The sequence below is a fragment of the Mauremys reevesii genome, linkage group 20 (assembly GCF_016161935.1).
Source record: "Mauremys reevesii isolate NIE-2019 linkage group 20, ASM1616193v1, whole genome shotgun sequence".
Lineage (NCBI taxonomy): Eukaryota > Metazoa > Chordata > Testudines > Geoemydidae > Mauremys > Mauremys reevesii.
In genome coordinates, this window is record NC_052642.1 from 18,189,936 (window position 1) to 18,314,540 (window position 124,605).

At 40.8% G+C, this 124,605-nt stretch overlaps 6 protein-coding genes across 20 annotated transcripts in view; 2 read left to right on the plus strand and 4 right to left on the minus strand.

Annotated features, from left to right (window-relative positions):
• Positions 1-12,714: 12,714 nt before the first annotated feature.
• GGNBP2 (gametogenetin binding protein 2) lies at positions 12,715-37,797 on the minus strand. 10 transcript variants are annotated; one of them, XM_039507266.1, is made up of 15 exons: positions 37,727-37,797; positions 33,749-33,876; positions 28,229-28,309; positions 27,416-27,669; positions 26,488-26,586; positions 22,784-22,909; positions 22,552-22,665; positions 19,514-19,723; positions 18,209-18,383; positions 16,232-16,426; positions 15,116-15,266; positions 14,780-14,905; positions 14,544-14,686; positions 13,719-13,967; positions 12,715-12,957 (listed from the first exon to the last, which is right to left on the minus strand). In XM_039507266.1, exons 2-15 carry the CDS (start codon positions 33,839-33,841, stop codon positions 12,754-12,756), a joined length of 2,220 nt encoding a protein of 739 aa, XP_039363200.1. In that variant the 5' UTR covers positions 33,842-33,876; positions 37,727-37,797; the 3' UTR covers positions 12,715-12,753. The 10 variants fall into 10 exon arrangements, with proteins under 10 accessions (XP_039363200.1, XP_039363203.1, XP_039363196.1 ...); XM_039507269.1 differs by lacking the exon at positions 37,727-37,797 and adding an exon at positions 35,253-35,385 and having other exon boundaries at positions 19,520-19,723; XM_039507262.1 differs by lacking the exon at positions 37,727-37,797 and adding an exon at positions 35,253-35,385.
• Positions 35,449-80,071, plus strand: MYO19 (myosin XIX). Of its 2 annotated transcripts, none has more exons than XM_039507261.1 (25): positions 35,449-35,584; positions 54,125-54,265; positions 56,305-56,449; positions 56,959-57,107; positions 57,650-57,763; positions 58,486-58,618; positions 58,935-59,004; positions 59,440-59,542; positions 59,797-59,893; positions 60,489-60,565; positions 61,401-61,491; positions 64,219-64,390; positions 66,044-66,117; positions 66,228-66,349; positions 68,454-68,567; positions 69,267-69,443; positions 70,485-70,631; positions 71,222-71,329; positions 72,516-72,586; positions 73,691-73,797; positions 75,587-75,756; positions 76,828-76,957; positions 77,173-77,258; positions 77,763-78,071; positions 79,021-80,071. In XM_039507261.1, the coding sequence occupies exons 2-25, from the start codon at positions 54,254-54,256 to the stop codon at positions 79,147-79,149; spliced, it is 2,907 nt and encodes a 968-aa protein (XP_039363195.1). In that variant the 5' UTR covers positions 35,449-35,584; positions 54,125-54,253; the 3' UTR covers positions 79,150-80,071. The 2 variants fall into 2 exon arrangements, with proteins under 2 accessions (XP_039363195.1, XP_039363194.1); XM_039507260.1 differs by lacking the exon at positions 35,449-35,584 and adding an exon at positions 50,661-50,798.
• PIGW (phosphatidylinositol glycan anchor biosynthesis class W) lies at positions 42,848-50,637 on the minus strand. 5 transcript variants are annotated; one of them, XM_039507274.1, is made up of 4 exons: positions 50,504-50,637; positions 48,754-48,833; positions 47,986-48,114; positions 42,848-45,095 (listed from the first exon to the last, which is right to left on the minus strand). In XM_039507274.1, the coding sequence occupies exon 4, from the start codon at positions 45,085-45,087 to the stop codon at positions 43,567-43,569; it is 1,521 nt and encodes a 506-aa protein (XP_039363208.1). In that variant the 5' UTR covers positions 45,088-45,095; positions 47,986-48,114; positions 48,754-48,833; positions 50,504-50,637; the 3' UTR covers positions 42,848-43,566. The 5 variants fall into 5 exon arrangements, with proteins under 5 accessions (XP_039363208.1, XP_039363210.1, XP_039363211.1 ...); XM_039507276.1 differs by having other exon boundaries at positions 47,986-48,130; XM_039507277.1 differs by lacking the exon at positions 50,504-50,637 and adding an exon at positions 50,446-50,459 and having other exon boundaries at positions 47,986-48,130.
• ZNHIT3 (zinc finger HIT-type containing 3) lies at positions 79,447-83,850 on the minus strand. The gene is made up of 5 exons (XM_039507279.1): positions 83,639-83,850; positions 82,881-82,912; positions 82,667-82,759; positions 81,259-81,339; positions 79,447-80,680 (listed from the first exon to the last, which is right to left on the minus strand). The coding sequence occupies exons 1-5, from the start codon at positions 83,716-83,718 to the stop codon at positions 80,490-80,492; spliced, it is 477 nt and encodes a 158-aa protein (XP_039363213.1). The 5' UTR covers positions 83,719-83,850; the 3' UTR covers positions 79,447-80,489.
• Positions 83,851-90,972: 7,122 nt separating this feature from the next.
• Positions 90,973-91,935, minus strand: LOC120387550 (sphingosine 1-phosphate receptor 2-like). Its single transcript, XM_039508469.1, has one exon. The coding sequence runs from the start codon at positions 91,933-91,935 to the stop codon at positions 90,973-90,975; it is 963 nt and encodes a 320-aa protein (XP_039364403.1).
• Positions 91,936-124,348: 32,413 nt separating this feature from the next.
• The window catches only part of CA4 (carbonic anhydrase 4), an 8,946-nt gene continuing 8,689 nt past the window's right edge, over positions 124,349-124,605 (plus strand). Inside the window, exons 1-2 of the mRNA XM_039508470.1 lie at positions 124,349-124,433; positions 124,505-124,605. The exon at positions 124,505-124,605 is cut by the window's right edge and continues 70 nt beyond it. Of these exons, the coding sequence (XP_039364404.1) occupies positions 124,349-124,433; positions 124,505-124,605 (186 nt within the window). The remainder of the gene's footprint in view (positions 124,434-124,504) is intronic.

The window sequence follows — 124,605 nt, forward strand, 5'->3', positions numbered from 1 at the left end:
AACTCCATCCCTGGGGTGTTTGTACCTCAGAGGGTCTACCGTAGCTAAGTTAAACAGAAGAGGTGGAGGGGTGGTTTAGGCATCCCACTGAGAGTCCAGAATTCATGGTTCTGGTCCTAGCTTTGCTAAAGACTGGCTGTGTGACCCTGGGCATGTCACTTCAAGGAGTTAGACTGCCGGCTCGTTTGATAATCCCAGCCTTCATTTCTTTGTGCCTCAGCTCCCCATCTGTAAACCTGGGATAATAAAATACTTCTTTTCTCTCACCTTGTCTATTTAGACTGTAACCTCTTCAGAGCAGGGACTGTCTCACCTATACGTACAGCAACAATTACAATAAGTCCCCAATCTTGGAGGGGGCTTCCAGGGTTACCCTAATAGAATAAGGATGGTTTTATGGTTAAGGCACAGGACAGAGTCAGGGCAGCTGGGCTGTAGTCTCAGCTCTGCCTCAGCCTGGGCGCATGACCCTGTGCAATTCATTTAACCTCTGTGTGCCTCAGAATCCACACCTGTCAAATAGGGATAACACCTCCCTGCCTCACAGGGGAAAAGGGGTTGTCAGGATAAATTCACTAATATTTGTGAAGAGCTCGACATTACAGGCATCATAGAAATGCCTCTAAATAAAAAGGGATAGACGCCAGTGTACGTGCTGCTATTTATTTTGGTTTATACAATGCTCCTATTACAAAAAAATCTACCTCCATGAAAAAAAAAAATTAAAACACAGAATATATTAGTGTCAAACTCTCACTGCTCAAAAACTGTGACCTACAGAACTGAGGGCCTGACTCTACACCGGAGGAGCTTTTGTATCCATGGAAGCAACATTGGGCTCTGAGATTACCTAGTTCAAAGAAAGAGCCTGATTCTTAACTACCGTTGGCTTCAGCACCTCAGCATTTCACCCAAAGAGCTGGATACATAGATGAGCTTTGCACCCAGGGTTCTGTAGCCTACTTCCTCCAAGTGTCTGACAAAGCCTGACTCTGTTATTCCTGCAGCAGCCTCTGTAGGTTTACCTATGCACTGAGGGTTTCCCAGAAGACTGCAGCAGGTTGGAGTTTTATTTGTGAGCTGAAGGGAATTTCTGAGAGGTCTGTTCTCACTTGCAGTGCTTTGTACACGCAGCTAAAGATTAGGAGAGGTTCATATTTAACAATATATTATGTAACAAATAAATACAAGTCTTCAGAGTCGGTGTCCCTTTACACAGAATAAAAACAATAGATCAACCAGGCGGGAATAATAACCAATCAACTTGCTACCCACCTCTTGTCCTTTGGAAAACAGCCCTTTCCGACTTTTAAACTAACTTTTAAGCTAATGCTTGAGCAAATAGATGAACCTTGCCTTTGTTGAATGAACGGAAGGAGGTGAGGATGGCTTAGTCAGTCAGAGCCGGTCCAAGGGTCATCAGGAACATGCAGTCAACCATGAGTCTATTCTGTCCATAATTCCCTCTTCTTCATCAGGCTGACACTGCCCAGGCTAGGAAAAAGCACAAAGGGAAGGAACACAGCTCAGACCATTGACAGGAGGCAGAGGAAGGCAACACCTGTAGCAATGTAGTAACATTCTCTTGCAATAGAACAAGATGCCTTCATGAGAAGTGGGGGCAATGAGACCCTCATGATGGCATGGGAGAGTTTCATGAAGACTTGGAGAAGTGAATTGGGTCTGGCAGCAATGGGGAGATGGGAACTTAGCCCCAAGGGGCTAAACATCAGGATTGAAATACCTAGTCTCTCTGGGACTGAAAGTTTAAATTCCAGCAGCGTGGACTCAGCCCATCGCTTAGAAGGTAGATTAACCGGGTACCAGGCAGCGTAGAGGGAAGATTTGCTCTTCTCTGCATGGATAGCAAAGATCCCTTGGCATGTTTTGTAGGTGCAGAGATTCATGCCAGTGTTCTTAACCGACATTTTCCCCTCTACACCATTGCTGAATTAGTCGGTTGCCACCCTCAACCCCACTGAGGACTGCATTTCCATGGTGCAGTCAGTATATATTTTGCAAAGTTTTTTGTGATCTTTGAGCTCAAAAGGGGCTATAAAATGTGAGATATTTATATAGATCAACCACCAGATGAACTCCAGATAGAAAAAAAAAAACAATAGGAATACTGTTGTTATATTTTTAAACACAACTGTAAGACATTGAGAGGAACCAGCAACCGCCAGTACATTTACAGATTAGGGGGAAAAAAGTACTACATTAAACTGGAGGGTTTGGTAAAGCCAATGATAGCAACAATAAATGGGAAAAAAATCAAGTCTGTGTGTAGAACAGAGTATTTCATCCAGAATGACAGTCTGTAGCATTTAAAAAAACCAAAAAAATAAATAAAACTATTTGTTTGACCCCTTCTTCAACCCAGTTCTTCCTTCTTTTGACTCCCAGTGCTGCAGCCATTAGACTGAGGACTGTATGTTGATTAATGCCTTAAGGAAGCCAACTGTTACTGCCCCAATCTCCCTCAAAGACCAAGTCTGTTGCTACCAGTGATGAGCATGGATTGGATAGATAGGTTAGGCTACATAACATTTTAGCTTCTCTTCTACAGAGTTTGCCACTTCAGCCTTACATGGAACTTTTAAAATCAAACCTTTTATTTGTTTGGCATAAAGATCACTCAGTCCAGTCAAATTGAACTGAAAATTCACCCAACAGCTTTCATGGGCAAACAGAGGAAGACATGGCTACCTTGTCTTCTAGCATTATTTGTTTGCATTATAGTAGTGCCTTGAGGACCCAGCCAAGATCAGAACACCATTGTGGTAGTCTTTGTACATGCACATAGTAAGTCCTGTCTGAGGAGCTTAATGGCTAAACAGACACAGGAGGGAGTGAATAAAAAGGGATCCCCACCACCTGTTTACAGATAGGGAACAGCGATACAGAGAGATGGTGACTTGCCTGAAGTGCCAACTGGATCCAGATCCAGTCCAGTGCCTTAACTGCAAAGCCGTCCCTTCCTTCACTTTGACTTGACTTAACTTGTTTTAACTTGAGTCAGCAAACACCATTTTTTTCTGGCTTAGGTAGGCAATAGTCAGCTTCTCCACCTCAAGTGATAAGTCTCAGGAGTGCAGGTCCTAAAGTCTGAAACAAATCAAGTGCCCATTAAACGGAACAGGTTCAATTTATTCCCGCAAAGTGCTCAAAAGTCACATTTATGAATAACGAAAATCTGGAGAGTCAAAGGGAAACTGTGTAATTATGGCTTTTGAGTGAGCCGTGGCAGCCTTCCAAGATGAGGAGATAGAGAGGTTCTTAAATAAGTTAGTGCTGAGACGTTGAGACTCATAGTGTTAGGGCTGAATTTTTAGAGGTGCTGAATGATGATCACAATGGGAGATGGGAGTACTCAGCATTTCCAAAAGTCAGGCAAAAAAAAAAATTAACCTGGAGGCTGTCCTTCCCACAAACCCACCCCTTGGAAGCTGTAAGTTTCTCTTGTTGCCTACCATGCTTATTATTTGTACTGCAGTAACATACAGGGCCCAGGGAGATCAAGGCCCCATTCTGTGAGAGAGAGAGAGGGTGGGGGCGGGGGGACGACAGAGAGAGACACACACACACACACTCTCTCTCTCTCTAAGAGACAACCCCTGCCCCAAAGAGATTACAGTCTAAACAGACAAGACAGATAAAAGGTGGAAGGGAAGACAAAAGGTACAGAGAGCTGGAATGACTAGCCCAAGGTGTCACAGCCAGTGAGAGCCAGGAATAAAACCTAGGTATCCTTCGTTCCAGGTCCAGGGCCCTATTCACTAAATCATGCTTGGTCTATCCCTATGATTTTGAATGTGCAGTATCTAAAAGGCCTGAAATGTATAGAAAACCTGAGGAAAAACTGGATGAGGTTGGCATTTAAATTTTCTTCTAATTATTTCTGAGAGAGAGACGGGACTGAGAGAGAATCCTTTAGAAGGAACGTATTTGTACCAGACAACTGATGTCACAAAAGTGATGTAATTTTGCAGTGATATGGTGAATTCAACTTCTGAGCTGAGCAACCAAGCCTCCAATGAGTACCCGTTACTATTTCTACAGCACTTTAGCCCCTTTGAAAACACATAAGAGAACAAAGTCATGCCCCAAGGATCTTTAAAGTTAAGGACCAAATCCCAAAAGACACAGGTCAATCCTTAGTATTCTTTGAGCTCAGGGAGGGTCGAGGGCACTCAGCTCGCAGGAGTTGCCCAGCGCTTCCCAGGATGGGGCCCTACATAAATAACCTCAGCAATGCAAGCTGTATGAAGGGGAAATCTGGAAGGGGTATGAAATCTTTAAAGAAAACTGCTTACAATTCACAAGGCTGGAAAAGGGGCCTCTGTCAGTGGCACATGCAAAACAGAAGCAGCACCTGTCATTGGGACTAGCTAAGCCTTAACTTAGTTTCAGACTGACTAAAATACAAAAATTATCAGGCTGTGTAAACCTTAGCAGAAAGAAAAAGCCCAGTAGGACACACGACAACTAACAATAACCAGGAGATGGACAATAATGGGCCTGATCCTTCTGCTGTCAATGGAAGTTTGTCAGTGGGTCCTCGACTGGGCCAAATTCATCCCTGCCTGTAACGCTATTGATTTGGCACCAGGAATGAATTTGTTGCATGGTGGAAGTGATAGTGTTTATAAGGAAGTTAGTTCATTTAACAGCTAGTCACTACGGCAGGTGCTTTTGAATTCAAATAATATGGTTCTATACAAAACAACGTACAGTACAGGAACCATAATCGACTTCAAGAGCAACTTCCCCCCAAAAGTCAGAAAGCTTTTGCTGTGAAGATAAGGGAGTTGTGTAAAATACAGTAAACTGAGTAGGATTTCACTTACATGCTGATAGTTACAGGAATAACCACTGTGGAGCGATTAATATCACTGTTTTACTTGTCAATCATGCTTCCATTGAAATCAATGGACATTTCACCATTCACTTAACTGGGATCAAGATCTGGACCTTAATTTGGTCCACAGCAAAATCAGAAGCTACATTGTACTTAGTACCAGGAAATGACCTAAGTATGATAAATAAGATACAAGTTGATGGTGCACCTGGGGTCACGGGATAATTATAGCAGCAGTCTCCTGTGTGCTATAATTAGAACTGTGCCAGTGTTTCCATTTTAAGTTCAGCTTCATGGGAGTTGAACAGTCACACTGGACTGGAACATCACATACAAACACTGCTTGAAAAAACGTACACAAATTAAAGAGAAATCATGTGACTGTTTTTGCAGCAAACAGAAAACAACAACCCGGCTAAATCTGAGGTGTAATTCTAATGAAAGCAGATGAGTTACAAAAGGAATGAATATAGCCCAATATCAAAGTTTTCAAGACGACCTTTCCATTCTTTTTTGGGGCACTGGGGCATGGAGGATGGGATTTAAAACAAAATTATGGGGATTTCAGTGCTTTTGAAGTTACAAAAGCAAACACTTCACTACAGCAGAGAAGTAAACATTTTCACAACTTTTTTTTTTTGTTTAAAACCACATAATTACATGGACTCCTGTGTACACGAGACTAAATTGAAAGGTTGCAAAGCCAAGATGCTGATGGAGTGTTACAAAAAATCTACTACCCAACTTCTTGAAACTGTTGGAGTTATTCTGGATGAAACCACACGGACACACAGGATAGAGCTTATCAGAAGGTTGAACCAACCGCTGAGTGTTAGACTGTGTTGGGAAGAGGTAACTAACCATATAGTAAGTGTGCTGAGTCCAAAAAGGACAGTGGTAAGAAAGAAGATAGTTACATGGTCTAATTTTGTAATTACACATTAAATTAATGACAATTATACAATAATCAATGAGGTGGGGGGAACCCTGCCTAATTACGTATTTAATTGAGACAAGGACGCATCCAAAGGGACACAGCTGTGCAGATAAATAACAGGGATATTTGCAGCTGAGTTTTGCTGTAATCCTATTTATCCATAGACACCCTTAATATGCCTGAGTAGCTGAGATGGCTTGTTCAGAGCCTTACATTGTGACTAACTAGATACAGGCTCCCCAACAATAGAGCTGCTGCAGGTGTCTGCCCATACTGCTTGTGGATGCCAGCTGTAGGTAACATATTTGGATGCAGATCAAGGCCATTACCTTAATGTGTAGAACAAATGAGGGCCCCCAATCCTGGAAAGATTTATCAGTGCGATGAACTTTACACACTGAGTAGTCCCATTATAAAGTGTAAAGTTAAGCACATGCAGAAGACTTTGTTGTGAATAGACAATTAATGAACCAAAAGCACCTGGTGACCAGGAAAACTGGGAGGTTTTCATGCAAGTCCCTTTTGTTTGGGCTTTGATAACTGGAAATAAAGAAGACCTCAAGGAGACTTTTACCTTGCTGACTTTCCTGTGCTGTTTACTTTGTTGTCCATGAATGCAGAGCTAGCTAGCTTGTGAAAATATCTCCCTTCTTCACCTTCCCCACATCATAGAATTGTAAATATAATAGATGAAAAATCTCCCTTATGTCATCCAGTCCATGTCCCTGCCAATGCAGGATGGTTCCTTAGTGCACATTTACTAGCAAGTTATCCAGTCTGGTTTACATGTTTCAAGTAAAGGGGCTTACAATACTTCCTTGTGGAACTATCAGATCAGTCTGCCATGGGCAGAACTTTTCCTGATATTCAGCCTAAGCTTTCCTTTAACATCACCCCACTTCTCCTAATCATACTCAATTTTATTACCTGAAATAATTCTAACAGGGTTAGGTATGACTAAAAATAATTTACTGATATTGATGGCACACATTAAATATAATTTAAAAACGGGAAATTCATACACAGACCAGCTTTTAAGTAAAATATGACAGTGAGAATGAAACCAAGAAAATTTAGCCAACTCAGAAGAGTACCAACTTTCTCCAAAACCTAAGCCTAAAGTGGATCCTAAGAGGCATCTTAACTGAAAAAGGAAAAGTGCTGCCTCTTTGAAATTTGGAAGCCTTTAAAATTGATCCGAACCAAACTGTATGCACTCCTATACATTTCAGGTGTTGAAAAAGCAGTTTTCAGCCATTTTTACAAGTTCACTCAATTTAGGAAGCATCCCAGAAGACTAGTAAGAGGCAGTCTAATATTAGTGCATGTGGGGGTGGTTGTTTGTGTGTGATCTTTTGTGATAGGCTTATGGGAGCCACTGATGGAGCCAAATCACCACAAGCCCTACATTGGCCCTATAAATTACGGCCATCCAGAGGCAACTTCCCTCTCTCCCCTACTGTTGCTGTGAAAAATATTTGTGTGTATTCAGGTTCTTGCAGAGAACAAGTGCATAGTCCTACTCAACAGTGGAACATCAGGCCTAGGTCATAATTTTAAAGGAAAAAATGCAGGGACACAGACAGTAGGATATTACAGAAGACTTCCTTTAATTTCAGTTGTGAGAAAAAGTCTAGGGGAAAAACATTTCATAAGATCAAATGGGAAAAATGTTCACAGGATAAGCAAAACTTAATTAAGGACTGTCAGCTTCCTTCGTAAGAAATGAAGATCATGTTTTAATAATTTGTGGAAATTCTTTTAAGGAAACTGGTGAATAAAAACAGCTGATACAAAAGACAGGATATTTGATTTTATGAAAGAAGAAGAAAGCTGGGCTGTCAGACCACATACCATGTTACACAATGTTTGGAAAAATAGGAGTGTTATGATCTCAACCACATTTTAGAAATCATGAAGGCATAGACCCTCTGGATACTCTTTACACCCCAGACAAATGGACAGGTCTTAGATTAGAAAACTAGATGCAAATAAATGGGCAAGTAATTTTAACCTATACACAGTTGAAGGGCCTGAATTTGAAAGGTGCTGAGCACTTGCAACTCCTAATGTGATCTTCAATAAAATAAAACTAAACTGTGATCATGATAACATCTTAAGCAGCAGTGCAGAAATATTATACGAGTACTCTGATGACTAAGTATGTGGCAAGGACCATACACTAACATCAGGGTCATTGTATGCAGAAGTCTAAAGGTCAAAATCTGTAATTTCTCAGTCACCATGTGTACATGTTATTTCTGCAAAAGCAACATCAATCATGCACTCTAGATACAGATGCCCCAATACAGAGCACAGGATCTAAAAACTAGATCCTGAGCCAAATTTTAGCTGCAAGCCTGTCTTTCCTCTAGGCTGAGGGTAATCATTTTTTCAGGGTTTCAGGTCCAAGTTTATTAAGAAAATATATGGACCTTGCTCTCGGATCAGAATTCATGCAGTGGTGGAGGGAAGCTAACAACGCCACAGAATTCTTCTATCCTGGACGCCCCTGCTAGATGTAACTTCTCTTGCGGATAGATACATTTTCCTGCCAGCAAATACACAAAATTCTCAGCGAGTCCATCTGGTGTCCACCTGCTATAGGAGCCCACTTAGGGGAAACAAAAAACAAAACAAAACCAGATTTGAAATAAATGTTTTCCTTCCACCTTCACTATCTATCCTAAAGTGCTGTTTGGCTTCAAGTTTTTAATTGGTTTAAAATTTATTTCTATTTCCAGCATACAAGAATGAAATTATAGAAGAAGTCTGTAGGAAACTAACAAATCCTAGAGCAGCATGCAAGAGTCATAAGTACAGTATTCAGCATTTCACTGAAGTATGAAGATACCAAGTTTAAAAAAAAAATACAAAGCAGCACTTCTTTAGCTCATTTGAGAGGACAGGGAACTAAAAGAGCTCTCTTCCCTTAAAAGCTGAAGTATCCTTAGTGTTTTTCAACAAATGCAACATGAAACCAGAAAAGCGCCATCAAGTGGACAATAGTGCTAAGTGTCCTTTGGCTTTTTTTTTTTTTTTTTAAGCATAATAAGGAGCTGAAAAAAAATCATGGATTTGCCATACCAAAAAACAGAAGTCTTGAAACAGTGGTTAAAAATCCCCCTCTAGATTCACTCTTATTATTTCAAAGGAGGTGCTCTAAAGAGAAGGGGGCACTTTTTACAAGGGCATGTTATTAGAGCAGTGTAAACTTTTTTGGACAAATAGTTTAGTTTACTCACCAAAAAGAAGCAGTTTCCAGAGGAATGAGATTACTCACAAATTTGCATCTAATTCCGTGAATAGTTTCAGCTTTTTCTTAAAAAATATTTTTTTTCTAAGTCACGTTTCAACATTTTAAAAATGAAATGTTTTGACTTTTCGAAATGTTTTCTTTTGACATTTAGCTAGATTAAAAACAAAAAAGCAAAGCACATACAAAAACAAAGAAAAATATCCTTGGGGGCTGAATGAGATGTTTTGTTCAACCCAGAACAATATAGTTAATTTGGATTGAACAAAATGTTTACTTCAACCTGAAATGAATTTCTTGGTTTATTTCATCAAGTAACCCCCCCCCCCCAAGTCTATTTTGGGTTAAGCTGAAACAAAAATGGCCAAACTAAAAAAAAATAAATTATTCAGCTCTACACATCCTGTACATTTTGTTCTCCAGACGTATTGCCCCTTTCCCTTTATATAGTCCTCCATAAAAAGGGCAAGCATCCATTTTCTCACAGCCCACCTCTGCAAGTCCTTGATGTGTAGAAAGCTCTATCCAAATAGTTCTACTTTACAAACTTGATTATTCAAATTCTGGGGTAAGGGAGACTGAGCCTGCCTAATTAAAGGTTTTGGTTAATAATGGAATTTTTCAAGCAATTAATTATATTGTAAACTCCCTCAAATAGACGTCAAAGGAACATGACCAGGTTTCAGATAGTTGGAGTTCTAGATAATTGTTACATTGTATACTCATGAAGAGCTGTGTTGCTCAAAAGCTTGTCTCTTTCACCAACAGAAGTTGGTCCAATAAAAGATATTACCTCACCCACCTAGTCTCCCTGATATCCTGGTACCAACATGTCTATAAACAACACTGCAAACTTTAGGTGCATGAATCACAGTTGCCCGGATAAAGAATGGTTACTTACACCTTATATAAAACTGTGATCCTTCAAGATATATTGTCCGTATGAATCCTGCTGTAAGTGAGCATCCTCTCCATGCATGAGATCAGAATCTTTTATCGAGCAGTATTTTTGGGACTGCACGTATGCCGCGCATGCCCTCACACCCCTACCTGAGGATATAAAAGCAATGAACAGCCAACCACCATTTTCTTTCACCAATACAGAATCAAGACTATAGGACTCCACAGTAGCAGAGAAGAAGAGTGGGTTGTTAAACATTCATTGTCTAGGTATACTTAATTCTGTCTCCCCTGGTGGGCAGATCATCTAGTTGACTTCTTGAGGTCCCTTTCAGTCCTATGTTATGATTCTATGATTGTTCATTTTGTGCCCCATTTACCAATCGATCCAGGTTGTTCTGTATCAGTGATCCAGCATTATGTACCATTGCTCCAGTTGTGTCATCTGCAAGCTTTATCAATGATTGTTTTCTTTCAGGTTATTAATAAAAAAAAGTGTTAAATAGCATAGGGCCTAGAACAGATTACTACTAGAAAATGGGACCCTAACAGAAATAACTGACAACGAAGATTCCCTATTTACCATTCCATTAGGACTCATCTGTGGCCAGTTTTTAACCCACCTACCATGTACCATGTTGCTGTTGTGAAATAACTGATTTAACACTCCCATATTACACGTCAAACAGATGATCCACAAAAATGGTTTCAGTAGTCACATGGCTAATTAAGACTTACTTCTCTATTTCTTTGTACTTGCATAAAACAGTTGCATTCAGTTGTGTGGTTTGGCTATGCTTGAAAGTTACATTTTTACTATATTAAAAGTAAAATACTAATGTATAACTTAAATTAGTGAAAGGAACTAAGGCAAGAAAAGATTCCCTCCCAGCCTGTTCCCATTCCAGCTAAAAAATGCAACTTTGCTCTAGACTTCAGACATATGAATCTGCTTTGTAAAAGCAAAGAAAGCCAACCATGTTCTTACTGATGACTACAGCATCTCTATTTCTGAAGACTCTAAAATCAACAGAAATAAGAGGTGGACGCCAAGAGGGAAAAACTTTATGCCCATCCAAAATCATCATCAACTTTTATGGTAGAGGACTTCAATTCAAACATGCATAAAGACTGTGTAATCACTTACATCTCTTCCCTAGCAATTTGATTATTGACTACAGAAAGTTTTGGATATTCTTTTGACTAGATTGTTCCTTCCTGCTTACTTAGTAGGCCAGCAGCATGATCAGAGATCTACCTGTATTTTTCAATCAGAGATTTAGTCTTACTAAATACAGATTTTCCAAGTTAACCAGCAAAAGAACTATTTCCACATTAAAGAACGTGTTCAAGACCACCACATTTTATCAAATCAGTGTTTTTTAAATGTCTACAGAAATGAAGTGAGACTCTGAATCAGTGGAGTGCAAGCCAATTTCATTGTACAAAATATAAATGTGGAAGCTTCTGCTCTAAGTACCAAAAATTTTAAGTGAGTTTTGCATGTTGATTAATTTATGTGCTTTGGGTTTTTTTTTTAAAGCTACTTCCCTTGGCCCCACCTCATGAAGTACACGGATGATCCCATGGCCTGCATACAGCCTTTGGAAAATGCACTGCCATTAAAACCAAGTTCTGAGTGAAGTACAAGGTAAAAGCAGGATACAACTGGCTACAATCAGTCATAAAGTAAGGGGATAGTTACCGACTTTAACGCCAGTTGTACCAATTTAGCCTACTGCGCACAACCTGTGTAATCCACATCTACCTAGAATCAGAAGGCTAATCATTTTTCGTGCTGGTATACATCTCCCACCCCTCCTATCCTCAGTACTGAACAAATAATCCCATGAGATTAATAAGATGCAACATTATATGTTACTGTATTTTTAAACTAACCAAGGCTGAATGTACATTTGTACAAAAAGCACCCATATTCACCTACTCAAAACCATCTTCCAGGCTTCCACCAGCCAAGACATCCACCACTCCGGTAAGCAACCTTCCAGGTATGTTGAAATACTGTCTGCTTTTCATTTGTTCAAATGAAGCTTCCAGTCTGTTTTGCGAGGAAAGGAGGGAAATAAGGAAGAGATGCTGGGATACTACTCATCAATACCAGCATGTGTCTTGGGGAAACTACTGACTTGGCTTTCAGACATAGCATTGAATCAGTTTGTATGGAAAAGGGTTGTAGGTCAACTCAACTCAGTTCTGCTATCAAAAGCTACTCACAGGGACTGATGGTACAGTAGTTTAGCTGCACTGAAAAGACTTGGTAATACTTATGTCCACAATGTTATGAAAAGTAGAAACAGCTAAACCAACTTTTACTATGCATATTAATAAATATTCTTTATTTAAATTTTGCACATTGCGCTTTAACATATTACATCCAAAACATTTTGCAAATGGATGTCTATTTGTAAAATCTTATATTCAGCTCACTGTCATTCTGTACAGAATTATAGGTACAACATTACTTTGCCACTAGGTTGCTTTTTGTAAGTCTCACAGTAAGAGAAACATGTAATGAAAAGAGATGGCATAAATTATAAGAGAGGCTTGCACAGCTACTCAACTAAAGAAACAAGCCTGAAGAAAGATCAAAATTAACAAAATCAACTCCACCAACCTCCCCACCAAAAAAAAAAAAAAAAAACCGACAAGAAAAAGAAAAAGAATCACATTGATTTTAAGATAAAATTTTGCCATAAGTCACTAAATTAAGTTTTTGAAAGAGAAGGCGCAGTAGTCATCTTGAGGATTTCAATGAAAGACAGAGCTATTTTATTGTATTTAGTTCGCTCCAGCCGTTGTCAACCAACCACTACAAATGGGCCTCTTGTGATCATTTAAGCGGCAGTATTTATTAAATTTCTCCTTCAGATGCTGTCGGTACTGTTCTCTATTGCTGTAAAAAGACTTGTTGTTTGCCATAAATGACTGTATTTCGTCTTGTGAGATAAAGATTTCCTCATCAGAAGTGCATTCAGATTCATCCTACAAAGGAAAAAAAGGTAGTTCAAAACATGAATGTTGCTCTTCCAACATTGCATATTCCCTGTCATTTTACAAAGTAGTGTCTCCAGTTCAAGTTTCATAATTATGTAGTGTATTGCTCAAAGTCTACAGTTGCTCTGAACAAAGAATTGTCACATGGTGGCAACACACAAGTCCTAACTAGCTAGCTCAGTGATCTGGGTTTGATTCACAACGCTTTGCTACACGCTGTGTCAGAAGTAGTCTACTCAGCAGTGAACTCTAGCATAATTAAGCAACAGCACTGTTGCACCTGAAAACAGAACAACACTCTAAAGTGAAAGATCATGGCAGTAATATGGAACTTTCAAAATATGGAGAGATGCCTATCAATGGGGGGGGGGGGGAGGGGGGGGAGAAAGAGGGAAAAATTGTCTGAGAAAATCTGTGCTGGCACTCACATGCTACACAAGAGCACAGATGGTGCACACATCTTCATTACAAGATTGCCATTCTACCACTATTATTCCACTGACAACTCTTACTCAAAAATTAGAATTACAAATCTCCTATAAGGCTGTCTCACCAACATTTCAACATAAATCAACCAGAAACACAGAACACTAGGAGCAAGGTATGAGGAGCATCTTCAATTACCTCTTCACTGTGCCAACTCTTAACATACCACATACAGATTCTGAATTCCTCAGAACCTATCCCTAACACGAAAGAGTCAAAGCAGCAGGCTACGAACCTATGCCTTCAAATAAACTGTTACTTACAAGGAGTTCCACTAAGCTCTTGGCACCCTTTCCAGAATCAGGAACAAGTGATGTTTCTGTAGATTCTGCAAACTGTGACACATTTTTCCTGTGGTCAAACCAAGGCAGCTGCTGCTCATTTTTTTCTGAGTTACAGCAGCTTTCAGCATGGGTGTCTTTGGTCTTGTCAAGGTGAAACTCTGTGCACACAATATTTCCTGAGGTCTCATGGTTACTCGGATCTGCAATACAACTTCCAAGTTTCTGAATCTAAGAGTTAAGATAATTTACAATGAATTACTGGAAGTATTTTTTTTTAAACCTGTAATATTGAGTTGATTTCACGATTGGGATACTAAGATTTGGTATAGACACTGACAATATTTCTTCACAAAGCAATATTTATAAAGGGGGTAGAAAAGACCAGTTCAAATGCTGAATACTTCAGCTGACTGGAAATGGGCATTTGGTATGCTAGTTTACTGCCTTCACTAAACCACTGTTGATTACAGGACCATGGAGATAACTAGCCTATCACAGATGTCTCCCACCTGAATAGGGCTGAGGTATACAGGAAGAAGAGAAGGCATAAGGGGAAAATGCACTACTAAAGTGTATAGGTAGCTGATAAATAACAAAAACCTTTTTTCAGCACTTAATCTGATACTTGCTTCAGACAAAGTTTTTTTTGAATGAGAAGGGGGAGGAGAGAGGAGATGAAAAGCCCACACCATCTTGCTTATACCTGTAGCATTAGCCACAATCCAAATTGGGTAATCTGCAATAAATATTTTACCATACACGCATAACTAAGTTAGAATTCTAAAGTAAGCATGTGTCACTTACATGCTCATTTGAAGTTTTGCTTTTCTTTTTCTTCTTTTTGTTTTTGCCTTTTATGTTATCCTCTTCAGAATTAGCCCAACATTCCACACAACTATCCCCATCCTCCTCTTTATCCTCACAGCGGTGGACACACGACTCATCACCTGTGAAAGACAGTTGATTTCCTCTCTCAAACATGTTTTCTATGCTTTCTATACACCGAGATAATGTGAACATTAAGTTCTTGCTGAACCTACCATTTTCGTCATGGTTACAAATGCCTTCAGTGCAGGCTACATCTGAACCCTCCCGAGATCCCGTTTCACTGCCCTCCATGCTAGATGAATAGCCGCAATCACTACCATTACAATGTGGAGATAAACCTGAGATGAAATGAGAAGTTACTGTAATCTACAGCAGAAGTTATAGGTTCTTTAATTAGGGCTCTACAAACAAGAAGCTCTTAAATTTTTAATTCATATTCTCTTACTTCTTCCAACTATTTTTTTAAAAGAGTATCTGAAAATATCTTCCCTCACCCTACATTAAATGTTTTCAGAACAAACAGTTATGAAAAATAAAGTTGAACATACCTTTCTTTATTTTAGGTGAACCCAAAAGAGTGCCACTACTAGGACAGGTACATGAAGTGCTTTCATTGGTAACAATTACTTCTACACAACTGCTAGTATCTTCTGTACTACCACAGGCTTTGCAACTATTGTCCATGAAGTCTGAGTTTTCCTTAGAATAAAAATAAAACCAAGAGAGGTATGCAAGTGTTAAAACAGCGAACTGATAACATTAGTCTATTTCTGCTTTCTTTAAATCTCTAGAAAGGACAGTCCTACCACAAGAGAAACTACTGTTATCAAATAAGGCTGTTAAATATCATGTTGCTTGTATCACTTCAAAAAGCAAAATATCAACCTTAAGTAAGAGACATCCTTTCTTTCCCAGAATGTGGCCATAGAGAACCCTGTTTCCATCAATTCAAAGCACTTACTTCAATAATAGGTACGTTTACTGATAGCTAGATTCAGCAGCACAGGTCTTGAAGCCACTGTAAGGAAGAGTACTTTATGGTATGGCTACACTGCAAACACACACCCGTGGCTAGCCTATGTCAGCTGATTTAGGATTGCAGGGCTGCAGGGCGGTAAAACTGTGGTGCGTGGGCTGGGGTCCCAGTGCTTGGGCTTGAGCAGGAGCCCAAACATCTACACCACAATTTTACAGTCCCCTCAGCCAAAGCCCTGCAAGCTCAGATCAGCTGACATGAGCCAGCTGCGAGTGTTTACTTGCAGTGTAGCCATACCTTTAGTTTCCTTATAAAAGACCAACATTGGTGGTACTTGTCTTTGAATAGCATGTAAATCCAGTGTTCTCTTTAGTTAACCTATTTTTTTTTTAAATCACTTATCATTACTTATTCAAATAACCAGCTAGATCAAGTAATTCCACAAATCATAGTTCTTATTTGAAAACTATTCCTTTACAATAAGGGAAAAACGAGTCTAAAGAGGTATCACGTTTCCTTAGAGACACGCTTAAAAAAAGTCCCCATCAATAAAAGTAGTAATAAAAAAAAAAAAAAAAGACCACTGTAGAGTCCAACAATGTGATGAACAAGAGAATGCAGAGTGTTAACTCAAAATTAGTTATTTAATAGCAACAAACTGTTAAATCAGTCGATCAGCAATATTTACCTTCGCCTGACTTATTTCTTTCTCTTCTGTTGCCTGTAGGGGAGCAGGAATCTCACACACACATTTATTTTTCCGCCTATTCTTCCGTTTTTGGCGCTTCTTCTCTTGTTTAAGTTCTCGTACTCTTTCCTCTTCTGAAAACTCTTCACAGAGTTGTTCCAGTCGACTAATACCCTGCACTTTTTCCACAGCCATCTGGTAATAAAATTCAAAGCTTGCTTAAAGGAGTTAAATCTAAACTCTAGCTTCTCCATTTATAAAACAGAAAGGGCAGTAAAAAGGGTATACTGGTAAGTCGTTTGTTCAAAGTGCCTTTGAGTCAATCATAGCACTATCACTCCCAATGCTTAAGGAAAATTGTCAATTCAAATGTGGCCCCAAATTTAGATTTTTGGAAAGGATGCTCCTATAAGACTTATGAATAAAAATGCATCTATATAAATTTTATTAAATGATTTAATTATTTCAAGAAATGTAAGTGGAAAGACTTCATGATCTTAGCTTTGCAGCACTGAAAACAAAGATTAGTGAAACAGATTTGTGAATTTTCCTTATCCAAAGTGAAAAGTGAAAGAGTAAAGCAAGAAAATTGATTTGGAAAGTGTTCTGTTTAAATAATTATGGTACTATTGCAACACAGATAAAAATGTAGTAGTATTCTCATTGGTACAGCTGCCTAGAGCATCAGCAAGATGAGAAATCTAAACCTTTAAAAAACAACATCAGAATCTTCCATAATGTATTTAGAGTTAAGAATATCACAGTAAGGGCTTGCCTATATGAGAACTTAGACAAGCATAACTCCCTATGTGGACACTCATCTTGGAATAGAATAAAAGTGGCTTTTCCTGGTTAAGCTTAAACCACTTCCAAACACAAGCTTTGGGGAGTTATATCTGTCTCACTATAATGGTTTATATTTACAATCTATCTTGTACTGGTACAACCTGCCCTTGTAGACAGGCCCTTTGGAAAAAAAAAATCACAGGAAGATTTAATTTTCAACAGTGTATTTTAACATATTGGGGGTGGGGGGGCGGGGAGAAAAAAAAGGGTTTTAGGTTTTTCCAAGTGAAAAAAACAAAAACAAAACACAAACCTGTCACATTAGGACTAAAAATCAGGCTCCCCTATAGCTGTGGTTTTTAAAGCAGCTCCCTCAATAGGGAATTGGAAACGCAAGGTACTAGTAATTTAGAGCCACATCTATAGCAACAACAAAAAAATCTTACAAAATGCTTTGTAAGACCATAAGGTGGGAACAAGTTGAGCCTTAATCTGGTTATAACTTCACCCAATGGGGATTTTATCTTTTTTTCTTTAACTTGACACTTACAAGTTATAAAGGTTTTGGACACAGAACAGTCATTATGAAAAGGAACCAGCATAAAAGAAAAACCACATAATATAAAAGATGGGGAAGATAGAACTATTCCAATAAAAATACTGGAATTTTAGTGTCAAAGGCACTGAAGGATGCATGAGATCATGAGTGAGTGAATGAATGTTAAAAAGGACACTCAGATAAGGTTCTCCCCCAAATTTAGGTACTGTAGGTTTCTCCCCTCCCCCCACCAAGTCCTTAGACGTTTCCAGTGAACACAGTTTAGTTTGAATTTAGGCATTTTGCTATAGCATTTGTAATTCAAAGGCTACCCCATCCTTCCAATTCTTTACCATAGTTAAAACTAAATAAGGTAACCTTATTACAACATAGCTAAAACCTGTAGCGTAGAGAAGATTTTACCATGTCCCTGTGACCCAGTTCACTGTAGAGAGTCCAGTGTACAGCAGCACTGGACTGGAAAGTAAAATAATGGTTGTGTTTCTCTCCCATTGTTCAAGCTGTATTTCATGTCAGAATGAAAACTATCAAATGATAAAGAATTAGATAATTTTTGTAAGTTAATAGTTAATGTAAAAAACCTTTAGTTTAACTGCTCGGTTATAAGGCTTTAAACAGCCACCCATTTTTACCTCAAAACTCTTGCGTAAAGCATCAACACCAAGGTAAAAAAGCATCTGCCATGTTTGCTCTTCGGCCCGTAGCTTTTGCCAGATTCGGTGTAGTCTTTCATAAAGATGAATACCCAGGCAGGTCAAAACCTCTTCTTGGGCTATGTCTATTGTCTTAGCATGCCTTTCCCTTCGTCTGGAACAAGATTATACTGAGTTGGTTTGGAATATTATGAACAATGTATTGACGTAGAGATATGCACAGTATTAAACTATTCCTTTCATTAAGAAAGTCAACAGAAATCAATTTACTGTACATTTAAGGCAGTTGAACATGAACATCTCTATAGAACAATCTGAAGAGACATTTGCATAATCACAGTAATGCTTGTATAGAGTTCTACTGTGCTGCATGCAAATGCAAAATAGAAGGGACCAGAACAAAAATCTGAAGCTGCATCAATCGCTCTCATGACATGTTCATCTGTGCACAGCACCTTAAGGCTACATTGCATTTTCCATTCTGTGGCTTTTGAGGGGAGTTATCCCACCAGTACATGATTTCTACTGGTGGAGGGATATTGCAAGAGCTTTATCATCATTCTGAATATCAGTAGGGCACAGTTAAGCATTTGATTTTCCAGGATTTATCTTTTATCTAGTTTATAGTCTAGTGAGAATGTTAGTTACACCTTTAAGAGAGACAAAGTAGGAAACAAAATGTTTATGATGGGGAATGCGAGTTTACAAATTACCTACCTTGCAATAAAGCAACTGTATCCCAGTACCAGTTTATAAACCGTTATTAAGAACAAGTATTTGGAACAGGATTCTTCCGCTTTTCTCACAACACACACAACAGTGAAGAAAAGTCTAAGTTATTCAATTTCAGAACTATATTACCAGTGGAAGATTTTAGGGCATTTTTAACTGAAAAATGTACAGTGGCTAAATTAATCTTTAAATTATGGATTTTATATATAAATTACTCAGTAAAAAACTTTCACTCAGGATTCCCTTTCTATTTCACATATATTGAACACCTCAATGGGAAAGCAAGGCAGCCCTAACAAGTGAACAAAATTAATTTCAAGGCATTTAACAATTTCTTACAATTTTGCTTGTAGATTTCAATGAGCCAAGAGATTAATGAAATGTTCACTGCTTTGAAACATGATCATGAAGGTATACATCAAATACAAATGGTTACATCTAAAAATCCATTAGGCAGCAGAGGCAGAAAATATCAATCACTCTTGCAACATATGTTCAGAAATAAAATAAAGAAGCAAAGCGCTAGATAGCCCATTCTAGCAAATTACATACTCATACCCTCCTGCGAACTCTGGTTCAGCTCGACCCAAGAGATGTGCAATGAAGTCTGTTTCACAGCATACATGTATATGACGTTCATGTGGACAACAACGCAAACCCTCATAAAGTGCAGCACAATAGCCCTTTTCTTTGCTGCAGTCTAGTTCACCAATAAGAATATTGTATGCCCGGAGCACTTTATTTTTGCAGTCAGTGCAAAACCTATATTAAAATTAAAATAAAAAAATAGAAGTGAGTATTCTTATCGAAGTAGCATATTAAACAGAGTTTAATACAATCATAAGAGTCATTTAGGAATAAAACAGTGCATATTACATTTATTAAAACTAGACCACTCTAAGTTAAGATATTTCAAACAAAAAAGTCAAAAGACTTACATGGATAACATCCAAAGTATATAATACATCTTACAATATAATGAAGTTAATATGACCTTTCGTACTTGAGGGCATAAACCAACCACTAACTGTTAGCATTAGGAAGAACTTCCTCTATGGACAGATAATTCCATATTGTCTATTACTGAGATTCCTGCAAAATACTGGACGAGATGAATCACTGGTCTAAGCCAGCACAATTCCTGTACCTTTAAAATTCTTTCCATCTATGGCACAATGTAAGTGATTTTGTAAGGGGACTTCAGAATATTTTAAGTAACTACAGTGAATAATGAAAGACATCAATCAAAGAGTACATTCTTATCTGGTATCTGCTGTGTAAGATCAGCATTTCCACCATAAACTACTTTAGTGCCTTAGATTTTACTACAGCTAAGTGTACATATTAAACAAATAAAATGTGTGCAAGTAGCCGCACAAGATGTGTAGTTATACAAGGTAGTTACTTCACCTTAAGTGTGTCATAAAACAGTGCACTAAGGGCTTTCAACCGCTGTGAAATGCATTCTTCACTTTTCTAAAAGTGCTAAATCTAAAAAAATGCAACCAAGCTTAAGAAAGCTATTTTAAGAGCAGTAATATTTGATATTCAAGGTTTTAATTATTCAAATGACTGACACTACTATTTAAAAAATTCTATGGTCTAAACTCAATGTGCTCCTAATTTAGTTTTAAATTCTGAAAAGTTGCTTGCTTACTTATGTCAACTTTAGGTGGTATGGCATTGTATCCCCCTCCCCCTAAATAGTTTTATCTACTGAAAGACAATATTTTATAAGTCAACCACATTTCAATTGCTAAGCAGTTGCCCATTTAGATTCTATTTTTATGTGGACAAGTGCAGGAAAATAGAAATATTAATCTAGGTTCCAGTAACATATTAGGCATGCCGCCAACTAAAGACTATTTTGAATTTAACTATTTTGATTTAAGCTGTTTGTGACAGATAGGTGTTTCATTAGTTTTATCAAACATTATGTTCCTATGATTTTAAAGGTTTTCTTTTCTCATAATACAGATTGGTGCCTTTGGTAAGATAGCTACCATGCATGTGCAGTTGTGATTTAGTGCACACTCACCAGTTGCCACACTGACCAGAATATTAAAAAACATTCTTATATTTTCCTATGCACTAGAGATAATGGTGCCAAAGGATCATTAAGAACTTTAAAAATAATTTAGATGCTATAGCAACCCTAATTGAACACCCTTGCTTTCTCTGGTTTTGTTCTCATTGTTATTTTAAAAGTGTAAGCATAAAAGTAATTCCAAATTAAGACTACTAATTCTAAAATGGAAAGCAATTGTTAAGTTTGCTTAACGGCTCCCATAAATATTAGCGCAAAACAAGCTTTTATTGAACACATTTTTAGAAATATACTGCTGTAATAACCAGCCGGCTGATCAACAGATCAACTGGATTCTAACAGATGTATACGTTAAAAAAAGTGCAGAAATTGCACATTTAGGAAAGAATTCTGTTATATATTTTTCTAATACTTTTTATAAAGTGTAATATGCTATCAAGGACCTAAAAATGTCAAACAAGACTGGAAATACTGTTTTTATTAACTTAATGTAGAAAACATAAGCATATTTTAATTGTTAAATATGGCTGATTTTTACCTGCTCTTTTAAAAGTATAACAGGAAACAGTACTGAGAAACTTTTACCATTATTTTGTTTTAATGGAACTCAATCTAGAAAGTTAAAACAATGATCTGAAGTTCTATCCAGGGATTGCCTTGTTATATTTTTATTAAATTGTGAGACTAAATTACAAGAGCAATTTTAAAAGGTCAACCTTAGCACATTAATGTGGCCACTGTAAGGAATCTAATATTCTCTCAGATCAAGAAATAGTTTTGGAAGTACTGCTCAATCAAACTGGGGGAGGGATAGCTCAATGGTTTGAGCACTGGCCTGCTAAACCCAGGGTTGTGAGCTCAATCCTTAAGGGGGCTATTTAGGGATCTAGGGCAAAAATCTGTCAGGGACGGTACTTGGTCCCACTGTGAAGGCAAGGGACTGGATTCAATGACCTTTCAAGGTCCTTTCCAGCTCTATGAGATAGGTATATCTCCATATAATAAACTCAATAAAAAGGGGCACAGGGTGTAAACACGTGGAGTTTGATTCTTAAATTATCTTCAGAGAATAGCTTACATCAAATCAAATGCTGATGCCTCAGATTAGTCAACTGCCTCTGATATTTTTCTAATAGCTGCCACATGATAGTTTAATAGTTGCAAATAAAACTTCCACAATCTTTATTAACTGGGCAAAGAGAATGCCATTTCATATCTCAAGTGACTATGTAGCTAGAATGACAATACAAGTTACAGTATTGTACTAGCTAAAAATCAAATGAAAAGTAAGCTAAGGCCTGATCTTAGGGTTCTACATTTCTCCTGCTATGACTGATTATTACTATCAAGCAACCAAAGAGTACATCTTGTTTTTGGAGTCTCACCAACTATTGCAGAACTCTGCAAAATTGTCAGAGCTTAACAAAGACCTTTTCAATTTACCTTTAATTTCAAACTAATTATATACCTTGTTTCATGAGAGAGAGAATCCCCAGTATGTAGGGTATAAAGTGTAAAGAACATTTTAATTCCCTTAACTTACCTGTGTTTCCGCAGATATGTTTCTAATGTTTCTAAAAGACAACTAGAATCAATTAAAACTACTTCATCCCTGCATTCTTGGGACATGAGTTCCCACACATCCATCCAACAACCCCTGCAGAAAGAAACATAACATACCAATTAAAAACAAAAACTGCACATTAGTTTCTTTTGAGAGAGGGAGAAAGGAAAACAGTAGTGTTATTTTATTTTATTTTTTTTAATTATTTTACCTGGCAGCTCCCTGGAAAGGTCCATAGTGGAAAGTGATCCTACATTTGCTCTCCTTCCTGTTGTCTTCACTATTTTTCTTATCTGCACCTAATTTCTCTGTACTGATTGTGCTATTGCTCCCTTCACTGTAGCATAGTATTAAAAAAAAGTTACAGCTATATAATGTCTAGAGTAAACTAAAATGTTTTCCTGAAACATGCTATCAAAATCCTATAGTTTGCTAATTTAGTTTGAATCCTATATATTTCAAGATACAGGAAAGCATTACATCTCCCAGAAAAATTATTCTTCCATAAAATTAGTGACAAGAACTATCAAATGGAATTTGTTTTCTGCAAGAATCATGATCTCAATGACAAGTTGTAGGTAACATTCCCCCCCCCCCCCCCACGCACCACTTTTGATGTACAGTATCTATAAATCTTTATTTGCACAGCAAACTGATACTTAGTTTGCAATCTGAAATTAAGACATGCTTCAACATCATCAGCTACTTCAAGTTCAAAGCTAAAACACCATATTTCAGTTATCTTTAACAGCTTACATTTGCTGAAATAGTCAGCAGTTGTATGGCAGAGAACAAACAATTCACTTTTACTCAAGGGCTTGCTGACTCTTGGAAGTTTACCAAAATAGCTATTTGGGAACAATTATTCTGGAAATTTTATTTCTGTATAAATTCCAGCATTAATACTCCTATGGACAAAAAGGATTAATCTAAATCAGAAAAGGACGTGCTTATTCCAGAATAAGGGTAAGTCAACACTACACAAGCACTACAGCAGCACAGCTGCAGCTATGCCGCTCTAATGCGGACACTCATTACAACAATGGAAAGGATTTTCGGTCACTGTAGTAAATCCACCCTGTTGAGAGGTGGTAACTATGTCAACCGAAAAATTCTTCCATCAGTGTGGGACAACCTATGTTGCACAAAGAGTGATTTTTTTTCATAGCCCTAAGAGATACGGCTAGGTCTACCTGAGTTTTAGGTGTCCACACTGGGGCTTTTGTCAAAAAGAACTATTTTAGAACAGTTCTTTTGATAAATTTCCAAGTATAAATAATCCTTAAAAATGGAAGAGAAGTCCAAGTTATCTTCTGTGCCCCAAAAGGGAATGCAGTAATGATATGCCTTTTACAATTCAATACATGGTATGACTATAGGCTCCTAACTACTTGTCAGCCAATAACCACACTAGTGGACTACTTATACTAAATTTGTAGTTGTAATTACGTTATTGAGAACTAATTAAAACTCCAAGTTCAATCACATATAATATGCATCATGCAAAGTTGTGATTATCTTATTTAAAGCAAGGCTTCTTGCAAAGGAAAAATAAAATAAGTCAGAAGTTACTTTAAAGATCATTCACAACTATTTATTCTTGGAGAGACACGTACATTCTATCCCACCTCCTCAGTTAGGCTATTAATACATTTGCCTTCATTCAAAACTGCAGATTTAGTTGGGTTGATAGCAATATTGCTAGTACCTGATGATTTCTGTACTATATAATAGTATATGTAGTACTATATTGAGCAGTATATTTTAAGAGAACTGCAAGCTATGCAATTTAAACAGTCTACACAGGTTGTCTACATAAAGCATTATCTGACAGAGCTGGAAGCCTCAATTTGCATACTATGGATATATAGAGAGATATAAATAAATGCGAGTTGAGAGCACTAAGGCAAAATTTTAATTACGTTCACGTATGAACCATTTTGTTTCATAATCCTCTTTGGTCTGACTCACCCTGAGAATAAGATATATATTCATTTATTGGAGAAAAATCTGCTTTTGAGGATTCATCTTACAGAAATCAATGTGCAAAAGAGTCAAGTTGTTTTCATGTTCCCTTGGATTTGCTATATTACTCTAGCTTCTATACCTCTGCTTATGCAACAAAACAGTATGTACTACCAATTATATTTCTCTTTAAATATTTCAATAATCTGGTCAGAGATGGAACTAATGACTAGCTACTATTATCTCAAGTTCAAGACACATGGAGTTAAACAAAACAACACGAAAAAAATTATTTTATTTCCCTCCTTCCATTCAGCCTCAAAGAATGGGCATAATAAATGAAAGACAAGTTTGTGTAACAAAATCTGAAACTTCTGCTCAAGCTCTGACATGTTGTTGTTTACTCTGCTAAAGACAGAACACAACTGATAATGACAACGTTCCAATACATTCCAATGACGGATAACATTCTCATAGACTTTATAAAGGCCATAAGGGACCATCATGATCATGTAGTCTGACCTCCTGCACATTGCAGGCCCCAGAACCTCACCCAACCCACTCCTTAATAGGCCCGTAACCTCTGGGTGAGTTAGTGAAATCCTCAAATCATGATCTAGACTTCAAGTTACAAAGAGTCTACCATTTACTCTAGTTCAAACAAGCAAGCTTCCAAACTGTAGAGGAAGACACAAAAAAAAAAAAAAAAGGGTCGCTGCCAGTCTGACCTAGAGAAAATTCCTTCCTGACCTCAAATAGGAGGATCAGTTAGTTGACAGAAATATAAACAATCACTTTTAGCTCAGATTTTCACAACAGTAGAAAACAATTATCGGAATGTTCTGTGCAACAGTTAACTATTTGCATATATAAAGACTTATTTAACATTTAATTTATAGTAGTGCATAGATTCCAGTAAGTCTGGGACCCCATTATGTAAATCCTTTACGAATAAGAAAGGACAGTCCTGGCTTCAAAGAGCTTATGGAGCTATTCCTAGGAAAGACCTGGTAAAAGAGGGGATTTTCCTCACAATTACACAATTTTTTGTGAGGATAACAAAAGTGACCCCCCCCTCCCCCAAATTCCAAACAAAAAAAACAAAAAAAAAAAACACACCAGCAAAAAATTATTTGTCAAATTAAAAAAAAATGTTGACCATTATGTTTATATTGTTAGCTTGAAACAATATTTCATATCACTAGGTTTAAGATGTACATGCATTGGTTGGAGTGGTTAAGTGGACTGGATAAGTGAACATATCTGGATTTCAAATTAACATTGAGCTAATATAATGAGGTTCACAACACTGTACAATTGTTTCAGTTTGACAGCAGACTGAAAAAAAACCCAGTAAATTGGCTTGCAAGGGTAACAGTAATAGTGTAAGAGAGCCATAAGTTTCACTGTTTAAGTGAAAGACAGACTTTGCTCTATTCTCTGCAAGTGTTCACCTGAGCTGGCTTTCCAACCATGTTTAAGAACAGCTGCACACTTTAATTTAGCTCCATCCACAATGCTATACATATTTTAAAAATATATATATGCTTTAAAAAATATGGTTTGAAAGCAAATATAGATGGGGCCCAAATTAGTCATAAAACAAGTCTTCAAATCAGATTTTCCAGGTGAAGATCTCTACTCTCAAAGTTCACAGACATGAAGTTACAGCAGTGGAATACAAACTTCAAAATAGTTTTATAGCTATAAAATTTTGCTTTTGCTAGGCTGCTAAAAGGGTTTTAGACCTATGCATGCAGTTCCATACTGCATATTGCTGGTCCCCCACTTCTCTGCCTACAAAATTCAGATTAACCTACAGAATTTTCAGTATCTCTTCATGATAAACTGGGGGAAAAAATACTCATCTATAATTCAGTTCTTTGAACATTTTTAGATTTTAAAAGGTACTCACACAGACATAGTATCCAAGTTTTTTTTTAAACTTACCCCAAAGGTTTTGGCTTGTGCGTGTCTAGGGAGTGCAACTGACATCTCTTGTTCTTCTTACTTTTTGGAATTGCATCTATCATATCGTTTAATTTGGACCTACGTAGACATTTCAGAAACTACTTTTAAAATTAAAGTTACAATTTTGCGAACAAATCCTTACAAGATTATCCAACAAAAATTAGATGAAGACAGCCTGTTACAGACACTATCAGAGATACAAATACTGTTCCACTCTTTTATTAACTTTAAGCTTTTCTTCTTCCTGCTTTCATTACCACCTTTGCCTATATAATGTTTCAGGCAAAGGAAGGGAGGGCAGTAGGCATTTTCCCAACCAACCATTCTAGCAAGCAATATGAACCATAGTCCAATATGCCATCCAGACACAACTATGCCTTTATTGATACTAGAAAACAAAGCCTCTTCTATGTCTAAGTCCAACCTTTTCTACACTAAAGGATTCCTTCCTCTCACCCCACCTGCAAACTTACTGTGGTATAAGATCACAAAAAAATATCATTTGTTTTAATGTTTACAATCTAGAGAAAAAGGAAAATCCTGTTCTACTGCAAACACTCTTCCTCTAGACATGCCAACAAAAGTCACATACGGCCATTTGGAAGCCACTGGCTAAATCTTAATTCTAATCCTGAATCCTTTTTGCAATTGGAAAGAGCAACAAATTCAACTGGTCATCTGAAAGATCATCAAGTTTAAACGTTAACAGATCACACAATTTCTAGTTCAGCTTGCTTTCAAGTTAATTAGTATCTGATCACAGTGCCAATAATACATTTGTGTCTGTACCAAGAAAACTTGGCAAAACATACATGCAGAAGTTATCTTATTTATTTCAGAAAGGGGCATGGAAAGGATAAGCTGAGTGACTGCATTTTGATGTATCACACTAAGAAGTTTAACTTACCCATGCACATAAAATAGAGTATAAAGCTTCTTTGCATCAGTCATACAGCTTCGAGTTACAGAAAGGACCCCCTTTTGCCCTACCGTAAGGGGCTCAAGTGCTGGATTTCCAGACTCAACAAGCTGGGAAAACAGACGTTCCACACTACGACGACAGCCAACACATGGGACAAGCTGAGAAAGTGCACTCAAGACTTCACGCGATGTCACCATCATGGCAATATTTAGATCCTGCTGTTTAAGCATACTATGTCGCTGAGAGAGAGAGAGAGAGAGAGATGCAATGAATTAAGATTTCTAAAGGGTTGGGTTTTAAGTTATTATAGAATTCTAGACTTTCACAGTTTTCTCCTTTCAAAATACCTTCGTGTATATTGTCTGATGTTCAGAAGTGACAAATATATTTATAATTGAATAAACAGATTAGCAGCATCCTGAAACCAAATAACGGATTAAAATAGAATTAGGAACCACAGTTTCTGTAAAGTATAATATACAAATACACACGGACAACCAGATGTCACCTTGCTAAAAGTTCTGTTTTAAATAACATGGTACTTCATCTTTGGAAAGAACAGTGTGTACACAGAGGAGCAACAATTGCAATGGGACAAAAGTGTAATGTATCCAGTGTCTTTTGGTGCTAGTGCCTGAGAGGCATTTCACTGCACATCAAGCTAGCAATGTACTTTATCAACATCGTGACTGATACACCTTTGAAGAAATAAAAGTACCATAAAGCAAGTAACCAGAGAAAGTAAAATCTGGAAAATGGATTGTTTAAACTGACAGGAAGTTAAGGATTGTGTCTTACCTGAATGAACTGCTTTAATTGTGCACCATTATTCTGATGTCCATCAAGGTTTAGCACATTATCAGGAAATTCCATCACCATCTAAAGAAAAAAAAAAAAAAAAAAACTCTCTCTCAGAACACAAAAATTCAAACATAATCCAGACCTGACTTTATTCTACTTCCTTTAAAAAAAGGAATGCATGTATGGTTGCCTCTTGAATCCTCATTCTTCTCACATTACAATACTGGAAGCTTTAAACATAAAAGAGTACTCCATACAAAGGAGTCAGTATGGTCAGCAAAGCATTCAACTTTGTCTTGCTGCTCTAGAAGATTCTTTAGAACATGTGCTTTTCTAAAACATTTCTTTAGGAAGTGGCAACAATCATTAGGTTAGACAGCAATATTTACGTTACTAATATGATCTACAACAGTGGTTCTCAACCAGGAGTCTGGGGTCTCCTGGGGAGCCGCAAGCAGCTTTCAGGGGGTCCGCCAAGCAGGGCCAGTGTTAGACTCGCTGGGGCCCAGGGCACAAAGCTGAAGCCCCACCACATGGGGCGGAAGTCCAGGGCCATCTGCCATCTGAGGCTGAAGCCAAACTTAGCTTCGAGGGCATGGGGCCCCAGGAAATTGCCCTGCTTGCTACCTGCTACCGCCAGCTCTGGCTTTTATATGCAGAAAACCAGTTGTTGTGGCAGAGGTAGACCATGGAATTTTTAATAGAGGGGTGTGGGGGCTGGCTCAGAAAGAAAAAGGTTGAGAACCCCAATCTACAATACTTGAAACAGTGCTTCAATTAAAAAAAACTAACAAATTATTGCAAGGCATTATATCAAGTGATCCAATAGATCAGGGCAAAGGTGGCACGCAAGCTGATTTTCAGTGCACACACACTACCCGGGTCCTGCCCATCGGTCTGGGGGGCTCTGCATTTTAATTTAATTTTAAATGAAGCTTCTTAAACATTTTAAAAACCTTATTTACTTTACATACAACAATAGTTTTGTTATATATCATAGACTTATAGAAAGACCTTCTAAAAATGTTAAAATGTATTACTAGCACGCGAAACCTTAAATTAGAGTGAATAAATGAAGACTCGGCACACCAGTTCTGAAAGGTTGCTGACCCCTGCAGTAGATCAACTACAGGGGGAAAAAAATGGAAGCACATGTATGACAGTTTAACCACTTCACAGTCTATTCTTGCAAAGTATCAATTTTAAGAACATATTAATTTAACAAGGTATTCCAAAGGCATTTACATTGCTTTGAATGACTGTAGCTGCAATTCTTAAGTGGTTCAAAGCAAGATGTTAAACTCTCAGAGCTATGTGATAATTGGAACAATATTTCATATTATGTCTTGCCTAATTACTTACCATGCAGCATGGAAGCCAAAAGCTGGAAAAATAAGGTGATGTGGTATTCACTTATGGTGCCATTTGCTAGCGGAGAGCCAAACAACATTACTGTTGTTTAAATAATGAAAAGCACTAAAATCTATTTTGCACCCAAAAACCCAGCAAAATATTTTCTTGTTTACAAAGTGCAAGTTCCCTCAACCCAATTAGTATTATTTTAAATTTTGATATATCGTGGATTGGGAGTTTCAACAGGCAATTTTGTTCTACCATTTTAACAAGGGTGCACAAATATTTTGTCTGGAACATAAAAAAATAATTTTGCCAGCTGCAGTTAAGAGAACACAAGTCTCTTCCTTTAGTATTCAAATTGCTATTCTCTGCCTTCATCCCATTCCACAAGGGAGATAGGACTGGACTCCTTCATAGGTACAATTAAGATACATCTCTTCAAAGTTCCTCCAATGTGTATCACAGATAGCAGAGCAGATGCAGAAAACTAATCTGTTAATCTTTTGCAGGCAGTCCAAGTTTTGCATTCCTTTAATTTAAACTATTTATTTAACAAATGTAACATATTACAATTCCACTCTTACTCTAGTAGCTTACCAAATAACTACAACTAAATTTCTTCCTCTTATTACCTATGGGCTTTAATTTCATTTAACATACCAATACAGCTAACCAGAATTACTGAAAGGACTGATGCCGCAACTGGCTCCAGGTGCATGGATCATTGAGTCTTCACAGAGCCCCACTAAAGTAAGTAAGGATCAGCCTGCACAGATCTCTTTATGGAATCATGGCATGCACCAGTTCAAATTCAGTCCCAAATTTAGATTTTTTATTTAAAACAAGGATGTTTCTATCCAATGGAAACAATTTTTTAAACAAGAAACCTGCTTCAGTGTTTGCATTTCAAACTGCACCATGGAGAGGGAAAGAAACACTGACTAGAAAAAAAAAAAGTGAAGTTTGGTTAACCAATTTTCATTTTCCAATAGAGAAATGCAGAGAAGTCAAATTCAGTTTCAGTGAGCTAACGTGTGGGGGAAAAACCCTGTAATTTAACAGAAATCTGTTGTTACCATCCCTTTAAATTGGACTAATAGCTGAACTAACATGTCAGCTCTAAAAATGAAGTAGTTTGCTTCCATTTTCCTTTTCACCAACTCTTTTGCCTCTTTAATTGGCTAGAGAAGAGGGGAGCAATCTTCTGAAATCCTCATTCTACTTCTGCTTCTCCCACAAATACTGAAACCAACTCCAGAGCACTGATGTATCTCCCTTTAGAGCCAGCCAATACTGCTTTTTCAGCTAGAAAGAGATTTACTTGAATGATATTTGTTCTCCCAGCCTTGAAAGCACCTTTGTCCCATTCTAATATGTGCTAACATTAGAACACTAATGCTTCATTCTATTCTTTATGGGATTCTGTTTTACTACCCCTGTGCCATTTTTCTGCCCCTCCTTTGGTCCCACTTTACATGCCTTTGTGGTCCATAACACTTTGTGAGCAGCTGCACATCAATTTTTGGTGCAGGATTGGGGGGTTTCCTATATTTACTATGTTTGTATAGTGCCTGACACAATGGGCCAACCTGGTTGAGGCCTGTAGGTACTACTGGACTATAAATAATTGTTCCCTGCACCCTGCATATATCCTCTGCCAGTTAATGCCACATATGGTATGCAATCATGCTGCACAAAGCAATTTCCACCATCCACCTGAAACTGACAATCTTTGTCAGTGTTGATATCATACTCCAACTGAGAATGTGCTATGTACCAGCATGTTCTGCTGCTATTAGTGAAGAAAGGCCAATACGTAATTTCTGTCTTCCACCTCAATATCAGAGGATGCCCTCCAAGGCACCTGAACAGTACAGTGAAACTGTCAAAGATCAAGTCAGTTCAAGAGCTTTTGGAAGAAGTTCCATGTACAGGAGCAACAGCAACCACAGTCAGTTCCTAAGGTACTGAAATGGAAGAGCAGATCCCCACAGTACCAGATCAAACCCATCCCCTCTAGAAATCATATAGGGTATGTTATTTTCATAAACTGAAAAGGTATTTTAAATTTTCATCAATTTCTCTTTATGAGAGGACAGGACACCTAAGCTAGTGCACTGTTCATTTAAGGGGGCAAAATGATATTTCATCTGTTCAGCTTCTATGCCACTTTATCATTATTCCAAGATGATGAAGTAAGTTTCTACCCCATTTTAGTTCAAACACACATTTACCAATTTGGGGTCATTTTGATGCTTTGTTTCTTAAATTCTAACTGAAATTTAGTTTGCATAATGACTTACACAGATGCAGACCTTCTCGATCATCTACGTTTTTAAGTAAGTTTTTGATGGGTTACTACAAGCCTGTTTATATCAAATTAACACACTTATTTTATTTTTCTGTTTAAGTTAAAAATTAAAGCACTACAGCTAAGCTTTGCAGACAGCTGCAGAACATGCACTACTTTTTCTTAAGTATCTGAAAAAGTATTATAGATACTTAAGACCTAGGGGAAAAAATATCAAGGAGACCACCCAACTACTATTCCCATTACTGTTAAAGAGAAGCTTCCAGCATATGTAGAAACATTAATTTTTGTATGACTCAATAGTGATAATGGAATGAGAATTGGACCAATAGTAATGTCTGTATAAGTACTGTCATTCTCATTATACAGAAATACCTTTCATCTAAAGGCATCAAAAAACAATTTACAGCTATATACAGGAACCTCTTCAATCACAACTGTAGCCTACCCTCGTTTAAAAGCGACAGTCTGATGGAACTGAACAACACTAACTGTTTAGGACAGGAAGAGAAAAATATTTCAGCCCACTAAAAGAAGAAGAAATTTTAGGTAAGCAAAATTTAAATTACCCAAATTGTGACTTAGCCAGGACAGCAAGACTTCCCTGGCAAGTCTGTATTTCGTTTTGGTCATTATACTTCAAAAGACCAAGGAGAAATAGAAGAGGTGTAGAGAGGTAACAAATGCTTAGAAACAGAAAGAGCCTTTCATATGAAGAGAATGAACTATTTAGCTATACAAAATACTTAATAGCTAAAATACAGCACATCAGGCACTCCTGTTCATGGTCTCATAATATAAGCCAGGATAATCACCAAAATAAAAAAACAGGAATTTAACACAGAGAAAAGGAAACTTTTTACACAATGCATAATTAACATATAACATCCACTGTCACCAGATATATCAAGGCCAACAACTGAACAGGTTTAAAAGAGAGGACACTAATATGGATGAGACTATCCACAGTTCTATTACATTGGATAAAAATAAAATTAGGGATAAAGTTTCATGCTTCATGGCTAAGGCAAATACTAAACAGCTAGTGTTATGAAGACATTTCCTCTAAAATGTGGTACAATGTGCCTATACATTCAGTTAATTTTCTTGCACCTTCCACTGAAGCACCCAACACTTAGTCAGAGAAAGGCTCCCAAACCAGAGCCCCCCCAGATTACATTCAGTTAATTTTACTGCATTCACCAGACAGGGGAAAGGAATAATAAACCACATGACTGTAGATTTTGATCATCAGAATAGAGCATTGAGAGACAGGACAACCAAACCATCAAGCAATTACAAGGAGAACTGTACAAAGGACAATGTTCTGATGCAGAACCTAAATATCAACATCCCTAAATTGTTTTATTTTAAATGCAAATGTACCACCAATCCACTTAATCCTCGTCACTTATTTTAAAATGTGACTTATATTTGGCCAACCTCGTTTGTTACCTTAGTTTCATGATTCACTAATTATATTAATCCTACATTATCTAAATATGGCTTTGCCTTACTTTTGGGTAGGCTGAGACACACGCCTACCACTTCTTGGAAATTGGACATACACAGGCCCCAAATAAGCAAAAAGTGTTTTCTGATTTTGTCATCTATATTTTTCTAAAAAAGTCTGGTGAAAATGCATTGCTGCGTTAAGCATAAGTGACTCAAAGCGTTATCAATTCCCAAAGATATCGCATTGGGAGAACTCAAAGGAGGAGCCTAAGAGGCATGTCTAAAGAAAAAGGCCTCGCCTAAGAATTGCAACATATCGCCTGCCTGTGTTGTAACTGCTAAGTGCTCAGCTAGATACATGGAGATTAGGTGTTACTTGTACAACAGACACTCACTGTAAGGGTGTCATCTATGTAGAGGGGGATCTGCCTCTTTTCGAAGGGGAATTCCTCCTCCCCGTCTCTGCAAACTGCAGCCAGCCGCGCCATCTCTGCTGTTGCTGCTGCTTCCTCCTAGCTTCAGCCTGCAAACAGCCAAGCCCCAGAGAGGTAAATAAGAGCTCTGGTTCTACAAAACACTTTCACCAGCAGGGAAAGGAGTCCGCTTTATCGGATCGCCTGATTCAACACACTAAAGTGTCCATTAAAAAAATCTCAGCTTTCCAATCACCGATACAAAAAGACACCCTCTGCCCAGCCCACACCCGTTTTCTGTAGTCAGGTCACTGTTTCTGGGTCTGGAAGAAACGGAGACGAGATGGGACTTGAGGTGTAAAGACTGGGAAATGCGACACAGCATGTGGGCGGGGGCAGCAGGGCTAGGGAGGAGTCAAACCTTGACCCGCTATTGGGGTTGAACCCAACCAGGGGGAGGCACTGTGGCTGAACATGGAAAGTCTGTCCATGCCCATCAGGATCTCACTAGGACTCAACCCCCTTCCCGTGGGATCACTACGGCCGAGGAGGGGGGGGAAGACGAATGCTCCCGGCCTGTCAACGGGCCTTAACCCTCAGCACACACCGGGGGCTTAGTGGGGCTCAGCCCCTCGGAGGAGGCGGCCAGCACCGCGCAGAACCCGCCCGCTCTGGGCACGGGGTGCAGCTCAGCAGCCACCCCGCCAGCGCGCTTCCCTGCGCGGCGGTTATATAAGGAGCGGAGGGGAGGTTCCCGTCTCCTAAGCACGGACACCCCCCCCCCCCACGCACGGGGACCCTTCCCCTCCCTCGGGCCCCGTCCTCCGAGTGCGCCGCCGCCCCCCATCTGCGGGAGGAAGGGGGGGGGGAACCGCTCCCTTAACTGCCCCCAGCAGAGACCCAGCCCCCGCCAGCTCAGAGCAGCGTCGCCGCCCCGGGGCCCAGCAGCGCCCTGCGCCCGCCGGCGACCAGAGGTCCCACCCACCCGCTCAGGCAACTCCCCGGCCTGGGCGCCGACGAGGGCAGCTCAGACCGGAGCCAGCCAGCCGGCGGGCAGGGATGGGGCGCTCCCCTCCCGTCAGGCCTTCCCAGCCGCCTTGCGCCCGCCGCCTCCCGCAGGCCGCCCTCGTCACCCTCCGCGGGCCCCGCCAGGCCGCCCCGCTCGTCACCCGGGGGCCTTTACCGGCTCCTGAGCGAGTCCGCAGCCTCAGGCGCTGTGACAAGCCAGCGGACCGACCGGGCCCCCGCTACAGCGTCTCCTCAGAGCCACCCCGTCCCCGCAGGCGGCGGCACCACCACTCCGGCCCCGCCTACCTCTCGCGAGAGACCGCGGCCTAACCTCCCCCCTCCGCCCCAGCCTAAGGAGACCCTCACCCGGGCCTAGGCCGCCGCCTCCACCCCTGCTGCCCACTACGGGCCCAGGCTCTTCCTGCCCCGGGGCGGTGGAGCGAGTGACCCGCCCAGGCCGCGCCCCGCCGACCTTTACCTTCCGCCACCGCCTTCTCCTGGGCCTCCGAGCTGGGTTCGGCGTTAACCGGGGGAATGGGGAGCCTTGCAGGTGTCACAAATACCCGCCGGGCCCAGCGCCCGGCTCCCTCCGCCGCCGCCGCGGGAAATAGTCCGGCGGGGGGCGGGAGTCAGGGCTCCGCTCTCGGGGTATTGGGGCTAGTGCCCAGTGCGCCGCCTGAGTGTGAGGGGACTCGGGGCAGCCCGGCGTCCTGGACAGGCGCGGGGGCAACGCCCGCGAGGAGGGATCAGTCCGCCCCCCCCCGTCTCCCCTGAGGCGCTGGCTGAGGAGATGCTCTCCCCTCTGTCCGGGTAAGGGGGGGCACCTCCCTCTGGGAAGAGAGAAGGTGGGGGGCACCCCCCTCTGAGGGGACCTAGAGAGGCAGGGGCTCACCTGAAGAGGGTACACACCGAGTGAGGGGGGCCTCCTGGAGAGTCAGCTACTTATCCACCTCTGCGGGGACATAGTACAAGGCACCTCCCAGAGACATCCCTGACTTGGAGGCTTTGGTTATGGCAATAAAACTGCTAGCAAAATGCTCCAGTGTGGACACTGTTATATTGGTATTAAAATGCTTCTACTGGTGTCATTTATGGAGTTCCTCTGGCTATCGCAGTTATGCTGGTATAACTGTGTCTACACTAGGGCTTTTATTGGCATAGTTATGTTTGGTTAAAAAAAAAATCACAGCCTCTTTGACCAACATAGCTATGCCAGTAAAACTTTTACGTGTAGACCAGGTTGAAGGCCCTGTCTTGAGGGGGTAAAAGGCTGGGAAGGTTTTCCATCTTGTTAGCTGAGTCCGGTTGGCTTAACAGAGTTGAAAAACTCTCTTAGGGCTAGTCTACACTTACCAGCCGGGTTGACGCGGTGAGTTCGAACTATCGCGTCTAATCTGGACGCGATAGTTCGAACTCCGGAAGCGCCGCGGTCGACTCCGGTACTCCACCACTGCAAACGGCGGTGGCGGAGTCGACCTTGGAGCCGCGGACTTCGATTCCGCGGCGTCTGGACAGGTGAGTAGTTCGAACTAGGGTACTTCGAATTCAGCTACGCTATTCACGTAGCTGAATTTGCGTACCCTAGTTTGACCCCGCTTCTTAGTGTGGACCAGCCCTCAATGCCAGTGAGGACACAAACTAACATGTCTGAAGCTGTGCTATAGCCTAAGCTGCCCCTTGAGCAGTTTATCATGGGTTACAGGCATGATATTTGCCTTGTTTATGTTAGATTTGTCTAGCATGTTCCAAGATCACACCTTTAAAACCCAGCTCTAGATGAGGTACTGAGCTATACCACCACCTGTTAATAGGGCTTCTTATGTGTTTGCCTACATTATACAAGTATTAACAGGGTTTTTCAGTCAGGTTAAGCTAACTCTTGAGCTAACACAATTGAAAAACACTCCCTTGCTCAAAACAGGGCCTAAGGGGAAAGGAAGGGCTGCCTCTCAGAAATACACACATATCCCCAACCCTTGAAAGAAGACAGGTAAGGCCAGGGTAGTGAGCTCCACCCCAAGAAGATAGGTCTGCACCTCTGGGCTTGCAGCATTAGTTATGAAAGTAAAAAAATTGCTTGAGCTGGCACCTCTTCCATTACAAATTATGCACTGGGTGAGACCCTCCCTCCTAAGGGAAATGAAGAGGGTAAGGTGAAACAGAAATTAGGAAGCTAGTAAGGGAAGGAGAGAGAGTTGGGGGCTAAAAAGAAAATCCCTGCATTTTATGTGACTGCTGATAAAGGTAGAGGTGAAAATCGGAGTGTGTGGGATAGGGGTTAAAATAAGAACTAGGTTTAATTCCCACCTGAAGACTATTTGCAGTGTCACCTGGGACAAGTCAGTTAACTTCTCTAGCCTTGTGTACACCAGGAAAAATAGCTGTTGCTGCTAACAGATACTACAGTAGTTGCTGCTGAACATGATTAGACTGCACGTGTAGGCAGGAGAAGACTTGTTCAGAACCATTTCCGAAACCATGGCTAAAACTTATACAAACATCAAAATGAAATCTCAGAGTCTCCTACCATGATTATCCAGGCCCTGTGCACCCTAGCCTAAATTTTCTAGCGGGGTCTTTGGATTCTGCCATATGCTGGTGCTGCAGACTGGAAACTCATTTAATTTCTCATTAGAAAGCTATGAGCAAAAAATGACCCAATGCCTTGTTCACATTGTGCGCAGCTTCTCTTGCATCTTCTTAAATTATCACACAGAAGTTAACGTGAACAGCTTTTTTGATCAAAGAACTCTGCTTTGCATTTATTGTTTTTTTTAAACACAATCTTCCCCTCCCCAAATATGGTTAACTATCTGTAACTATTCATGGACTAAACATTCGGTCCTAAAAACTATGCCAATTGCCTCAGACCAGAAGTTGTTATGCTTGTTATTGACAATAAGTAACATGAAATAATTGGCACTCTCACTAATTCAGTGATGAATGACTTACTTTATATAGCTTTAAAAATGGATGACTGATCCATGATGTGGAGTTCTGCCATCTTCCACCTACTATGAATAGTTCATTGTTGGGACTGTGACATCAGAGATAAGAGCCAACCCCATCCCCTATTTCATCATTTATTTGCATACTACAATCCTATTGGTTTACAGGGCTCAATTGTTAGCCTTTTTCATTACAAACCAAACCTCCAGTCCTGCAATCAACAGCATGCTCCTGGAGTTGAACCCATGTTGAGTCAACGGGGCACTGCATAGATACAGCAAGCCTTCTCTAGGGTCAGGAGCGGTGCCAGGGTTTCTGGCGCCCTAGGCAGAATTCGGGGGACTGCATTTTGTGCAGTCCCCGTGGGGCGCACGGGAGCTTCCGGTTCTGCTCCCATCGTGCTGCCAAAGAAGGACCTGCCACCGAAATGCCGCAGGCGACAGCAGCAGTCATTGAGCTGCTCAATTGCCTGCCGCCGTTTCCTGCGGCACGGCGGCAGAAGGTCCTTCTTCGGTGGCGCAACGGGAGCGGAACCGGAAGCTCCCGTGTGCCCAGTGGGGAGCGCACAAAATGCCGCCCCCCGAATCCTGGCGCCCTAGGCGACTACCTAGGGTTGCCTAATGGAAGCGCCAGCCCTGTCTAGGGTACATCTATTCATCAATTAAAAAATGTGGTTGGCCTAGGTCATCTGACTCAGTCTGCAGGGCTGTAATACAGTAACTTACCACTTAATGTTGTTTCAATCTTCGGTCCCCGCTCAATTACATAACATGCTCCATTTAAAATTGTGTAATGCTTTGCTATAATGTTGTTTGGCTGCCTGTTTTGTCCACAGCTGGCAGCCTCCATCAGCTCCCCTAGCCCCCCCACAAAGCCTCCCCACCCCCCCGCTGACAGACCCCAATGATCCGTGCCTTCCCCCTCCTCCTGCCCATGGCAATCAGCTGGCTCGCGGCATTCAGGAGGGAGTGGGGAGGAACAAGGACTCAGCACGCAGGCTCCCCCTCCCTCCTCTGTCTCTTGAACACTGCAAACCAGCTGATTGCCATGGGCAGGAGGGAGGAGCGAGGACAGCGGCATGCGGAGTAAAGGAGGAGGAGGAGAGGGGAAGAAGAGGAGGGTTAAGGGTGGGGGCTTGGAGGAAGGGGTGGCATGGACGGGCCGAGGGTTGAGCCCCCTGCCCCTGGTGCTTGCAGAGTAGGGGAAGCTGCCGCTGCTACTGCACAACGTGCTTCGCCTAGCCTACAGCACCTTCAGCCTCCTTGCCTGCCTCATTGTCTCCAGTGCCAGTGGGCTGTGCCTGTGTGGGGTAAGGCAGGCGCACCTCGCAACTATAGTACTGTATTGGAAAGAAAAATTTCCCTGGAACCAACCCCCCCCTATTTACACTCATTCTTATAGGGAAATTGGATTTGCTTAACATCGTTTCGCTTAAAGTTGCATTTTTCAGGAACATAACTACAGCATTAAGTGAGGAGTTACTGTATTGCTGTGTAGATGTTTGGGCTTGGGCTGGAGCCTGAGCTCTGCAACCCTGCAAAGCAGGAGGGTCCACATTTGCTGACCTGGGCCAGCTGTGTCTATGCTTCGGGTCTTTTATTCCTGCATAGATGTACTCCTACACTCTACCAGTTGCAGGATCAGGGCCTAAACCTTTGCTCAACAAAATGCAATTTAAATACCTTACCCAGCATGCTAGATGTAGTTTGTTGCTTGTACCAACAGACAATTCAACTTTATCATATCCATTTACATCCCTATCCTGCACTCAGGCAGAAGTCATTGTAGGATCTGGGCCTTAGGCTCCAAACCTCCAAACATTAATACATGTGAGTAACTCTGAGTTTATGACTGAGGCCTTAGTTTGATTGCCACCTAAACTAACACTTGAATCCTTTTAAATAAATATGTACTAATGATTAACAGAAAATTGTATTATAAATTAGGGCTGTCAATTAATCACAGTTAACTCACACAATTAAAAAATTAATTGTGATTAAAAAATTGTGATTAATCACACTTTTAATTGCATTGTTAAGCAATAAAATACCAATTGAAATTTATTTTCAAATATATTGATTTCAAATACAACACAGAATACATAGCACACAGTTCTCACTTTATATTTTTTATTACAAATATTTGCACTGTAAAAATGATAAATAGTATTTTTCAGTTCACCTCATACAAGTACCATAATGCAATCTCTTTATCGTGAAAGTGCAACTTACAAATGTAGATTTTTGTGTTACATAACTGCACTCAAAAAGCAAAACAATGTAAAACTTTAGAGCCTACAAGTCCACTCAGTCCTACTTCCTGTTCAGCCAGTCATTAAGACAAACAAGTTTACATTTATGGGACATAATGCTGCCCATTTCTTATTTACAATGTCACCAGGAAGTGAGAACAGGTGTTTGCATGACACTGTTGTAGCCGGCATTGCAAGATATTTACATGCCAGATGTGATAAACATTCATATGCCCCTTCATGCTTCAACCACCATTCCAGTGGGCAGTTTGTTACTGAACTCCTTGGAGGAGAATTGTATGTCTCCTGCTCCGTTTTACCCTCATTCTGTCATATATTTCATGTTATAGCAATCTCAGATGATGACGACCCAGTTGTAAACAAACTTCTTGTCTTAGCGATTGGCTGAAGAAGTAGTAGGACTGAGTGGACTTGTAGGCTCTAAAGTTTTACTTTGTTTTGGTTTTGGAGTGCAGATATTTTTGTACATAATTCTACATTTGTAAGTTCAACTTTCATGATAAAGAGATTGCACTACATTGTTTGTATTAAGTGAATTGAAAAATACTCTTTTTTACTGTGCAAATATTTGTAATAAAAATAATATAAAGTGAGCACTGTACACTTGGTATTCTGTGTGGTAATTGAAATCAATATATTTGAAAATGTATAAAACATCAAAAAATATTTAAATAAATGGTATTCTATTAATCTTTAACATTGTGATTAATTTTTTTAATTGCTTGACAGCCCTACTATAAACTATTATGATGGGTACACCAAAGATAACATTGACCCAAAATGTATAGTTGTCCCAAAGATAGTGGAGGAAGTTCTCTAATTCAGAGATGAACAGTGTATAGTTTGCAACTGAAAAGAATAAACACAAACCCCAGATGACCAATATAGTCCTTGGCCCTGATTCTGCAATTGGATTTACATAGGCAAAACCCTGCACCCATCCTGAATCCCATTGTACAAAGCAGAGCTCTACAGCACAAGGTGAGTCTGTCTACATGCATGTGATTGAAAGAATGGGATTTTAATTTGTAACAGTTTTTGAGACTTGCTATGTTAGTTGGCAAATTTCAATTATTGGGTTGGGCCACACTCTTCACTATAAGTCCATTGAGTCAGCGCAGTAAGGATGAAATGAACCCTTTAATTCATAAGAACCTAAACAAAGATTTGTTAAATAAGTTTTTACCATCTGTATTGCATTTCTATCTAAGGTATTACTGAATGCCTTACAGTCTGTAATATAGTTATCCTCACATCTCTATGAGATAGGGAAGTACCACTATCTGCAGTTTGCAGATAGGGAAATGAGATATGAATGACTTGCCCAAGGTCACACAAAAAGATTGTGGCAAAGGAGGGAATTGAACCTGGGTTTTCTGAGTGCCAGGCTGAAATCCTAAACCACTGAATTCTCTTTCCTCACAATTTGCAATTGATTTATATGCTAAGGAAAATTAACAAACTTCATAAAGGAAAGGATTTCAGCTGGAAAAAGTACAATCCTAAGTAAGCTGTGATTTAAAATAATGACTTCAGGGAACAGTGAGTGGGACTGAGCACCCTTTCTTTTAAAATAAAGATGAAAGAGACTGAGCTTTTCCATCACTATTTTTATAATAAGCTGTCACACCACATGAGGAAGCATTTAGGGGGGAAAAAAGCTCCCCCCACCAAAAGCAGTGTTATATACACGAATTTTCAGTGAAAAGTTTTATTAATCTGTAAGTATTTGTTTTATGGACCAATCTGTGTTTGTATTTGTTTTATCCAGGTTTTTATATTACATTCATAACTGTGTAACTAACTGAGCGCAAATTTAGGCCCTAGTCCTGCAGAAAATTATGCACATGCTTAACTTTACACATGTAATTACTCCCACTCAAGTCAAAGGTCTATAAATGTCTATAAAACTAAGCATATGCTTAAATCTTTGCAGAACTGCAACCAAAGTTTTTTAAATATTAATTTATTCAATATAATTTACCTTCTATATAAAATTATGTGCATCTAATACCTTATTCATACGAAGGCCTTAAATTGATAAATTGTAGATATGTCTATATTTAGAATATTTATTTTCTCACCTCTTATCCAGGAAGAACAGTTAATGTATGGGGTTTGGAGAGGGTCCCATATGAGGAAAGATTAAAGAGGCTAGGACTTTTCAGCTTGGAAAAGAGGAGACTAAAGGGGGGGATATGATAGAGGTATATAAAATCATGAGTGATGTGGAGAAAGTGGATAAGGAAAAGTTATTTACTTATTCCCATAATACAAGAACTAGGGGTCACCAAATGAAACTAATAGGCAGCAGGTTTAAAACAAATAAAAGGAAGTTCTTCACGCAGCGCACAGTCAACCTGTGGAACTCCTTACTTGAGGAGGTTGTGAAGACTAGGACTATAACAGCATTTAAAAGAGAACTGGATAAATTCATGGTGGTTAAGTCCATAAATGGCTATTAGCCAGGATGGGTAAGGACTGGTTTCCCTAGCCTCTCTTTGTCAGAGAGTGGAGATGGATGGCAGGAGAGAGATCACTTGATCACTGCCTGTTAGGTTCACTCCCTCTGGGGCACCTAGCATTGGCCACTGTCGGTAGACAGGATACTGGGCTAGATGGACCTTTGGTCTGACCCGGTACGGCCATTCTTATGTTATGACAGTGGCCCCAATCCTACAAACACTTGCACATGTGAATAGTCATTTTGAATTCAATGTGTAAAGTTACTTTCATGCACAGCTGTTTGCGAGATCAAGACAAAGGTCAATAAATAGTTTGTTGATAATACTTTAATGTATGTTTAAAAATAAAGAGATCCAGACATGCAAATAAGGTGTTTATTTTTTAAAAAGTGTTACATTTCCCATAAATTTCACTGGGTGATGATATCATTTGGTAAAAATAGGCTAGGAAGGATTAGTTGTTTTTTTTCCAATAAATGTCAATTTCACTGTCACCACACAAAACAACAAAAAAATATTTCCATCAATAATATTTGAAATTTACAGAAAGGCATGGTAAGAAAAATGCTGCTTGAAAACTTAGAGTTTGATTTAAGAATATTTACATAGTATATTCTGATGTTATGTTGATAATTTGAGCATTAATGGCTACAAAGCTTTAACTTCTTGAATCTCAACGTCTACTGTCGTTAAATGATTGTCTGACCTTCCCCAATGTCTGATCTCCATAATTTCCCACAACTGTGAACATTTAAAAAGATAAAAATAAAATAAAAAAAAAAGCTTAAAACCCATAATTTTGCACCCCTGGAAATGTAAGTTGGTAAACGAAGGAAAAATGCTTAAAAATAAAAGTGAAAAAATAAGAAAGAATAAAAATAAAAATTCATTTTTTTTTAAACTGAATCCTGCCAAGCCTAGATATAAATCATAAATACACAGTATACTACAAACCAGTGTGTTTGCACAGAAATAAATCTAAGACAAAATTTGTATTTTCTATTAAAACAATCACTTGAGCATGGCTAACAATAATGTTTAACAAAATAGAAATTTTACTTGTACACTTAAGATATGCAGTATTAGAACACAAGTAGTTTCAATAGTCACCAGCATTTTAATAATATATTTTTTGCGTGCAATATATACATAATTAAACAGTTAGTAAACATATACAAGTGTAGCACAAATAAGGTAAATGAGGTATTGCTGTGGATTGTATCTATCATCATATTCACTATGCCAGTCATAACATTTGCTAGCAAGAAAAAAACTAACTGATTTTTATCAATAGCATTAATTATGCAAATACTTAGCCACTTTCTCTCTCTTTTGATAGATGTGGGCTCTGAATCATGCTTTGTATTTGTATTAGGTGGTTGTGTAAAATTCCAACAGCAAGGCACTCTAGACCCATTTACCAGAAGTTTTGTAAACACCAAAATCAGATCAGTTACTAAAAAACAGATAAAAAATGTCAGGCACTGAGCAACTATCCAGATGCAAAAAGACAGATTAGCCATCCTGCGGGACACAGGCTCTACATAAACTTGAGACATATGAAGAAATATAAAGAGTATAAAAACTGTCAGCAGAAAGAAACATATTACTTCAATCCAGTCCTTGACTAAAGTTCTCTTCTTTAACACATATAACCCCACTTGTACACTAGCCATATAGATAGCCAGATACCCATAAAGAGAGAACACTCCTTCTCTGTTAGCATTTAAAAATCCAACCCTTGTATCTTTGCCATCGCTCCCATATAAAACAAACATCTTCAGATGGGTAGTGTCAAGAATAAGCTGATAAAATACAGCAAGAATCACAGCAACAATCCATGATTTGTTGGTTGGAAATAGAGTTAAAAGTAGTGATGCTGTCATTCTCACAATTGCTAAAGTGAAAAAAAAATTCCAGTGCACTCCATACTCTGAAAAGTGTTCATGATACTCTACAGCTTTAACACTGATCAGTCGTCCCAGACCAAGAAAAACTAAAGGCCAAACAGATAACAACTGTCTTGCTAGACAGGAGAATTTGGATTGCACCACACCTGTTTTTTGCCTAACTTCAGGACAAACAAGAGCATTACCAAAAATAAAAGCTCCCACTCCAAAATCCATAGCTCCTGTTCCATAGGTCTCAGTTTTAGCATACCGTCTGGGGTACTGTGGAAAATCCACTGCTAGAATGTTGATTGCAGTTAACACATTGACATAAACACGAAACACAGTTATTGATGGAATGTAGTCTGGTTCTAAGCTAGTCTTCAGGAAATCATGTATGATTTGCTTAGGAGGAGTCCTGATATAATGATTTCGTCCGTTGTATATTTTATAGAATAATCCTGCACAGAAGGCCCCAATAGTTATTGGCAAAAGGGGGAGGATAGGGGACAAAATTGTACAGCCGAGCACAAAAGGAGCTACTAGCACTGTAAAGTCTAGTAGTAGATGATATTTCCTTGAACGTAAAGGTCTTCCATTGTGCAGATTATACAAAATTAACAGCAAACCTCTGCAAGCTATACACAGTGGAGCTAGAGTTAAACCTATTGAAATTTCCAGCAAACTCGTTCCCTTTAAGTTACTGATAAAGGCTTCTTTCAGCAGCTTTTGTGACATTCTTCTTCCTATGCAAATAAAAATGTAAACCAGAATTAATTTTTGTAATGCAAGAATGTTTTTCAAATTTGTGTTTAATTTAGTCTCTGGTTCCTTTTACATATGGAAACAAGACACATAAAATGATTTTTCATAAGTACCAACTTAATTTTAGTTACAGGTGAATTCTTTTTGCCTCCCAAAGCATATGCTTCCCATAAGAAATGATGCAATGTCATAAGAAGTGTTTTGGCCCTCTTGTTGTTTTTTAATGATTCTTAAAGTATCAATTAATAAAAACAAAAAACAAAAGCCCCCTCCAAGCCTGACACAATAACAGGCCCACTCCTGCAAACTTTTATGTATGTGCTTAACTTGGGACTACTCACAGTAGTAAAGTTAAGCACATGTGTAAGTGTCTGCAGGATTTATGATCAAGGTTTAGGATTACAAATTTTACAGTGAGACTTTGTTATGGTAAGACATTTAGAAGCAATATTTTTAAATATAGTTTTGTTACACCAAAGGATTTTTTTTCTGAAAGTTATAAATGTTAAAATATATATGTAACTAGTCTCATAGCATTTATTACTTTAGAGAATACATTTAGAGCTATTAAATATGCTGCAGTAAAAGAAAAGTTGTCACTATCTATTGGACAGCTGTTTGGTGGCATGTGTGGATTAAACTAGTGGCCTTCATGGAATTCTTAATAGAGAAGACTCCAGTCCTGCAAGTTACTCCACGCAGGTGCAGTGATTTGCCAACACAGAACAATCTGGAAGATTGTGGCCCCAGTGTCCACATCAGAAACAACACCATCACAATTTGCATCTTTGTTTCCATTCTCAATGAAGAAACCAAATACAATAGAAACTGACTAAAGTATCTTCTTAAGGCCCCAGTTCTGCAGGCTGTTCCATATAGGCCTGTATGGAGCAGCATTCGGAAGGACCTACGTTATACTGGAGGCATATTGGTGAGAAAATTAGCATTGCTTCTGTCCATGCTTCACTTGTTTTATGGATACATACAGAACATTTCAGTTAAACTAATCCCTAATTTTTCACAAGCACTAACAATAATTTTGCATATAATGTTAAATAATAAATTCAAGTTTACCAGTTGATGAAGCCAGGCAAACAGAATGATTTCAACATGCATCAACTCAATTTAGTAGATCAAACCCAGCAAAAGTTTTTGAAAATGGATTTTAAAAAAGCATATCAAACATAATAGTTTACATTTCCATTTATACAATTAAAAAAAAGATTCAAGCAGCTTAATCAAACATATTTTAAGGGGCACTAATGTACAGTGACAGGTGTCATGCTAAAATTCTTGGAGCCTTCATGTTTAGCAACCATACTCTTTCTCCTCTGTTTTCTCTTTTCTTTACCTAGAAAATTTCTGCAGCACAAACCTTGTTGTCAAATGCTCTTAGAAGATGACTCCGTGGGATTAGGAAATAAATCCTAGAATCCTAGAACTGGAAGGGCTCTTGTGAGGTTATCTAGTCCAGTCCCCTGCACTCATGGCAGGACTAAGTATTAAATTACCAGCTTCACCTTGTCTCCCTACCTCTGGAAATACTTTTGAAACTAGATCTATCTCCATCCACAGCATATTGTAATAATTCACCACCCCTACTCTCTTAGGCGTTATACGTTTAACTTTATTACTGTGTTTGCAGTGGTGGTGTAGCCGTGTTGGTCCCAGGATATTAGTTATAAGATAAAGCTTTTATTGGACTGACTTCTGTTGGTGAAAGAAATAAGCTTTTGAGCCTTACTCAGAGCTCTTTTTCAGGTCTCAGAACCTTCCCCAGACCTGAAGAAGAGCTCTGTGTAAGCTCATAAGCTTGTTTCTTTCACCAATAGAAGTTGGTCCAATTAAACAGTGGCTCTCAACCTTTCCAGACTACTATATCCCTTTCAGGAGTCTGATTTGTCTTGTGTACCTGCAAGTTACACCTCACTTAAAAACTACTTCCTTACAAAATCAGACAAAAATACAAAAGTGTCACAGCACACTATTATTGAAAAATTGCTTATGTTCTCATTTTTACCATATAATTATAAAATAAATCAATTGGAATATAAATATTGTACTTACATTTCAGTGTATACTGCTCTATATATTATAAACAAATCATTGTCCTTTTGAAATTTTAGTTTGTACTGGCTTCCCTAGTGCTTTTTATGTAGCCTGTTGTGAAACTAGGGAAATATATAGATGAATTGATGTACCACTCGGAAGACCTCTGCATACCCCTGATTGAGAACCACTGCAATAAAAGATATTAACTCAGCCACCCTGTCTCTTTAATTTTGTGAGTAGTTCCTTTGAAATGAACTACACATGGCAGTAAAGTTAAGAAAGTGCACAAGTGTTTGCAGGATTGGGACCTTACTTGATCTCATAATTCTTTAATTTAAACTCACAGAAATCATAACAAAGAACATTGCAAATATATAGCATACCAAGATACAGCTAAATTCAACTGATCAATCACTTCAGTTTTCGTATTGGACTCCTTGCCCTCCTAGTTTGTCTGTATTTTGTCTATTTAGATTTTAAGACATTAAGGCCAGCGACCTGCTCTCTTGTCTCTCTGTAAAGTACCAGGCACATAAATAGCACTATATAAATAATAGCAATAAATAATCCAAAATATTGCATTACATAACATTAAGTCAATTAAATAAAATGAGTTCAAAGACTGTTTCAAGCAATGGTTCCATCTAGTAGTTTCATTTCTTTACATTTTTGTCACATCCCACAAGAGATGATAGATACCAAGTAATTTTGGAAGGGCTCTAAGGCATTAGCCAGCATATGAAAAATAATAACGGTTTTTATTTTAATAATTTCTATAACATCTGTGACTTTGACATTTATTATGCAGGAGAGTCTCACCATGAGCCTTCTCTGTGCAGAAGGGAATTTGCTTGTTAAATGAAGTTCTTCCTCCCTGTCTCTGCAACCTACCATTAGTTTCACTCTCTCTCTCTCTCGCTGCGGCTTGCTTTTACTTCCGGTGGTAGCCTGCCAAAATTCAAATCTAGGAGGTAAATGAGGACTCTGTTTCCTCCAAACATTTTCACCATTAAGGGAACCAGTCTGGTTTACTTCCTTGCCTGATTCAACACACAGTGGGCTAATATACCTCTTCTCTACTTAATATAGAGCTGCCACCACGAAAAACAAATGGGGGAGGAGCCACACCTTACATTTTACTCATCTAAAAGACAATACCTGATTATTTGCCACTACATAAAATGTTTTTGATTAGAGAGTGTGCAGCTGTGGAATATCTCTCTACCATCCCTCTTCATGTGCAACCCAAATATTTACCACTTTTCCACTCTTTTCTTCCAGAAATCTCTTCCAATCCAATCTAGGCGTTTATTGATTTACATCATGAGGATTTTCTGCTGCTTAATTATTTAAATATTGTAAAATATTTTAAGATCCTGGGATACAAGATATTCAGTAGAAATGCAAAGCATTGTTATTAAAAGACCCATTCCTAATTTTCTCTTTAAATGTCCCTTTTATACTTTCCAAATGTTGGGAGGGAAGGTAGAGAATATGAGAGTTGCCTAAATCCCCATACGCTTGTAAATACAAAGAGATGCAATTTACTTGCCTTTTTAGGGCCAAATGTCACCCTCAAATACGTACCTTCAATTTCCATTGAAGTCAGCTTTCCTTAATGTCAATGGGAATTGCAGATGAGTATACATAGGTGGAATTGGCAGTTACTGTTTTGGTAAATTGATATACCATCATTACAATGACTTCTAAAACAATGTTTTCACAAAATATTGGAACATTTCATTTTGGAGGAGACACCTAGGTAGAAAACTACTGTAGTGCCTCCCCATTCCCAATTTTTGTTCTGCACTGAGCTGTTTAACACTTTAATTTCCTGCAAAACAGAAGAATGGGATACAGGCCTGATGTTCAAAAAAACAAAACAAACAAAAAAAAAAACAACAACAAAAACCCAGGATTGCTGTGCAGTTTAAAATGGGTGGAAATTTTTCTTCCGAGTTCTGATCCCCTATAATTTCCTGCTGTTTGACACACCTAAGTGCCAAGTCTTGCTGTTGGCTGCCCATGAACATTTTGGTCCTTGGGTCCATCTATCCCCCATCAGTGACCCCCAAAAGCCATCCAGAGTAGGTGGTGTTGTCTTATATAAGCAGAACATTTAAAACAACTTTTCCCCTCCCCCTGGGTGTTTATGGAATAAGCTTTATTGTTGACATATGAGGTTTCATGTGGTCTAGGCATTAGATTTTATGTGAAAAATTGTTTGTTTTTAATTATTTTGAAGTTGTGAGAGTTAAAGAAAAGCACTTAAAGTATCAGAGGTGTAGCCATGTTAATCTGGATCTGTAAAAAGCAACAAAGAGTCCTGTGGCACTTTATAGACTAACAGAAGTATTGGAGCATAAGATTTGGTGGATGCATACCCACTTTGTGCGTCTGACAAAATGGGTATTCACCCACGAAAGCTTATGCTCCAATACGTCTGTTAGTCTGTAAGGTGCCACAGGACTCTGTCACTTAAAATAAAAATACTTGTGTTTTTAGTTCTGAATGATAACTTACTGTCAATAGTTAGGGTCCTGATCCTGCAAAGCCACCTGCAACTTCATGCATGTGACAGGCCTACTGGAGAAAATGGGACGGCTCACATGCCTAGAGGCAAGCATATACTTTAAGTCTTTGCAGGAGTGGGAAATGACATTTTAAATGTGGTATTTCTTGAAAGCGAGGCTATGGAAAAGGTTATAAAAATTACTTAGCACTTCTAGGGGGCACTGTTGACGATCAAGGCACTTTGCAAATATTAATAATTAAGACTCCCGAATGATCCTTCTCTGGGACAGGGATCGCCATTTTACAGATAGAGAAACTGAGGCAAAGTGAAAAATATAGATAGACATGTCATAGAAGATTAGGGTTGGAAGGGACCTCAGGAGGTCATCTAGTCCAACCCCCTGCTCAAAGCAGGACCAGTCCCCAGACAGATTTTTACCCCAGTTCCCTAAGTGGCCCCCTTAAGGATTGAACTCACAACCACCCTGGGTTTAGCAGGCCAATGCTCTAACCACTGAGCTATCCCTCCACTGCCACGTCCCTCTTGTAACCAAAACACCCCCATGCCCTCTCCCTTCGCTTATGTACACCACCCATGCAGGCACATATAAGTCTGAGAGGAGGAAGTGGGAGAAAATGTTGCTAACATCTCTGCATTAGGGGCTGCATTTAAAGATTCAGGAGAACACCCCTGGGTAAGGGTTTGCTGTGAAGCCCCATCAGCCCCTACTCCGCAGATGGGTGCCAGCACCGTTCCCAGCCCACCCGCTTCCTCCTGCCTTTAAACCCGCAGAGGGAGGGAAGGAAGGAGAGCGGCTGTAACCAGAGACACGTGTGTTCTCGGCGCCACGTGTTTCTAGCCGCTGTTGGATCAGTCGGGCCGGGAGAAGCGCTGGGCAGGCCAGGCCAGGACAAGGCTTTCGCCTTCTGGGAGCTGTCTGCGGGCGGGGCGGCGCCCGGCCAGGGCGTGGGACCGAGCTCTTCTCCGGATTCAAACGGCAGCCTCCGCCCCTGCGCCTTCAGCTCCTCCTGCCTTGGCGAGCTCGGCTCCGGCGGCAGCTTTCTCCTTCCCGGCTGCCTGCGTGATTGCGGCCTCATGTCCGCGCCCTGGGGAACGGGTGAGTCCTAAATTAGGGATATTTATTTTATTCCAGCTGTTCTTCCCCCCCCCCCCCCATTTAACGTCTGCGGCGCTCTCCCCTGTTTAACATCTGATCTGCTCCTTCTCCCCCGCCCCTTATCTCTAATGATCGGAGCGTTTGGGTCAAATTCTCTCCCCCAGCTGCACAAACTCGCCCTTATTCCCGCCACTTTACGCATTCTGAGATTAGGAAGAGATTGGTGAAGTGTGAGGGATGGGTGGTATAGGCATCTACTTTAAACTTTCCTGCCATAGACCTTTCTAGAGGTGTAGAGTGTAAACTCTTTCTATTTCAGCCCAATCCACAGAATTAACCGCTCACTGACTGTATTTAAAAACACCTTTCAACTTCAGAAGGTCTTTGGGATGCCCTTGAAAGCCTGAAGATCATTTAAAATAAGCAATAATGCCTTAAATTAAAAATAAGGCTAACTGTTTTACAATAAAGCATCCAGAATACATTTGTAGATTAGATAAGTGTTGCAAATAGTTTGTTTTATGCACTACAGAAATAGATCTTTAACTTTATATAGGCACTATAGAAATGGAGTTTCCTTCATAAATGTCTTTTGGTAGCACATCTGGATAAGAGGGGGTTGTCTGTTTATTTTACATAACCTTCCCATAAGCAAAAGGACAACACTAAACTAGATGCTAGCAAAGCCTACTCTGTAATGCCTAGACTGCAAAGAGATAATGTCAGTCAAGGTTAAATTGTGTGTGTTTTGAATATAAACATAATCAGGGAAAACTTTAAATAAAACCTATTTCAGAGATTAATTAAAGGCAGAAAACAAGTAACTTTAAACACAATGCAGAAGATGATGATAACTCACTCCCCTTTTTTTAAAATCACTTGCTAATAGATTTCAGAGTAGCAGCTGTGTTAGTCTGTATCTGCAAAAAGAACAGGAGTACCTGTGGCACCTTAGAGACTAACAAATTTATTATGCATCCGATGAAGTGGGCTGTAGCCCACGAAAGCTTATGCTCAAATAAATTTGTTAGTCTCTAAGGTGCCACAAGTGCTCCTGTTCTTTTTGCTAATAGATGTCTCCGGTGTAGTCAGGAAAAGCTATTGTTTTGGTGGTGTGCTTGGATGGAACTATAGGCTAATAAGTAAAATACGGGATTGGAAGTCAGATCTGGACTCTATTTTTGGTTCTGTCACAGATTTGCTGTGTGACCTTGAGGAGTTTGTTTGATATCTGTAAACTGGAGCTGTTCTCTCCTGCCCTGTTTCAACAGCTTGTAAGATTTAAATCAGTAGTTTGTAAAACACTTACATATTTTAATATTGGAAGGAGGTAGAGAAGTGCAGAGTGGAGTATAACAGTTACATGCATAACTGTTAATAACCTGTTGCTCTCTAGCTCTTTCAAATTAAGGATCAGTGTTGTGTTAAACAAGCCTTATCTTTAAACACCGCTTACATGAAACTAAAACCACAGCAGTTCATCCATTTAGGGTGTGTAGTAGGACAGATACAGTTATTGAAGCCTAGAGAATCAATCCTTTTTCATTGCTAGAATAAGAACAAGAAAGGTTAAGCCCTATCTTTTTGCTTACTTCAATTGAAGTAAATTGGAACACTCCCTTTGATTTCAGCGGAAGCAGAATAAAGCCAGTAAAGAGCAAGTATGTCTTGTTTTTACTGTAGGATGTAATTTTCAAGAGTCGCACCCTATCCAGAAATGCTCTGACATCACTGATGCTATCACTCGCTTTTCCTATCAGATGTAACCGCAGGAATGAAGATAAACAAAATTTATTTTGATATTGAGGAATGTACAGTATGCTTTACTCCTCTTAATCCAAGAGAAACCAAGTAACTGATTTTGCAATAAATAAATGTTCACACAACTTTTTCCTAAAGAAGCTTTATTTCATTTTTTTTCTTCAGTGAGTACAAAGAGAATTAGAAGAGATGAATATAATGTACTCAGCTAGGTCATGAACCTACTTCCATTCAGTAAACAGCAAAGATCCTATTATTTTCAGTGGGAGTAGAATTGAATTTGTTGACCTTGAATTCCTAGGCCAGCTCCACAAAGGCATTGAGGGGCCTAACTCCTATTTGAATCAATGGAAGCTAAGTCTCTAGATACGTTTTGAGGATCTGGGCCAAAATGACACATGCTTTTGAATTGGGTTCTGCATAATACAATCAAGTTATTCACCTGGATTTCTGAGACTTAAACACATAATGAAAGTTGCACTGAAATACAAAATTTGTTAAAAATAGGACACTTAGGTCTGGTATCACAGCATTCTGCAACTTTAAAGACCTTGATTCTGAACCTGTCTGGGAATCCTAAGAGCTTAACAAGTTCATGTTCACTGGGAAGTTTGGGTGAAGGACAGGATACCACCCGCAACTTAGTTCAGTACAGAGGTGTCTTTGAGGGAAGCTCTTGTCTGGTCTTCTGGCTGGATGAAATGGATTAGAAGTGATCTAACAGTAGCTATAGGTCTACACTTCTGTAGAGAACACATATTAAAATATTAATGCAAACTGAATTGTAAGAATAGTTTGGGACAATGGAACAAGATGCCAGGACAGGTAGTGGAATCTCCTTTGCTGGAAATAGTCAAGACTAGATTTGACACTCATCTATTGGTGTTGAGTGATTTAATGATGATGGGTCAAACTGATCATTAGCATATGTCAATGAACCTGCGAAATTACACTAGGGATGAATTTGACCCAATTAAAGCAACAAAGGGGAAGGCAGGATTAATGGGCCACTTGGCATCTAAATGAGCCCAAAAGCAGTGGCTCTATAGGTAAGGTTCTATAAGTTTTTAAGTAGTCAAATAAAAATGTATTTAACAGGCTAATTCTTGTGAGGAGTGCATATACAACCAAGTAACTCTTTGTTCTGCATGTTTCCTAGTTAGGACACTTAAAACTCATTCAATTTGCTGCTTTCAACCCCATGGCTGAAAATATTTTATGCCCCCTCTTTGGTAGTATGACTTGGTGGAGCTCATACGTTGGGAGTTTTAGTGGTGGGTTTGTGTTTTTTGTTTTTGTTTTTTTATTATTCCCTTTACATATTAAGCTGCTTAAACTTGGTTGGCTGAGGGCAAACCAAGTAATTTTATTGTTCGTGTAACTACATGTATAAGCTAGCTAGACCCATTGTTAACTAACTCCTTATTCTGGTGAGGCTGGCTTCTCTAGAGAAAAAAATTAAATCCGTACTAGAATTTAGGCTTGAGTCTCCTCTCCAGGAAAGCCATACAGGATTCTATGGTTTGCACTACTCTTTCTGAAATAACAAAGCTGATTTCTTTTAGGACCTCCACTTTGACTTGAACAAGGTCCCCCAGTCTGAAGGCCTTCACTGTATCAACTCTGCTACCTAGGAGTCCTGTTTATAGAGCTTTACAAATTCACCCATACACAGCATCAGACAACTGAATAATATGCCAAAACAGGTAAAATCAAGCCCCAATATTTAAACTTTTTGTCATGAAATAATGCTGGGCTGAGGTTCAATTGACTGTAATCCACAATAGGAGACTGTTAAAGTATTCTCTCCCTCTGTCCCCCTCCCTTCTTGCCCTGCAGCTGCTCCACAAATTTGTCAATAACCTCTGGGTAATATCGAGCCACTAGATCTGATCAGTTAAAGGTTTTGATCTGTGTTACTTAAAATTGTTTTTATATATGGCTGATAAAATGAGTAAAGTGAGTACTGGCAATTCATTAATTTAGGTAAGCCTGCATTCAGAGATGTAGCCAACTCCAACTGGAAATTGTAGATTACAATAGACTATCACTATTTTTAATCATCATTCAAATTAATTTTTCAATAACATTGTTCAAAACTCAGGCAGAAGGAAAAAGTGCACATTTTAAGAGTTGATCCTATTCTCGAATATTTTTGTCTTTAGCCATACATATCAATAGATGAAATTGAATGCAGGGAAGTTGGGCTAACTAATACAAGCCAGCAAAAAGGAGCCTCCTTTTCCAGGACTTAGTACAGCCAGCTCTGCAATGGAGTTTGCAACAGTTTATGTACCATAAACATTAAACAGTAAACAAATGAGAGGGCAGGGGGAGAACAATCTGTGGAATATTTTTCCACAGATGGGGGAATCACCAAGAACAAAGCTCTAGTTGGCTTTGTGTAGTTCAGCATGTCTAGCTGTGAACTCATTGGGTCCTTTAATGCTCATACATGGTATGATAATGAAAACCATTATTCATGTCAACATTTGACCTACTCTCTTCTCATTCAACTTTACTGGTAAGCAAATTTTTATTGGTATGCTATAAAATTGTGCACGACTTTAAATCCAGTTATATCCAGTCTGGAAAGAGATTGGAGATCCACAAGTGGCTATATTAATTGTGAGGAATTATTATTCTAGTTTGTATATTATTCCTGCAGAGCCATATGTGCAAGTAGTGTTTAGAGGATGTTATTTGTCCATTTGAATGCTGCTGAGGTCAGTTAACAAATTGTATTTGCTAATTCAGAAGCTTGTTGGTATGAACAAAAACCAGTGCGTTAAGACGTCATCAGCTTGTAACGCTAATGATAGTTACATAATTTGGGGGCGAGGAGAAAGAATGTTTGCAGGAAGGAATGCAAAAATCCGCATTTGCCCTCCCCCCACAAACCCCAACCCCACACCTGAAACCTGTGTGTACTGGCTACACTTTCCATTATTATGCTTAACAGACAAGTGACCTTCCAAACAGTGTTTGCAAGGACACTGGAGCCCAGAGGCTCAGATTAAAGTATTTAAATAAGTTATATGTGGAGAGCCAAATTCTGGTTTGATGCAGACAAAGTAGTATAACCCCTCCATTCGCCTCTCCAGATGGGCACATATATATTGCAAAACCATACTTGTGGAGCACCATGTTTGGCTCCAAAAAATGCAACCCTGGGGAAAATGCAACCATTAGTCTTAGTACTTCTGACAACTAATATGATCTAGGCACCAGCCATTAAGACCAATAAACCATCTCCTTGAGTCAGATCTTGTGTTCAGTATATGATGTTCAGAGGAGTCAAAATCCCCTGATCACGAACCACTGTGTAAGTGTATCTGTTCTTAAAGAATCACAAAGTTGCCAATACCAAGAAGTATACATCTAAGGACACATTTATCCATGGTGTCATTCCTCTTGAGTCAGAATTACACCAGGGATGAATTCAGCCCCTAAAAGGTGTCATTAGTTCACAATCTCTCATGCATCAAATAAACACCTATCTAAAGCATGTATAAAGAGTGAAACACAACTTCCAAGGTACTGATATATGTAATACTTCCTGGGCAGAGAAGTCAGACCAGTAGTAAAAATGTGCTGAGTTATTTGTTTCTTGCTAAGACAAAGGAGATTTGATTTAAGCGCAATTTGGAAACTGGAAAGGGACTTTAAACTGCAGTTGAAGAGGTGAAAGTCCACCTAGGTGTTCAATCTATTACTGGTGTTATCTTTTATCTCTGTTTTCCAGGTGAATGGCCCAAAGAGAGATCCTGCCATCCAGAATGAGCTCAATGACTCATTCAAAGAAGAGGTTAAAGCTTTTCTGAGTGATGAAGATAAACTGCATCTCTTAGATGACCTTACCAAAGTTAATCCTGTAACCACAACAACGGGTCAGTATTTGTGGCCATCAGAGGCATCTCCTGAAAGGTTACTTCACTTCACATAACAAATAACTGTCAACATATTACCTCATCCACCTTGTCACAGTATATCTTTTATTTGATCAACTTCAATATATTTAAAAGATACTCCCTGTCCACCTTGCCTCTCTAATATCCTGGGACCAACATGGCTACAACAATACTGCATACAACATATCTTGTGGTCAGCTATTCTATAATGAGAATGCATAAGAAATTAATTAGTCAAATTTGATGTTCTTTAAATTCTTGTTTTTAAGAAAATAAATGAACCTATAAGGAATATTTATTCCTGGTAGACATGCTAGAAATTATCTTATTTGACCATTCTCAGACTCTGTAAAAATCTGATTTAAATCAATCTGTGAATAGGCAAAAAAAAAAAGCATTTGCCTAAAGATTTCTTATACAAATAGGACTGGGGAAAACAAAATACATTTGTTTTGAATAATTGCTAATAGAACATATGTTTGTTTCAGTACTGAAATGTCTGCAAGCAAGGTACACAGTAGATGTGTTTTATACATATGCTGGCTGCAGTCTTGTGGCCGTAAATCCATTTCAACCTATCTGTCGCCTCTATTCGCCTGAGCTTATGAAAGAGTACCACGCTGCACTTCGTCCTCAGGTAATGGTGGTGACTGTTCTTCTTACAAAGCAAAAGAGATGAAAAGTCATCCAAATCTGAACCAATAAACCAGCTGTGTTAGAACCACTTCTAGCAAAACTCTATGCTTTATTCAGCCAGGGCTCTTTTACAAACCTGAGCATTTTTGCCTCTCCTTCCCCCACCTCGGCCAGGTTCATTCCTATGGTGTATAGTTAAGTGTGCGTCTCAAATTTTAGTTTAAGATAGAGCTGTATGTAGAAGAGAGAGATGGTTGATATTTCTGTGCTCAGATTCTTAAGTCGACTAGAGGAAGAGACAGAATATTTTAGTGACCTGAGCGTTAGGCTGAGTCAGAAACTCCTGCATTCTAATTCTTGTTGTGTGGCCTTAGGTTACATAGCTTATCTTTCTGCTTCTGTTTCCTGGGCCCAAATTCTTCTTCTGTTCAGTTCTATTTCCCTACCTCACTGGGCTGGTGAGGATTAAGTAATCGAATCTGCTTTGTTTTAAACATACCTGTTTTCCTTTCTAAACAATATCTATACTCTCTTTATTGTTAGGAGTTGAAACCTCATATCTTTGCTGTGGCTGAACAGACCTACAGAAATGTTGAAAGCCAGATTGAACCAATAAACCAGTCTATAATTGTTAGTGGTGAAAGTGGTGCTGGAAAGGTAAGCATAGGATTTTTTTCTTTGCCTCCCCTTTTTAGTCAGGCCACTGTTCTGACATTGCTAGCATGTTCTGAGACATTAATGTGGTACAAAGCATTTCAGCTAGCTCTCTAATTTGAAGGAGGAGAGAAACATAAATGCAATTGGCACAGAATACAGCAGGCAACCGTAAGCCATTATAGTATGGGGGAGGAGGTGAGGAGGGGAGTGAACTCTGGTTCGATTCAAACGGGCCATGCTCAGTAAAACTGCGCTCTGGACCATATTTGTAGTTCCTGATAGAATAAAATTCCTATTGAAATCAAGGTAAGGATAGCTGAGTTTGGCCCTTTGCTAGGTCTAGATATGATTTAGCATAAGCCCCACATGTCAAAACACCCACAAGATTTGAAGAGTTCAGCTTCTAACTCTGACCCTGATTCAACAGTCCATCTCTGCTCAGCAAAGCACTTAAGACGGCTATAGTTCACATACAGCTTTGCTTAACAGAATAGCTGTCAATTCTGGCTATGCTTCAGAGTAGCTGTACCTTCATTTTTCTTACAAGAACCTAGTCCAGCAAGGCACTTAAGCTTGTGCCATAAATTTTGAATAATCACTTTCCTCAACACAATCACTAGCTGCACAATGTTATTTTCCAATAGCCAAAGCCCTTGTCAGACTTGCATCTAATTAGTAATGTGAGAGCAGACAAAGGCCTATTGTCAAGATTCTCTTTTTAGACTTGGACTTCCCGATGTCTTATGAAATTTTATGCTACTGTTGCTGCATCATCTACCTCTCCTAAAGGCAATGAAACAGTGGAGAGGATAGAGAAGAGAGTGCTGGACTCCAACCCTGTTATGGAAGCTTTTGGTAAAGACCTCTTTTTTGATGTCAAAATTAAGGGAAAACAAAACCATTACTATATTGTAAGGGGGGGGGGGGTTGTTGTTTTTTTTTTTTGGTGTGTGTTGTGTGTGGTTGTTTTTGTTTGTACAAACCTACACTATCCCCCATTATTCCTCTTTAAAAAATCACCTCTGAAATACTCAAGCAGCATGCAAATCATCCTATATATTTGTGTGTCCCTAAAAGAAGAAAATAAAATGAGCTCTGTGTTTTTGTTTTGTTTCCCCATTATTGGAGAATAATTATGCTTTGTGTATCCCCACTCCTGGTAACTTCACAGGAAATGCATGTACTCTTCGGAATAACAACAGTAGCCGTTTTGGAAAATATATCCAGCTTCAATTAAACAGGTATTAATTGTTACGTAAAATGCTCAAGCTGTGTGGTGGTGGGTTTTTTTGACCTTCACAACTTTCTCTTCTTGCAAACATATGACTTGAGTCTTCCACAGAACATGGAATGGAGTGGGGTTTTTTTGTAACGTAGCTTGGTATATTGGGATGAATTAATATTTCCTGAATTTACCTAGTACATTGTCAACACTTAAAGGACATCCTCTTACAAGATAGCTTTTCAGTCCAAAAGACTGTACCAATGGACTACTCTGCACTTGCATGGCTAATCAGTTTAAGAACTCTATCGTAGTATCTTTCATAAAGTAAAGAGACCAGAAGCTTAAAACAGTATTAAAAGTTTAGGGGTACCTTGCATACTGTGTGACAACAGGCTGTGCATAGGACTTCTGTTTTTAAGGGCGTATGCTAACATGTTTATTATTTCTCTAGATCACAACATCTGACTAGTGCTTCCATCCAAACATTTCTATTGGAGAAAACCAGAGTTGCTTATCAGGCTCCACGTGAAAGGAACTTCCATATTTTTTATCAGGTTTGTGCTAGATTAATCTATCTAGATATTTCTAAAGTACATTAGTTGATGGAACCATTAGATCTGGCAGAAGATCTACTTGCAACTTCCTATAGTTTAGAACAGTTCAGTTTTTTTACTCATGGTTTAATTCAGTTTTCTGGATCTTGTGTTAGCATCGCATTAAGTATGTTCCCAGTTTGCTACTCATCACTCTGCCATTTATGTTTCATACAACATTAGGATTCAGTAATCTCTTCTGTTTTTGTTGCAAGATCACAAAAGGTGCCACAAAGGATGAAAGACTGGAATGGAACCTGCCTGAGGGTGCCAATTTCTTCTGGCTGCCAAATTCTGAAAGAACGCTGGAAGGTAAGATTTAAAGTTGACAACTGAGACTGTTACGAAAGGTTTAACTGTTGTATGTAAAATGTTAATGGCCCATGGGAGTATGGTCTTAAGGAAGAAAAATCACTCGAGAGAGACTTATGGCTCTGGTACATTGGATTTATGTTCCATTTTCACAAAGCCACCTGCCTGACTTTGACTCTGTTCAGATTTCATTTTGCACTGTTAAGAATTTGTACTTGGCATAGAATAGCAAATCCTGATCCAGGGCCTCTGCATCTCTCTGAGGCTAAGTTTACAAACCTTGTGTGATCTCTGACTACTTCAACAACTTGCTACCTAACCTCTAGGGCCCACAAAGGCTCAATATTGTACTCAATATTAAGTCACTCGGTGACAGTAGTATAATTAATAGTATGACGTCTGCTCTTTTGGTTTGGCAAAGCAGATGTTCTTGTGCTTGCAGCTGGTACTTTCAAAGGGGTGCTCAACCACCTTAGGCTCCTTTGAAAATGTCAGCTGTCCTGTGGACACTGCCCTTTTGAAGGGATGAGAGTGGTGTTGGGTGGCGCGTGTGTGTGTGGTTGTTTTTCTTAATAACACCTGTTTGGCTTTCCAGAGGACTGCTTTGAGGTGACCAGAGAGGCAATGTTTCACTTGGGCATTGACAACTCCACACAGAACAATATTTTTAAGGTCAGATAAAAACACTGTAAATTCATCTTTGAAACTAAGGATCTGGTTTGCATATGGATGTTTGTTTGGTGTGTGATCAGTCTTAGTACGAAATCCTGCAGTCCTTGCCTTACCAAGCAAATCTTCTCCTACTGATTTCTCAGGCAAAGATCCCATTAGTAAGGACTGCAGGGTTTGACTTGTTAACAGCAAATCCTAAGCCTGAGTGAGAATCCTGGGTAAGGAATCCTACCCTGCCTCCTCAGGACTGTGGAACCTGTCTGGCTATTGTTGCAGTGGTCCACACAACTTCTGTGTTTCTGTCTGCGGGTGGGGAAAGTGGCTCTCCTCTGGCATTCCCCAAGATCTTTTGGAGGATCCTGCCTACTCTTGGCATCTGTTCAGCTGCATTTAGAGCCCTTGCTAGCAGCAGAGCAGGGTGGCAGGATGATGGGGAGGATGTGCTTCTAATTCTTCATTTCCGCAGTTGACTGCATTTGTTCAACAGTGTTCAATGTAATTTTGTAGACCGATGTTAAACTAACAGTAGTTCTTTAGTATAGCACCTGCAGTTAGGTCATACTACCTAATGTGTAAAAGTTTTAACTTCCAAAGGCTCAATTCTGCTCTCATCAAAGTAAATGGTAGAATTTTCATTTACTTGAATAGTGCAGGATCAGGAACTAAATTAGTGGCTTTAAAAATATAAGCAGCGTTTCAAATGATTTCTGGCTTGTATATTTGCACAAAAGTTTCAGCTGCTGTCCTGTTCATCTGTGGTATTTGGAACCCAGATGCCTTTAACAACGATAGGTGAATCGGAACTCCAGAGTTCAAATGCCTGTTTATGTTGCAGATATTAGCAGGACTTCTACACCTTGGTAACATTCAGTTCTCTGATTCAGTGGATGAATCCCAGCCTTGTGAACCAGAAGATAATGCCAAAGGTGAGGCCCCAAACATACATAGCTTTAATGTTTGCTTTCCTATTAGGCACCAGAAAGATCTGATGATGTCAGAAGTACATAATCTCATATACTGTACTCCTCCTTTCATTAGGAGGCCAAAACGGAGAGAGGAATGACAAGTACTGTCACTTAATTGTATCCACTCCATTATTCCTTTCATCTTTTTTTATAAAACATCAGAATAATGTAATCGTCCCACCCCTGTAAGAGCCCAGGGGAACAGAGTGATTTGCACAAACGCACAGAGTGAGTTGTTGGCAGAATCATCATCTTTATTCCAAGTTGTATACTCACACCATGTGGCCCCCAGAGACAGAGAGACCTAGGATTGAGGTTTTATGTATATTTATGTGCTTAAATATTCAGGTTGTAATTCCATTTTGAGATTCCAATCTGAGCAAGTCTGTCAAATTGCAGCCTTTTATATACCTTAGGTTCTCCCTTGTAAAGTATCTATGTTGAGCTTCTTTCCTTCTATCTGTAGGATATCTCTATGACCTAAATTTAAATGGCCCCAGTTTTCCATGGAACTGACAGTGGCCTAATCAGGAAGGCTTCATATTTCTGTTTCACAAGTTCTGACAAATTCCAGCGGCTTTAATTTGGGCCCAATAATTTCTAGTACACTTCAGCTGCTTTTTTGAGTTAGCACAGTCTTAAGTAGTTTACATTTTCTGCATACGTTGCACAAGGAAATCTTGACTCCTCCTATGACAGGGTTAAGTTCCCTAACTATGCCAGATACATCTCCTATTTTACTAGCAATAATTGTTTGTGTACTACCCTTCATGGATTTAGAGACCTCGTTGGGCAGTGCAAGCTGGGGTTTATGTGAGATGACAAAATAAACAGACAAGGGTATGTCTTAAGAGAGAGGGTCTAATTTCGAGTGGCCAGTTTTAGACACTGCATTTTAAGCCCAGGTTTCAAACTCAGGTTCAAGCCTAGCCCCCATTCCATCTACTCACAGATTGTGCTAACCCAGGGTCCCAAGACCCCTTGGGGTTTGTGACGATGCTGCCTGTGGGAGCCAAGTGGGGTCACTCAATTGGGATGAACTGCAAACAGAATGGGGCAAACAAACCCCAAATGCTGGTGGATATTCTAATACTTAGATTTACCAAACCAGCACAAAACAGCTTCTGTAGTACCTCACTGGTTACTCAGAAGTCCAAACAACACAGTTCCCTTAAACTAGACAGTCTCAGGCCTCCAGCCAGACACACATGTCAAACATATGATAATTACTAAAAATCATATCTCCCCATATAAAAGAAAAGGTTCTTCCAACCCCAAAGGGTCAGCCACACACCCAGGTCCAGTTATAACTTAGATCTTACCCAAAATACACGCTTATAGCCAATTGTTATTAACTAAACTAAAATGTATTTAAAAAGGAAAGGGAGAGAGTGTTGGTTAAAAGATCAATATACAGACAGACTTGAATTCAATTCTTGAGGTTCAGATACATAGCAGAGATGAGCTTGTAGTTGCCAAAAGTCCTTTAGACTATAACCTATGGACTATTTCTAAATGTCCATATTCAGGGTGGCTCCAGCCAATGACTGGGGATCTCAATCCTTATGGCTTAAGGTTTCCCCCTCTTGAAACCCAAAGCAGATCTGAGATGAAGGAATGTGTCCCAGGGTTCTTATACCTTTCCAGCAGCCTTTTGGCCTGGCAGTTAGCACCGGGTAATTTATCCATTAAACAGTTCAGATACAGGTTACCACAACCTTCAAAGAGACATAGTATTATTGTCTCTATTTCACTCAGGTGTCTTCCTAAATGTTAATATTCCTTTTTTGATCTTTGAATCAAAGCTATAGCAATAGACAAGACTTGTTTGCTCAGGTCTTGTGATGTAAGCAAACATCTCCCCTTCTATCTCTAACAATGCAGGCTGCGTTTCAAAGCTCTATTCATTTACATATCTTCCTAACAAGTCTCTAAAGTTCGGCCAGGGGTCAGGTCAGTCTGTGAATTAATTAACTCTTTCTGGGCCTGTCGCTTTTTGGTGAGATATTATATTACACTCAGAAGGTCACAGGATTCAAGCCCTGTTGCTTTGCAGTGTAGATGCAGCACTACTGGACTCATGCTCTGAGAGTCCACCAAAATTGTCCCACAATCCCATGGGCCAACTTCCTTTGTCCTCTGGACAGTCAAGCTTTCCCACTGCACCGTGAACAAAAGGCTAGAGCAGCCACATTTTGGGTGGGCATCAGGAAGTCTGGAATGAGTGATTGGACTGTGGGCCCACATCATGCAGTGACAGATGCTGGTGTTCCAAGTTGGGACTCTGGGTTCAAAAATTCCTAACCTGGGGTTAAAAATTAGTGTAGATGTTCAAGCCCTAAGTTAACAAATCCAGGGTCTGCTAACTTGAGTTCTTCTAACCCTGGGCTTTCATTGTGGTGTAGACATAGCCTGAGAGGGGTAGGGGTGTGTGTGTGTGTGTGTGTATTTTTAAACAGGCATTGTCGAGCACCTGCAATTTGGGTAAAATTTGTGGGTATTCAAAATTAGAGGCTAGTCTTACAAAATTCTGTCTTAAAAGTAAAAGAGCATATTCCATGAAGTCAGAAGCTTCAGTGTGGGCTATCCAAAGGCCACTTTATAATATAGATTAAACTTCTGGGAGGTGCTTAGATTTTTAAGAAACTGGTTATATTCATATTATTCTTTCTTGGCTGTTTGAACAAGGTTTTGTGAAGACCACTGCAAACTTGCTAAAAGTATCTGTAGAGGAGCTGCTGGAAACACTAAGAATTCGAACTATAACTGCTGGAAAACAGCAACAAGTCTTCAAGAAGCCATGCTCCAGATCAGAATGTGAAACAAGAAGAGACTGCCTGGCTAAAGTTATCTATGCTAAGTAAGTTCCATGAGCAATGTTGCCTTGACCGTCTATCCAAGGTTTAGCTCAAGTGCCAACGTGACCAACAGGGTTTTATTCTAGTCCAATCAGTCATTTCTACTTATTCATCTGCAGCCTATCTAGCATGACTACATGTACCTGTCCTTGGAAAGCTTGTCATGTGATGTCTGTTGAAGAACATTTTTAATCAGTTTTTTATCTTCTACATGTTTGAACATTTGAGGATTTTTTTTAGCATTTTCAGCTTGCTAATAGTTTATATATAATGAAACATTTAAAAAAAAAATCATATGCCACCACTTTACAAACTCTTGTTTCATGGCACTGGCTTCCTCCGTTTCATCTTGAAATTGCATTAAGACAACTGCTCTTCCCCTCTCTTGCAAATACAGCAATTGCTTACATGGATGTTATGCAATTACAAATGGGGAGGAGAAGTGGTCTGTGCAATCACTAATGGGATTTAAATGCATTTAAAACATGGTTTATATTATGAAAAAGCTTAGGAATCCCTGAGCCACTGCTCCTCACTGGAGATATTTGACTCGTGATGTTTTGAAAGCAGGAATGAAATTGACTCATTGCAATAATTAAACAATGTTATCGTTTAGATGCAGAATTGGATCTATATATCCAAGTTAAAATAGTTTGAATACATGGGTCAGTGCTGTGAGAAATCGGTTTCTTCTCATCCACTTCCATGACAGCCCTATGTGCTTCTGCCTTCTGATAAATATTAAAGAAACAAATGTGTGTATTCTCTCTCGTTCCTCCTTCTCCTCCCTCTTTCTTGAGACCCCATCCTACAATAAGTTTTGCATAGATAAGGGGCTTAATGCATACCTCACTGTATGACTAGGGCCTTGGATTGTTAAGCTTTTTTGGGGGAAGTTTGGTCTTGTATTTTTGTGCAGCTCCTAGCACAATGGGGCCGCATTGCTGGTGCTACTGCAGTCGAAGATAAACATGGTACAGGTGATCTTAAAATAAAGAGAAGTTTCTTGGGAAAAAAAAAATCTAGATCAAATTCTACCTTCACACTCTGTGACTTCCCTTTGAGTGAGACAATATGTGATGTAAAGTAAGGCAGAATAAGGCCGTGCCCTTAACTGAATTAAGGGTTTAGGTCCATGGTGTGTGGGTTTGTGTGTTTTTTGTTTTGTTTTTGTTTTTTAAGATGCCATTTTCAAAAGCGCCTTAGACTCCTAAGTCAATTTAGTCATTACAGTGCTGAGCAGAGAAATGCCTAAATACGTGTACTAATCTGCTAAACTGCTTCTAATCTCATGAAGTTTGGTGGGGGTAAAGGGAACAAACCCGGTAGAATGGGGTCTTGACGTTGTGCTCACATGTTACAGTATAGTCTTCTGCTCTTCAAAACTCATGTGACACAATTAAGTGAATTAGTGGCAGGGGTGTATGGGCTCTTCATTTGTTTCCGGAGGTCTCTTAACTTTATTCAAACATTCGTGGCATACCTCTGACTTCATAAAAATTAGTTTAGCTGCCAAGGTAAAGTGTGAAACTATAAAATATTGTGGTATTGGCAGTAATAGGAGTCAGAAAAAATTACTGGAAAACATAAATCAACTGAATGTTTACAAGATAAGTGTAAATCTTTCCAGCTAATCGGGGTTCTGTTATTTACAGATTATTTGACTGGCTGGTTTCAATGATAAATGGAAGCATCTATGCAGATTCACTTGTGTGGACCAACTTTATAGGTATGGGTTCTAGTCCCTTTTAATTTAAGAGTAGAAAGTACAGTAAATCTGCTGTAGACCCAAACGCACTAGATCTGATAGAAAATAAATATTTCCCCATAATTCTCTAGGTCTATTGGACGTTTATGGTTTTGAATCTTTTCCTGAAAACAACTTGGAACAGCTCTGTATTAACTATGCCAATGAGAAACTACAGCAGCACTTTGTAGCACACTATCTGAAGGCACAACAGGTACTGTCCCTCTACGAGATGTCTAACACAAAGCCATTGTATTTATTCCTACGTTACTACACTGTTAAATTCCTAATTACAAGACTGTTTTGTTTTGTAACCTAAAACTGTTTTATGGCCGGATTATGCAACTTTTACTCTGTCATAGAAATAATTGGGATTGCACAGGTAGGTCAGGATTACTTACCTGACCAAGGATTGTAGTACTGGGCCTTTGCAGGGAGGGGGAACATCTGTGCAGGAAATACAGCGTGTATCCACGTACATATTAAAAAGCTGTCACCAGGGTTCCAATGACATTGTGAATTGCTGAAATGTCCAGAGCTCAAAGGGCCATATTGATGCTGCTGAATTTGTTGGGCATCTATTAAGGTGTGCAGAATCTGAACAGCGACTTCCTCAGAAATTGCAACGGCAGCACACCTTTCCTGTTAGGAACAACGGAGTTTAATGCATGGCTCTGTCTTACACAAGACTCTAATGGTCTTGTGGGCAGTTCCTTAGGGCCAAAATTCATCTCCTGCAGAGAGCTCGTGCAGGGCCCTGTAATAAGGGCTTAAATGATGCCTAGTGCTTTGCGAGGGCCCTCTGCCCTGGCAGTACGACCTCATAAACCAAGTTGCCGCTCCCTTGTCTATTCAAGAGAAATAGAACACTTATTGTCTGCCCTGGGTTCTTATTAGTGGGAAGCAGCCCTGGCAAAGGACAAGAAGTATTTCCCACTCTGCATTTCAACCTCTAGAAAAGAAAGGCTTGAGTTAATTTAGAACCATATAAACATTGAACTTTGCTAAGCAGTTGTTGCAACCACTGGCTAGATCACAAGTAAGAAACACTCCTTGCTAATTAGATCTTGATGCATCTGAATATAAATTTCAGACCTATAAACCTTCAGAATGTAACTGTTTAAATTTGCGAAGTCTGTACAGTATCTAGCACAATGGGGCCCCAACCCTCACTGGGGCTTGTGGCTGCTACTGTAACATACTTGTTGAGTTGCATTCGAACCCATTATTACTCATAACCCCATTATGCTTTTTGCCCTTTCAACTGAGCTGAAGGGTACAAGGCTATCTAGTATTTGTGGCAGTGAGGAGATAAGAAAATTATACATTGCAGACAGCATAGTAGTGCAAAACTGGCCCGAGCGTAAGTTATCCAGAAATTCACAATCTTGTGCGCTTGTGTGTTCCACTGACTTTTTTTTGCTTAAACTGCGCTCCTAGGGTGACTGTGTACAACATGCCAGCACACACGGGGTTAACAATCAGTTAACAGATGGAAACCAGGTTTTGCGTAAATGGCTTTTCCTCTTCTAACTGAAACAAAATCATCATCTCCATTTACAGAGCCATTTTATGCCAGCTGCAAGTCACTGCTTGACTTCTTGCCCTTCTTGATATGGCTGCATGCCAAACAGTTTATATTCCATTAGTGAGTCTGCCTAAGCAAGTTTGACTTGCCACAACATTTTAAAGTTAACAAAAATGAGAACTTGTTCTGCTTTCTCACTTGTCCGTTTGTGCTGAACGAATGCTGAAGTCTGCAGCACAACTACAGTACTTTAATCAGTTACCGTGATTTTTAACTCCATTGCAGTCATTTTCCCATTCCTTTTGGATCTAATTTAGTTTTCAACACAATACTGTTAGTGGATGCATGTTGAGCTCTTGCTTAGGGCTAAATTGTGCCCTAAAGATGATCACGTGGGATGCTCTTTCCCTTTAAGGGAAACCCGAAGGGGCATCTGAGTCACAACTTGGCTTTTCACCTTGTGTGATCACTCTGTAAAGCATCTCTGCAGGTTTATGAAAAACTGCACAATTCCACATACATCCTACAGATGGCCCTGTGGGGAGCTGATGCTACTTAGCCAAAGATTTTAGACCTCTTATGTGAGAAGAAATTTCAGAACATTTTGTAGTTCTGAAAATGATGACAAATCTGCTACAAGTGATTAAGGATATGAACTGACTTGTTCTTTAAAAAGCCAACAAGTAACAACTGTATGTCAAGTGACAAAAGCCCTAAGTGAAATACTTCACTAAGTATACTGTGAAATACTAGTGTCCTGAGGAGAACATTCTCATTTCTCTTGTATTAGGAAGAATATGCAGCAGAAGGTCTAGAATGGTCTTTCATAAACTACCAGGATAACCAGAGCTGTCTAGATCTGATAGAAGGAAGCCCTGTCAGCATCTTTTCTTTGCTGAATGAGGTAAGTTTTTAAGAGCTGAACCGATAATACTGTCTAGCCTGCTTTTCTTCCTTTCCTCAACTGTCTCCAAAATGACCAAAGATAGTCGATTCACTTAAAGGCATCCTTCCAGGCAAAAGAACCAACTGTTTCCATAATGCTATAGGGGTGGTTCTTTTCCCCACATCCCTCCCCCAGTCTTGCAGGTATGCCGTGTAAGTGCACACCATTGATGTCAAACATGGAACCCCAATGACTGAGTCACTTTTTTAAAGTAGTTTAACATTAAAGTACTTGGAATACCAAATGCAACATAGACCGGTAAAATGCCTTAAGGTCTAAGCCCTGGTCTACACTGGGGGAGGGTTGATCTAAGTTACGTTATTCATGTAGCTGAAGTCGACGTACTTAGATCGACTTACCGTGGTGTCTTCACTGTGGTGAGTCGACTGCTGCCGCTCCCCCATCGACTCTGCCTGTGCCTCTCGCAGCACTGGAGTCCAGGAATCGATGGGAGAGCACTTGGGGGTCGATTTCATGTGTCTAGACTAAATGTGATAAATCAGTCCCTGATGGATCGATCGCTGCCCTCCGATCCGGTGGGTAGTGAAGACACACCCTAAGTATACTAATGTCTGAAAGATTTTAATTGCTGCACAGGTAAAGTTTGCCTATTACAAACAGGACATGCTGCAATTTTACCTTGTTTTCATTACACAGGAGTGTCGCCTGAACAGGTCCTCTAACGTCAGCCAGTTCCAAACCCGAATTGAGAACGCTTTGTCTAATAACCGGTGTATAAGCCGGGACAAGTTTAGTAAGAAGCCTAACTTTGTTGTTTCCCATTATGCTGACAAAGTCTGTTACCAAGTGGAAGGTATGGTGGAGAAAAATAGGGTATGTATTTTTAAAAATAAACTATAAAATAAGCACATGGCTCCTGAAAGAAGCTAGCCTAAAAATCAAAAGCCTCCTTAAAATAGTCTTTAATTGCTGTTAACATAGTGCATGTGTCCACTACTAGTAGATGACATGTGAAAGGGGTTGATCCTCTCAGTCCAGTTCCTAGTGAACAATCACCAGCACAGGTAGCACCTTTAGAAGCAGGCTCAGAGGCCCAAGGATTAAGGGAGCCATGCAGACTCCGTGACCTCTCGCCCCTGAAGATGTTCTCTCCAGGGTTTGGCCATATTGCTGGGGCAGCATAGAGGCGTGTGCACTGCTATTGCATATTGTGTGAATAGAGGACTTCAGCCTCCAGAACTGTCATTGTGGCATTTAATTATGAATATTCAATTCAGACTTTAAACTTCCATGTGATCAGGGAAACAGCAGCATGGACTTACCTTTGGCCATTTACCAATATCACATAGAAACTTAAAACTTAGCGTCTTTCTGCACTGTGCCTACCAGGAAGTTAATGAGGTGATCTGTGAACATTGGAATCTATTTTCTATTATGACACTTCTGATACGGCAAGTCACTTTTTTTTTTTGCAAGGAACTTTAAGAAATGGTATCATGTGATGCAGTGAATATCATCTCTTATTAAGCATAGGAAAGTGTTCTAATGTCCATTATGAGGACTGCCCTACCATTAGTTAACTAGCCCCAAAACTAAACTGCATGAGTGCCAGAATCTTCTCATTGTGCCATCCCTCCATAAGAAAATGCTAGTAACAGACCAACTACCATATTTAGTAAAAATTGTCTAACACTCAAGTATTTTCCTGTATTTGTGAATTCATATTAAATACATGGAGTCAGATCTGAAATGGTTTCTTAACCGTTGCTTTTGTTGAGTAATAAAATTCTGATACAGCTTATTTACTAACCTTATTGACTCCAGACATGATGAATATTTAGTTACATCTTTAAGGGTGCCTTACCTATCCAAGTAACTCCACCAAATCCTAGTGACGTGTATTTGCCTATATAGGACCCAGTTCCACTGGAGTTACTCCAGCTTCTGAAGAATTCCCAAGACTGCTTGCTTCAGAAGTTCTTTCCCATGACAGAAAAGAGACCGAATGATACCAAAACCCAGAACAGAGCAGCAGTTGTTACAGTGGTCTCCAAGTTCAAGGTTTGTCCTGTTTGAGTGTCTGATGCTACTTAGATACTATATCGTTCTGCCTGATTTCTGCTGCCATCTTCAAGTAACTTGATGATAAAATCCATCCATTTATTTCCTGACTCTGTGCCAAATGTTTGCTACACTGGTATAAAACTGAAAAATTCCACTGTTCAGTAGGAAGCCTCTGTATTTAAACAAGTAGAAGTTGGAGTCTGTTGTATTTCCTTTGTGCTTTTTAACCCATAACTTGTGGCCACATGTCAAACCAGTACCTACCTCTCCAGACTTGCTACAACCCCAGGCACAGAGCAATCAATCCAGCACACTTAGGAACATTGAATTACCCACAGAATAAACAAGTGCCAGAAGCGATCTTTAAATGGAACACTGATAATTTGTTCTAGCTGTCCTGAAAAAGAGCAGCTGTGCTTATTATGCTGAAATTAAGCAATTCTGTTCTTGTGGGCCTATAAACGCTACCATGAATAAACATCAGGATTTTTAAAAAACGTAAGTATTGATTAGCCAGACTACTCTGGAAAAACAAAAAGGCCTCAATATGGCATGGTCATTAATAATTGCTGTGTTTGTTTCTATAGGGTTCACTCGAACGTCTGATGCAGATCTTGCATAGCACTACACCTCATTACATCAGATGCATCAAGCCTAATGCTGATTGCAAGGCAGTGACTTTTAAAAAAGAGGAGGTAACTCTGCAAAGAATTTTCCTCATGGAGTCCATGTCTTTTCATTGGTTTCATACTGAGCTTTGCATCAGGCTCTGCATGATATGGGTTGTAAAGCACTTTTCTTAGCAAATATCTTGAAAGTTTCATTTGAGAAGAGGGAACTTACCAGAGGTAGGGTAGATGATACTTAAACCTCTCCAAACTACGGTGAACCTTCAGTGAGGCTCTCTTCACTGCAGCTTCATTGATAAATACTGTGTATGTGAAACATCAGTTTCTCTTAAAAAAAATGCTGTTCAGTACAAGTTTGGATTTAGTGGTGTGGGGGGGCTTGGAGCTCACCAAACCTAGCTCTGAGTCAAGACCCATCTTAATGGCACAGTCTATTTTATAATCCACACCTTTTATTAAATCTCTGCCTACTCCTAGTTTCTATACAGGGATGTCTGCCAACTCAGATGCAAACAGCTGACATGCATACTGAGTGGGAGGTTCCTTGGGAGCAGAGCAATTGTAGCTAAACTTGGAGATTCTCAGCTGGTATAAAATCAAAAGCTCTGTTGAATATACATATAAAGATCAGCATAGCGCCAAAGGATCTATCTTGATGTTCTTTTATTGAGATTTTAAAAACCTGAATCCAGTTTGAAAATTCAGGATAAGTTTCCTGCCACTTTAAGTGCAGTGAGGCACGTAACTGGCAAATCCTCAGTACAAATTCCAGGTAGCTTGGGGTTGGAGCAAAACCACCTACTTCACAAAGTAAAGAAACTTCTGCCACTAGTGAATGAGCGGAATGTGTGAGGGGGTGGAAATCAGACATCTAGTGAAATTGAGCCTCAAGACTTCTGGTAAACTGTCTGGGGACAGGACAGTCCTGTCTAACTCTGCTCGGAGTTAGATGTAATGTATCATTTGTGTGTTCTCTCTCTCTCTCTCTCTCCCCCCCCCCACCCCCGAGTACAGTACTTAGGCAGTACGTAGGAGATGAGCATCATAACTTTGCCATCTTTCAAAGAATCAACACACTTGAGAGACTGAACAGGTGAACATTTAATTGCTTTTGGAAACTATATATGAATAGAAAACCTACGAGTTTTTCAAAAGACTTGAGCCTATCAAAAGCAGTTTGCATTGATAGAAACCCTGGTAAACCTTTAATAGCAGTACCTAAACAGAATTAGTGTTTTAATTCCTACTATAGGTTCTCAGTCAGCTTGAAGCATGTGGCATAGTAGAAACTATCAGCATCAGTGCAGCTGGATTTCCTATTAGGTAAGTCCTAATGAATTTTAAGTTTCTCATGTTTACTTTATCTTCAGAATACAGCTCCTTAAACTTCATGAGCCAGATTTGTCTAGTGCAGCTCCACTGGCTTCCACAGAGTTCGATAAGGGACCATTGCATCCCTCTCTATATATTTATATTACAACTTAATTGCTGAGTACTTGTTACTACAGAGATTGAATGGGTAGATAAACTCTTATCTGAGTAGCCAAATGTAAAATGGCAGGAAACCTACATATTCTGCTGTATGGCTTATTTAGACAAATATACCTTGGTGAAGAATTTCAAAATAGTGTAGGGAAGTTAGATGCATATTTCCTTCCTTTTAAAATCTCCATGCTGAAAGACAACAGCCCTATGACTTGTTGGCCCAAGAAATATGGGTATAAGATTGTCACCTAAATTCTGAAATGTTCATTTCTCCACCCCCACATCAATATAGCAGTTCATTATGCTACCACTGGATCAGGTCAGGCCTTGTGCATGACAATTTTGAAATCTGCCAATGGCACAGACATTCAATTAATTATTCTGTTCTTAGTAAGGAATTTTGTATTCTGAGACTGAGATTTGGAGAACCAACCTGGGCTTTAACAACACAATGCCCGCTAATTTTAGATAGCTAATGTCTAAATCCCCTAGTCCTTGGTGGAGATTTTTGAAAACCAGCTATCATGAATGCTGTCTGTGGATTCTTCTCATGGAAACAGTGGGGTTTTTAAAGCCATCTGAGCAATTCTTTTGCAGGGTTGCTCTGTATTTAAGAGCCAAGATTTAAAACCACAGAATAGCTTTGACACGCAGTAAGTCACAATGATCTCTCTGGGCAGTGATAGCTTGCCTCCAGTAGTAAAACTGTGAGAGTTTAATCAGCTAAAAGTGCAATAATCCTGTTAAACAAGGGTGTGGAATGTCTGCTGTTGTAGTGTAGAATTCCCTAAACTAAGTCTATACCTCTGTGCAATGGAACCTTGCTCATCCTCTAATAATCCACAACAAAAATTCCCCCCCCCATTAAAAGGTAATTTTTAAGCACTTGAGCCATACAGTAAATGGTACTCATGCAGGATTGATTTTCATTTTGGCTCTCAGGGTCTCCTTCCAAAGTTTTATTGAGCGTTATAAAGTGCTGAGAAAATCACGTACATCCAATACAGTGCCAGATGAAAATGGTTTCTCTCCTGCTAAGAAGAAAAGAGGTAGGTTTTATTCGTTTCACTCAACTCCCTGCACAGTGCACAGAATTTCTTGCTATTGTATAAAACAAATACAGAGACTGTATTATCACACATTCAGTTTTGGGGAAGTTCCTCATTTTTGAGCTTTCATAGTATTTTTATGTTCTAGTCATTAATGTTAATTTCCATACAATCTGGCATTTAAGTCAGGATTTTAAAACTGTTTAAATAAAATTACTTCCATGCTAAATCTTCCATCTTTGTGCAGATGGCTGTATTCTTATCGGGAGTAGAATACGATTTTCAAATGATCCTGTTTTTTCTTGTGACTTTTATATTTTGCATTAGATAAGTAAACTGGAAAATTTTAAGTTTCTTTTTGTTTGCTTACATTCCTTTCTCTGTTTCTTGTACCTGTTGCCAAATACACAATTGGCCTCTAGCTTTACTGGATTCTGCTGCTTCTACCTTTTGCAAACTTCTCTGTGCGCATCTGTATTTCAAAGCAACAATTGAGGATGCATTTTAAAAAGTAATCCTATTTATAAGGTAATGTGTATGCTATGTATTCCTGAAAGAGGGGCTGTTAGGAGAGGGTACCAGCTCATTCATTGTTAAATTTGGCATGGAAAGTATCTGCAACATACACCATATTAATCCATTTTGTAACCTTAATCTAATAACAAAGTTTGTTCATACATCTAACTTCAACATGGAAAAGAAAGCCCATTAAGCTAGGAAACATTCGTCATTGATGCAAGAGGTTCTAACTGGCTCAGTCTACTTGTATCTAGGAAAATGCTGATTGCTTAGCTTTGGTTAGTTATATGCAGTAAAATACAGGCAGATAAATTTTGTAATTGAGAGCAGTCAAAATATTTATTGGACACTGGCGAGGGAAATGCCTTCTCTTGACTAGCTGCTATCCCCGCTTATTGTGGTAGGTAACAGGTTGAGAATGAAGAAGAGGAAACTTTATTTCCTGTTGGTGGGAATAAGCAATACGGCTATTGGCTCCCAGTGAGGGCCAGTGGAAGCACTGCTCATCCCCAGGTGTTTTCCTGTTGGCAAGAAAAGCAAAACTTCAATATTCAGCCTAAATGTACTGCTTTTTCCAACTCTTCCATCTCCTAAAGAGAAATAAGTATTGCAATGAAAAAATAGAAACACATGCATTGTTAGGGGTAGAAAGATCCAGAGATTTCCAGGTTCCTATATTTGACATTCAGAATTGCTGTGAAGCACTATTTTATACTCTGAAAGAGATCTGTAGTTGTTCTAGTCTGAATTGCCTATCCTCCAGTCTTTCTTCCAAAAGAGAAATTAACTTGTGCAACTTTTCTCAACCCATTTCCCTCATTCTCCTGCTCACTCTGCTGTCCTTTCTTTCTTTTTCTTTTTTTGTCTATTTCCTAAGAATGGACACAGGTCTAGTCACATTATATCTCAAAAGTGGCCAGAATAATCCCTGATCCATTGATAGGAGATGATTCTATTTAGGTATCTCCGAAATGTTTCCCTTTTTAAAACTACAGTCTAAAGCACTGTGGTGAAGTCCTGCTCAGTGCTTTTGCTTTTTTGCAGAACATTGTCATTGAGGATCTAAATCCCTTGCCGCTTGCTCCTGCTCTCGGTTTTGTTTTCTAGATTGCATAGGATCTGTTATCTGTTCAAATCAAGTCTGATTGTTTCTACATAGGTGGTTTTAACCATTGCAATAATTGTGCCCCTTTTACTTTTAGTGAGACTATTTTCCAGTCTTTAATTAGATACTTGACTTTCCCTCCCTTCAACATCTTGTATTTTGCAGGTTTGACTCCAACAACAAATAACGATGAAGAGTTACGCTTTGTCATCCATGATATTCTTCAGAAAATGACGGTGGGACACAGTGCTGTTTCCGTTAAGCAAACAGAGACCAAATCAAACAACTCTTCCATGTACTGCGGAAAAACCAAAATCTTTATGACTAATTCCATGGTAAGCATGTTACATCCATCCCTTGGAAGAACAAGGGCGTGCTTCTGCAATGCAGGTCACAGCCCAGTTCCATTGTAGACAACTACAAAACTGCTGACTTCAGTGGAAGCAGAATTTCGCACCCTGTTCACATTATTTAAAAAAAAAAAAACACAACCAAAAAAAACCTTTTGATACGTGAAAACAATCCAGTGGGAGTAGGAATTTAGTCTTTTTAAAACTCCATCTCCATTGGGTAAGGGACATGAGGCATTCACCCCCACTGTATTGTTGCTTGCCCCAGGTGCACTAAAGAGTATATTCAGTTTCAGGATGATAAATTTCATTTCTCTCCTATGGGCTTGTCTACATTACCCGCTGGATCGACAGGCAGCAATCAATCCAGCAGGGATCGATTTATTGCCTCTAGTCTAGACACAATAAATCGATCACCGAGCGCTCTCCTGTCGACTCCAGTACTCCACTGGAGCAAGAGGTGCAGGTGGAGTTGATGGGGGAGCATCAGCTGTAGACTTACCGCAGTGAAGACCCCATGGTAAGTAGATCTCAATACGTCAACTTCAGCTACGTTATTCATGTAGCTGAAGTTGCGTAACCTAGATTAATTCACCCCACCCCCAGTGTAGACTAGGCCTAAGTGTCAAATCCCTTGTTCACAATGTGCTTAACATGCAGCTGGACTTTTAACTACATAGTTTGCTGAATTGGGCCTAAGCTAATGAAGCAGACCACTTTAAACAAGCTTCTTATATTGGCTTTGATAGAAAGTATCTTTCTTCTAGGCACTTTCCCACCCCTAGGTCCCTTCCCCCCTCACTTTAGGAGTAGTGGGTTCTATCTAATTAGCCCGTCTTTTCAAAATATGATCTACAGTTCTAGAAACTGAAATATTTTCATGTCTCCATAGATACATTAACCCACCACTGTTTAATAGTTTTCGAAAACATGTTCATGCAAAATACCAAACGATCCATGTTATAAATTAATGAAAAATGAGAGAGCAATCGCAGCTTTTTCCTAAATGACAATGAATACGCAGTCTACTAATGACAAGATTTTTCCTTGACACAGCTAGAACAACTTGAAGCTAGAAGAGCAGCAGTATTATCTGAGAAAGCATTTTGCATTCAGTGTTGCTGGAGAAGATTTAAGCAGAGGAAGCTATCAAAGCAGAGCTGGTCTGCTACCATCATCCAGGCTGGTAGGTGAAAGCTGATACAGGTGTGGTTTTGATGTCAAAAGTAATTTTTCCAGATGGGTTAAATACTTAGTGTGCTAGGGTCTGGGTACCATAATTGAACGTTGGCACAAAGTTTCCAATTAGGAAATGTATACCACTGGTTTTGTTATAGGTAAGTGCTTTGAGATCCTCTATATGCCAGTTCCTTTATTCTTGACTCTTGATTAAATCTTCAGCTGTTCGCTCCTGGTTCGCAAAGAAACATTTCCAAAGAATGCGCCGGGCTGCTACTGTTATAAAGCATGCGTGGAGGAAATGGAAAGTAAGTACCATACTAACTGCACTGAGTCAGTGTCTGCTCGCCTACTTCTTTTTATGTGTTTAAAAATATTCTCCTCCTCCAAGGAGTCAAAGAAAACTTAAAAGTACATTGCTGTGACTTGGTGTGTTATTCCTTCCCATTACTATAAATCTGCCTCCTGTTTCTCTTAATGGGAAAGGAGAAAACCGCTCTCTGTAGTCTCCTCTCCTGGCACTGGAGTTAGTTTCCTCAAGCTGAAGGACGGGGGAAGGCAAGAATTCAGAGTTCAGTCCTGCAGTTAGATCAACTCCTCAATTGCTCTTCAGCTTCACTTCATGGGGAGTTAGTGTTTTAACCAGCCACCCAGGCTTGTTGAATGCTGCAGAATGTTGTCCTGTTGGTTGAATTACCCGTGTTATTTTTGGAAGATTCTAATAACTTAGGGGCATAGGAGGCTAGTTCTGAACTAGCTTCAGCTGCACCTTTCAGTCTCTCAGGAATGTTGTATTCTCCCCCTTCCCTAAGGCAAGGATGGATGTGCTAGCAGCAAAGGAGCTGGATTACACTGAAGAAAAACTCCATTCCTCTGTTCCTGGTGCTACCATTTTCTTAGACCGGTCACCTAGTCCACTGGAAAAGACTTGGCCTCTAAGTGCAATAATCCAGTTCTGGCCTCTTGGACTAGTTCTATCTACTGCACCTGTTACAGTGGCTGGATTTCGAAGAGACCCGTCCCTTCTGGCATGCTTGAAAATACTTCATCGGCACAATGGTTACAAAGTGGAGAGCAATCTGTTTGGCTGCGGTATCACCTCCATTAGAGCACTCCCACAGGTAATGTACCTTACCCTGAGAACACTTCAGAGTCAGCAGTATGACCTGACATGTAGTGAGCTCTGGTTATTGCATAATGGCAGAACTACTATCCAAACTTGGGCCTCTTGTGCTTGTGAGACACAGCCTCGCCCCACAGATGCCCAAGGCTGAGGGAGGCTTCCTGGCTCAGCCAGACTTCCTATGACTCTAGGCATGTCGTTTAACTTATCTGTGCCGTTTACATAACTTGTTCACTTCACCAGGCCACTGAAGGTTAATATAGTGTCAGAGGAATTTTGAGATGGAAAATGTTCACAGAAATGCTAAGTGTGTGCATAGAGCAGATGCTAAAGAATCTGTGACACCAGGGCTCTTCAGAATTCAGAGGAGGGCAACACTGAACTCTCTCCTCTCTCACTACTTTGTTTCCAGAAGAGATCAAATTCTGGAAAGAGTTCATTAGGTAAAATTACCCCTAAATCGTCAAACCCACACTTGCTTCTCCTAAAACTGCTCTTTACTTAAAGGCCTACTTTTCTTTCTTTTTTTGTCCTGTTTCTCAGCATGAAACAAACTCAGACACCATCATAGGACGCTAAGCATGAATGAACACTTGTGTAAGGTGATAAGTGTGCTCAGCACACAGGGGCCCTAAACTCTAACCACTGGTTGCACAGTGGCGTTCACAACCAAAATCTCCTATTTAAAAATGTAGTATTGTAGCCCCTGCTGGTTTTACTGGCTTATTGTACAAATTCTTCTCTGCTGTAATTTCCCTGATGGCTGAGGGACTGATTTCACCACCCTTACTTACAGTGAGTTGTATTTACTCACTTGGCAGGTAGTCTAACTTCAGTGGGCTGGTGACTGAACAAGGCATGATTTGGTGACTGTTGGTAGCAAATTGAGCTGTGTGTGGGGCTGATTCCCCCCCAGGCAATTAAAAACTAATTATTTCTCTTCCTAGGGCTCTGTCAAGTTTCACTGCAAGAAGTCTCCACTACCTCATGCAAACATCAGTCCACATAACCCAGCCTGTATGATCACTGGATTCAACCAAATCTTACTAGATAGGAAAAAACTGCTCACTACGTAATGTGGACTTTTGGCCACCTTAAATATTTATTGCACTTTTTCCTTCAAGGAAGGACTTCTTTCAAGCTGCTGCTTCTAAATGTTTTAATCTATCTACAATATATTCCCGCATGAGACAGATCAATTTAAAAATATCTGCTGCTACCCTGGAGCCTTGATTTCCCTCCCCCCATAGTCGCATATGTAAGTATATGGTTACAGGTATATTGATCGTTAGCACAGATTTCTTACTTTCTCCTATAGATAATGGAGGAAGTGGTTAATACCAAGAAAACACTACAGTAGGACTACAAAGAAATCACAACAACCTTTAATAGAACTACAATATCTTTGGGGGAAATAATTGAAAAAACTCTATGATCTAATATAAAATATCCTTTCAGCACTCCCCCATACAGGGAAAAGTAAGAGGGCAACAGTGAGTTTGGTTTTTTTTTCCAAGGAATCTGAACACTACTCATTTTTTCCCCTCTGGAGGCAAGCATACAGCTGTTTACCTCAAATAGCACTAAAATTCAGCAGGTTGCTAATGCTTATGAATAAAATGCAAGAATTGGTGGGGCTTAATGCTGGACACCGCTGTCTCAGGAAAAGTGAGGTAAGACTGGGCTCAATGTTTCTGACCAGCTGAAGAAAAATTAACATGCTGCTTTTAAGCAGTTAGATTGTATTTGTCCAAACTCAGATGTAGCATATGAGTTCCATCCCCTTGGTGCTGCTAAGCTCCAGCACCCCTCACTGTTGCATCCATCTCCAGCATTAGGCTCACATGTTGTGTAGGAGCAGAAGTGGTTCTTAGCATGGGAACCTTTAGCGTGATAGAGAAAAATGGCTCTTTCTTCTTACTTGACATGAGGCAGGGAAATGTATGTTTGTTTTTCTTATCTTATGTACATGACATTTTAATAAATTTAAATATCTTGTGCAGGGCTCTGGACTCTAATTTCTCAGCAAGGTTTGTCAAATGCTCAAAGGATAAAGTTAAACACTAGTGGACTTAATCTTTCTCCTTCTTTACATGCTTGACAGCAGCAATGCCTGGCACAGCCACAGCTGGCAATGGAACCTGTATTAAGAGAAAGTAAGTCACAGCACTAAAACACTAACCTCTAATTACACCTAGTACATGCACACACATGCCTCCCTTCAACCACCTGTGACAAAGCTTACCATATGACAACACTGGAAGTGTGAATTAGAGTGCTGATATCCAGGAGTTAAATATGTTTTACTGAGGGGAAAACACCTGAGGCTGTTTCAGCAAAGCACATGGTAATAAAATGTTTCTTCCAGTTTTAGAATTTTAGAAATTCATGATTAGTTCTGTTCCTGAAGAGTCTCTCACTCCAGAAGACAATTCTCTTTCTCTGGAGGTTCAACAACTCTCAAGCAGCAGTCTGCGAACTCCACAAATAATGGCTCTTGCATATATGTTTTCATGAGGGAATCTTTTTCTTTGGCTTGATCTACAGTTAGCAGCAGTTGCTGCAGATGGGGGTTGAGTAGTAAGCTTCTCAGTTCTTTAGACTCCCCTATTTAAAAAAATATATTAGAGGAGGAAGAGAGACATTTGAAATTAACAGGTGGGGATTAACCATGGGTTTGAAAGGTGTGTTTTGTTTTTTAAATCAACCCAATGCTGCATCTGCTTGAGGAAAGCAGAAAAACTTAATATGTAGGAGGGAAACTTGCATCTCTATTTAACAAAAAAAAATCCCAAGCCCAACATTTTCCATTATCTGTTATCTAAGAGGACTTAAACTCACCCTTCCCCCACCAGAGCCTCAGCAGACACTACTTTTGTAAATACATGGTTTCCTGCAATTTAGAGAATAAGTCCAGATCAAAGCTTGGCTCTCCCACTAGGTCAGGCAATAGAGTCAAACTGAACTGAAGCAATACGATCTTGATCTGGAAGTTAGTCTTTTACAAAGACTAACAACTTAATACACACCATACCAATTCTCCCAAAGGCATAATAAAGATGCCCATGAAGAACTAAATACTGAGCACTGACTTCAGCTTTTAAGCAAATTCTTAGGTGTTGTCTGCTGTAAGAGCTGATGGCAGTTCTGCTTCAGTCACATCACAGATTAATCTTAAAGGTTACCTAAGAGTTTGAGTTTCTGCAGCGGGACTCTATCTGCCTCATCATCTTCTGTCAGGATATCATCTACAGACCAATGGCTTCCTAAGGCAAACAGAAATGTGGTTTTATGGATAAAATAGGTTAGGTCCAAAAGTCAGAAACATTTGTCTTGTTGCTGTATCTACTACCCCTCATTTAGAACTCAGATGCTTTGCATCACTCCTTGGCAATGGGGTAAAACTCAGATATGAAATATCTAGACTCCTTGAAGAACAGACCTTCATCCCACTTTCCCGTAACCTTCTGAGTACCATTTAATGTAGAGGTCTTCTAGACAAGACCTTACACACTTGCAATACTTGAAACACTGAATAGATATTCACTCACATGGCACTTTCAAAAAGAAAGGACTAGGCCCTTCTTCCTTTGGCATAAATGTATAGGACTTGTTTGAAAATCTGGGCCACTACACATCCAAGTTTCTTTTTTTGAAAATTAAATATGTAGATAAGAATAAAGTGTTAAGATTAAACTCACATGCATTAACTGTAGAGCACATTAGGTTGTCACAAGGTACTTTACAAAAGATAGGTATTTAGTATAAGGATTCTGGGTTTTAAGCATATTCTAACAAGCTAAAGGCACAATTATATTTTGAAGCAGTACTATTCTAACCAAACATGCTACATTCTACAGTTACAGAAAAACTTTCCTTCTCTTACATAAAGAATAGCAGGCATTTGGTAAAACAGGCAAGTATTCAGCAAAGAGTAGGAACTGTTAAAAGATTGCTGTAATTTTAAACAATTATAATAATGTGCTTTAATTTTATGTATTAAAACTTTTCAATATTTAGGGTTTTTAAAAAAAAATGTATTTAGGCAGTTTTAACAGGTTTACAAATCATTGCATTTAAATATCAGACAATTATAATCATTACAACAATGAGCTTTTGTTTAGAAAAACATTATACTGTAATCTAATCATTAGATCTCTCTAACTATATTTCAGAGGACGCCTCTTTACCAGAGCCAGGATGTAGTGTTTTGGCACTTTTATTGGACAGAGTGAAACTTCTGATTACATATTTATTAAATGAGGCATGTTTATCAACTTAATATAAAAAGTGGACAGGTGTACTTTTTTCTCCTTTAGCAGACAAATATTTTTTGCCTGAATACTGAATAAATGGTAACCAAATATGTATTTGTCCTATTTTTCTGGGTATGTAATTGGTGTGTTAATTTTTCCTAGGTTTTGGGCTACTTTTCTTTCTCTAATGAGACGCTAGCAGCACCTAGCACGTGAAAGATTAAATCTTTTGTTCTTTGTGTGTGACCATTTCGGCTAAGAAGCCCCGGGAAGCTCATTTGGTAATAGCTATCCCGAATTCATGCTTTTCATATATTTATAAAGGAAGCAAACATACCTTTGTCTTGCACTGATTTAACTCTTCTGAAAAGTGAGGATGTGTCTGTAATCTGCGTCCTTAGAACCCGATCCTGTTTTGGTATACAGTGTTCTATGAAAAATTCAAAGTTACATTAATTCTTAACAGGAGGAAGGTCACAGCTACAAGTCAGCAGTATTTAAAAAACTGGCTTAGAATAATGTACAACTCTGAGACGAAATCATAGTCTTACCTTTATGCTTCTTGTAGCAGGGGACAGAACAACTACAAGAAAGAAAAGTGCCATTTAAAAAACACCAACACACCAGTTAAATGTTACCTGTGCTCTACCAGAGACTAACTGCAGCGACTCTCCTGGCAACCTCGGGGATAAGCAGAGGGCTCGGCCCGGAGCAGCGAAATAAGTTATTTCCGCTCCCACCAGTGGGTCTGGGCCCAGCCGCACGTGTGAACGCAGAAACAGTCTCATTTACTCGTAGGACAACGGGGGAGCCCCCCCACTGTTTCCTCCGCTGTGCCCCCCTCTCCCGGGAGGAGAAGAAGAAGAACAATCATTGGGCGGGGACACAGAGAGCTGGGCTCTAGGGGCTCCTGCTCCCAGCAATAACCCACGGGGGGGCGGGGAAGGGAGGATAACGATTATCCCCTTCCCCACGGCACCAGGCCGCGCGTACACGCGGGGGGGCCCTTCCCGGGCCATGCGGCCGGCACCAGGGGGGAGGGACCCTTCGCAGCTGAAGGGCCACGGGCCGTTATTGCACCGGGGGAGGGGGGAGGAAGGGGGGGGGGACGACCGGCCTTCCCCGGGGGGCGGGGGGGAACCGGCCGTGCCCGGGGACGACCGGCCTTCCCGGGGGTTCTGCGGGGAACCGGCCGTGCCTGGGGAGGAAGGGGGACGACCGGCCTTCCCGGGGGGGGGGGCCGACCGGCCTTACCGGGGGGGGTTCTGCGGGGGGGGGGGACACCGGCGACCCCGCCCCCCGGACTCACTATCTGGCCCTGCAGCCCGGGCAGCGGTACCGGGGGGCGCCGCGCCCCGCGCACACGCAGCAGCCGCTCCCCTCCTGCATCCTCCGGCCGCCGCGGCCCACGTGTGCGCGCCCGGGGTCGGAGGTCGGAGTCCGGCTCCGCCCCAAGCCCCGCTCAGCCGCGCGCCCATCGCCTCCACCCGGCTCTACTAATCCATCGCCGATGCGCGCCGCCTCCCCGGGGGGGCGATGGGGGGGGCGGGCTGGAGGCTCTGTGGCGTGGGGCGGAGCCAGCCCCTTGGCGCTGCACTGGGGCCTTGGCCCATGGAGAGAGACCCCAGCGCCCAAGGAACAGCACGAGACAAGATGGGGGCGGGGGGGGCAATGAGGAGACTCCCAGTGCCAGGGGCTGAGCATATAAATCACCATGGCGTCCTGTCCCCCCCTCCTCCATTAATAGTCACTCAGATGTGTCTGCATCCGCCCCTGGTGTGATAACTGCGTTGTGGTGAAGTGCCCTCGGGACATGCAGGCTCCTGGCACCCAGGGGTGCACACAGGGATCACTGGGTGAACATCTGTTCTGTTCATTCCCTCTGGAGCCCCTGGCACTGGCCCCTGGCCTTTGGTCTGACCTCGCGTCGCCCCACTTCTATTCATGGCTCCTGCATTCCCAAACCTTAACTGAGATCAAAACCGCCCCTGCCCCTCTCCTTCCTTACCTCATCAGTGGAGTGGTGCAGTGCTGCACATCCGGGGAGAACGGCATCTGGTTACTGAAGCATCAAAGAGCCCTAGGGCACCTTATAGACTAACAGACGTATTGGAGCATGGGCTTTCGTGGGTGCATGCATCCGACGAAGTGGGTATTCACCTACGAAAACTCATGCTCCAATACGGCTGTTAGTCTATAAGGTGCCATAGGACTCTCTGATGCTTTTACAGATCCAGACTAACACGGCTACCCCTCTGATACTTACTGAAGCATATCACCCCTGTGCTCAACTTCCTTGACTGGCTCCCTCCTATATCCACCCCTTCCGCTAGTTCTATTGCCTTCGCCAGCCGAGTGGCTGAGCACTGCCCAGGAATTAAAATCCAAACTCCCCTTTTTCCTCCTTTGTCACCAATAATCATAAAACTATTTGCTGCACGTTTTAAGATGGGCGTTTTAAAAATAAAACTAGGGCATCTTCTTTAAAAACCTAGTTCTTGCTCTTTATTTTCAAAGCTCAGAATGGTGTGTGTGTGTGTGTGTGTGTGTGTGTGTGTGTGTGTGTGTGTGTGTGTGTGTGTGTGTGTGTGTGTGTGTGTGTGTGTGTGTGTGTGTGTGTGTGTAAAAACACCTCCTGCACCCACCAGATCTGTGCCTCTGCCACTCCCCAGAACCATGACACTGTCTAGAGATTCCCGAGTGACCCACATGCCTTGATGAGACAGCACTGTCACAGGGATGGGCCCATAACTTCACTCCCACAGGACCAAAGAATGACACCTCACCACTTTAGTTTTCAATCCTGCAGTCAGTTCAGATACAGTGGTGATGGACATGGTATAAAAATCCGAGAACCCATTAACTCATTTTACTTTGCTTCTAAATATTGAGCTGCTTTCCAGTTAACAAAAGCGTTTTTGCTCTTCTCCTGCCTGGAGTGTCCATTATCATTAGCTACATTTATAATAACTCGACTTACATTTGAGACCTTTGCGTGGTTTCCACTTGCACAGAAAGGGTGGGCTTTTAGCTGTAGCATTGTTGTCCCTTTTCAACCCAATTTCAGGACCCTGGGGAATATTCCAGCTGGAAGGAGAAATTGATGGAATCTGATATTTTCTTTGTACATTCCTTGTATATAAACAAGATTGCACCAAAGTCCCGCTCCTCCCAAACACAGGAGGAACCAAAAACAACCTGAGCAGTTTCTTAGCTTACAGCTGCCAGCATCTTTACAGACTCAAAGGCGCTCTCTCTAGTTTTTGCCACACACCCCAGGCTTCAGAGCCCAAGATCTAGCCTGAGCTGCAATGTCTACACAGCTGTTTTTAGCACTGTAGGGGAAGCCTAAGTGTGTCAATCTGGGCTCTGAGCCTCACTCTCACAGGCTGTGTAGACATACGCTTAGTTACACTATAGACCCACCTAAGCAATGAAAGTTAGATTTTATGATAAAAGAAAAGGTCAGGTCTGCTGCCCCAGAAGAATTTTTTTCTCCTCCTTTTTGAGTCAGTCTCTTCTTCTTCCGTCCCCATCCCTTTTAGATGGTTGAATTTAGTTTGATGCATCCATACTGGATATTTTAGTTGACTACAGTGTCACCTGCTGGAACGAACCTTTCAATGCTCTACAAAGTCAACTAAGGGGGAGATTTTCAAAAGGCATAAACAGGAGTCAGGTGACCAATTCTAATTGGCTTTTCATTGAGAGTTAGGCTCAAACTGCCTTTGTGCCTTTGAAAATCTCCCTGTAAATTCATGCAACTTCAACAGATATTTGGCACTTTTTCTATACCTGGGAGACTATGGGCTCATTCTATTCTATTCTTCCTAGAAACATCACCTACAAGCAGCAAAAATCCTCCAATCTACATCAACATGACCTGCTTTGTTCACTAGGAGCCTGAAGATCAGACAAACAAATTAATGTGAATTTGATGAACCTCAGACTATGGATCATTTTTTGGAACATTCAATATCTATTGTATTCACACAGAGAAAACATCAGTTCATTTAATGTTAGTTAAGGTTACACTGTTACTTCAACAACATCTTCCTCAAGGGCTGAAAAACTAGCAGACAAATAGTTAAGAACGACACTTCTATTTCTCTGCCTATACCCATATAAAATGTGTTAACTCTCACGCATTACTATCCTCCTTCTACAACTTATTGTTAATACCCCGGGCTCCGTAAAGTCCAGTGCAGCCTTAACTCCAACATACATACAAGGACGGCACATACATTCAAAAAAATTTTAAATCCGTCACATCTCTTAAAAGAAGAAGTTATAGTTTTAACATATGTCTCCTTCTCATATGTATATTGGATTTAAGGCTGTATGGTGGTTTATAACGAGGAGACAGGTTAAAAGTTGTTCTCTTTTTCAAAGCAATCCACAGACAAAAGCATTTGTCTCCTTCTTGGATAAACTACCATACATGTTGCTTTGATCTCACTTTTAAAGAGAGAGTGCTCATCGTGCTGTTTTCCACATAGTCCTGCTCTGGAGAGGCTTGTAGTGAGAAATAGAGGGACCCTCTTACAAAATACTCATAATTTCTCCCTCTCCCCCACTCTCTATTTTTGTTGGTCTAGGAATGGGCCTGGAAGAGGGTTAGAGGCATCATTAGCCAAGAAAAGATGGATCTTGAGATGAGATTCTGAAATAGTCTGGTATTTAGATAGATAAAGGGAGAGGCACTCTTGCAGACAAGAGGGACAGAGTAGGAAAAAATATGAATTCTCTATGAAAAAATAGGGATTCTGAAAAGAAAAAGAAGTCTAGTAATGGAGAGGCCACAAGAGAACCGCTGGCTCTATACTGTAGCTATGGTAATAATCTGCTACATGGAGTGACATATTTCTGGAAGGAATCCCCTTATAAGCCAAGTCAAAGGGGTGGAAACTGTAAAGCACATTATGACTTGGAGAATGTATAATAGCATCCTGCAGGTTACTGCTGGTTGATCAAAAAGGCTCAGTTCCATCCAAGGTGATCAGAAGTGCTGGACTTGAAAGCTAGTGTCCACGGGTTTTGACCAGAAAACAAGTAGAGGGAGAAGGGACCCCCCTAAATGGCCACATAATAATCTAAAGCAACCATTTACTGCTTTGCAGAGTTAATGGTTAAACTGAATTAATGTTAGTTACCAGAATTCATCACAGTCTGAGTGGTACGAAGCACAAGAACAATACTCACATGATCACTCACTAACAGCAGCCTGGTAAAGGGCAGTTTGAGCTTCGGTGTCCTTGGATTTATGATTTGCATTTGTTTCGCAGCATAAATAATCAACAGAAGTGACAGGCAGCATTGTAGGCTTATCAACACACTGATGAGGAAAATGCAATACATACTCAGGTACCACCGTGATGAGCATATTATAAATACACAGAGTATTTTACTTCATCTTTTCAGCACTGGATCTACAGTTCCTATGAAACTAGAGGACCATTTGCAAATCCTGCTTCCATTACTCATAAGTAATGCAGAATGCAGCTGCCCTCTTGTGGTGCTCCATGCAGAACACACATTTCACACCTGTGCTCTCTCTAGCTTTGATTTCTGGATGGATGTTGAGATACTACCTCTGCCCTATCAAAGCCAACAAAGCCTGGATCCAATGAACCTGGGCTATGCCGTAAGGTTCTTCTGTTTTACCAGGCTTTTACAGGGGCAGCGAAAAGGAGGGGGCTGAATAACATTATGGAGTGGGGGGAAGGAGGAGGGGTTTATATGGATGAGTTGGAAGATCTTATTTAAGGTCAATAATCTAATATATTTATTGACTGTATCTCAGACAGGCGGCTTTTTAAATTTGAAAAAATAAACAAATCTGGATTCCTAATTACAGGACCTTCTCCTGCTTCTTACTGTTATGACTAATGCAATATTTACACACTCGAAACCAAATCAATGCCCCACTGTGGGAGGCACTGAACACACACAGAGCAGGAGACAGTTCCTGCCGTGAAGAGTTTACGGTCTAAACAGACAAAGCATGAGAGGAGAAGAAGAGGCACTGATAAGTGAAGTGACTTGTTCAAAGTCACACATCAGTGGCAATGCTGGAAAGAGAACCCCAGGCTTCTAGATCCCAGCCCAATGCGCTAGCCACTGGACTACATTTCCTCCAAGTTAAATCAATGTCAGTTTTGCTATTGACTTTAGTAGGAACAGCACTGTGCCTGAACAAAAGGGTCTGTAGCAGTACAAAGTTTTATTTGCAAATTGATAGGTTTGAGATTAACTTTTCTCTCTCTCTGGCTAGGGTCCAACTGTTTGTTATATTGGTTTTAAAAGAATTTCAACATCTTTTACAATCACCATCATAGCTAAATGGTAAATGAAATATTCTGGTTGCTACATGTCAGCTTGCCAAGGTCAACATGGCTGTTAATGCAGCTAAGCAAAATAAATATCACCCCCCAGTTTTATCTTTATAATCTGCCCTTTAGTTTTGTTTTGTTTTTAATCTCCTGATTTACAACTCAGGTTGAAATATAATTAGCGAGAAACAGATGTTTAGATGTTTGCAGATAATTTCTGAAATACAATTAAGAATACAGTAATATTTAAAAGAAGTGGAAGAAAATTGATCCTGCTTGACCTATAAGACATCATTTATTTTAATGCATTATTCATTATTGTTTACTTGGTACTGTCATTTCCTTAAAAGTAATGGATGGCTTTTAAATGCTTGCTTAAAAAATATAAAAACACCTCCCAGATTTTCCATATTTAGCGTCACAGTCAAGACGGCTTTTGTTACCAATATCCATAAAACACTAAATTGCCAGTATGTAAATGTTGAATTTGCCTATGTGTTAATTTAACTGATGCATGTTATCATCATATTAAACTAAACATACTGTTTCAGACCCTCTGAATAAAAGGCTGATGATGTTTAAGGAAAATTTCACCTAAGCCTTTACAGGTTTCAGAGTAATAATTAAAAGCAAACAAACAAAGTGCAAACAAAAACCACCTTGAAATGTATAAAAACAAATAGCTTTGTTTTCAGAACTCCAAACCAGCAATTCAAGGGCTGATTTTCAAATGATCATTTTGTTTGGCTTATATGATGTGTGTGTTCATTTTGTGACTATGAATCCATATTACTGTATTTTCACACACCAGACAATGTCCATTTAAGTAGTGTTTTCGATCAAAAAGGTGAGCTTGTGTAATGAGGATTTCTAAGTGCAGATTTCTGAATACACAGCCATACATGTAGTGCTTTAGAGCTACCTCAGATCGCTCAAAACTTCTATCCCAAAAATCACCCCCAAAAATGTATCCCAAAAGTTTATTTTGAACAATAAAGGGCGGAGTTGAAAAATTAGTTTTCCATCTTCTAGTCTATGTAAGGAAATATGAAAAAATAAACTATTCAAGTATCTAATTTTGGGGAGGGGACCGTCCCTCTTTTTAATTAGATGCAGATGAACAAAGTTTAATACCAGTTATAAAATGTTTGCTTTTTTTATTTAAAAACCCCAGCAATTTTCTTGGTACATGATGAATTCCATTGCAGTCTTGATATTGTGAAACTGAAGTGTGTTTTTAACTGAGATTATAGTTCAAGTTTTAAAGTGGGTGCAGTGTGAAAAGTAGAAATATGAAGAAATAAAAAGGTAGAAAGTATAGAATCACAAATGTTTCACAAAAAAGACACAATCAGTCCATATTTTGCAATTAAAAGGGCTACAGTAAACTACGGTGAGTGCTATATTAATAGAAAAAGAAAAATTTTTGCACACAGAAAAGACTGATTATAAATAAATAGCTGAAACTTTAATTTTTTCTACTATTTCTGAAAATTTTCATGCAAATGAACACAAAGTCGCCTTTAAAAACATGAAACAATACAAAAAGTAAGAAAGTTTGCTAGTAATGCAAGCACAGCAGGAGCACATTTCCACATGCAAAGTAAATAGCAGCCATGGATTTATTTTTATCTCTTAATGCAAAATAAATCTTATGTTTCCAATAAAGGGACAGACAAATCAGGCATACACAGAACTGTCAGCAGACAAATAACTGCTACTCTCAATTCCCCTACTCAGGGTCAAGGATTATCTGAATAATCAAGTAAAAGTAAAATAATGTAAAGGAAATTGATTTAACTCACAAAACTCTTTCCTTTCAAAACAGCAGCATTGCTATTTTATCAGAGCACGACAAACATGGGTGCATCCAGAGAAGCACCTAACAGACCATTTGGATGATTGCATTTCTATAGTCCAATAACTGAAGTAGGCTAATGTTCACAATCGGTTTTTGCTCATTAAAAAAAGCTTTCCTTGTTTGGGTTTTTTGCTCCCCCAAACACTCAGTCTGAATTTCTCCACAAGTGCATTACAAAGCAAGGACCTGAAGATCTCAAGTCAGTGATGCTGGTGCCTATGGAAGAGTTAAAAGCAGTTCCAGCACTACCTCTGCCAAAGTAGCAACAGGGAGCTGTCCACTTGCCCTAGTTCTGAAATTGACCCATGGTTGTGAGCCAATCTTTGGCATGCTAGAACCCGAGTGTGGCTTTGCAAGAGAACCACAGTCCAGCTGAAGAACTTAATGCATGCAGAAAAGGATTAGACAGACAGACAGTTTTATGTTAGTCATATGCAATTCCAGAGTAGGTCAGATATTCCCAATGACTTGCACCCGGTTGCTGGCAGGGCACTTCAAAAACTTGAGCTTACTCCCCAGTGTTTTAACTTGGAGCGTGTATATGATGGGGTTCCCCAAAGAGTTCATGGTTATCAGCATAGCAGTACAGTTTCGAAACACATAGACACTTGGATACAGGTCAGTGGGGCACAGACGGTTGGCTGCATCTAACACGACTCCTACAACGAAAGGTGCATAGGAAACCAGTGCCAGAAGCCAGATAAAGACACTAGTTCTGGCAACCTGGACTTCAGCTGATTTGTAGGTGCCATTGGCTTGTCCACACGCTCCCATTGTGAACTTCTGTTTCCTCAATATGGCAATGATGCTAAGGTAGGTGAACAGAGGCAAGATAAAGGCCACCGCACAGTTGGGGATGGTGATTAAGATGAGGTAGTCAACACAAAATGGGCTGTAGAGAGCAGACATGTTTTCTTTGTTATGCAAGCAATTCCACCCCACTAGAGGTATGCAACTCAAAGAGAAGGCAAGTGCCCAGTTAATTAGAGCTGCAGCCAGCGACTGGTTTCGGGAAACCCTGCATCTCATCCTGAGGCTTTCTGCCACAGCCAAGTAGCGCTCAATTCCAATGCTGACTAAGTTATAGATGGTGGACAGAATAGACATAGTATAAAAGGCATAAGCTATGAGGATATCCTTGGATCCAAAGATTGTGCTTTCTGGGTTAGTGATGAACAGCATTGAAATCCAAAAGCCTGAAGAGCTGGTGAGAAGATCAGAAAAAGCCAGATTGCAGAAAAGAATAAAGATGGGTTTATGCAGATCCTTTGTAGACAATATGGTAATGATGACTGCACAGTTGAAGATCACAGATATTACATTAATGATCAATTGAGGGATACCCAGTGCAAGGACTAGATGCGAGCTCCAGATTTCAGTGCTGTTGACAGAGCAGTTCAGGTATCTGTTCATGGTGGAAAATCCAATTTTAAACAGCTAAAAAACACTGCTTTGCATATCCTATATCCCGTGAGAGCGAACAGTACAAGATGTATTACTGTCCCCCTGCTCTGCAGTTCAAAAATTTATCTTTTTGTTGAAGTTTCTGTTGCCACGATATCATCCTAATAATGAATTAAACTTCAACCCTTAGTGCATTTAAGCACTTTGGTTATCAATTCAGGGGCATGACTAAACCCCTTCAGGTTGCTAGGATAATCAAAGGTGACAAACATATTCAATAAAGTATCATTCATTTCCCTATGACAACCTTCCTCTGCCTACAGCAACCTTTATCAAGTAAATATTCACTGCCTACAATGGCATTATATAATCAGATTAGTAATTATAAAGTCTCGGATGGTATCCCCCAAAAAAACCTAATGTGAATTCAGGCCCTAATTCGTAGATAGATTAGACAGAGATAGATATGCTAGTATGGTAATATTTAGCAGAGCATGTCATTGGGTAGAAATTAAACATAGAAAACAGCATTTTAGCTTCACTGTCTTGAGCCCCAATCCAGCAGAGCATTTAAAAAAATGCTTAAAGTTAAACTTGTGAGTAGTCCCATTGATTTCAGTGGAATTCTCATGTGCTTAAAGTTAAGCATGTGCTTACGTGCTTTTGCTGGCTCAAGACCCTGGTCTTCAATTCAATTTCTTTGTAGAAAAAGATGCCAATTTATTGCTCAGCTTTCATTTCAGAGCGAATCTTAAAGCTTCTCAGATCCTGGCTGTTTACAGATCTTTAGTACTATGTTCTTAACTGAAATCAGCCATTTTCTGCCTCTCTCTAGACCTGATGAGAGTCAGGGGGGATAATTTCTTAATCCAGCCTCTCACACAGAGTTGTGAGCTGTAATTTCATCTCAGAATGATTCTCAAGGGGTTACACCTACCAGAAAAGCTACTAACCATTAAAGCTTCCATACAACACAGCGTCCCCTGAGTTAAAATTAAAAATTGTTTTATGCACAAAAATATATATAGGTAACGTGCCTAACACATTACATAGGAATACATCAGAACTGCTAATAGCAATTTTATAGACAGAATCAAAAATCTAGTAGCTAAATGCCTGTTGTTCTCACAGTTGCAACCGGTCTGAACAGTAGCAGTTCAATTTTTCTAAGCACAGTACAGACATGGTAAGACAATAGATCCCCAAGCCTGCAATCAAATCCCTTTGCAATGTCCCAGAGGGGCTCCATGCAGGTCGAAGGGTCTGCCCACACAGAGCTGATTACAGAACTGAAACCTGTATTTGCAGAGATATTTTCAGGAAGGACATTCAAAAATGCTTCATGACCAATAGCTAACTATAAGGGCCTGAGTCTCATCTCTCTTACAGTGGTGTAAATCATGAGCCCCTCCTACTGTTTTCTTTTTGAAGTTAAAACATATATTGAATAAGAGGGTCTATTAGTAGGATTTTCAAAAGCACCCAAGCAAGTTAGGCACCTACCTCTTAATGAAATCAAGGGAAGTTAAGCATGTAAGCTACTTCGGTGCTTTTGAAATCCCATTGTATGTATTTTTCTAGTCCTGATACAAGTTTGTAGCAGGCAAACGACAAGCATCTGTATTTGTATATATTCATTAAGGGATATTCCATGTGATACCCGTATAATTAATGACTACTTTCTGATTTTTTATTTTTTTTTGAAAAGCTACATGAGTTTCAAGAACCAGGTTTAAAGTGCTTCAGCCTAGTTAGAAAAAGGCTGGTGTTGGAATGTACATTATAAAAATGCACGTTAGACAGTAGAGGTCACTGTTGTTACAAAGAATGTTCTACAGCTATACACATTGTGAGTGGGAAAAATGAAGAAATTGGAACAGTTTCAGACTTATCTGGGAGTACCACAAAATCCCCCCTTAGAAAGCTTTTGCTGAGTCTGATGGATTTCTTTTCTTTTTTTAACATCATCTCAGCCATTGCAAACAGTAAATCAATATGTGAATTTGCACTGGTACACAAGTACCTTTTCTACACCCAAACAGCTGCTTTTGGTCCATAAAACTGTTTCTTTTTTTACATACAGCCCTCTCTTTTTATCACAAGAAATCTTCTGGACAGAGACCTGGTGAAATATTTATGCTGTTATTTGACTGTCCAAACTGAGGACCCAATGGTGCAAGTTTCCTGTGAGCAAAATGACCAAATTGGGCTATACCAAAAACTTTCTAGAACAGAATAATTACAGAATAATTTTAAATCAGCGGATGATGCACCAAGTCATGAGTTTGCATCATTATTCTATAATCATAGGGTTCATTTTTATTAAAAATAAGCATCTTATTACAGTTAAATGGTAATATTGCTACACTGTAACTCAAACAGCAGTTTTGGACTTGATGTAGGAATTATTAGCCTGGGTGAATTTCTACAGACTGTGTTATATGGGAGGTCAGGGACTAGATTATCAAAATTGTCCCTTCTGTCCTTAAACTCTATGAATCTGTGAATCACATAATAGTTCTGCCAGCATTTTACAACATTCAGCTAACCGGAAACCCAAAGTAAGAAATCCATATGAAAATGCTGGATGGACATGAAAAGGAAACCAAAATAATCCCACTTTATATTAAGGATGCCTTTATAAAGTTGATAAAGGCTTAACAGGTGTTGTAAGCATGTTACAAATGTAAATAGTGTGCATTATAGAGGGTTATAAGAACATCAGCCAAGGTGTTATCAATGGTTATAAGCAAACTATCGACCTGTTTGACTCTACAACAGTTGATCAACCCTTTATTAAAAATATATTCCTGATATATTAACCCTTTATAAACATACTCAATGCAAAGTGTGACCCACCAAAAGTTGTGTGTTAATGTTTTTCTATACACTCTTTGTTTGTCCTCTTACTACTTCATCATCCAGGCAGCTGGCGTGTTGTTTTGCTGAGTACTCTTCTACTATCTCCGCCACTACCACCACCTCCCTGGCAGTACAGCGGGGGGGTGGGGGGTCAGCAGTTCCTGTCAGCATCTAGCTAGATCCACCAACATACAGGTCAGACAAAAGGGGAGAATAGTGGGACCAGCAGCAGTAAAGCTATTAAGGGTACATTTTTCAAAAGCACCTAAGTTCAATGGAACTGAGGCTCCACAGTGAAGCAGACACTTTTGAAAATGTTACCGTAAGTCTCTTGGGAATCTAGTGTTCTGGGGTGAAATATCCTGTGAAGTGGTAGTCTGATTAAAGAGTAATGTCAAACAGAGCATAAATAGTTTCTTTGTGAAAAGCTCAGGGATCTTCTTAATTCTCTAATGGATTTGCCAAATAAAATAAAATTTAAAAAATCCATCCAATATTACTAGATGAAAGCAGGTATTAGTGAAGTAGTAGAGAGTGCTGATTTATTATGCATTTATGTAGAGGAAGCCAGACTTCTATCTTTTCAGCTTTTTGCAAGAGAGTTTTGAACTTTCAAAAATATATATAAGGCATGGCTTAAAGCTGAGGATGAAAGCTATGCTAGACTGGAGACCACCTACTCTGCCAGAGCTGAACATCTATCGTGGCCCTCCCTCATGAGTCAACAGTGTAACACTGTTGCAATAAAAGCAAACATCACTCTGGGATGTATTACCAGGAGTGTTATAAGCGAGACACAAGAAGTAATTCTTCCGCTCTGCTCGGCGCTGATTAGGCCTTAACTGGAGTATTGTCTCCAGTTCTGGGTGCCACATTTCAGGAAAGATGTGTACAAATTGGAGAAAGTCCAGAGAAGAGCAACAAAAATGATTAAAGGTCTAGAAAACATGACCTATGAAGGAAGATTGAAAAAATTGGGGTTGTTTAGTCTGGAAAAGAGAGGCTACATGGTAACAGTTTTCAAGTACATAAAAGGTTTGTTATAAGGAGGAGGGAGAAAAATTGTTCTTCTCAACCTCTGAGGATAGCACTAAAAGCAATGGCCTTAAATTGCGGCAAGGGTGGTTTAGGCTGGACATTAGCAGGGGCGGCTCCAAGCCCCAGCATGCCGCGGGGGGTGCTCTGCCGGTTGCCGGGAGGACGGCAGGCAGGCCGCCTTTGGTGGCATGCCTGTGGAGGGTCCACTGGTCCTGCAGCTTTGGTGGAGCCGCGGGACCAGCAGACCCGCCGCAGGCACGCCTGCGGGAGGTCCACCAAAGCTGCGGGACCAGCGGACCCGCCGCAGGCACGCCTGCGGAAGGTCCACCGGAGCTGCGGGACCGGCGACCGGCAGAGCACCCCCCGCGGCATGCTGCCCTGCTTGGGGCGGCGAAATGTCTAGAGCCACCCCTGGACATTAGGAAACCTTTTTAACTGTCAGGGTGGTTAAACACTGCAATAAATTGTCCAGGGAGGTTGTGGAATCTCCATCATTGGGGATTTTTAAGAGCAGGTTGGACAAACACCTATCAGGGATGGTCTAGATAATACCTAGTCCTGCCATGAGTGCAGGGGACTGGACTAGGTGACCTCTCGAGGTCCCTTCCAGTCCTATGATTACCAGAGCACCTGATGATCTTTATTTAGCCTCACAACACCACTGAGAAGTAGGGAAGTGCTACCGTCCCCATTTTACAGATGAGTAACTAAGGTACAGAAAGACTAAGTGACTTACTTAAGGTCACACAGGAAGTCTGTAGCACAGCAGGGAAGTGAACCTAGGTCATTGAAGTCCCAGGCTAGTGTCCTAACCATTAGAGCATCCTTCCTTTCATCTTCCCATGGCCAAAAGCTCAATGGGTTCAGATGTGACCTGGTGTTACCAGGAAGTAGCTGATTTATATCTACCTGTTTGACACCTGCTGATGAAGAGCACTAGATAAGAGCTAGGGGGTATTATATGATAGCGTGAAAACAAATGCCAAGTCAGAACAATATTTTGCTCTTCTCTGTCACCTTTCCCCCCAGGATATCATAGTGCTTTATAAACATTAATTAAGCTTCCTGTTACCTGTGTGGGGCAGGGAAGTATTAGTGTACTCATTTTACAGATAAGGTGAGAGACAGAAAAATGGAGGCGCACGTTTTTCAAAATGTCCACTAATATTGGGTGCCCCAGTTCTTGAGTGCCAGCCTGAAACAACTAGGGTCTGATTTCAGATGTGCTGGGCACCTGCAGATCCCGTGGTGTTCAACTGGAGTTGTGGGTTGTCTGCACCTCTGAAAAATCAGGCCCTAGTTGTCTCACACAAGCCAATTTCCAAACAGGGAGTAGAACCCAAAAGCCATGACACTTAGTCGCCACATGATAACTGTTAGACAACGCCGTCTCTTATTAGCATTATAAAGGGAAAAATTCTCTTGAGGTCTATTAGGCTAATGATCCACTTGAAAACTTAAAAATATTAATTTAATTTTTAAAATGGGAAAGAGTTTGCTTATATATTTAATTTCCCAACTTTGTTGTGGCAAGACAAGAAAAAAAATACAGGTCAGGCCTTTGGACCAGGCCTCTCTCTCTCTAGCTCTCTTCTAAATCTCAGAATTTATTTATATTACAGTAGCACTCAGAGGCCCCAGTCAGACAGAACCATCATTGTGCTGGATGCTGTATAAATCCACAAAAAAAAGTCAGTCCCCACCCCAGAGAATTTGCAGTCTAATTCGAAATATGAGACAACAGGTGGGTATAGCCTATAAGAGAGGTCATTGGCAGGAGGTGAAAGACCAGAGTACTGGTTCTAGGAACACAGGATTAGCTATGTGCATAATTTGCAGCTTTCAATCTTTTTTAAAATATGAGATTGAATCAATCTCTAACAGGCCACTTGCCCAGCCATCAGTCAAGCTGCTTTTTGCTTTGTTTTAAATGCCGTATTTTGTGTTGCAGGAATATACTATACCAGGGGTCCTCAAACTAGGGGTTGTGACCCCTCAGGGGGTCAAGAGGTTATTATACGGGTAGGGGCGAGCTGTCAGCCTCTACCCCAAACCCCATTTCACCTCCAGCATTTATAATAGTTTTAAATATAAAAAGAAGTGATTTTAATGTACAAGGAGGTGGAGGTCACAGTCAGAGGCTTGCTGTGTGAAAGGGGTCACCAGTAGAAAAGTCTGAGAACCACTGGACTATACCATGCAGAAGATATATGACACCAGAAAGATCATCTTGTGACTTTAACCATTCTTACTGTCAGTAAACAGATATAAAGAGATGGGAAATTACTGCCTTTTTATTACTGACAGAATAGAGCTCAGGAATGCTTGCAGGAAGTTTGCAGATAAAAAACAGTCCCAATAAATGATAATTTTTTTTAGCTAGACAAATGAGAATGTAAAATGGCACATTTATGGGCACGAGAGATCACTTTCCAACAACGAACCCTTAAAGTCATGTTACATTATGGAGCTAAAGTGCCACATTCTAGTATACACGAGCTTAGGTGTTAGAATATTAGGCCAACCAGCGCTGAATAATTCAAAGGGAGCCCTTTAGTCTTGGTCTTACATTGAAACATTCACTTTGAAACTGTGCCACCCACATGGAAGGCCCAATACTCTCAAAATGCCCAATGGCACCAAGAAAGAGCTTAGACTAGAGAGTTTTGAACAGCATGTACACATGTCACTGGGGCCAAGCTTGCGGGAAAGCGTGCAATGGAGCTAAGCATGCTCACTTTCCCCCTGAAGACACCTCCTTTTCTCTCTGTGCAGACACCTGCACAACTAGCTTCTCACACCTCTTACAGAAGCGCCTCAGGGCAGGGATCATCTCCTACTCTATATCTGTACCGTGTCAAACATAATGTTACTCAGTCTCAGTTGTGGCCTTTATGTGCGGCTGTAATACAAATAATAAGTGACAGTAATAGTGTCTGCTGGGATCTGGATAGAATCGCACTTAGGCGTGCTTTCTGAGAGGGGTCCACTTTATGGGGAAGTCATGCACAGTTTTGTCCATATACATTAGCACAAGGCATCTCAGAATTTATCCTATGGGGGAATATCATGCATCCTGGGTTTTGTGTTGAAACCAAAAAGCAGTTTGTAAAATATCTAAGACAAATTCTGCAAGTCCTTACTCAGGCAAAACTTCCACTGACACCAATGGGAGACTTGCCTGTCTGAAGACTGCGGAATTTCACCCTGTGATTTTAAATAAATGTGCAAAAACTGTTTCTGAAGTTATGGGAGAAGATGCTGCACTGCAATGTGATGAGTAAGATAATACTTTGTGCTTCTATTGCACCTCACATCACCCAGTGTTATCCCTCCAGTTGTTTATGCTTATTTTACATATAGGGAAAGTGAAGCACTGAGAGGTTAAGTGATTTGCCCAAGGAAACACAGGAAGACAGTGGCAGAAATAGGAACAGAACCCAGGTCTGACTCACCATTCTATGCTTGAGCCCCAAGACCTTTCTTGCTATAAAATTCCACAGTCCCAACATACAATAACTATTTTTCCCAACCATCCCCGCATTCTATTACAAATATGCTTTAACAAACTGTGGACAGCAAATATCCTGTCCCAAATTATGAAAGACAAAGTGCAGGCTGGGTCTTATAAAGGAAAAACATACCATTCCTGCTTGCCATGACCTCCAGCACGGTTTTGACACAAGAATACACATCAACTCAGCATTTCAATCTAGATCCAGCAGGCCTGCAAAGAAGGAACATTCAGCAAAGTAAAAGCAAGGAGCCTATTTACCCAATTTTTGTTTTAATTAATGTGGATTAAAGCCTCCCTCTTTGGATAGGAAGACAAGAGTCGGGTGTATAATTTCTTTCCAACGTTTTTGCTGAGACTCTCAAAACAGAAGGTTTTGCTCCACCCCCACCCCTTCCCACTGAAGAATTTCTGTGTCCTAGTTTTTCAGTTAACTGAAAATGTTCTAGCCATAAATGTGTGGCCCTCGGCAGGAATTTGAATCCAAGATGATTATCAGGCTTTAATGTCTCAGGATATTGTTCAGCAGCCAGATAACAGAACTATATTAGCTACAAGCCACAGACAGGGAAGCAAAAGAAGGAAGTAAAAACCTTGTGCAGTGAAAGTAGCACATGACCTGAGGCTATACTAATCTAGTCATCAGATTTAACATTCTCTAAATGTGCCTAAGTTACTTAGGAGTGCAAGTTCCATTTTTAAAAGTGATGCAGGCACACATGAACCTAAGGGCTTGTCTATACATGGAATTATTCCTGATTAACTAAACCAGGAACCAGGTACTCTTGTTCCAGAATAGAGTGTCCACACACGGAGCTAATTGGGGATAACTCCATGTGTAGAAAAACCCTTCATCTGACTGAAAGTTAGGAGGACATAGGGCCACATTTAAAATGATATTTAGGCATCTAAAGACACAGGTAGGTGAGATTTTCGAAAGCAACTGTGTGAATTAGGTGCCTGATTTCCATTGACTTTCAGTGGAAGTTAGGTGCCTAAGTTGTACAAGCAGTTTTGTAATTCCCTCTAGACACCTATCTGCATTGTTAGTCATTTAGAAGGCTAAGGGCCAGATTGACCACCACTTTTGAAAAATGGTACTTAAGCTCCTAGGTCACTTAGGCACTTCTGAAAATTCTGCCCCAAGTATGACTAGATCAAGGGACCAATTTTGCAAAATTCCCACTGATTTCAATGAGAGCAAGTGCAGACTCCCAAGTCTTTACTGTATTTCTATTAAGCAACAGGAATTCCTTATGTTAACTACATACTTCTGTTCTGAAGACTACAAGGTAGGATTGCAGAGTCAACTGGATTAAGACAAGATTAAAAACCATTGTGCAAGTGAAGGCTGAATTTATAGAGCCAAAGACTCCTACTGAAAATCTTCTCCCAGCTCTACAAATCCACTAAAATGGCCTTGGCAGGCCCCATGAATAAACTCCTTTTACCTTTCGATCTCCTGGACATGGACAGGAGAAAAAACAACAACAACATTTTCTGGACTATTACAGTTTGCAAGGATTATACTACCTGCACCATGTTTTGTACAGCACGCTGTCACTCATCAGCTCTCAATAAATGACAGTAATTATTATAACTGACAAGAAACACAGTTATACTTCATCAAGAATTCTCCAAACATAGATTTAGAGATCAAAAGGAAAACTTACAATATATCTATCTAATTTCGGTACGTATATGACTCCCATTACTGCTATATCAGAGCATCTCAAAATCTTGCACGTACGTAACTTTCACATATCCTCACGGCACCCCTGTAAGGGAAGGAAGTACTATTATTCCCATTTTTGAGATAGGGAACTGAGGCAGAGACTAAAGCTCACATTTTTACAGGTATTTAGGCATGGTACAGCCTGTACAATTCAGTCAGATGCAGGGCTATAATTTTTAACCTGCGTAGAATTTATGAGGTTGTCTAAAAAGAGAAAGACATTGATGTATACAGCACTGAAAAAGGGAACTTGGTGTCATGCAATAAACAGTCCCCTACCTATGATTTAACTCCAAAGAAGACAGAATGCTTCTTGTATTTGCAGTCATAAACCCATCTGTCTCAACATCACTGCTTTTTTGCAACTTGTGTCTGAACCAAAATACCCATGTTCAGACTAGAGGTATGTTTGGCACAAGAGACTGGTATTAAAATAGAAGCAGTGTAACAAATCTCTGTACTGTAAAAGGCTGACACACTGCCTAGATAAACCACCTGCACACACCTGAGGAGCTAGAAGTAGAAGCTTTGTCCTTTAGTTTCAAAAACACAGGCCACTAGCACTTGAGCTAAAGAAGAAGTTTTCTGTTATAGCTCCCTTATTATCTCTGAGAAGGAAACATCACTCACTCATACACACACAGTCATTCCCTAGACCAGAAAGACTGCAAGGAGGTGGGTATAGAATCAGAGTAGTTGATGGTAAAGACCTACTGGAGCACATAATGGAGCATATGGTTCTCAGGTATAACACAGAACAAATATTAAGCAGGTAACCCATAAGAACTGAGTCAAAAGGCTTAAGAAGCCAACCCCCGCAAATCTCCCTGGTTGCCCCACTTAAAATGATCTGTTACTGGAATAAGCTTCCCCACCCCACAGTGAAAAGGGCTGCTAATGTTCATCACCCGTTCAAATCTGGCAGAGGCTAGTAGTGAATCTAACTGGTTCGGTGGTTAACGGGTCTTAGTTCTGTTCTTGGAGAAGGTATGTCCAATACTGCAAAAGCCAGCTCCAAAACCGGCACATCTGTTGGCCATCTAAGATTGCGAGGACAGGGTTAAGGGGCAGCCACGGGGCTATGTGGTCTCGTACTGCCACCACCTATGCTGTGCCAGTTTCTGTAGACAGAGGACTTCAGTCTCTAGGGAAGTCAATTTGGCACATTCCACCAGCACTAAAAAGTCACTTCCCTCAAAAAATAAATGATCAGACAAACAACCCCCGCACTCCAAGTTCATGAGCACATTTGGAAAGGACCTGTTGCAAACCAGCAAAGGGACGCTCTACCACCATCACCTTTCAGCAAATTAATGTGTTTGGCATGGTCTGGATGGAACTGTTTGCCAGCTTTCCTCACCCCAGAACAAGTACTGGGGCAGCACTGCAGACTCAGGCAGACTTGCTGGGAAGGATAAAAGCTAACTCAATGGAGAGACACGATACCTTGGGAGCTTGGATCTCCCCGGATTTCCCCGCACCTATTGGTAGGGATATTCCAGGTTTCCCAGCCGGTAGGCAGAAAGCCTTAACACAGTGTAATCAGGAGCAATGCCAACATGTTCTCTCACTCTTGAGGGCGGGTTTCCCAACTGCAGAGTCACTGGTTGATCTAGGGTTAATCCCCCAACATTCTTAGTCCCTCTAAATGCCCCCCCCCCGATGGACTCATGTCACTCTCCTGCTCTCTGATCTCCAGCCAAAGTGAGACAGGTGCTGACCAAAGCAGGTAGCTGACTGGAGGCAATATGCTGAGCATGGTACCTGCTGCCCGCTACTCTGTCTCTATTCCATCTGGTTTCCTCCCCCCCAGCCGTGGGACTCTGATTCAAAGGATCCCGCTTTAATCTCCCTTGGCTCCTTTCCTCAGATATCCAAGGAGCCTCCAGCCATTCATCTGGAGAGGATGCAAATTGCTCTTACTTCCTGGCTCCAAGCTTCTGCCGAAACAGACTGGCTTAGTCATATGCCAACAGTCCTCAGGAACATTACAAAAACCATCACACCAATTTTTGCAGCATGTCCTCTGAAGTGTTGTGGGGAGTGGCTGGCTAAGGTCAGATCTCTTGGAGGCCAGGATCCAGGTCCCAGCAGGAGAGCCCCAGAAGTCTTTGCTGCTGAGCGCCAAGCATGATGGCACACATTTTAGGATGCTTGTTGCTCAGGTTACCAGGCAATACAGGGTTTATCTTGTCCTGTAGGGGTTCACAAGAGTGTGGAAGGGCTAGTCTGGACTGGGAGAACTTAAAATGTCTTCTGAGTCCAGGGTTTGGGGTAAGGAGAATCTCTGCAGAGAGACCAGAGTGTGGAGGGATCCCACTGTTCTGAATGTCCCCAGTTCTTAGCCCACCCATGGCCATAGAAACCACTGCAAAAGATTCTGCAGAGGAACAGCTATGGAAGGGGATGAATGGCCTTGGGGTTAAAGGTCAGGAGACCCAGATTCATTTTCCAGGTCAGCCACAGACTTCTTATATGGCACTGGGTAAGTCACTGAGTCTCTCTATGCCTAAATTCCACCATCACAATATTTCATTTCTCCTGCCCTCTGCCTATCTTCTCTATTTAGACTGTAAGCTCTATGGAGCAGGGACTATATGCATGTACAGCACCTAGCACAAAATGGGGCCTCTAAGGGTACATCTACACTGCAACTAGGAGCAAGGGTCTCAGCTCAGGTAGACAGACTCATGTTAGCTCAGCTGGAGCTAGCACACTAAAAGCCCATCCAACCTCCTGGGTCTGAACCTGGGTGACTAGCTTGTCTCCCCGCCGGAGCCATGACGTCCACACGGCTATTGTTAGCAACGCTAGCATGAGCTGATCTAGTGTGAGTCCATCTACCTGTGTTGGGAAGCTCGCTCCTGGCTGCAGAGTAGACATACCCTAAGCAGTACTGTGATGTAAATTAAATAACAAGAGGATGAACATGGGTACGCAGGAGAAAAAAAGATAAGAGTCAGATTTAAAGGCCAAAGTTTCTCAACCTCTGATTCTTTGGTCCTAAATAAGGACGACCAGGGGGGCATGTGAAGTGTGGAATTTACCTCTTGGCTTTCAGGGAGTGCAGCCAGAACAGTGTGAGAAAATTGTTCCATAAGAGCCACCGCTCTCTCCCCACCAAAGACCTTATTCCTGCACCTAGCACAACTGAAAAGAGCTTGAACAAACTTTTGTGCACATCCTTCGAGGCCTCCGTCTGACACCGACCCATTCCCTCCCTCCGACGCCCCCTTCTCTGACTACGTGCTTATCAGACTTGGCACTCGGAAAACTCCACAGAGGCTGCCAAATTCAGAAGTTTCAAACTCCAACAACCCGCTCCCCCTCCACACCCACCCCTTTTTGTTATTGTCACTGCAGTAACAATTCAGCTCCGCACCAGGTGCTGGGTTCATTAGTGTCCATTCATGTTTCTAAAATCTACCGAATCCGGGATGGAAAAATAGCACTCAGCAACCCTTCATTGTTACAACTTTATTTATAGTCATCATCTCTCGGGGGGGGGGGGGGAAACAAAGGCCTGTGCATCACAGATCAGCTGGGAGATATTAAATTGTTATTATTGGCCCCAAACCTTATTCAGGAAAGACACCAACCGAAAGCAAAGGGAGATCTGCCCAAGTACAGACTAAGAAGAGTCTGCAGGATCTGGCCCATTATTATTTTTTACTGTGTACTGCTCCAGTACAGAGGAACCCTGCACCAGGGGCTTCCAGTGTAAAGGCTCCATTCATACAGGGTGATGCCCAGGCAAGTAATTGCACCGGAAGGTGCATGGGGAGAAATTTATTGCAGACCTTTACTGGGTAACCCTTACTTTTCCCTTCAAACCAGCTCAGTTCTGATGGATGGCACTTCAGGGGCAAAGCCAGGGCATACTCATCTCCAGCTGCTCCCTGTACCTCTGCTTGATGGAGCAAGCAGCAGAAGGACAACTCCTACTCTTCTCCTTGTATCCAAGCCATGATGTACAGGGCACTAAGATGGCCACAGGAAGGATCTTCTCTCCTTTACCCCTTTATTTTCATGCATGGCTGGGTCATACTCTGGCCCTAACTCAGATGCATACAATACAGTCTAACAGATGCACTGTACGAAGGGAAATGCCGTTTGCTAGTAGACTTGTTCATCACACCTCTATTGGCTGAGCATAAAGACTGTCTGTGAATCAGGCACCTTGAATCAGGGTACTCCAACACTACAGTGCTAAAGCAGTATAAGAACCTGCATAGCACAGCACAGCAATCGGAAGAGCTGCATCACTTTTTTTATAGTCAAAAAAAGGAACATTGAATGAAAAAGTTTTGCTCTCATTTAACTGTACCAAGTTAAAGCTATACACACATAAGGTGCCTGGCAAAATGCATGAAAGCCACATGGCACTTGATAAAATATTGACTGTAAGTGCACAAACAGAGCTTGTTTTTTCAGTCTCTTAACCCTGCTCCAAGTCTGAGAAGCTTCTTATTTTTACAAAGCACTGACCATAATGCACATACTTTCACTTAATCTGAAGGTCACGTGCACTATCAGAGAAGCTGTTATTTTTCAGTGGATAGAAATGAAACACTAAACTAATAGGCTACAACATATCTGCCCAGTCAGTAAAATATCTGCCATTTAGCCCCAGACACATATTTAGTGCTGGAAAATCTCAGCCCTTCTACAATTCCAGTTTGGGAGAAATTAATAAATTAAAGCAAATCAGGAGTAGTGTATACCTGGAGAAATTAAAAAGGGGAGGAGTTCACCTTCCTGACTACGACTATCAGGACTGACCACGACTCTTTACTGCTATATAAAAACTCCCAGAGCAGAAATATGATCACATACTAATTGATTCTTGCCTCCTCACTGATCTTATCTAAAATCGGAGATAGATAATGGAATTGCTTTTCCTTGTTCTGCTCTCTCTGCACATTGCCAAGACAGCAGCAGCAGGTAAGAAGACCATGCTGTTCTGCCCACCCCTGGGTATCAAGGTTACTCATATTTGATTATTTGAATTTTGAGTACCACTGCATTCCGTTCAAACTCTTTAATGTTTCTATATGATAAATCTGAGGTATGTATGTGTTTGTTTCTCTCTCAGGTCATTTATGGCTTGGTATCACAAGTGGATTTATTCTGACTGTTTTGTTTTATTTTACCTTTATGGTTATACTATTTGTTCACCCCAAGAAAATCCAACAGGTTTTACTTTACCTCTATATGTAATTAGAAATGCCGAAGATTCAGTAAAAATGTATTTTCTTTGCCTGTGTACTATGCTGATTTAAATGGCATACAACTATAAGTAGCCTACTTATTCTATTTTTCTTACATTATAAAGAGACCATAGCATTATTGGAAAAAATGAAATAATTCAGGTTCTCTCTCTTTGTCTGATGTTATTTTAGCCTGATAGAGCCATATATTTGTTTAAAAATTAATATTTATAATTCTTTATGTATTTAATTAAATTTTACTATCCACTGATGATGACTGAATTAATGCCAGATAATGATCTATAATCAGCACTTCAAAAATGTCAGATGGCTTTTGTATGCTTATATTGGATCAGGAATGCAGTACTATTCAATAATATCCTTTCCCATGTAAATATCAACGTTAAAAATAAACACAACAGTCCTTAGGTAGTGATGAAGGCTCTGAGAGTTTTTGTCCTCAAAAGGAGTAGGCTGCATCATTAACAAAAAAGATTCAATATTATCGGATGCATCTAATGTCTTGCTGCACTATGACAGAGAGTTTGTTAAAGGGATACAGCTTTTAACAAGATAACCCAGCTCAAGACCCACTGGCAAGATTAGCTGAACGCAGCAAATGTTGAATGTGACGATGACAGTGTTAAAACCTGAATAGAACGCTACCGAAATGGAGGGGTTTTAACCCCAATGAGGGTTTTTTTTAATTTTCCAAATCAACAATCAACTTTACCTTTTCTTCATCCATCCTTTGAGAACGACACTGCAGTACAGTTGCAGCTGCTTAATCTGACTGGTGTGGATCTTCTGTCACTTAAGGCTTCCAATAACCTCCTTCCTATAAACCTCCCCATCCACATCTAGTACAGATGCACTCACACAACAAGCCTCTGCTTTTTAAAGTATTCAGCAACTAATATATCTCCCACTTGGTTCAAAGTCCACAGCTACTAACACACATCTCTCTGACTGCACTCTTGGAGGGCTGTTTTTTATAAAAGATCGTTGTGCTTTTAAATAAGAGACAATCTAGAATAGTTGGCTTTATTCACAAGACAGAGATTAAGTTCCTAGGGCTCTGTTTATACTTCTAGGGGGTCTCCCTACACATGAGTGATCAGAGCTGGACTAACAGCAGGTTTGATGGGGCCATAGCTTGGGGACCCCAAGTGGTAGGAAGCCTTGACCTTTGGTAATAGAATAACAACACCACCAGCACCAAGCTCTTTTCATGCATATATCTTGAAGTGCTTTACAGAGTAGGTACATTAAGTATTATTATCCCCATTTTATCAATGGGGAAACCGACGCGCAGAGCTGAAGCAACGTTCCCTAGGTCAACCAGAAGCCAGGAGCAGATCCAAGAATAAAACCCAGCAGTCCTAACTCTACGGCAAACATCCTACCCCGGCCCATGTGGTCTCTCAGTATGGTAGCATCTCATGAAACATCAGAAATAATTTAATGATGTTAATCGGCTCCTACATATCTATCATTATTCCACCATCAACAGCAGCATAATGTGCCCCCAAAGCATCCCATCTCAGTGCCTCCTGGGGACCACTGGGTGGGACAAGACTGAACAGGACAGATCTGTGAGAGATCTGGGCAGCTTCAACAGAGACATTCAAAACCTTTTGAGAGAGGATTGTTTAAAACCGTCTGTAGTACCATCACCATTATAGTCCAGACACTATGTAACAGGGATACAACAACTGCCAAAGTGGGGATAGGGAAATAATTTCTGCCCAGGGCATATTAGCAGGGACCTTGGAGTGTCTTCACATTTCCCTTGAGCACTGAACAGGAATCAACCATTTACAGATTTACCACCCCACACTATTAGTTTCTGGAATTTCAAAGGATATACATGTGGCAGACCTTATTCCTCTACTTATATCTTATGTATTTTTGATTCTCATGGAGGTAAAACTTTGTAAGCTACACTGTCTCTCTGGGGCCAAGCAAAGGCAAAGTATATGCTGTTTATAGCAATGCAATGCAGAGTTGCAAGGACAAAAAAATAAAACAGAGCAGAACAAATGAAGGCAGAAGAATTCTTTAACTTTTTCCATTTCCACTTACTGTGCCAAGAACTCTTTACAGACACATATTAATATTTCAGACCCAGCTCAGAGATGGCAGAACCATGATGCTGTCACTTTAAGATTTAATCTAAAACTAAGAAGAGTGAGCGGTACACGAGAAGAACACACAGACAGGGTAGCGATGGAGAGCCAGGGAGGGAAGAAATCGCTGATAGCCCTCCCTGCCTATCCTCCCATCCAATGCACGATTAAATATCACTAACAAGTTATAAAAACATGATCTGCTCCCAGTAGTTACCTTGGCCATTACAACACAGGCAGACTTTTGATCTTAAGTTTATATCCTTAAGCAGGATACGTTCTTTGGTGCTTCCTTTTCTTTCTTCCTTGTAAGCATGCAGCAAGTGGCTGTTTGCATACTTGCAAAGCCTTATCTGAGTTGGCCTGTGACCGTTCATACATATCTACAGCTTGACTAACTCTTACTCAGCAGACCCATTGTAAGAATGACGGAAGAAAAACCCACGTTCTGCAGGTTACTGAGCATGTGCCAAGAACCGGAGACTCTCAGCCCAATATTTTACTGTCCTCACTATTCTTCTCATGGCCCTGGAAGTCTGAACCCCAGGCTTCAGTCATCCTGGGAATTGATAGCTCCACAATCTATGCAGTGACGATGAGAATATTTAACATTTATATAGTGCTTTACAGCATCAAAGTGCTGTAAAAATATTAACACATCCAACTTCCCATTAAACATCAATCCTGCAACTAATCATTAACTAATAGGTGCGATTATTCAGGGAGTAATAACTGAGCTTTGGATAAGCCTGCAGAATAGGCAGCAGCGTATCCCACTTGGGATGGAGATTTGGCCCACAACTGAGGGCTTCTGTGAGCAAGAGAAAGGCGTGGACAGACTGCATGGCAAAGAGACAGAAGAGAGATATGAGGGGAGGAATACAGGGGAAGTTAAGACATATTTGTTCATCTCCTTAGGATTATGGTATGGTTGGAGGCTATGGAAGTGCAGCAACTTCAGTCTGATTCACTCCTTAATACTAAAAGTCCAACGAAAGATAAAACAAAGCAGCACAGACATTATAGTGTTTCATACAGTGGAGACAGAGACCTAGACGGTTTGTTCTTACTTAGTCGCTTCCATTTTTATGAGATAACCTAACTGTGGCAGCCAAGGAGACCACACTATGTACTACCTGGTGTATCTGAAGTTGTCCCCACTTGCAGCCATTACCAGGTGTACCACGTATTCAGGCACAATATAGCCTTTGAAATGAATATACTTTCAGTGTACTGAATTAAAATGTAACAAGCTATGGCTAGATTGCATGGTTAGAAGCCTCAATTGCTCTTTCATTAAGGAGTGTTTTGTGTGTTCTTACTGGCAGTATGGCAGGAAGGGTATTATAGCCATGTATGAAACAAACCTTGAACTGTTTTGATCCTTTACAAGCCACACCCCTCTAGCCAGACAGACATGGCTTCCTTACAAACGGCAGAGAAGGAAGAAAACGTAGCTTCTGATAAGCCCACTGTATATCCCTCTTTGGCAGTCTTGTAAAAGGATTTCAAAGCACAATCTTACAGATACCCCTGTCCCCATCAAACTTTAGGAGTGAATTCAGAGCCTGGTTCTGCAAAGCCTCCTGCAAGCCCCATTGTTTAAGGGGTTGTCTACACATGGAGTTATTCGTGAACCACTCCTTGTGCAGATGCTCTTATTCTGGAATCAGAGTGCCTTGCTCCTGTTTATCTTACTAATCAATTCATTCATTCATTCATTAAGCTAAACAGGAATAAGGCACTGTGATTCCAGAAAGAATATCCACACATGGAGTTATTCTGGAATAGCTATGGTGCTTTAAATTCACACTGCACCTTAATCTGAATTAATTTTCAAAATGTAGACAAGCGCTTAAAAGATTAGACAGGATCAGTTCCTTAGCCTCCCTCACAGTATGAAACAAGTTCTGCCACACCAGCAGCTCTGGAACATTCATGTCTTTTTAACCACTCAACAAATATTGCTGATAGTGCACCAGCGGATGCCTGACCCCACAGTCAATGGACCAGTACAAATCCTCCCTTGCTGGATATACACTTTGTCTCCTAAGACAATAAAGGCATTAAGGATCGCAAGAGAATGCATTCTTTGCTGTGCCAATGCAACCAAGGGCATATCAGTTTAAAGTACACAGGTTATTTCTCACTGCTTTGCAGTTTGTCCCTGGTAATATTTAAAGACAGGGCAGAATTTCTTCTTGTACAAAGCAGAGTCAACATCATTAATTATACTAATTTTTAAGGCTCAGCTTTCTTGTTGTCAGTACATTGCACTGTCAACATTTTGTATTAACTCACCCTGCTTAGCTCCTTCTCAAGTAGCAGTGTAGCTGCAGCACATTACATGCTTCTCCAGCATCCACAATGGGGTGTCTCCCCAGTGCTCTTCAATCCAGTACACTCATCCTGCAGGAGGAAAGGGAACATCAGATTAGCCATGCAGGGGGAAAATGACATTTCCCATCATTTTCACTTCCAAGATTATTCCCCCGGAAAGCACCTTCTGCTACAGCAAAGGGTGCCAATGCCAAGAACCTGGATAGACAGATACACCATTCATAGGAAGCATAATTTCAAAACAGAGAGAGCATATGCTGTGCACCGTCATGATAGCTATAGCAACTGGAGGCACTTCTGCTCACAGTCCTTAGATTTAAATTCTGGAAGCAGAAGGGCATGTGAAACTCACTCCCTTTGACTGTTCACGAAGCCCAAATGTTCAGGCCTTCAGCATATGTCCCAAGGTTCATCTTCCCAGTAAACACATCCAAGACTTTGGGCTTTGTATTAGGGATTTTTCTTTTGCTTGGAGTGGGAGATTGGCGATCATTACTGCCCATTCTCCATATATGGGCTCTACTGGACGTTCTGTTTTTAAAGGATACAATATGCCCAGAGGCCCCTTATTAGATTTTTCACTCACATTTCTATGCAAGTTGCAACATGTAAATAAAATAACTGCAAAGCTAGCCGAATGTTACAAAAGAATTCTATTCCTTCTCTTTGTTGTTAGTAATAGTGTTGAATAGGGCTCCCAAACTTTACCTAGCACTAACCCTAAATAAAGGAAGAGAAACAAGTGATAGGGATTTTAAGGGGTCCCGCTTGCCCCAAGCTGAGTTAGCTGCCAGACCCCCACCCATAGGGTCAGAAGCAGACTGCATCCTAACCCCTTCCTTTCAGGCCCAGGCCTGTTAGCAAAACCCAATTGCTATATAGGACAAAGGTTAACTTCTGCAAATTTCTTGTTTGTCTATATCAGGGGCACGGGGGGGGGGGGGGTGATGAAGAAACCAGAGAAAGGGGAACTGAGGAAAGCTCAGCTAGAATGCGACAAGAGCCTTATCCAATGCAACCGCAAAGGAGGGGTCTTACAGGCAGGCAGACTACCAACGAAAACCTCATTTATACAATAACAGGAAAACCCCTAGATGGTGAAAGGCAGTGACAGGCTCGCTAAAAGTAAGAAAGTATGCCAAATAAGGAGTTAATAACGTATAATGTGTGTGATGTGTAATTATGCTTTGTGGTTTTAGCCTTTATAAGCTTGGTGAAAATCTGTTAAAGACAAGGCAGCTACCCCCACCTTCTTTGTGTGGGGCCTTTATGCATATCGGTATTTTAATAAAGGTGCCTCAGTGTGTCTGACCCAAAATCAACGGTGTGGTCAATTTTTCCACAACACAAGATACTGTAGAGAAGCAATTCACCTTAGCCCTGCATATCTATTTAACGCCAGCTTCCTTCTTTGATAAGCCAATCAACCTCAACACAATAGCTTATCATTACAAAGGAATTTTATTGATGGGACAAGATCATAGGTCATGGCTGGAAAACAGATTTTCCCTCGCCCCTCACACACAGGCAAAAAATTAGAAATATTTTGAGTTATATTTTAGAAACTTCCTATCCTGCTAAAGTGACAAGATGATTTGGTTCTTTCTTCACCTGGCAGTGAGCTAAGGGCTTACAGTTCTTATAGGTCATATGAGATAAGTATATGGCTGTGTATGTGGATGATTAGCTAGATAGACCGATTAGATAAATATATGTACAGTTCCACCACTATGATAACATTTGTCTTCAGGCACGCACTCCTTAACGATCTGGGTGGCTGATGCCTTTTAAAAGAACAGGTCCAGCTCCTTGTGCTCAAACAGGCACTCCCAGTTTGGCCACTTAAGAGGGCAGTGCAGCAGCTAAGGCAATGAAGAACCAGGCTGTCAATAAGGAAGGAAGAACTGGAGCTGCGGGGAATTCCCTAGGTGGGCTGCCAAAGTCCAAGAGGCATGGCAGAGGGAACCGCCTGGGGGAAACGTACCTCCTGGGATAGAGCCCTGGGAGGCAATGGTCAGTTTAAAGAACAAGAAAGATTCATGCATTCAGCCCTGAAGCAGGAGCGGGTGTGGCAGTGGGTCCCTTGTGAGCTGGGGACAAGCCAGCACCTTACACGGACCATGAAGAATAAAGTTATCACTCAAAGGGAGGAAATATTGGGAACTGGAGAGACTTGGTTGGACAGATCTCTGTCCCCAGCTGGTAAAGCTACACCACTCTACAGTTAAATATTGGAGGCTAAGTCTACCCATCAAGGCAGAGAATGAAAACTTTCCTGGAATGAGCAGTACTTTCACTGATAGGGGTTTCCTTCCCCCTTCCCCTAAAACAAGCTAACCCAACACAACCAATGCTGATGGCGACTGACCCCTAAGCCATTGCATGCAAAAACAGTGCTAATAGAGTTAAAATTCCTTCCTGGTGTACCACTGTTAGATGCAGGCGAGTACACCAGGGATGAATTTCCCCGCAATGTTACAATACAGCAGTAACTAGAAGTACAACATACAGGTCAGTTTGAGTATTTTTTTTAACGTAATGTCAGGAAGACTAACGTAATGTTAAGAGCTATCAAAAGAAGGATTGTGATGCTGGCAACCCAGGTACCAGCTTATGCCAAGGTCTCCATGTCTCACTTGGATACTGACAAATATATAGCTGGAATTAGACTGCCTCACCTGGGTGTTAGTATTGTTAAAAAATATATAGTTATAAAATATATAGAGTAATAAAAAGGTAGCTGGCGGTTAGACTTTATTGAATGTTTGTAAGTTGCTGCGTGCTTTAAACTCACAATACCTGTATCCCGTACTGTAAGGTAATAGTTAAGTGTTTGTATTGCAATTCTCTTCAACTGTGTAAATCACCAGACAGGACAGTGATATGAATTAGTGTGAAATGCTGGCTTCCAACAGAAAGTGTTAGGCCCTGCACAATAGAAAAGGCCAATTGACACCAGACAAACTAGTGTGGAACATCAGAGGACAAAAGACTTTGCTGATTGTTCTCCCCACCCTACGGCCCGCCCCAGCCTGCCCATGAAGAGGAGACGTGCAAGTGATTTCCTCCCACCAGCTGAGCTGGCAGCTCAGAGAAAGGGAAAAGGAAATAAAAATCCCTGACAAGAAGAAACTGTATCTCTGTACTGCTTGGATTCCTGAGGGCAAGATTTTTGAGGCATAAACAAGAGATTCCCCAGTGTTTAGCCTGGAGTAGCTCTAAGGAACATATCGAGCTTGCTTATTATAGAAGCTTCTATTGCCTTTTGAAACTTCGGACTAACTCATTGGTGTGCATGTTTACCTGCTTTAACTTTGCATACAATTCTCTTATTTCCTTTTCCTAGTTAATAAATCTTTAGCTAGATTATTATAGGATTGGCGATAAGCATTGTCTTTGTTGTGAGACCTAACGTGCAGCTGTCCTGGGGTAAGTGACTGGGGCAGGAAGTAGCCTGAATACTGTTGTGATTTTTGATGTAAGGGACTATCACAAAGGCACCTCAAACTTTGGGGCACCTAGGGCCATAAAGGCTTTCCAAATCTCCTTGTGTTTAATCCTTGTGTTTAACAATAATGAATAAACAACACCACATAGCATTTTTCATCCACAGATCTCCAGACACCTTACAAAGACGGGTAACCGCTCATTTAATCTCTCTCTTGTATAGGTGGCCACACTAATGACAAAGAGGTCAAGGGACTTGCCCTAGGTCACATAGTAGATCACTGGCAAGGACTGGGACTAGAATCTAGGTATTCCGATTCCCAGTCAAGTGTAGTATCCACTAAACTGCTTAAACAGCAGAGGGTGGGGTTCTGACTAAACGGAGCTGCCCCTTTCCCTGTGCCTTCCTTGGTAGCTAAAACAAACGATAATGTTCACAATAAAAAATAAAACAATAAACAACTGTATTGTTTCATGGCTGCATTGGAGCCAAGAAATACTTTTAGTCAGGAAACTAGTGACAAACTGGACAAGAGTAGAAACAGAGATAAGTGAGCACTTATTTGCCAAATGCACAAACAAGACTCCCTGAATGTAATGGATGGCTGCTACCTTGAACTTTGTGTAGGAAGAAGAGGCCCCGAGACAATACCCTCTGGTGTAAAACACCAAGGAAGTGAATGGAGTTACACCCTGTACGTGTTGCATCACAGCTTGACCCAGGGTTAGCCAAAATGCAGCACAAGGGCCTAATATGGTTCACTTGGCTGTTCTGAGCGTCAGCTGCCTTCATCTGTTACAAGATGCAGGTCCTTCTATGCAGACTACAGGTCTCGTAACAGCCACCCAGCTCAAAATGGAGCACGGCGGGCTGGGCCTTGGCATCTCAAAGGCAGGGTTGCCAACGATCTAATTCCAGAAAACCAAATGCTCTTGCCCCACCCCTGCCCTGCCCCTTCCAGAGGCCCCGCCCCTGCTCACTCCATCCCCCCCTCCCTCCGTCGCTTGCTCTCCCCCACCCTTGCTCATGTGCTCATTTTCACTGCAAGGCCCAAACAGGCATATTTATTCTTTTGACAGATGTATTATGCTATGTTCAGGTTTTATTTGTTACAGGACGCTAGAGCTGGCAGCAAAATAGTCGAAAAGGGCAATTTAAAAAAAAATTCACAAAGGTTTTCATGATTCTTTTCCTCCCCTCTTCCCATGTTTTGTAAGCAGCTCCATGTTTTTTGTTCACTAAAGCTACTGTAATTTTATGTGTGGAATTAGGACCACACATTATCACAGCTGCACTGGGTCTATTAAAGGCCCTGAATCCGTAGAGCACAACCACAGAAATGCACCTGTCCAGATACCTATATTAATAAATCTGTAGAAACTGACTCCCACACCTACATGCAGCTACACACGTGTATTCATGTGTGCACATCTAGCAGGCACTAACGCAGATACTGCCACATTACTTATTACTACAACTGTTGTTTAGTGCCTAGAGACCCCAACTAAGATCAGGGCTCTGGGGTGGTAGGTGCTGGACACACACATAAAAAGAGAGAGGCAGTAGCAAAGAGTTTAAAATGTAGCTAGACAAAGGTGGGGAGAAATGTATGATCTGTTGGCTCTTCTGCAAAAACTAGTCAACAACATTCACTTTTTAAGAAATAATACATTTCTTTTAGAGTTCCCTTCTCTTTAAAAAACTTGTTATGAAATGAATACACACATATTTTATGTCATCAATTTGTGTGTGCTCAAGCCAGCAAAAGGAATAAAAGTCAAAGAGTTAGGCTGCAAATTTTATTCCCACAGGTACACACGCACACAAGGCAATACACACACCTCCCTACACAAAGACACGCAGTCTCTTACACACATACAATGCATGCATGCGTGCACACACTTGCCTACACAGAGACACTTTTTCCATACACTTTTGCAGGGGCTGCCTAAATCACCCAGCTGGGAAGGGAGGAGGGTTGGCTGGAGGGGAAAAGATGGAGGTGGGGATGGAGGAGAGAGGGGAGGGATGGAAAGAGGCCAAGGACCAGAGCAGGGTGGGGGTGAGAGAGGGAAGTGAAGGAGAGGAGCGGGTGTGGGGGGTATGTGGGGTGGGTGGGGATGCAGGGGGAGGCAGAAGGCTACAGGTGCAGGAGGATGTGGGGGGCACAGGGGTGTATAGGGACATAATGGGAGTGCAGCAGTGTATGGAGGTGAATGGGGTACAGGGCTGGGATGGGCAGGATGGGATGGGATGGGGGAGGGATGCAGTGAGGGGGATGGGGGTGCAGCCCCATTCCCCGCACTCAGAAATGGGGATACCCACACCCCCAACTCCTGGGTGCCAGCGATGGGGCAACAGACTGCGGTTCGCCGCAGGGCACACGCTGCAGCTCAAGCCCAGCCATGCGAGGAGAAGAAGAGGCCGGGCAGCAGCGGGAGAAGCATGTGCCATGCGACCCCTCAACAGCCGCCTGTGGAGTGCTTGAGTGGTGCTAGTTCCTCCCTTGCCCTGACCCACCAATGGGAGCTGCGCCTGAGGGCAGGGCAGCACGCAGACCCCACCGCTGGCAGCCCCTAAGGCTAGGAGACAGCTGCTTCCCGAGCCAGGAGCTGCGAGGTCCGTGGCGCGGCAGCTAGCAGGGAGCCTCACTGCGGCGCAACGTGAACCGGACATTCAATGGCCCGGTCAGCAGCGCTGACCGGAGCTGCCAGGATCCCTTTTGGACTGGTACAAAACCGGACACCTGGTCACCCTGCTCGAAGGGCAGCACCAAAGAGAATAATTGCAAGCTGCTCCATTCTGGGCCAGTTCTGGCTTTTGAGATCCTGGCCAGACTCAGGCTACGTGTGGATGCTCATGGCTTAGCCCATTTGTGCCAATCAAACTGGAAAAGTTTGGGGAACCAGGCTCTAAATCCCTCCAGCAGAGAGTTTAACCCGGCTGTTGGGTTCTTCCCGCATCAGTGAGTGATTCAGCAGGCATCCTTGAAGCAGACGCTTGTGGGAGGGAATATCAGCATTGCAGTTACAAAGAAGCATTTCCTTGCATTGTCCTGGGCAGAGGCAGTAAAGAATACAGCAACCTTGGAAAAGTGGAGGCTGATGGAAAAAACATCTTATTGTAAATAAGACTAGGGAAACCTTTATCTACAAGCTCTGCTCCATCCAGGGGCGGCTCTAGGCACAGCGCAGCCAGCGCCCCGGGGGCTGCATCATCCTGGGGGGGCGGGCATTTGGCTCGGTGGAGCTCCGCATGCATGCCTGCAGGGTCACCGGAGCCCGGGGGACGCGAGGACTGCCGCTCGCATGCCCGCGGCGGTCCCCCGCCCCCCGCTCGGGCTCCGCTCCCGCAGGCAGTCCCGGCCTCCCAGGAAGGGGGCCGAGGAGGGGGGGGACCGGACTGGGGAAGGGGCGGCGGCGCTGGCGCAGCTTGCTTGGGGCAGCCTACCCCTGCCTGGCTCCATCACCTCCTGGCTTTTAGGCCTTGGATGTTTTAGGAAGCAGGTTCCATTCCCTCTGAAACTCTGTATAACTTAACGGGAATTAGAAACTCATTCAAGTTCATTGTGACTTGAAAAGAAATTAAATGGATTCTAGTGTTAGTGAAAGATATCTAATCAACAGCTCCGGGGAGAGCAATTCTCCATTTATAGTACAGTACCACCAGCTCCAGAGTAACTGTTCCACCACCAATGTGGTGACTCTTCAAAGTAGCCAATCAAGCCACAATTCTCTACTGGGAGCAGGGGTTCCCTTCTGTTGTTGCTGAGCCTGTCTGCTCCTGTCTTAAGCATTCAGGGTGCATCCAGCAGGAAGCAGAAGCAGTGGGGAGGCAACAGATGGTGGCCAAGAATCTCCTGGATTTGCCCACTCATTGCTAATGTGATCAACAACAGAAGGGTGACAAGAAAAAGGGTAAGAGATGGCAGTAGGAAAAGGAGTTATGAGGTCAGAGGAAGGGGAAAGAGAATGAGGGAGGGACTAGAGGACAAAATGGGCACAGGCGAAAAAGGGGGTTCAGAGGAAGTGAGGGAGGAAGAGCAGAGAATTAGAAGGATCTGCGAGAAGCAAGAGGACTTAAGAGAGAGGAAAGACCCAGAAAAGGATTTGGACATGGCTATGAGGCGGGGAGGGGCAGGATAGACTGGGGAATTGGGATCACAAGAGAAACCAGACTGAGATAGTTTAAACAGGATTAGGAATTGGAAACCAGGGAGACTGTATTTGAAGGCTGTATACACCAGGGAAGGAAAGGAATTGTTTAGAGTGTTACTAGGAGTGAGGGATACAGATAAGCCAAGGGAAAATGTAAACTGTACACCAGGAAATATTTCCTGACGGTAAAGTGGGAGGAGCCCCCTGCTTTAGATATTTAAAACTGAACTAGACAATACACACTAGGGGATAATTGCGCCATAGTCCATGAGTAACAGGCTGGAAGTGATCTCCATCATCATTTCCATCTTAGTCAATTAAAGGTTCAGAAACTGAATCCAGTGGGTGAAGGGAACTTTTACAACTCAAAGTTCACATACACAGGGAGAAATCACGCCTTTATCAAATACTGCTTCATAATGCAAATTCTTCACTAACCTAGGCGGGTTTCTGGCTAAGTCATAAATACACGAAACATCCTGGTTATCAATTGTTTCTTAAGAAAATAAAGAAGAAAAGTCTTATTCACAACCAATATTAAATATTAAAATTACTGTTTACTAAGGAATCCTTGTGACCTGTTCATTGTGAAACCCACATTCAGATTTATTGACTCTTTTTTCCTGAAGAATTCCTGAGTATTTAGCCTGTAATATGATCTGTCATTCTAAACCGCAGCTGTGATACGCAGTTAGGAAAAGGCTACATCCTTATTAGTAATTTCTGAACTTCTAAAACATTCATGGAAGGTGCCCTAGGGTTAAATGCAGATCCAACTTGTACAAACAAATTATACAATCCGTATACAAATCTAAATTATATACCTCAGTGCATTCGACCTGTAGTAAATATAAAGCAGCAGAGCCTTCCTGAAGTCTGGAGTTTCTCTCATCTTCTCTAGTTATTTTTCAGCATCTGGACATGCAGGTTCCTTGGTTAAAGATCCAAGGTTTTTCTGATGCATTCACCTGCCCACTGGGAACTGGACGGAGACCCACAAATTCTTTTGACACAGGCCACCAAATAGGGTGTCAAAGGACATTTGATCACATTGGTGAATTGGACTGGATTCAAACAGGTGATGAAAGGATCCATCCATATCCCACTACCCATTGCCAGAGGCATTTGCTTCCCTGGCATAGAGCTGTGGGGATAGTGGATTGTGATTTTTAACACCGTCCTGGCAATGCCTTTTTGCTCCCAAGAGGATTCCCCGTGTCCCTCTATGACCCTGTTTTCATGGCTTTTTTCCCCCATAGTCTCCAAGCTCCATGTCAGAGCATCTGCATTTCTAGCCAATGAAATATGCATTTGATACATGCATCCCTCAGCTCTAAATCACTTTGTATATTATTAGACTGCAGCAACACCTACGAGCCCCAGTCATGAACCAGGATCCTATTGTGCCAGGTGTATATAAACAGTCCCATGCCCCCACAAGCTCACAATATCCGAACCGGTATGTGTTAGAGAGTCCCACTTTTGTTTGACAAGTTACCTTCCCAGCTCTGACTAACATGTATATTAGCCTTAATCAGATCATTTCTGGGCAGACAAAGGGAAAATAATCACTTAATGTCTGAACCAAGGTTGCTCTCAAGGTGCAGTAGTTCTTTTCCAGCAGTTCCTGGGAAACACACTCTAAAGAAAGCGGCCACTGCAGCGTGCTTGAGTTCACTGCACTGCACTACTGGGGCAGTAATTGTTAAAGCACATGCTGAGCCACTGTGCTAGCTGGAGATGCCAAAAATACTTTGGCAGCCATTCATCTCTGCAACGATAATGAAAATTAAAAAATATAATTGTCTAATGCCATGCAGGTTGACTTGCCCAGCGTCTGCTAGGCATTTATTAATTAAGCTTCTTCTGATTAAGTTAGCCAGCCATCCCATCCCATATTTATTGTGTCACATTTTACTACCTCATAATATAGAAGATGTGTTGGTTATCAAATGTGGAGGTGTGGCAATTCTTTCAACGGAGATGGGCTGGAATCAAAACCCTAGATACAATCAGTTTGGAGAAAGCCAGAGCTAAACATTTTGTAAATTTTTAAATGTTTGGTAGAACTGGTCAAAAATTTTGCATGCAAAAAGTCTTCCTGCCAAAAAATTAAGATTTAGCTAAAACCTCAATTTTTTTCATGAAAAATGTCAATGTAAAATATTATTATAAAAGCTCTAATTAAAATGTAAAATGTATTCTTCTTATAACATGAATACTGGTATATATATATTTTTACTAAATTAGTTTAGCTGTGACATTCTGAGTAAGTTTCCCAGACCTGAAGGAGAGCTCTGTGTAAGCTAGAATCTTTGTCTCTCACCAACAGAAGTTGGTCAAATGAAAGATATTACCTCACCCACCCTTGTCTGTCTAATATCCTGGGACCGACATGGCTGCAGCAACACTGCATTCATCCCCTAATGTCATCTATATCCCTTAATTTTCACACCTTTCTAAAAATCCCCACAAACCAGCATGGCCCTCCTTGCTGTCTGCCATCTCTGACAGAAGCAAGAAGTCTGCCCAGCTCTGCACTATTGTCATAAGTGTTGCAAGCACAGGATGCACAATCCTCCAGTATGTGCAGAGCCATAATACTGGGATGGCATGATATTTACCATCGGTGGTTTTTACCAGGTAAAATCATGTTTTTTACCACTTTGGGAAAAACTAGTGAGTCTGAGTTTAAGGAATTTTCTATTTTAAAAACTGTTCCGTTAATGCATACCACATTACACTTAGTTTTAGTTACATATTCAAATTGTGGGTATATAAGGCACAGATTAGATTCATAGATTAATTAAGGGTTGTACAAATAAAAAGTAAACCTGCAGTGAGGGTACTACTAATGTATGTAATTATGATATTGAACATCAGAATGTATACATTATATATATATGGAGATATACCTATCTCCTAGAGCTGGAAGGGACCTTGAAAGGTCATTGAATCCAGTCCCCTGCCTTCACTAGCAGGACCAAGTACTGTCCCTGACAGTTGTGGCTGGCTGGTTTTTTTCTTTTCCTCCCAGATCTCTAAATGGCCCCCTCAAGGGCTGAACTCACAACCCTAGGTTTAGCAGACCAATGCTCAAACCACTGAGCTATCCCTCCCCCGGTTCAGTATTTTCTCAAGGAAGTTATATGGCATGATTCATATTTCAGTTTTCAATATTATATAAACAAAAGTCAAAAACATTTGATTATATGAAAGCCAATAATGCAGAGTTGTGCGCTTGAAGCATTAAGCAATCAGAAGCAAACAGAGTTTCAGCTACCAGTCGAGGTCTGTTTGGCCATGCTGCATTGTGTAGCAGACGACCAACTTTATCCTATGCTTGTTGGACGCTGATGCCATTATTTTCCCCTTTTTCTGGTTTAAAAAGATATTTACCAGTGATCTGTCTTAAATTAGATTTTCCTGGGAAACTGCCAACCCTGCCATAAGAAAAACCAGATCAGCAGGGAACATGGTGATTTCTTGGAGGACAGTGTATTTGAAGCTGTGGTTGTCCGTAATGTCTGCCCTCAATGTTGTGAGGAGTGTGTGAAAGGAGGTGCTATACTGAGCTCTGCAGGGACTGCAAAGGGGGACAAGTGCAAGGTTCACAAGAGCTGGCGACAGCCGCATTTGCTGATGGAGAAGCTCCATTATGTCCTTGCGCATCTTCCTCTGCTTTTCCTGCTGGCATTCCTGGGCCTTTCTCCTGTCCGTTCTTTCCTGCTCCAGACTGTCTGCGACGTTCACCCTCCAGGCCCTTTGCGCACGGTGTCATGCAGCACTAGCTTGCAGGATCTCATTGAATGTCATCCTGAGTCCTCTTCTTTCTCCTCCTTATCTGGCTCAGGTGTTCCACAGGTGTGGAGACAAATTTAAGTGTAGACAACAACCAGGTCAACACAAAGCAGCTTACGTTGACCTAACTGTGGCACAGAGCCTGAGACAGCAAAAATAAGAAGCTCCAGAGGGAAACTCTTGGGCATACTGAGTGAGCTGGAATGAGGAGAGGGCTTTATTTCTTAAGAAAATTTCTTATTCCACCATAACTTCTTTAAAGATCTAACTTTTTAAAAAAAAGATTCCATCCCTGTTGTTAGGTTGAGATTATATGAGTTTTCTTGTACACAAGAACAAGGGACATTACATGAAATTAATGGGTGGCAAATTCAAAACTGATAAAAAGAAATACATTTTCCTCACAAGACATATTCAGACTGTGGAACTCCTTGCCACATGAAGTCATTGAAGCCAAGAATTTAGCAAGATTCAAAAAGGGATTGGACATTTACACAAGAATATCCAGAGTTATAATAGTTAATCCTAACATAGGTTTTGAAAGGGATATTAAACCACGTTTCAGGGTTGAAGCCATCTGTATCAGAGACCAGGATCAGACCTAATGAAGGCGGGGAATTATCCAACCTCTCCCTGAAGCAGGGTTCTTACATCTTCCTCTGAAGCATCTAGTATTGGCCACTGTCAGTACTGGACGCATGTCTGATCCACTAAAACAATTCCTATTTTCTGGTTTTGCATCTTTTAGTAAAAACTAAGCTTGCCATAGCTTTCAACTTGATTTACACTATGGCTGGGGAATATTCACTAATGAGCTCTTTGTACAATCACAACATTTGTGTGTGTCATCAGCCAGGGGTTCTCACATATTTTGGAGAGCGGGACACTTGTCTTGTGGACACCTCCGCTCCCCCAGGGACCACCTCTCCTCCCATGCACGATCAACTATCGCAGTTTCTTACAGTGGGAAAGTACCTGTGCACTATTAACTTTCTTTTAAAGCAATTTAGCAGCTGGAAATAAGGAGGAGTCATCAAAGCTAAGTGGTCAGCTAGCTCTCTCCCCAGATCACCATACCAGAGCCAATGTCTGTATCTGGCCATTCTGAAGTTAATCAACGAATCATACAGCTTCTCATTTTAATGCAATTTTGTACAGTTTGTCTGAAATGTTAATTTCTCTGTTGCAGGTGACAAAGAATGGTGCTACCTACCACAACTATGCACTCAGCCCGAATGTGCAGGTAATTCTAAGCAGTTTATTTTTGAAATCATTTTAGTGCTGTGCTGTTTTACAAAGGCTTACTTGCAGCAGTGATACAAATCTTCCCACAACAGTTTCAGATACCACATGCCTCCATTCTAGGGCCAAATTCATTACTACGGTAAACAGGTGCAAGAACATGGATGTCAATGTAGTAAATCTGATTGTATGTCATCAGAAAGAGGAAAACCCAGTCCAATTCAGTTAAATGATTATTAGGATATTTAAGAGAAGGGACAAAGATATGTTAATGACCAATGTTTGTTCTGGCTACCAATTTTGTTTTGGCTGAAGAAAACGCTGCCAATATAAGAAGAAGTGAATTTGAAGTGCATCTGAAGAAGTATGTTTTTTATGCCCGAATAAATCCGTTAGTCTTTAAGGTGCCACTGGACTCCTCATTGTTTTCCTGCCAATATAAAAGGAACTTACAACATACCCGGAAGAGAACCACCCCAGCAGGTCACAGGCACCAGGCAGGCAATCCCTTAAAAATACTTGAGGCCTACATTAAGAAAAGTCTTTGTATTTTAACTGGAATTGTACCTTTTGTTTTACTTCAGCCCAGTGATATAACAGCCGGCTGTACCACATTCGCTCCTTTGCTCCTACGCTAGCCATAGCGTCTAGTCTCTCCTAGGCTGAGATGTAACATACTGGGAACAAAATTCAGGCATTCCAGGCTCTCTGTGCTGCCTTCAGCAAACACTAGAACATAGATCTGCATCCCTCCTTTTTAAATACATTCCAAGATACACGTTACAAATTTTTACTGTTTACGATCAATTAGCTAAGTCTGACACAGGCATGCTTCCCATTTAATAGGGCATTGTTACACACTTCATCTGCTTACATTTTCCAGTTGCACCAATCAGTCGTCGTTGGGCACATTTCACTGTTTTGCATTTTTAAATATTTTGTAAACATGTCAAGGAACCTCCCTATTAAACTCTGCCAATCTCTGAAGCAAATTTTCCCAACCTCTGAAGCGAATGTAGATCTACCAAGGGGTAATTTGGCCTTATCAGGATGAAGTCACTTTGTCCTTCAATGAAAGCCATTTTTCCTTCCTTTTAAACAGTACCCCATTTCTGGGATGACGTGAATGAGGAGTGTGGAAAAGAGAAACAGTCACCTATCAATATTGTCACCAACAAAGTGGAGTACAAAGAGGACCTGAAG

Excerpts from the sequence above, each read along its gene's own strand:
- MYO19 (XM_039507261.1), top strand. Across the intron at positions 58,619-58,934 it reads CCCTGTTATGGAAGCTTTTG|GAAATGCATGTACTCTTCGG; the intron begins GTAAAGACCTCT and ends GTAACTTCACAG. Across the intron at positions 69,444-70,484 it reads GTATGGTGGAGAAAAATAGG|GACCCAGTTCCACTGGAGTT; the intron begins GTATGTATTTTT and ends TTGCCTATATAG.
- LOC120387550 (XM_039508469.1), bottom strand. The coding sequence starts at position 91,935 with ATGAACAGATACCTGAACTGCTCTGTCAACAGCACTGAAATCTGGAGC.
- GGNBP2 (XM_039507266.1), bottom strand. The coding sequence starts at position 33,841 with ATGGCGCGGCTGGCTGCAGTTTGCAGAGACGGGGAGGAGGAATTCCCC. Across the intron at positions 22,910-26,487 it reads CACAAGCCAAAACCTTTGGG|TGAAGGGAGCAATAGCACAA; the intron begins GTAAGTTTAAAA and ends ACTATGCTACAG. Across the intron at positions 19,724-22,551 it reads ACATATCTGCGGAAACACAG|GTTTTGCACTGACTGCAAAA; the intron begins GTAAGTTAAGGG and ends ATTTTAATATAG.
- ZNHIT3 (XM_039507279.1), bottom strand. The coding sequence starts at position 83,718 with ATGCAGGAGGGGAGCGGCTGCTGCGTGTGCGCGGGGCGCGGCGCCCCC. Across the intron at positions 82,913-83,638 it reads CCGGGCTGCAGGGCCAGATA|TTGTTCTGTCCCCTGCTACA; the intron begins GTGAGTCCGGGG and ends TCTTTCTTGTAG. Across the intron at positions 81,340-82,666 it reads TAAATCAGTGCAAGACAAAG|GAAGCCATTGGTCTGTAGAT; the intron begins GTATGTTTGCTT and ends TGTTTGCCTTAG.